This window comes from Papaver somniferum, chromosome 1 (assembly GCF_003573695.1).
Source record: "Papaver somniferum cultivar HN1 chromosome 1, ASM357369v1, whole genome shotgun sequence".
NCBI lineage: Eukaryota > Viridiplantae > Streptophyta > Magnoliopsida > Ranunculales > Papaveraceae > Papaver > Papaver somniferum.
The window spans coordinates 103,731,639-103,875,817 of NC_039358.1; the positions used below are offsets into that span (position 1 = coordinate 103,731,639).

General features: G+C 36.7%; 5 protein-coding genes, 1 long non-coding RNA gene and 1 pseudogene across 8 annotated transcripts; 1 reads left to right on the top strand and 6 right to left on the bottom strand.

Annotated features, from left to right (window-relative positions):
- Nucleotides 1-16,356: 16,356 nt before the first annotated feature.
- LOC113348338 lies at nt 16,357-17,220 on the bottom strand. Its single transcript, XM_026592066.1, has one exon. It carries the CDS (start codon nt 17,218-17,220, stop codon nt 16,357-16,359), a length of 864 nt encoding a protein of 287 aa, XP_026447851.1.
- Nucleotides 17,221-28,809: 11,589 nt separating this feature from the next.
- Nucleotides 28,810-30,222, bottom strand: LOC113331672. Its single transcript, XR_003351117.1, has 3 exons — nt 30,166-30,222; nt 29,388-29,482; nt 28,810-29,045 (listed from the first exon to the last, which is right to left on the bottom strand). It is a non-coding gene; the product is annotated as an uncharacterized LOC113331672 (long non-coding RNA).
- A 3,980-nt stretch (nt 30,223-34,202) lies between these two features.
- Nucleotides 34,203-40,149, bottom strand: LOC113295712 (protein REDUCED WALL ACETYLATION 3-like). The gene is made up of 17 exons (XM_026544040.1): nt 39,936-40,149; nt 39,807-39,839; nt 38,887-38,978; nt 38,174-38,314; nt 38,019-38,075; nt 37,874-37,946; nt 37,462-37,620; nt 36,939-37,088; nt 36,574-36,829; nt 36,361-36,482; nt 36,201-36,287; nt 35,996-36,084; nt 35,831-35,893; nt 35,672-35,728; nt 35,319-35,415; nt 35,051-35,209; nt 34,203-34,694 (listed from the first exon to the last, which is right to left on the bottom strand). The coding sequence occupies exons 2-17, from the start codon at nt 39,828-39,830 to the stop codon at nt 34,689-34,691; spliced, it is 1,632 nt and encodes a 543-aa protein (XP_026399825.1). The 5' UTR covers nt 39,831-39,839; nt 39,936-40,149; the 3' UTR covers nt 34,203-34,688.
- Nucleotides 40,150-68,591: 28,442 nt separating this feature from the next.
- Nucleotides 68,592-69,428, bottom strand: LOC113331683 (AT-hook motif nuclear-localized protein 16-like). The gene has a single exon (XM_026578346.1). The coding sequence runs from the start codon at nt 69,369-69,371 to the stop codon at nt 68,592-68,594; it is 780 nt and encodes a 259-aa protein (XP_026434131.1). The 5' UTR covers nt 69,372-69,428.
- A 500-nt stretch (nt 69,429-69,928) lies between these two features.
- LOC113348373 lies at nt 69,929-77,824 on the bottom strand (annotated as a pseudogene).
- Nucleotides 77,825-122,433: 44,609 nt separating this feature from the next.
- LOC113295729 (carboxyl-terminal-processing peptidase 1, chloroplastic) lies at nt 122,434-128,529 on the top strand. Of its 3 annotated transcripts, none has more exons than XM_026544061.1 (12): nt 122,434-123,051; nt 123,133-123,252; nt 123,690-123,827; nt 124,630-124,734; nt 124,835-125,003; nt 125,540-125,613; nt 126,243-126,287; nt 126,870-126,953; nt 127,110-127,148; nt 127,229-127,291; nt 127,825-127,954; nt 128,026-128,529. In XM_026544061.1, exons 1-12 carry the CDS (start codon nt 122,689-122,691, stop codon nt 128,073-128,075), a joined length of 1,380 nt encoding a protein of 459 aa, XP_026399846.1. In that variant the 5' UTR covers nt 122,434-122,688; the 3' UTR covers nt 128,076-128,529. The 3 variants fall into 3 exon arrangements, with proteins under 3 accessions (XP_026399846.1, XP_026399841.1, XP_026399852.1); XM_026544056.1 differs by having other exon boundaries at nt 122,438-123,051; nt 125,537-125,613; XM_026544067.1 differs by lacking the exon at nt 122,434-123,051 and having other exon boundaries at nt 123,646-123,827; nt 125,537-125,613.
- On the bottom strand, nt 128,350-130,705 carry LOC113295720 (pentatricopeptide repeat-containing protein At2g42920, chloroplastic-like). The gene has a single exon (XM_026544047.1). It carries the CDS (start codon nt 130,675-130,677, stop codon nt 129,025-129,027), a length of 1,653 nt encoding a protein of 550 aa, XP_026399832.1. The 5' UTR covers nt 130,678-130,705; the 3' UTR covers nt 128,350-129,024.
- Nucleotides 130,706-144,179: the final 13,474 nt, after the last annotated feature.

Here is a 144,179-nt window from a genome sequence, read left to right on the forward strand (position 1 = left end):
TATAAACCCCTCATGTTGCTTCATATAAATCGTCTCCTCCAAGTCACCGTGTAAGAAAGCCGTTTTCACATCGAGTTGTACAAGCTCGAGATAAAACTGCGCCACCAAAGCAAGTAAAATTCTAATGGAAGTATGCTTTACCACTGGAGAAAACACTTCATTATAGTCAATCCCTTCCCTTTGCGCGTAGCCCTTAGCTACCAACCTTGCTTTGTATCTTAGATTGCTTGCAATTGAAGATCCCTCATTCTTTATATATACCCACTTGCATCCGATTGTCTTATCCCCTTTAGGTAGCTCAACCAGCTCCCAAGTTCCATTTTTGTCAAGAGAATCCATCTCTTCGCTCATGGCTTTCTCCTACTCCACCTTTTCAACTGTCTTGACGGCTTGTTTATAAGTGGCTTCTACAATCGGTAATGCATATGCAACTATATCTCCAAACCGTTCCGATTTGCGAGTGTTTCTTCATTCTTTCCTGTGAGCAATACTATCATAATATGTAGCTTCTTCCGATACTTCAATTTATGTTTCTTCTACTTGTAATTGTGGACCTGGTTCTTGGGTTGAACCAATAATTATTCCCAATTCTAAGTCTTTGTCAGAACCTTCATCTTCAAAATTCTCGTCTATGTGGACAAACTTTGCTAGTTTCTCATTAGGAATAAACTCCTCAATTTGCTGACTTACTTCATTCATTTCAGATGATTCAATCTTCCACATCACAGTCTCATTAAAGGTTACATCTCTACTTATCACTACCTTCTTCGACTCGGGACACCAAAACTTGTATCCTTTCACCCCTGATTGGAAAACCACGAAAATGGCTTTCTTGGCTCTAGGATCAAGTTTTCCTTACCTCACATGGTGATAAGCGGGACAACCAAATACATGTAACATATCATAATCTGAAACTGGTTTACCGTACCATATTTCCATTGGAGTTTTACCTTCTAGTGTCGTTGTTGGCAAACGATTCACTATGTGACACGCATATTCCACAGCTGCAACCTAAAACTGCTTTCCTAATCCAGCATTAGATAACATACATAGTATTTTCTCCAGTAACGTACGATTCATGCACTGCGCCACCCCGTTTGGTTGTGGAGTCTCCCTTACTGTGAAATGACGCTCAATGCCTTCATCTTCACAGATTCTCAGGAATGGATTAGACTTGTACTTACCACCATTGTCCAATCTTAAGGCCTTCACTTTCCTGCGGGTCTTTATCTCGACCTTCTTCTTCTACTTCAAAAATATTCCCAAAACTTCATCCTTTCTATTCATGGTGTACACCCATACTCTTCTGGTGAAGTCATCTATAAAGGAGACAAAATACCTTCTACCTCTCAAGGATGCAGTCCTTGAAGGTGAAAAACGGGGGTCTAACAAACACACCCAATATTTCGCTTAACAATCTGTATGGACAAACTCCAATATACTTTCGAGAGAATCAACTAGACAGTCAAACTCATTATCAAGAAAAGTATATCCAAGAGTTGTATCCATGTTTCACAATGTAATCAGCAAATCATACAGATAGAAATCAGTGAGCCTGATTATTATGTGAAACAACTTGAACGGTACCAAAGACCAATGTTCAAGTGTCAATCAATATAATCAACAACCAAAGGTTGGATTATCTAATTGATTCAACTACACACAACCTGTGATATTTCTATTATATAACAAAATATAATGCGGAAAAGAAATAACACAGACACCAGAAATTTGTTAACGAGGAAACCTCAAATGCAGAAAAACCGCGGGACCTAGTCTAGATTTGAACACCACACTGTATTAAGCCGCTACAGACACTAGCCTACTACCAATCTAACTTCGGGATGGAATGTAGTTGAACCCTAACCAATCTCTCACTGATCAAGGTACAGTTGCGTTCCTCACGCCTCTTGAACCACGCCGGATTCTGCGCACTTGATTCCCTTAGCTGATCTCACCCAAAACTAAGAGTTGCTACGAACCAAAGTCGAATACTTGATAAACAAATCTGTCTCACACAGAAAAGTCGATTGAATAGATAAATCTGTCTCTCACAGATATACCTATGAGTTTTGTCCGTCTTTTGATAAATCAAGGTGAACAAGAACCAATTGATAAACCGAACTTATATTCCCGAAGAACAACCTAGTATTATCAGTCACCTCACAATAATATTAAGTGATTAACGAAACAATATATTGTGGAATCACAAACAATGAGACGAAGATGTTTGTGACTACTTTTCAATCTTGCCTATCGGAGAATAAATCTCGAGAAAATCTTAAAGAAGATAATACTCAACACGATTGAAAACAACAAGATCAGAACACGCAACTACAGAGAAAATAGTTGGGTATGACTTCAAAATCCCAATGAAGTCTTCAAGTCGTTAACCTACAGGGTTCCGTGAAAAACCTAAGGTTAAAGGAGAATCGACTCTCGTCGCAACTAGTATCACACATGAGGTATGTGGATTAGGTTTCCCAGTTACGAGAGTTCTCCTTTATATAGTCTCCAAATCAGGGTTTGCAATCAATGCCACCTTGGTAACAGAGCATTCAATATTCAGCGTTAGATGAAAACCTGATTATATTCAAGCTAATATCTTTCAACCGTCAGATCTAACTTAGCTTGTTATACACAAATGAAATTTACCATCACTTTGATAAAGGTAACCGTACCTAAACGTGTACACTTAGTTTGTTTAACAATAGTTAACCAATGGTTATCCATAAGAGCACTTTCATATAAACCTTATTCATCTTTATCATAACTAGTTCAGGTGACTCAAATGAACTAGTTAGAGAGTTATTCAATTATTTATATTCTCACAGAAGTATACAAGACACAATTGAAGCAAAATCGATTTTGATTCACTCGAATCATTTCATGAACATTATAGTCACGGTTTGCAAAAGATTGCATTCCTTATTACATAAATGTATTAGTTCATGAACAAACCGATTTTAGAACATAACCTACTTAAGTATGCAAACGGGTACGCATACCTAAGTAGCCGGACTGAGTTTGGTTATGCCAGTATGTGTACGGGTACGCATACCATTTTAATCTTCCAAACTCCAGCAGAAATTCACGGAACTTGAACTTCCGTCAGTACGCGTACGGGGATGCAACTTAGTTCCCGGACTTCCAACAACCAACCAGTACGCGGACAGGTATGCATACCATGGTTCCCGGTTTTGGACTTTACACAAATGTGAATACACAATATGTTTATATCCAATAATGGTTACATGTTCTAAACCCTCATTTCAATCATTGAAACATTCTTGGAAGATGACAATAGCTGTCTCACACAAACTATTAGTTTCAAAGTAATTTTCAAGTGATCGAATGATCAATACGAAACATTCCGAGTCTACATCAAATGACCATCTCACAGAAATCATGCAAGATGTTACAAGGCGATTTTCACTTGATCATCTTTTGACTTTCGTTAAGAATAAAAGATGAACTTGGTTAAAGCGAAAGCTTACCAACACATATTTCGAGAAATAGATAAGCGAGATAAACTCGGCTCGAAATACCAAATGTGTATAATTGAAGTCTATATAGCAATACGACTTTTTGTCTCAAATAGGAGATAAAGTAGATAGACTTTTGAGTGATAGATGAGTTCAAGTCTCCACATACCTTTTGTTGATGAAGTTCCACAAGTTACCTTGAGTAGTTCTTCGTCTTCATTCGATAAACGCCGTAAGTCTAAAGCTCAACTACACTTACTATCCTAACCCGAGACTTAGCTATAAGTAGACTATAAATCAAGAATTATAATTTTGGCATCTAAACTTGACAAACAATCTTTAGATAGCAACGCCTGCGAGTTCGACCGAGCAGTGGTCTAAAAATCTCCCCCTTTGTCAATTTTAGTGACAAAACTACCAATGCATATGGATTACAAAAAAAAATAAAAAATTGTAGCTTCTCATCCAAATGCTTGATCTCCTTGGTTCTTCAACATTACTCGAAATCTTTGTCTCTTCCAAGTACTCCAATGATTCTAAATGTGTTCAACTCAACATCATAGTTGTTGAAGATCCGTAGCTATAACAATGAGAAAACAATAGCTCTCAATCATTGTTATACAATGTCATAGTATTATTACACAACATCAAAGTTCAATTGTATCACAACTTTGATAACAATATTATGGTGATATGTATCACTCCCCCTTAGTCAATACTTCATCTCACATGAAAACCACTCCCCCTTACATAATGATACGTAAACCATATGTATTTGTAGCGTGAACTACACATTAATTCTCCCCCTTTTTGTCAATATAAATTGGCAAAGGTACGGAAACTAGTGGGATCCTAATGAAATTTCCATAGAGATACTTCATGAACAAAAGAGAACCACATATCAACTTTGTTTAGATGCAATCATGTAGCCGAAGCTAAATGCATTCATCAAGGAGTTTATAAAGATACAAGATAACCCCTATAATATTCCACAGTTGCACTCCCCAAAAAGATATGACAATTAAGCACAAGTTCAAATAAGAACTCTCCCCCATAAAATGTCATTCCCAAAAGAACAACAAGAGCGACCTTACTTTCACAAGAAAATAAGGATTTCTTTGGACATTAACAAATCACATGAAATATAAATTTGTATCCAAAATACTCAATTAAATTAACCACAAGAGAACCCATGATTAATTTAATCGGAAATGCTCAATATAAGAAAACTTACGGAGCCGCATAGTAATAACACAAAGATGTGGATTATGAAAACCAATACTGCGGAATATTCAAAGATTCATTCTATTTTTCATCAATATTTGTATAGAGACATATAATAGACTTAATCTTTGTAAACAAAAGTTCATCCTATCTTCCATCAATATTTGCATAGCGACATATTAGGCTTAACCTTTGTTTGTCAAATTCATATGTACTTCTTATAGACTTTGAAAAAGCGGAGGTCTAACAACTAAACCCAATATTTCGTTTGGCAATCTGAATAGACAACCACACCCAATATACTTTCAAGAGAATCAACTACACAGTCAGACTCAATCAATAAAAAAATATATCAAAGAGTTTATATCCATATCTCTTAATTCAATCCGCAATCAGCAAATAGGAATTTGCGAGCCCAATTGAATATAAGAGAAATAATTTGAACGGTTCCAAAGACCAATGTTCAAGGATCAATCAATTTTAATCAACAACCAAAGGTTGGATTTACCAATTGATCGATTCAACGCACAACCTGTGATATTTCAATTATATAACAAAATATAATGCGGAAAATAAATAACACAGACATCAGAATTTTGTTAACGAGGAAAACCGCAAATGCAGAAAAACCCCGGGACCTAGTCCAGCTTTGAACACCACACTGTATTAAGCAGCTACAGACACTAGCCTACTACCAATGAACTTCAGACTGGAATGTAGTTGAGCCCTAATTAATCTCACACTGATCAAGATACAATTGCGCTCCTTACGTCTCTGAACCCCAACAGGAATTTACGCATTTGATTCCCTTAGCTGATCTCACCCACAACCAAGAGTTGCTACGACCGAAGATTTGATAAACAAATCTGTCTCACACAGAAAAGTCTATTGGAATAGATAAATCTGTCTCCCACAGATATACCTACGAGTTTTGTTCCGTTTTTTGATAAATCAAGGTGCACAGGAACCAATTGATAGACCAGACTTATATTCCCGAAGAACAGCCTAGTATTATCAATCACCTCACAATAATATTAATCGTATGGTAGCGAAACAAGATATTATGGAATCAAAAATGATGAGACGAAGATGTTTGTGACTACTTTTAATCTTACCTATCGGAGATAAATCTCAAGCAAGTCTTAGCAAAGATAATACCCAATTACGATAGTAAAAGTAAGATGAGAACACGCAACTACAGAGAAAATAGTTGGGGTCTGGCTTCACAATCCCAATGAAGTCTTCAAGTCGTTAACCTACAGGGTTTCGTGAAAAACCTAAGGTTAAAGGAGAATCAACTCTAGACGCAACTAGTATCACACAAGAGGTATGGGGATTAGGTTTCCAGTTGCTAGAGTTCTCCCTTATATAGTTTTCAAATCAGGGTTTATAATCAATGTTACCTTGGTAACAAAGCATTCAATATTCACCGTTAGATGAAAACCTGATTAGATTCAAGCTAATATATTTCAACTGTTAGATCGAACTTAGCTTGTTATACACAAATGAAATGTACCCTCATTTAGGTTTATGTAACTGTACCTAAACGTGTACACCATGTTGGCTCAACAGTAGTTAATCGAGGTTAGCTATATGAACACTCTCATATCGACCTTATTCATCTTAACCATAACTAGTTTGAATGACTCAAATGAAACTAGTTAAAGAGTTGTTCAATTGCTATATTCTCATAGAAGTATACAAGAACGCAATGGAAGCAAAATCGAATTGATTCACTCGAATCAATTCACGAACATTATATCCACGATTTGCGAAGAATGCATTCCTTATTATATAAATGTATTTGTTGATCTCACAACCGATTTTAGAACTTCAACCACTCAAGTATGCAAACGAGTATGCATACTTGAATAGTTGGGCCAAGTTTGGTTTTCGCCAGTATGCGAACGGGTACGCATACCTCCAAACCCAGCAGAATTTTCCGGAAATAAACTTTACGCCAGTATGTGTACTGGTACGCGTACTGAGGTTCCCGGACTTCTCAAACCAACAGGTATGCATACGGGTATGCATGCTATGGTTCCCGGACATGGATCACATATATGTAAGAGTGCATAACATGTCTATAATCCAATGTTGGTTAAGTGTTCTAAACTCTATTTGAATCATTGAAACTTTCTTATAGGATGACAATAGCCGTTTTCACACACTATTAGCATCAAAGCAATTTCCAAGTTATTGAAATAATCATAACGAAATATTCCAAGTCTACACCAAATGATTGTATCACACAAACCATGTAAGATGTTACTTGCCGATTTTCACATGATCATCTTTTGACTTTCGTCAAGAATATTAGATGAACTTGGTTGAAGCGAAAGCTTACCAACACATCTTTTGAGAAATATGTAAGAGAGTTAAACTCAGCTCGAAATCTCAAATGTGCATAATCGAAAACCATATAGTAATACGACTTATGTCTCAATATAGGAGATAGAGTAGAAATAGACATTTCAAGTGATAGATGATTTTTAGTCTCCACATACCTTTTGTTGATGAAGTTCCACAAGCTCTCCTTAGTAGTTCTTCGTCTTCAATTGATGAACGCCGTGAAGTCTAATGCTCAACTACACAATATATCCTAGTCCGAGACATCACTATAAGTAGAATAGAAATCAATACTTATAATTTTGATCACTAACATTGACAAACAAACTTGAGATAGAAACGCCTGCAAGTAGCAATTTAATTGAAGGATAAACTCATTCAAGGCTAAAATACCATTAAGGTTTTAACAACTATTAAAAGATAATAGTTACTTAAGTCCAACATAAGAAATTCAACAGACAAATCAAGAAAAATTATTGCAAGTACAAAGATTAATCGCTCATCTCATAATAATCCCTAGCAATTTCATAAAACTTCTCACTTAGTTCAGGATGAGCTGTCTCGACATAATCCACATGCTCTTTCAAAACCTCAACTTCTTGCAGAAGACGGATGAATTCAGAGTTGGGTGTTGCAGGAGTTCTGGACATTTTTGCGATGCTTTTCATGGTCAAGACTTTTGGTCCTCCAAGATTGGTTCCAATAGCAACAATACCAAATTGACTGCAAATCCTTGAGACGATACAAGGAAAGCCAGGAGTCTTCTTCGAAATCTGTCTGACACTTATCATCTGACGAATAATAAGGCCACAAAAGTCAATCTTCCTCCCTTAAACAACATAATAAACCAGTTCTGCAAAAGGCCTGGTCCATAATTGTCTGTCAATTGTGCTAGGCATCAAGTTGGCTACCAGTTTCTTTCCAGCGACTTTGAGAAATAATGCAGCATCATGAACATCAATCTTACCTTCACACCAGGAGATATCCTTTGCAAGAAGGAAGTTTGAGAGCACATTTGGAGAAGGTCTCAAATGCTCAGGGGGGTGGTAATAGAAAATCACCATCACGAGACAAGTTCGGTAATTCATCAATAACTTATCGATTTACAAGAAGAGTTCTTCCTTCAATAATGGTTTTGAAGGTGCACTTGACAATATCAGGCTCATGCAGGTTTGCATAAAATTGGGCAGTCAACTCAATGTAGGTTGTTCACATGGGACGATGAATAATTCCCCATTCATGATTTTCAAAGAACCTAGGAAGACCATCTACTCTAAGTTCATAGGGTTTATAAATCCTTTCCATAATAGGTTTATTTGTACTATATTCCACATAGTAATCACGAGCCTTAGTGTTAACCAACCTAATTCTCAGGCTTGGATCATAAAAGGTATCTTCACGATTTTGAGTACCCGAACTTTCACCACGACTTGGCCTATTTTTAGAACTCATAGTGGAGAACTAATACACAAAGAAGGGTTAAAAAACTTACTTGGTACATGAACTGATGTTAATGGTGGAATTACAAAACGATAATTAAAACGAAAAAGGTTCTTGACCCAATATGCACAAACTTCCCCTCCAAACAAGAATTGGTTAAGGAATGAAAGAGAGAAGAGGAATTGGTACATGAACTGTTGGTTTTCTCTTTCGAACACGAATTGGAGAAAAGGAGGAGAGGGTGAAAATGAAGAAGTGATTCTCCCTCTTTTTATGTGTCAATCGGTGGAATGAGAACCAGACGAACACGTTTTGGAACGAGATGCGTCCGTCTCAAGGTTACGGATTCAAGCTATGTGAACCATACGTGTGCAAGTAAGGGATCATTTGGTTTAAACAAGTAAACCAAAATAATGGAGCAACAACTCAACAATTATTTTTGAGCAAATTTTTTGTATGGTCAAGAGGACACAGTACCAAAGATGTCTTGCACGCCATGAAACCAAGTGATAGTTTCTTTACAACACCTCTTACAGCTTCCAGTGTTGAGAGAAACCAAAAAAACTGTTTTTACAAGACTTTCAAAGAACTTAAGGAGAGCACAAGATAAATTGTGTTCCTAATTTCTTCGTTTCCAACTTATAATAGACAGACTCTGCAGATAATGTTCAGTACTGCACTGGGAAACCTTTTTGATACAAAGAGACATCCTGACATCTTCACAAAAGAGAGCAATACCATTATCTTTAGAAGGTGTGTCGGGGTTTGACTGATGAACAGAGTCAGATTCATAGATGGAACTGACTGATAGATGAGGTTTAGATACTTCTTGAATTATATCCAATTTGTCTGAGACACAGGAGACAGAGGGGTTACACTTACTGATAACAAGATCAATATCAATCTCAACACAAATATTATTCATCATAACTTGATTTAGCTTATTAAGAGATTCTTGCTCTTTCTGGAGATATAACTCAACATCAAGAGATAATCTTTCAAGTTTTTTTTGAAGCCCTGAAAACACTTCTAGGGATTTTAAACCTGGAGGAGGTTTAAAACGAATTTCTTCTACAGATTTTATTAAATCAGTCATGGAAGAGAATTCTGGATTCCCTGGATCTGGTGGTGCATTTATTGAGATAGCACTACTGTACATAGAGTCAGATCACTACAAACACAGACTTATAAGGTCTTAAACGTGTTTGCCTGCTCTGATACCAATTGAAAAACGGGGGTCTAACAAACACACCCAATATTTTGCTTACCAATCTGTATGGACAAACTCCAATATACTTTCGAGAGAATCAACTAGACAGTTAGACTCAATCTCAAGAAAAGTATATCCAAGAGTTGTATCTCTGTTTCACAATTTAATCAGCAAATCAAACAGATATAAATCCGTGAGCCTGATTATTATGTGAAACAACTTGAACGGTACCAAAGACCAATGTTCAAGTGTCAATCAATATAATCATCAACCAAAGGTTGGATTCTCTAATTGATTGAACTACGCACAACCTGTGATATTTCTAATTTTCTATTATATAACAAAATATAATGCGGAAAAGAAATAACACAGACACCAGAAATTTTGTTACCGAGGAAACCGCAAATGCAGAAAAACCCCGGGACCTAGTCCAGATTTGAACACCAGACTGTATTAAGCCGCTATAGACACCAGCCTACTACCAAGATAACTTCGGACTGGAATGTAGTTGAGCCCTAACCAATCTCACACTGATCAAGGTACAATTGAGTTCCTTACGCCTCTTGAACCACCCCGGATTCTGCGAACTTGATTCCCTTAGCTGATCTCACCCACAACTAAGAGTTGCTACGACCCAAAGTCGAAGACTTGATAAACAAATTTGTCTCGCACAGAAAAGTCTATTGAATAGATAAATCTGTCTCCCATAGATATACCTATGAGTTTTGTTCCGTCTTTTGATAAATCAAGGTGAACAGGAACCAATTGATAAACCGGACTTATATTCCCGAAGAACAACCGAGTATTATCAATCACCGCACAATAATCTTAATCGATTAATGAAACAAGATATTGTGGAATTACAAATGATGACATGAAGATGTTTGTGACTACTTTTCAATCTTGCCTATCGGAGAATAAGTCTCGAGCAAATCTTAAAGAAGATAGTACTCAACACGATAGAAAACAACAAGATCAGAACACGCAACTACAGTGAAAATAGTTGGGCCTGGCTTCACAATCAATGAAGTCTTCAAGTCGTTAACCTACAGGGTTTCTTGAAAAACCTAAGATTAAAGGAGAATCGACTCTAGTCGCAACTAGTATCACACAGGAGGTGTGGGGATTAGGTTTCCCAGTTGCTAGAGTTCTTTTTTATATAATCTCCAAATCAGGGTTTGCAATCAATGTTACATTGGTAACAAAGTATTCAATATTCACCGTTAGATGAAAACCTGATTAGATTCAAGCTAATATCTTTCAGCCGTTATATCGAACTTAGCTTGTTATACACAAATGAAATATACCATCATTTAGATAAAGGTAACCATACCTAAACATGTACACTTAGTTGGTTCAACAATAGTTAACCAATGGTTAGCCATATGAGCACTTTCATATCAACCTTATTCATCTTTATCATAACTAGTTCAAATGACTCAAATGAAACTAGTTAGAGAGTTGTTCAATTGTTTATATTCTCATAGAAGTATACAAGACACAATTGAGGAAAAATCGATTTTGATTCACTCGAATCATTTCATGAAAATTATAGCCACGGCTTGCAAAAGATTGCACTCCTTATTATATAAATGTATTAGTTCATGAACAAACCGATTTTAGAACATAACCTACTTAAGTATGCAAAAAGGTACGCATACCTAAGTAGACGGACTGAGTTTGGTTACGTCAGTACGCGTACGGGTATGCATACCATTTTACTCTTCCAAACTCCAGCAGAAATTCACGAAACTTGAACTTCCGCCAGTATTCGTACGGGTATGCATACTTAGTTCCCGGACTTCCAACAACCAACCAGTACGCGTACGGGTACGCATACCATGGTTCCCGGTTTTGGATTTTACACAAATGTGAATACACACTATGTTTACATCCAATAATGGTTACATGTTCTAAACCCTCATTTCAATCATTGAAACATTCTTGGAAGATGAAAATAGCTGTCTCACACAAACTATTAGTTTCAAAGTAATTTTCAAGTGATTGAATGATCAATACGAAACATTTCGGGTCTACATCAAATGACCCTCTCACAGAAATCATGCAAGATGTTACAAGGCGATTTTCACATGATCATCTTTTGACTTTCGTTAAGAATTAAAGATGAACTTGGTTAAAGCGAAATCTCACCAACACATATTTCGAGAAATAGATAAGCGAGATAAACTCGGCTCGAAATACTAAATGTGTATAATTGAAGTCTATATAGCAATACGACTTTTTTGTCTCAAATAGGAGATAAAGTAGATATACTTTCGAGTGATAGATGAGTTCAAGTCTCCACATACCTTTTGTTGATGAAGTTCCACAAGTTACCTTGAGTAGTTCTTCCTCTTCATTCGATGAACGCCGTGAAGTCTAAAGCTCAACTACACTTACTATCCTAACCCGAGACTTAGCTATAAGTAGACTATAAATCAAGACTTATAGTTTTGGTAACTAAACTTGACAAACAAGCTTGAGATAGCAACGCTTGCGAGTTTGACCGAGCAGTGCTCTAACAGAAGGTCCCCATACATCTGTGTGAACATTGTCTAGAATTCCCTTGGTTGTGCTTTTATCGGTCATAAAATTTGTTCTAGTTCTCTTCCCCTTCACACAATGGTCACAAAATCCTAACTTGCTGCATGATTTTGTGCCGTTTAACAAGCCTTGCGAAGTCATCTTTTGCAAAGACTTTTACTCAGGTATGACCTAAACGCATATGCCATAGTTTGGTAATGTCCAACTCAACATTATCTGATACTGCTGCAATTCCTTCACTCATACTTATGTTTCCTTGTAGAAAAGACAAGTTTCCATGTTTCGAACCTTTTATAACAACTAGCCCATCAGAAAATACCTTAAAAACTCCACCTTTTAATGTCATCTCAAACCCTCGGGAATCAAGTTCACCTACTGAGATCAAATTTTTCTTCAATTCCGGTACATAACGAATATCTTCAAGTTCTTGAACGACGCCATCATTCGTATTCAAACAAATCTTCCCAATCCCTTCAACTTTATATGTATTATTGTTACCCCTAAACACTCTTGGTCCATCAAATTTTTCAAACTTAACGAACCAATCCTTCCAAGGACACATATGGTAGGAAGCTGCACAATCCATAATCCACTCAGTTGTATTTGCAACTAGTGAGGAGTCATGAAAAATCATCGAGAACTTGTCATATTCATCATCTTCAACAACACCAGACTTGATTTCAGCAACGTTTGCGTCTAAACTCTTCTTTTTGTCCTTGTTATTTGCTTTAGGACAATCCTTCTTCTAATGTCCCGTCTGATGACAAAAGTAACATTCATCATATGCTGGGATCATTGATTTGGATTTCGGTTTGAACCTTGATTTACCTGGATTCTTCTTCTCAGACTTCCCTCTGACTGTCAAGGATTCACTAGTCGTTTCCCTGTTCAACTCTCTATCTCTTTGCCTAATATCATAACTTACAACAGCAGCAGTCACATCATCAAACTTGAGTGTTTTATCCTCTATCTTATTCGGTAAACTATCAATGAAGGTCTCATACGAATCAGGTAGAGATGCCAAAAATTAGCAAGTTTTGGTTTCATCATCGAGTTTCACATCAATATTAAGTGCATTAGCAATTAATCTATTGTACTCAGCGAGGTGTTCGACCACAGAGGTACCTGGTTTTTTGTTGAATCTAAAAAGTCTTATCTGCATCATAATTCGGTTTGAAACACTTTTCACTACATACTTGTCTTCCAGACTCTTCCAAAGCTTTAAAGCTACATTCTCACTCATCACATCGTACTTTATATCCTCCGTAAGGCAAAAACGGATTTTCCTGCAAGCCTGACGATTCATCTTTGCCCATTCAACATCCGTAATCACTGGTGCAGCAGGTGCTACTTCTAATAGAGCATTTTATAGGTCTTTCTGACTCAAAGCATCACGAACTTCACATTTCCACATGGTAAAATTGTTCTTACCATCAAATTTCTCAACTTCAAACTTTGCGTTCGACATCGATATCTTCACCTTCAAACTCTGTTTCCGACTTCAAACAAGCTAACTCTAGACGAAACCATAGATCTGGCTTAGATACCAGTTTGTTGTGCTTAAGATTAGCTACTTCCTAAACACCCCAAGATCTTCACACAGAAAAAAGAAAGACTATGCAGAATTTAAACAAGAACACAAAGAATTATAGTGGTTCGGCAATGTGCCTACTCCACTGCATCAAATAAACTTCTTATTGAAACTTCGAGGATAAGAAAATTGTTTCTTCACACACCTCTAACAATTCATACTATGATACAATTACCAAAGGGTTATCACCTCTATTTATATGCCTAGGAATAATCTAGAATATGCCTAGAAATAGAAGTCCTAAATAGAGAATTAATTCCTAATATAACATAGAATTCAGATTCCTAAAATAGTTGAGGAGGTGCAAACTGATTTAGGAAATCGATTTGATCTTTCCTAAAACTAGGTGTTTCCTAAATTGAGCCAATAACTAACAAATATGACTTATCGACCTGCTACAACTCTACTTAAAAGCAAGCAAGAGCAACTAAGTCAACAACTAATAAACTACAGCTCGATGACTAATCGGTACTTGTCAACCTCCAGAAATGATAACTCTGAGCCCAGTCAAATTGTTACTTTAAACACAGTCTAGGAATCAGTTGACTCTAAAATGGAGAGAATGTTTAAAGAACAAGAAGACTGGTTCAAGCTATTGATCAATAATCTAAAAGATCATCCAATTTTTTGAACCAACAACACTACCCCACAAAGGATCTTAGACCATACGATTCTTCTCAAACCAAATACTGAACCAATCAACCTCAGACCCCACAAGTGCCTGAGGGATGTAAATGTTGTGGATTAACTCTCAACTGGTTGGTACTTCTCGAGCTGGAATGTAAATGTTTATGCATCCTACATCATTAGTGGTTAGGTAATTAACTCATAATACCCGTTATCTTAACGACGATAAAAGAAATAAAGAAAAGCTGACTCAACAAACTATCAGAGCTATCTAAACAATCATATCTATCTAAAGGATTAGAAAAATCCATATCCAAAATCTAATATAAAGGTTAGATCTAAGGTCATAAGCAAAGCTCGGCCTAGGAAGCAATTCAGGTCGATAAAAATAATCAATAGTCAAGCGACAAAGATTAAAATAGAAAAAGTCAAGCAGCATAGACTGAAAGACTAAAGTTCAACTTCAACTGGTCAAAATACTAAGGTAAATAACCCATATCGAGGGACCAAAAAGTCAAATAACGTAGACTGCAAGATTAAAATCAAAAATTCTACAGGTCAAAAAAGGCCAAAGTCAGACTCCGAAAAATCAAATTACTAAGCTTAATTATTAACTAGTCGAAAATCATAGCAACTTCAGATCGAGATAACTAGAGTTATCCCAGGTCGAATTATTAAAACCAAAATCATGAGATACAACCTAAATTTTTAACTAAGACATTGAATCTCAACAAGAGAAATCGTCAAAAGCTTAACGTTATTGGCAACACATTAATCAAATCATATTTTTGAGCCTTCCTTGAAAAAAAAGGAAGGGAGTAGCCTGAAGAATACAAACGTAAATATAAAGTATACATCAAACTTTATAAAATGGGAATTAAGTGTTTGACCCTCTCCTCGTTCTCTCTCTAATGGCCTTAGGCTTGAAATTCATTTAAAAATTCTGACCTACTTTATTGAAATAACCCTTGAAAAACAAGAAGGGTCATGTGAATAGAAATATTTGATGATGTCATCAAATAAAATATTTTAGTGACATGAATACCGTTATGTGTAAAAATATATTATCCTTTAGAAACGTAATTGTCAAACTAACTTAAATATAACATATCTCACAAATTATACGGAGGAATCTGACAAATTTTATACATTTGGAAAGATTTTTGAAAGATCTATGCAACGGCCATAAATGCAAAAGTCAAGTTTTCGTTTTTCTAGAATTTTGTGTTCTCTAAATGATTTTCTTTGTTTTGTTCATAACTTTTAAAGTGCAGTTATTATCCACAGAGTTTTTCAGAGTGCAACTATTATCCACAGTTTTCTTTAGAATGCAGTTTTTATCCACAATTTTATTTAGATAGCAACCATTATTTATATTTTTTTCTGGAGTACTCATATTATTCACAACTAGTTTTTACCCGTGCGATGCACGGGTCTGTTTTTTGCTTAAAGAATATTGGATCCATGTTTCCAAATTAACCTCACTAGAAACAAAATATTATCGTGAAACTAATAAGTTAGTGCAATCCAAACTAATATTTCACATTAGTGTGCAAGAAAATAAAATAAAATATAATAAAAATTAAGAAGGAGGATTCCTTCACACTTTTATTCTCACAATGTCTTACACGTTGGACGTCATTTTGTGAATAAAAACCAAGCCGTAACATATTTGAAGCTAATATTTTGAGGATATATTCCTCTTACCAAGTTCTAAATGCCTACCAAAAATGAGTACATTCTGAAATTTTTTTTTTGTTGAATCACATTTTTATTAATTGAAAAAAAGGCCAAAAATTCAAGCCCAAAGTTTTACAGGACTAAAAAAAATAGAAACTAAATCAATACAGACACACTATAATGAAAAAGGATAGCTAGACTAGAAATCAACATAAGTAAAAATAAGCTACTCTTGGTTGTTCAATCCTCTTTAGAGAAGAGGGTCTTCCTATGTGAATATTCCTTTCTCCTGCCTTCAAGCATACTCCATTGGTTGCTAAGGTGATTGCTGAAAAATTTACTTCCTTTATGCAATGTGTCAATTCCACTTTCTCAAACATATCAATCACTTTTAACCATCTTTCTTTGATGTACCGGGGTATATTACCGATTTTAAACATTTCAATAGCAACAATTGAGTTTGACTGAATAATTATCTTGGTGCTTTCCTTAAGAGCAGCCCATTCAATAGCACATAATATAGCAAATTCATCTGCAATGAAAGTAGGAGCTATACCAAGACCCCCTGTAAGAGTACCAATTACCTGGCTTCTGCAGTCTCTAGAAATGATTCCAACACCAGCTTTTCCTGGGTCTCCAAATGATACACCAGCACAACAATACAGAGTAAATTCAGTTGCAGGAGCTGTCCAGTAAATTTCTTTGATGCAGTTAAATCTAATCTTTCTATCACCAATTTTGAAGAATGACAAAACTTGAAAATCATATTCTTGACTCCATTGATTGCCCTTCATTCTGTAGCTTCCTTCTTGTACTTCTTTGTATATCCTACATTTGAATGCATTGCAATTTGGCTGAACTTCCTCAAACAGCTGTTTATTCCTTTGAAACCACAGATCTTTCATTGTTGCACAGGCTGCAGTCATCCATATTTCTTTTATGATTGGGCTCTTATGCTTTGCAGCTACACAGATGTCTTCAAAAGAATTTGGATTTTTAAAACCAAACATAGATCCAAGCCAAGACCAAATCTCCACACTGAAATTGCACTGCCAAAGTGTATGAATCATGTTATCAACTTGTTAATGACAGATACAACATCTAGACACCATGTCATAGCCTATCTTCATCATTTCCTCATCATCCATGTATACACCTTGCTGTAACTTCCAAATATTACTAGCTATACTAGGATGTAAGGAAGATTTCCATATGTAGTCAGGCCATACCAGTTTTGGTTCTTTTTCTCTAACTCTCTATGTTGCTGCTGGAGTAACAAACTTCCCACTCTTGTGCCCAGTCCATATCATTTGATCTTCACCATTGCCAATTTCAGGTAAGCAAGAGATGGGTAATAATTGTTGTAACTCGGTAGGAATGCACCAAAATTTTCCATTTAACAAACTTGCTACCTTCATATTCATATTATTTTGAATCAATTCAGAGAAACCAATCTGATTTACCAATGGTGAATCTCCAACCCATGTATCAAACCAAACTGATATATTTGAGCCATTCCCTACACACCACCTTACATCTTCTTTTAAGTAGTTCCAAGCCCATTTCAGCCCTTTCCAAATAGATGATTGTTTCCATGAAGTAATCCACAATCCATATTTATCCTTAAATTTTTCATTAAAGAACTGAGACCACTCTTCCTTAGAGTTAAAAATTTTCCACAACATTTTCATCAGCAACACTTTGTTTATCACTTCAAGCCTGTGTATTCCTAAACCCCCCTCCTTATAAGGAGTGCACACTCTCTTCCATGAAATAATTTTGAATTTCCTTTTTTCACCATCATCAGACCATAGAAAATTTCTAATGATCTTCTCACAAATCTTTATAACAGAAGAAGGTCATTTATATATTGTCATTGAATATATGGGAATGCTACACAACACTGATTTGACAAGAATCACTCTATCTTGAAATGAAAGCAGATTACCTTTCCAAGCTGCCAGCTTTCTTTGAAGTTGTTCCACTATAGGCCACACCATTGCATAAGTTACTCTTCCTGGAGCTAAGAAAACCCCCAAGTATTTATCTAGAAAATGAGATAACTCCATGTATTCCACTTCACTTATTTGTTGTCTTCTTGCAGTTGTAACTCCATCCACAAAACATTTGCTTTTGTTTTTATTTATTACTTTCCCTGAACTGATCTGGTAATCATCTAATAGAGATAATAAGTTTTTTAAGCTCTTATTTGCTCCATTGCAAAAGATGAATACATCATCTGCAAAAAACAAATGGGTTGGATGAACACCATTTCTGATTACCATAGGAAGAATTTTACCCATTCCAACTAATTTTGAGATATTCCTACTTAGCACATCCTCCATCAGCACAAATAGGATGGGAGATAGTGGATCTCCTTGCCTCAATCCTCTCCTAACTGAGAAAAATCTAGTTGGACCACCATTCACCATGACTGAAATCCTTGCAGATTGAAATAATGCCATTAACCAATCACACCATGAGGAAGAAAAACCATATTTCCTTAAGACTTTCATAAGAAATTTCCAACTGACAGAGTCATATGCTTGAGAGATATCCAACTTAAGCCCAACATTCCCTCCTCTTCTTTTTATTTTCATTTCATTCACCATTTTAGATGCAAGCATAACTTGTTCCTGAATGCTTCTTCCCTTTATATATGCAGATTGCTGTGGAGATATCAGTTTCACCATCAAGCTACTCATCCTTGTAGTAATAATTTTTGTAAAATTTTTGAATAATACATTACTCAAACCTATGGGCCTAAACTGATTTGCACTTCTTGCACCTTGTACTTTTGGCAATAACACCAAGAAACTAGAGTTCATACCTTTTGGAATGAATCTCCTTCTCCAACAAAATTGAATTGCAGCTACCAAGCCATGCTGAATAATTCCCAACAACTTCTATAAAAAATTCCTGAGAAACCATCTGGACCTGGAGAGCTTTCAGGATCCATATCAAAGACTGTTTTTTTAATTTCCTCTACACTAGGGATTTCATCTAAGACTTTTTGGTCTTCTGCATCAATCAACTGAGGTACAACATCTAATAGATCCTCCTTAATATTAACACCTTGCTCTTCAAACTTTTTTTGAAAATGATTAACAAGATTGTCTGCAATCTGCTTTTGATCAGATATTACATTACCATCAGAATCCTCCAGTTCACTTATCAAATTACTAAAAAACCTGATTTTTAAGTTAGTATAAAAAAACTAGTATTTGTTGCTCCCTCTTTTATCCACTTAACTCTTGCTTTTTGTCTCATTAGAGTGCTAAGTTGAACTTCTCTATTTGCATGATCATTCTGTGCTGTAACTAACACCTCCAATACTGCTGAATCAGATGGATTAGAATCTGACACTTGCATTGCTTCCCTTACTTTGTTTTCAGCTTCTTTAAGTTTAACATGTATATTACCAAATACCCTCCAATTCCAATCATGTAATATCCTTTTTAGATCCTTCAATTTCTTCATAAATTTGAAAGAAGGATCACCATTAACCTCAACAGACCAACTTTCCTTAACCACATTTAGAAAATCTGGATGCCTTATCCACATTTTTTGATATTTCTTAGGTACATTCTGTGGTTTTGGAATGTTTGCACAACCTCCCAACAAAGGAGAGTGATCTGAAACAATTCGAAGACCTACTTTATACCCCCAATCTTCATATTTTTTGCAGCCATTTTTGATTAAACACCACCCTGTCCAAAGTACATAAAATTCTTTTGTTACCATGTTGACAATTGGACCAAGAAAACTGCAAACCTGTTCTTGGTGCTTGAAGAAGTTCACACTTGTTTAAACATTCATTGAATTCCAACATTGAAGTTTTATTAGGACTTCTCCCCCCAACTTTTTCATCTAAAGTTAATATTGCATTAAATCACCTAAAATTATCCAAGGCTTATTCATGTCACTTATCATCTCCATTTCAGACCACAGAAATCTTGTTTGAACAGACTTCACATGAGCATGCACCCCAGATACCAACACATCACCTACACTGACAATGATCATCTGACTTGACATTGATATAACAGTTGGCTGAGTTAGATTTGCATTCCAAAAAAGCCAAATGTTACCTTTATTGTATGAAGTAGAATTATGAATAACCATTTTCTTCATTCCTGGAAGGTTTAGTTTGCTACAAAAAGAAGTACTACAATAAACTTTTGGTTCTGCTATCCACAACAAAGAAGGGCTAAACTGATTTACCAGAGACCATAATTTGTCTTGATCCCTTTTCTTCTAAGGCCTCGGATATTCCAATAAGCTATCTTCATTGTTTATTTAGAGGGTTCCTAGTACCCCCTTTATTCTGAGTTTTCCTGAAGTTATATTTGTTGATTTTTATATTACATTCTGAAATATAAAACCTCACAATCTATTGGTCTTAATTTCGACGGCCAGAAATCCGTTGATTTTTAACGGTTCATTTCAAAATAGTATAAATAGTAGATGGCGTGTTATACGTTTCGGAATACGCTCACTTTCGGTAGGAACATAGAGCTTTGTAATGATAACATATCCCCAAAATATTAGTTTCAAATCCATTGCGGTTTAGTTTTTATTCGAAAACATGACGTCCAACATATGAGATAATGTGATAATAAAAGTGTGAGGGGATCCCTCCTCAAAAATTAATAGGGCTAAAAAAAATATAAACCCCAGTGAAGACAATGCAATTAAAATGAACTTCATCTTGGTATTCTTCCACCTCCTCTCTGTCCTGGTTGTAATTAGCCAACTGGATATGTTTATGCTTATAAGCTTGTTTTATCTAGTTTTTATATTGAACTCTAACAACAACACATCTAGAAAAAATACATCCCCTCCACCAAACAGAGCCCTGAATATTATTATGCAAATGCATCAGCGTGTTTGTTTTGTAAACATATCGACGAAGGAAGTAGAAATTAGGATAAAAATAGTAATAAAATATTTGATAGAAATATTTGATCCTTGTTTTAGTAAAATAGTAATAAAATAAAATAAACTAATTAAACGTTCAAGAAATTGATAAAAATCCGATGCAATTAATTGATAAAAATAAAAATTTAAAAAGCCATGGGTTTGCAGTGTACCATAGTACTTGTACTTATTTCAGTTCCGTAAATTTATGGCTGGGTGTAAATCTAAAGGACATAAATATCTTGTATGAATGAACTAACAAAAATTTTATGCACGATTAAAAGTTTTGGAGCGATATGGGAGGGAGATTTGTGGAAATATTTATAATTAAGCTTTCATCCAACGATAGCTTCCCACCAAGCACAACAAAGTACTGTAGTTTTTTTTGAACAGAAAGGAATTTTATTAAGAGGAGAAGAGGAGTTACAACAATTCCACCAGGAGTGGAAGTTTAAACAAAAACTACACAAAGATGGAAAACCAATTGTTGTGGATTGTGTTCGCAAAGTTTAAATGGACACGTCTGCCTGCTGCTTCTGCCCAAGATAAAACCAAAGAACGCACTTCCAAACCCAAGTCATCATCTGTTTTAAACGTATGTTTCTGCTGAAAAATTCGATTATTGCCCATAAAGTTTGCACCACTGCCGCAGGGATCATTTCCCAGATGAAGTTTCCTATAGCACTGAAGTGACCATGGTACCATTCTTGTGCCAGGGAATTGAAATTTCTTGGAATCACCCAAGACCAGCAGTCAGTTGGCATCACCATCGACCAGACAATGTGCGCAACTTTACAGTGCAGGAAAATATGCTCTTGCGATTCCATATCATCTACACAGAGAGCACAAGAATTGTAAATATCAACCCCTTTTAACTGCAGCATGTGTATGGTGTTCAACTTGTCATGCAACAGACACCAAAGGAGGAAATTGATCTTGGGCGGAATATATTTCTTCCAAATGAATTGATGAGGGAAATTATCAATACCTGAATTTTCAATAAGCTAAGCATATATGGTTTTAACTGTGAATATTCCATCATTATGCAAAGACCAACGCCTAGTATCAGGAAGGTTGTCTAGAACTGGTGGAGTGCTTCCAATAACAGACAGCAGATCAGCAAACCTATCTGTTTCAGAATTTGTAAGATTACGTTTGAAATTAAAACTCCAGTTTCCATCTACTGTGACCATATCTGCAACCTTCACGTTCTTATTATTGGTTAACTTGTACAGAGAATGGAATAAGGAGGCAAGAGAGGCATCTCCTTTCCATATGTCATGCCAAAACGAAGTTGCTCTTCCTGAATGAATAGTCAAGTAAGAATGAGTGTTGACCAACTGAGCTGTATTAGCTATTGTTTTCCAGCATGATACACCATGAAAATGCTTCACCTTACTTGGGATCCAATAGGAGAAGTTATCCCCATGTTTATCTACCACAATTTTGTACCACAGTCTTGTTTTTTCTTGGCTGAATCTCCAACACCATTTCGCCAACAAACTCTGGTTCATCCTCTTCAGATTACAAACTCCCATACCCCCCCTTTCCTTACCGGCACAGACGAGATCCCAATTAACCAAATGAGATATTCTAGAAGAACCACTGTATTCCCGTAGGAAGTTTCGCATCTTTCTTTCCAGGATTTTATGACTGAGGCAGGCGCTTGAAATAACGAGAAGTAGTAGACTGGTAGAGCATTTAAAATGCATTTCAGTAGAGTTAGTTTCCCTCCTTTTGAAAGAGAAATTTTCCGCCAGTTTGAAAGTCTCTCTTCAAACTTTTCAATTATTGGATCTCATATGCTCTTAGATGTAGGATTTGCTCCTAATGGCATGCCCAAGTAAATGAAAGGCAAGACATCAGTGACACAACCAAGTTCCTTTGCCCAAACTGAGATATCTGGAACCTCCCCAATTGCTATCAGTCTTGTTTTTAGATTGTTTACCTTTAAACCAGCTATATAATCGAAGCACTTCATGGCAGAGAACAGATTATGTAATTCCTCCCTACTGTTATCAATGAAAAAGATAGTGCCGTCAGCACAGTGTAGGTGATTAACATTGATACTGTTAGGAGTCACTGAAAAACCACTGAACAAGTTTAGTGTTGAGGCTTTATCCATATATCTTGAAAATCCCTCCATGGCGATATTGAAAAGAAGTGGTGAAACTGGACATCCCTGCCTCACGCCTCGAGAACTAGAGAAGTGACCAAAAGATGAACCATTAATCAACACAGAAAAAGTAGAAGTTGAGTAATAGAATCTTAGCCACTTACAGATCTTTTTTCCAAACCCCATTTTGTTTAAAACAAACTCTAAGTACTTCCAATTAATCCTGTCGAATGCCTTTTCTAAGTCAATCTTGCAGATGATTCCTGCTTTGCCAGATCTCAGTCTAGAGTCAACTAACTCATTAGCAATTAATGTACCATCTATAATTTTCCTACCCTCAATATATGCGCACTGAACTGGGGATATTATCTTGTCCATCACTAGCTTGAGTCTCGTTGCCAACACTTTTGCGATGATTTTATAAACACTAGTGAGTAGACAGATTGGTCTGCAGTCCTTGATCGACTCCACATAATCTTTTTTTGGAACCAGAGTGATGAAGTTGGAGTTATGTTTAATGTCTATTTGTCCCGTGGAACAAAATTCATTGATTGTGCCCATTATGTCTTGCTTTAGGAAACCCCAACAATTCTTGAAAAAAACAACTGGGAAGCCGTCTGGACCAGGTGTTTTATCACCTCCTAGATCTTGGATGGCTTTCCAAACTTCATCTTCAGTAAATGTTGATTCTAAGATTACGTTTTATTGGTCGTTTATCCTATCAAAGTCTATGCCTTCCAGCTCCGGCCTGATAACCTCCTCTTCAGTGAATAAGGTGCGATAGAAGTTAATGATATGCTTTTGTAACAAAGATCTATCGTCTACAAGTGCTCCATTTATATATATAATTGTTTGATCCTGTTACTTCTTCTTCTTGTCGTATCTTTACTCATAAAAAACGCAGTATTCCTGTCACCCTCTTGTAGCCATTTAGTCTTTGATTTAATCTTCCAAGATATTTCCTCCATTTGTGCCGTTTTCTCAAATTCAGACTTTAGGTAGATGATATTATGTTTGTCTTATTCAGAAAGAACGCTATCCTCTGACATATTGTCTAATTCCTGGATTTCAGTCAAAATGTCATTGAGCCTAGTGTGTGTATGTTTGAAAACCTCCTTGTTCCAAACACGTAGTTTTTCTTTTAGGGACTTTAGCTTTAGCCATAACACCGTACTTGGAGAACCTGTAAAGGAAAAAGACAACCACCAATCTTTCAAAAAGGTTAGAAAATCACTCTCTAATAACCACATTGCCTCGAACCTAAAAGGACTAGGTCCCCAACTGGGATCTGAAATGTCTAGAAGGATTGGGATATGGTCTGAAGTAGGTCGAGCTCTGTCTAGTTGGGAGACGAGGGGGAAATGGGTTTCAAAGCATGGGGTTATAAGAAATCTGTCAAGCCTACACATCACTGGATTGGCTTGTCCATTTGACCATGTAAAGCGCGCACCTTTCAAAGGAAGATCCACCAGGTTATGCCGCTCAATGAAGTCATTGAATTGTGTCATGCTTCTGGAGATCTTGGTGCAATTCTTCTTTTCATCACACTTTTTAACTGTGTTAAGATCTCCACCTATGCACCATGGTAAATTCCATAGTCTACATGCAATATCCAATTCTTCCCAGAAGCTAATTCTCTCCACAGTATTGTTGGGTCCATACACACTGGTAAGCATCCAATTGAAATTGTCTGACTTATTTGTGCACGAGACTGATAAAGTATATTCCCCATTAAGTGCATCATTGACCTCCATAAAGTTTTTGTCCCACAGGATAATCATACCTCCTGAACTACCAACAGACTGTTGAAAAGTCCATCCAACATTGTTTTATCCACAAATTTGACTGATATCTAGCTGAGTGCATTGCATCATTTTAGTTTCTTGAAGAATGATGATAGGTGTTTTATTCAACTGTATGATTTTTCGAACTACGGACCTTCTATTGGGGGAGTTTAACCCTCCACATTCCAACTGAGGATTGAAAGACTCATTGAGATAGGTGTTGGCCCCTTGTTTTAGCTGCTCGTTTGGGTGATGGGTAAATAGAATCCAATTCTGTGACGCCTAAACGCTTTCATTCTGACTTGAGTCTCTTTGGGACTACTTGGGAAGAATCTGAAATTATCATGACCTCTTGATCCCTCGATGATGCATCGTCTGATGTTTCATATTATGTATCATGTGTTTCAAAACCAGGAGGCAAAGATAGAGTATTTCCAGAAGAAGTTTCTAGACCATTTTCATCATCAACGCTCTGCATGAAAGTGGCATCATCAACAATCATCATGAAAGTGTCATCAAGACAGAGAAGAGGAATAGACTTTTGTTTTGGTTCATATATTGAGACTTCCTCCATATCTTCAACCCGGACCTTTAGTTGGACTCCAAGTCCTCTCTAGGAATGTTTTTGATAGGCAAAATTGGTATAGGTTTAATGATTGGTCCTTCTGAGTAAACTTTCGAACAAAGAAATCGTCTTGTGTGATTGGGCATTGAATTATAACTAATTCCCAGCTGGACACCCAAACAAAATAACCTGTTGACCTCAGTGAGAAGCCACTTGGGGATGATTGAACATGGTATTTGATTCATATTGAATGTTCTAGGAGAGATTGTTATAACTGTCGTGGGGAAAGTGTTGAAGTTGCTTATCCTTGGGCTGGTAAATTTCTCTATGGATTGGGATTTGAGGGTAATGTGCATTGGGAGGGATGTGGGTTCTGATACTTGTCGGGGTGAATCTGATACTTGTGAGGATGCCGGAGTTGAGGGTATTGTGCATTGGGAGGGATGTAGGTTCTGTGTCAAGGTTGTGGGTGGGAAAAATGGTTTATTTTCAGATGGTTGATTGAATTCTGTCGACTCAATTGTCAACTTGAATGCTGGTGCATCGTGGCTAGATTCCACGTCTATTTCCATGTCAACTGACACATCAGATGGTTTTTATTTTGGAGCAAGTTTCCTCCAAATTTGTTTTCTTTCTCTTCCATATCTTTTCTTGCGCCATTCTCTATTTCTGTTGGAACCATGGTGACCAGGTATTCGATGACTGGTTCTAGAGTGATTGCTATTGATCTTACCCGTTATAAGATTTGAAGTGGCCTCCGAAGACATAGCAGTGAATGATGCATGTTGACCCGTACTTTCATTATCACTAGTTGATTGTGTGAGATGAGGAAGAAATTTCCGTTGCTTCATTCTACTGGTTTCCAAAAGTTCCGCTGAATGTGCTGGACATTTCTCTGATGGCATTGACTGCGACAGCTTACTCGGTGACGGAATAATAACGACAGTTTGAGGATTGCCTGATCTTGCCTGTGTTACTGCAACCTGTGCTGTGAACATATGCTTCCCAACAAATATCTTTATGACTCTAGGAATGGCATTGATCCCCTTGTTATTTCTGATTTTCATGCGGATTGCTCTTAAATCTTGTAGCCTTAATGTTGCAGGGTCAACAAGTAAGATTTCTCCACAAATATTTCCCATAGCATGAATAATCTCTAGAGTCCAAAATTGAAAAGGTACACCGTGAAGCTCAATGTGGAAGTCAGACTGATGAGTGAAGTGTGAACTCCAAATGTCTGTCCTCCATCTAAATACCGAACAGATCATATTATTTGACGTGAACTTGAATTCCAGATTTGCCTTAGCAAGTAAAGAGTCCGCATACAAAATTGCTTGAGTTGAATTGATAGGGTACAATGTGAATTGTGATCTAATCTGTAGGATGGAACAGAAATCAACACATATGGGTTCCCATGAATGTACCAATGATGGAGCGGAGATAATGAACGCATTTTCCCAGTTCCCTAGTTGTTGTTTTGATTCACGGAATTTTAGGTAAGCACCAAATTTGGAAGAGTTCACAGAGAAATTGACATGAGCAGCAAGATCGTCACAGATGAATGGTGATTTACCCTGTAAATGTTTACCCACTATTCTTTTGACCGGAGCTAACAAATTATTGGAAACAGTTTGAGCATAAGTTTTTATGGGACTATTGATGGGATTAGGCTTGGTTTGGATTGGAGACAGCTGATGAACTGCAGAGACTTTTTGTGAGGCTGAGTAAGTAGTGATTGATTCTAAGGTTGTTGGTATAGCGAACCAGCCCTCAAAATTGACACCAGCAGGTATGAATATGGAAATAGGATCAGATTTAGGATTAGGGACAGCCAAAAAGATATGAATGTAATGACCTTTTTCATTAGATAATTTTGAAGCACATAACCATTTTTGGTTATCCTCAAACTTCCATACATGTCGTCCACCATCTCCATTTTTTGCTGCTTCGAACATCATGTGTTGGAGATTCAAAGCTAATGAAAAGGTAAAGGTTGCACTGGTAGAACCATGACTATGGAATTCTGTAAGGGTGATCGGAGCAGAGGTAATGGATTTACTACAGGAGAACCTAAAGTATTTCCTATCTATTTGAACATATTGATTGTTCATGACTTTGAAAATCTTGGTTATAGGGTTTGTGGATTATAAGGATTCAATGGATAATGCCTATGGTTTCTAAGAAAAAGAAAAAGGATTAGGGTTCTAGATCCTAGAAGGGATGAGGCAATGTGAAAAGGTTAAAGAGAGAGAAGCTCTCATCGTCTACCAGTGTTTACCAGTGTTTTTTAATAATAGACGTGGGTGGACAGTAACAAAGTACTTTAGTTAAAGTTTCCAAATGGATGAGATGTTATACGTGGTATTCTAGACATCATGACGCACAATAATACTATAGATGTATGGATCAAATTATTGTAGGTGGAATCATTAGCAAGAAATCCCTACAATTACCACGATTTATAAGGGCTCATACCAGCATTATTGGGGGCTGATACCATTTAGCCGATCCACCGACTAGGATCGCTTAAAATCTTGAGATGGTATCAGCCCCCAGTAATGCTGGAATCATCCCTTATAAATCATGACAATTACTACCAACATATTAACAAACGAAAAGTATGGATGCACCCAATAATAAGGACCGAGATGGGCACCGTGTGAGAGGAGGGGAGGATCCCAATGCACATAACGCTCCAATGTGTTGGTGTGTCTAGAAAAACTGATTAATAAAAACTCTCAACTACAACTGTAATTAAGAGATTTATGAAGAAGAACCATTATAAAAACAGGTTAATTTCTCCATCGCGACATAATATATGGGACTTCTTAATTAAGGGACATCTGTAACTAAGCGCAAGCTAAATTTTTCCTTGGTATTTTCCAACAAACTGTGAAGTACCTATGATAACCATTAGTGATTCATTATACAGTAGCATGGTCCTTGCTTATCTGATTGGTAGCATTCCCCATAGAGCCAGCTTAAACCAATGTCATGAAGAAATTCAGTTTTAGTACTGGTACATAATAGATATCATTGAGATCCTGCATATATATTTGGAGAGACCATATGAATTCTATAAGTTCTATATTGGAATATTAAGTTTGACTTATTAACCTCATGTTCACGATAGTCAATTATCACATTAGAGATTCTTTTGGTCATGGCCTTTTCAGAACTTGTACAAAGCATTAAGAATTTCACACCACTATTGACAACATGTTGGAATAAGTATTTTTTTCGCAACTGATAACTAAAGCAAAGAAAGATTGGTTTACTTGCATGATTTCAGCGGTGTGTACATTTTGATATTTACATTACAATTTGTGGTGGTTATCTTTGGTGCATCATTCAGTTCCCTGTAAGTGTCATGGCAAAGGTATGAGGCAGGAGATAGTGGATAATCTTTGGCGGCTCAGGCAATCATGACTCTGTCTCTCTGAAAGACAGCAATTGTTGATACATTTTATGTGCTTTTATTCAGTGCAAAATTGAAACCTACGGTTACTCCTGCATGCATCCATTAGTTAATTAAGTGCCCAGTTTAAATCTAACAGAAAAAAGAAGGGGGGAAAATGCAGAAAGAAGTAGATCAGCTAAAAAATAGGTGATACAAATAGATAATAAGAAAAAATTTAGACTCTCAACCGAATTGGTATTTGCTTTTGTGGCGGCATTCTTTTTTTAATCAAACCTGGTCCAGGTCAAACACGCATTTTTCAATTTACCATCAAATATTCACATTTCCCTTACATACACTAATTTGCTGGTGGTGTTTCGTATGATGCAAATGAAAGAAAAAAAATTGCTTAAATTTGCGTTGCGTGGGAGAAAAATAAAAACATAGCAAACCTTTTCATACGAAACAGCACAGCAAAATCGTTGATTGAATCAAGTAGTACCAACATCAGCACCATCAACAAAGGACTTTAGAAATGAAAGATAACCTAAAAACATCAAAAAAATACGTACAACCAATGGTTAAAAATGGTATAAAGAGATAAAAATCAAAGCGAGAAGCGGCGCAAAGCTTATGAGATTTAGCTTTTGCTCCAACACTTTATATAGAGAGGCACAGAGCCTAGAAAATCTCCTTAAATGCCATTTTTGGGGGCAATGTTAATGGAAATCTAAAAATATGCAGAATTTTATAGTACTAATTTTGGTTTGAATATCTTACTTGTTACATTATTCTTGACTAATTGGTAGATGTTGTTGTATTTAATAAATTTTTTGGAATCAATTTTTTTATAAGAAAACCAATATACCGGTAAATGCGGTAAAAAAGGAAAAAAATCTCCCCTATAAATATTTGTTTCTCGATTATATTAAAATAAAAAATAATGTTTTGTTTCTTTTTTTTTCTTTTTATTTTTTTGGAATGAAATATATCACATAATTTTGGATATATTTGGATGGCCACTTAGTTGTTACCATAATTTTGGATAATTTTAACCCTTATCTTATCAGTTCAGAAGACGAAACAAACAACTGCACAACGATTAAATTGTTTCTCTATATGATAGATCACACAACAACAACAAAAAATGCGTAGCAGAAGGGTTAAAAACATAAAAAATCATAGGAAAATATAAGCAATGAATATAACCGTTGAAAAAGAGTTCCTTACCTTAATGATAAGGAAGAAGAAAAAACCAACGTCGTGAATGATCAAAGCCTTTCCGATCTAGTAGATCACACAACAACGACGAAAACAAAAAGCAAAGAAGGTTTAAATCATAGAAAATCATAGGGAAACACAACAAACAAAGATAATCATAGATTAGAATAAAATTTCATGTTTCTCATCTTACCGATTTAGAAAAAGAAAAAAATAACTGCACAGACGATGAATGTTCATCTTTGTGTGGCTGCTCTATATAGTCGACAGAACATAAGTATTCCATAAATAAAAGCCAGAGATTTTAATAATAATATCAATTGAAATTTTCATAACAAACTAATTTTTGATAATTTCTCATGGCAAATTTTGTTACTCAAAAGGCCGATTCTACAAAACAAAATATCAAACTAATCACCTCGTCTTTGCACGACATCATTGAATGTTGATTTATCACCACTAAACCAAAGAGAAGCACAAACAACATCTGCAAGCCAAAACCAAACACCAACATAAAGATCTAATATTCATTATTATTATTATTAACAACAATAGAAATACGTATAAAAAAGCAAGAAGAAAAAACCCTGGCGGGAAAAAAACTCACCACAAAAATAACGTGACCCCAACCTTGGTCGAGCATTTTATATAGATATCAAATCCCGAAATAGGTAAAACAATATTTAATTTAAAGAATAAAATCGTGATAGCCATTAAAATCTTTAAAATTTGGACATTTATATTATCTCCATATCATCATAATTAGTTGTTGGAAACATTTTAGTATACAAAATCTGGGATATATCAAGACATAACAAAATTAAAAATCCACCTTATTTAATCAACTTTTTTTATTTTATATCATTTTGTTTTAATTATGGTATAAACAAAAATAAGAAAAGTAACATGGAAATGATATTTACTAATTCGACAATATTGCTCGATTTTTTGTATGATTGTTTTTGTATGAGCCTGTTCTTTTGTTTGCTTGATTTTTAGTATGCTAATCAATATTTGCTCCCATTTTTTTGTTTCAAATTCTAACGATTGCGTAATTTTTTGTTGTCGAACAAGATCAACAATAAAGTTATTCGCAAAAGAGACACATCGTACGATTGAAAGGTTAGTACCCCGACCAATTTAATCACTTTTTCTAAAGTTTCTTATCATTGGAAGTGTAATATTCATTGAGAATAACTTATACCTTAGTTTCCGTTTGATAAAACGAAGTTATAATTAGGAAAAGGGAGATTCGAAGAAATGTAACAGGACATTGGACTTTTTTTTTTAATTTATTAATTTTATGATCAATGATGTGATTGATTGCTTGATTACTTTTGTGATTGATGCATGATTAATTTAGTTTTTGGGTGAAACCCTGAATGCATCATGCATGACTTAATTACTTTTAGTAATATTTTATTCTTTGAGATAAATTCTCATTGGCAACAAAATATGTTTCCAAAAAAAAAATCGTTTTCAAGATTCTGTTAACCGAGGCAAGAAGATTTTTCAAGATTTAGTTATCTTATTTTTAGAAAAACAATATTTTATTAGTTTAAATTCAATATTTTATTACTAAAAAAAAGTAAATGGTGGGGCCAGAATCAACCAGAAGCTGGAATTAACCAGAAGCTAGAAGTTAGAATCAACGTGGAGCTCCGGTGAATGAGAACGCTTTAAAAAACTCTTTTATTATATAAAAAATGTTAATTAACCTGAAAAAGATTTGTGGCACCCATTCTGGTGCACCCAAATGCACCCGATGTTAGGTGGCAGCCACGTTACCACGAGTGTTAGTTAAAGGGAAACGGAAAATGCTTGAGTTTCTGAATTGTTCCCAACAAAAACTAAAAATAAACTTGAAAATCAATTGTTAGTTCTGGATTCAACTAACACATGAATCAAATCCTAAGAAAAACTAAAAAAGTAAATCGAAAGTCCAAAGGCAGTTTCATTCTTCTATATTTTCCTTTTCAAAATTCCATCTCGAGTGAGTCATAGTTCAAATTGATCAGATGATCAATATAATTTGAAATATAAGGGTTATTTCTTGATCAACCTTAATTAATAAAAAAAAATTTAGTATAAAAAAAATCCGAATCGTGGTCTGATACTTACATTTCTGGTAGCTGTCAAAATATCTTACCTACCACTTTATCCATCTCGCTCATTTCTTTCGGTCATAAAGTACTTGGATTATAAATTCGAATCCTTCGTTACTCAAAGAAATTTAGAAAGCGAGCGAGAGAAAATTATTTTGTATATATACTTGGAAAAAATCAAGGATAACAAGTATGATTAACGTCACTCCATAAATCTTTGTTTTTTTAAGCTTCATCTTAGTTTTCAAAAGATTGTTCTCAACAAGGTTCACATTCATGAATGCTAATGAAATCTAAACAAGTCTCTTTCAGGTACTCATTGCAACATCTTTAGATGTTCTTCCGATAGGTTTAGGTTATATTCAAATTGATATTGGTAATGAGTTTGACAAAGGTTTTTTCTGATTTGCTTTGTGATCAAAGACAGGATAAAAACGTAAAAACACAAATTTCCAATATGATGAAGATAAAGTTTCCTTTCGATTTTAATACAATTATTGTCGTGTGGCTGCCACCTAACATTGGGTGCATTTGGGTGCATCAAAATGGGTGCCATATATCACAGTTGTAATTAACCTTCCATAAGAGTTAAAAAGCTTCTACAAAAGTATGTATCATTACAAGAGCTAAAAAAACTTTGTTTTGGTTTTTTAAACTCTCTTTTGCTTCCATAATTTGTGCAACAAAAATATAAGAGCTAACAAAAATTGTTTTGGTTCTTTAAACACTCCGTAATTTGTGCAACATATTATAGTGGGAATGTTACAAATGCCCTCCATTTTTTTTTGAAAGTATGCACAATCAGGCAAATCAAGAAAAAGAGTTCAGAAAACCGATTATTATCAGTCAAATCAAGAAATAGATTTCAGAAAAACAATTATTGAAAATGAAGAAATATCTTAATATGAAGCTGCGTAGAAAATACCATAAATATCATGTCCATAAAACATCCACCTATAGAATTTGTGCAAAAAAAATATTCACAACTAAAAAGTTATTTTGGTCTTCCCACATTTAAGATAGTTTCAAGATATGGAAATAATTTGCCAAGAGAGTAAGACCCATATTTTCTAGGGTCATAATTAACTCTTCAAAAAAAGAAGATTTTTGTTAAAGGGAGAGCAAAAATGGATCCGAGGAGAGCAAAAACGGTAGTTGACTCGCTAACCAAACCCATTCCTATAATAAATTTTGACTCGGACAAATTTACCCTTCACATGCGCCGCTTACATGCTTACGGACCAAACCAAACTCAACCAAACAAATCAAGTACAGTAACCAGTCAAATCGCTTTTTTTTCTTACTTCTTCATCTATACAGTGAAATTCTATATTTCATTATGATGTTCCTAAAAGTTATCATGATTCTTAATTAGTGTCCATGGATTTTTCTATGTTCACGTCTGTGTAAACATAAGAGAAATCCTTGTGTCAGCGAAGGTAAACATAACTACATAAGAGAAAAATCCTTATTCATCTTATGCACTAATCTTCATCAAGACGAACCCTTTTCATTTCTTTTGTCCCCTGCCGTATAAAAAAGAAAGAGACGGACTCTTAAACCTAGTACTTGGGATTCTTGGTTCCCTGTAAACTCACTTTATATTTGAAGACAATGATTCTTGGTTCCCTGTAAAATCACTTTATATTTGAAGACAATGATTCTTGGCTTGATTTCTGGTTTCCTATTAAGTCATGATTTGGGGCTAGGTTTCACGGTGTTTGACCCTTGATTATCAGTTTCAATAGTTATACGTTAGGTTAAATTACATAAGTTAGGTTAATAAATGTGATTACGATAAAGGATATTTTGGGCAGAAGGAAATTAAAAATTGACTCAGTTTACAAATCGATTTGTTTAGCGAGTCGACTACAATTTTCGCTCTCCTCGGATCTGCTTTTGCTCTCCCTTTAACAAAAATCAAAAAAAGAATTTGCAGACTTTAGCAAAAAAAATTCAGAAATTTCATTTAATAACAATAATCCAGATCCTCCGGTGATTTCTTTTGTTTTTTTCCTCTATCAAAACATTTCTTTGACGCCTAATTGACAGTAACTATTTTCTGAATCACACCACTTAAAAACAGGTGATCTGAATTGAAGGAAATAAAAAAGTTGGTATGCAAACCAAACAAAAAATTACAACAACATACAAGCTTTTCTTTACGCCTGCTTCCTTGTTTCTTCTGTACTTGCTAACCGCCATTTTTAACCTTGTTTTTTTATATCCACCTGCTTGCAAACTCAATTTGATATTGTAACAATTCAACTTGATGTTGCAATTTCTACCAGAAGTGTTGGATAAGTAGTTAAAGTTCCTAAGCTTGTAGAATTCTCTGTGCTTTCAGTACCTTCTTATTATTATTTGGATGTGAATTTTCAGTCTCCCTTGAACACTTAAAATGACCAATTATCGGTTCTCATCTAATCATGCCTGTTCATTTTGCGTACAAGGTATATTAGATATAAGCACAAAAAAGGTTGTCCGTACATATTTTTGAGTGGGATTTTTTTTTACATATTAAGTTTTCACTGACTTCTCATGAGAGTCCCGAAAATCATTCCACACAGTAGTGCAGACGTTGTACTAATAGTCTAATACCACATAAATGAGAACCCAATTTGCTGGTCAGAGGGTGTCATTCACCATTATCCAGAAATTATGTATATCAGATTCAGATATCCGACTTTTTTTTCCGAAACAACAAGTAATCAGATATGGATATTTTGGATGAGGATGATAAAACAAAGAAAGTAAGTACCATAAAAGGTTTAAGGTAAGAATCTCACCGGGGTTAACGGGATCTGAAGAAGAATCAATGAGATAAAATACAAACAAACTGAAATAGCAACACCAGCTATAACATTATACAACAGCCGCCGGTTGTCTTTTGTTGGTATGAACACTGTCTTTAGTGTATTAGTCAGCTCAAAGAGGCGGTATGATAACTACAGAAAAAAATAGTTAAAATAATCAATGTGAGATATAAGTGATATCAATTCCTTCCATTTGACTTGGGCATAAGCTTGGACGAAATTAAACATAAGATTTTCTTACCAAGACATAGATGGCAGTTGTGAGCATAAAATTAAGTAACGGGTAATCTGGAATGATCGAAAGGAGCCACTTGGGCTGTCCGTTGGGAACATCTGATCTGCAAACTCATGCAAAAGAGACTAATAAGGAAAAATATCGAATATCTGGCCAAAATATACTAGAAAGATGGTCCCCGTCTAGGTTCAATTGATAAATAACATCACGGATTTTTTTTTGACGAAGGTAATTTGGCAAGATAATCAACATAAAGAAAAGTGACACAGCTTAGACACTGTCATTGGAATTTGCAATAGGATGTATTATGTATATGAATAATATGATTAGGGTGGAACAATGTAACAAAGTCTGCGTACCTCAGCCAGATATGGAACTGGGAGATGTAGGTTTCCAACGTAATCTTGCCAAGCCACCTATTATCCCAACAACTTGTCAAAAATGCATAGATGCTTCATTTGTAATGGCCAACAAATTCTCTTTCAAATTTAAATCGAAACAAGAGGAAGACAGCTTACGCGAAGAGGGTTAGAGAAAAATTTCGTAGATGCTGAGTAAAGTTACGCAAGCAAATGTAAACACTGAAAACAAAAAATGAGGAAAATCAAGTAATTACAAGAAACCACTCTGATATATTACACGGAAATCAATGTATATGCACTCAAAAATCACCCAATACTCACGTAATAGGGATCCAAGATGTATAGGGGTGGAGCTTATTATATGAAACCTTATCCAGCTTGTAAATATACTCGTACCACAAATAACCAACCTATATAGTGGATGCGCATAGTATATTAGACAATTCCCTGAGATTGAAAGAGGTAAAAGCAATATAGGAATCTAGTACTACAGCTTAAGACCATATTGTTAATATGTGCAACTCACAAATATGGAAATTGCCACGATGGTTGTTTTAATGGACAACCTACGTTTCGTATCAGATTCCTCTAGTTTTTCCATCCACTTCTCAACCTACGAAGTTCAAGGATTTCACAATTTAGAGATGGTATAGCTGGAAATGCAACAGTGAAGAGTAGAAAAGTACCTTTGGGTGATAATATGCATATATTATTCCAATGATCCAGATATAACGATCGAGACCTGATCTGAAATGCCATTCATGCAATAGCGGGAGACTTGCTTTTGCTGGGTCTGCATCCTTGTATCCTGACATGGAAAAACCAGTAATTGCAGATAAGTTAAAGAGGATACACAAGCTGTCTAGTGTTTAATCGTAAATTGTGAGTAAGTCACTGACCTATGAGGAATATAAAAGGACTCCACAAAAGGTCGAAAACACCAGGAATTTCCCAAACCAAGATAACTACCAAAAAGCATGATACAATCTTCACAGCCATCACGGATCCAACCTCATTATATTTGTAAAAAATACCAAGTGATCCGTACACCATGAGAGTGTAAAGTGTGTGCATCGGACAGATATAGTACAGAACGTAGTCATTATTAAGAACAATGCAGCAAAATGCCACAAAGAAATTAAGCCGCCACATCATCTGCATTGGGAAATGGCAGATTAGAAAACTTGGATTAGTTAGAAACAAAGAAAAAATGAAAACTATAACTTCCTACAGTTCAACATACATAGTAGTAAAATATACAAACCTGAGCAAATCGTCCAAGACTAAAATCCTTTCGAATGTAGTAATAGGAGAAATTCCCAAATCCAGTCATCCAGACATATGCGGCAATGAAAACACGGATCGCATTATAGATCTCCGTTGCCGCGAAGTAGTGGTACATCAAAAATAGGACCTGTTTTTAAAGTACAAAATTAAACTTCTCACGGCAAAGAATATTTAAGGTCCACCTTTTCTGTGGATGCTATGGATACATGACGAGTGCAACATTTACCCATTCCTAGGCATGCAATACACGAGGCCTACCACAATTCAATTCAAAAAAAAAGAGAGAGAGAGAGAGAGAGAGAGAGAGAGAGAGAGAGAGAGAGAGAGAAGATACACGAGGACTACCACAACCAACACCAAAATAAACAGGCTATTGGCAATGCCGTTAAGAATAAGAAGTGGCCAGACAAACAAAGAAAAGACCAGATAATTTAAGTGCAGCGTTCTACACAGTAAATAGAGATGCAATGAAATTTAAAAGGTAAGAACTTTGTAATGACCTGCATCCATCCTTTCCACTCCTCAGTTTGATGCCGATTAAGATAAAGCACAGCTTTACCAGAGAATGCTGACTTATCATGGTGCTTCTTGAGAGAAGTCATTGATGAAACTATAATGAGAAGTATGTATAGAAAGAGGAAAAGATCGCGATTGTATGCCTGTCAAAGAAAACCGAACCAATAATAAGTAATGGACGAGATTGTGCACCTACATTCATCACAATGATTACAAGAAATTGAAATGGAACAACCCAGCTACTGAAAGATTAGATTATATAGTCCCCAGATATAAAAAAACGTCATGAACAATAAATCACTTAATACACTTCTGCAGCTAAAAGCCAAGCAGGTGCCAGCCATTTCAAACCCATGGCGTAATCCAAAAAAAGAAAGAAAGAAGAAGAATGAGTACCTTCTTGGATTCTGCAAATGTATCGGTACGATCACATATGTAGTAATAAATCAGAACAGCACCAAGTTCGGACCTACATGACAAAACATTCATTTAGAATGAATGTTGAGCTCCAAGTTATAGGCAATCACTTAGGATGACTTACATGGCTCTCAGAGTTGGTCGATTTTCTAGTAAGAACGAATCTTCCATCTTTAGGAACCTAGCATATGACAACAACCCAGACAAGATAAGCAAAACATCTGTGCGGAAATTAAAATATACCAAATTGATGTTAATATGTGTAACAGTGTAAGCAACCTGATTAGGTTTGCTGTAATTGTTGAACTCTGAAACCTAGCAGAGGCTGATCTTGGAAGGCCTCCTTCCAGCAATATAGCTCTATCATCTTCCTTGATTGCTGATGCATCTCCCAATTCAACCAAATTCGTATCTGAATGGCTGCTTAAAAGAGAAATAATCATTCATTCAGAAGCAGACTAATCTCCGCATGGATTTCAAAAAAGAATAAGAATTACTGAAAAATGAACTGTAACTGAATGATAAAAAGAACAATCACTAGTTCTCTCAAGTTGATCGAATTTAAGTATTCAGGACACTGCAGCCTTGGCTTATACTAATAAGATGCATCACTAATAATCTTCTCTAGAAGCTGTGAAAGTCATAAGGCACCTAGTTTTCGTCAGTGGCGAGAAATTTAGTTGGATGTAATCTGTAATCTGATCCATAATCTCGGTGCTAACTACATAACCTTGGCGCGGTGGGGTTTGCCATATTACTTCTCGATTTCAATAGGCTTGCAGTACCATTACGGCATTACCAAACAGAGCTTTCTCTTAAGCCTATAAGGATTAAATGTTCCCCGGACGTATAAATTCTGTCTAACCTAATATAAGTTATTTGGTCTGAAATGATAAACACAGCGAAAATGCAGATGAACTGAAGCACGATTATACGAAGGCAGAAGATGCACAACTTTAAACTAAAATAAAAAATAGCGCAAACAAACTTACACTTTTGTAGGAGTTGAAGATTTCTTGTGTACCAAGAACTCAGAGTATATCCATGCAATGAACACCGGTGCAATGCCCAACAAAAATGAAACCTGTAAAAGTCAGAGTTATAGTTAACATAACAGCTCCCATGGGAAAAAGCATTTAATAGTTACACATCTCGTGAACAGAAAGAGACGATACAATCGGCGGAACTTCTCTTTGTATGATATGATAACACGTCAGATATGATTTCTAACTTAAGTGAGAAGCTAACAAATTATCTAACTAATTAAGCACATACATAAAGATGTCAAATTATAATTTGAGTTTGATCACTTAAGCATAACTGCGCAATATGCATAACCTCATAGAAGATCAAAATAAGATCTAGCTATGTGATCCCTTCAACTTATAGTTTCTCTTCCATATTTCTAAAACCACAGCGTCCAACTAAAATGAAGTGTACCTAAGATATGCTTTTTAGTCTCTCAGAGTTAGCAAATAAATGATTTGTCTCGCAAGACACAATCTTAACTAGAAGCAAGTTCTGGAGCTAAATCGTATGATATCTAACAGACATTGAAAACACAACTTTTTTTAACTGAAAAGTTTGTCAGTCACAAGAGTTCAATCAGTAGTTCGTTCCTTACACATAAGGAAAACAGAGATACATCTAATCAACACGTATTGACAGCAAAAAAGAAAACAATACTATCACATTATACATCATCACTACCCAGATATCGACACCAGAAAAAAACCAATACTATAACATTATACATCATCACTACCCAGATATCAACACCGGATTTTGTTTACTTGTAGGTTACAAACTTATAATTTACAAAAACGAAATCTATTCTTAAGCAATTCAACTCAATTAAGACACATTACCACTGCCGACACTTAAAAAGAAAAAAAAAAAAGAAAAAACACACCTGCCCCGGCGTCACAGCCACCATGTTTTTTGCCTGCAAAGAAATGGATCCAAAAAAAAACACAAGTAAGAAACAAATCAATGAAAATTCATAGATTCAACGATCACTTAACAGAGAAAGAGGTGGAACCTGTATACGGTACTTGTGGAGTAGTAATAGAATTGATTGAGAGGAAAAAAAAACATAAATATATAAAGAGTGAAAACTAAGGATTTTCAATGACAAAGATTGAAAAACCCTAACTAATCAATCAATCATTGAAGATAAGTAGATCTGAAGCGAATCCCCAATTAAACCGGTAGAGAAGATAGACTTTGCTTCGAAAACTGGACACACAAAATATATATAATGGTTAGAGGAAATGTAGCTCTCAGTTAGTGTGTGTCTAATTCAACCGTTTGTTAGTTGTTTTCTGTCTCGGGCAGAAAGAGAGAAGAAAAATATTAGAGTCCTGCTCTCACGCGCGCGTTCGCATGAGTCTCGGGAGCTAAATAAACCCGCATCTGGTCACCGTTCGCATGTGCTGTTATCGAGGTTTGCAAATGCAGATCCTAGATTAAAATGGGGTTAGGTTAGTTAAATGAGATTTCAAACGAGTTCCCTTAATGCCTTTACTTATTGGTTAGGGATTTCTTTTGAGTCATTTAAATTCTCTGAAGCTCGATGTTATTGGATATGATTTCGTAAGAGTCACTCCAACACCCCTATTATTCGAATACGAAGCGAAAGTTATGCTTTGTTGTTTTTAGATATTTCGAGAGATTTTTTTAGGAAAATAGGCATGGTAGAAATCTCTCCACAAGAGGTGATATTTTGGGAGACTTGTTTTGAGAATAGGACCAATTTTTCTTCTTTTTTTTTGTTTGAGATGATGACCAAGTAACGCGCCCAGTGGCGAGATAGCATAGCAAATACGATGTGGGATGAGATGAATAAAAAGGAATAATAGGCATGGGACAATAGTGAGATTTATTTTGAAAATGAACACATATTTTATGGACGTTCTTCTATATACCACCAGATATATTAACGATACCCCCAACAATTATCTACCTACCCCATCAGATCGGTAAAAACTTTATGCCCCAAACAACAAATCAGAAATAAGAACACAAACCGGTGAAGTTGCTAAAAATACGGAGTTCTTCTTCTTCCCTCTATCTATAAGGGCAAAACCTCAAACCTTAAAAAAAAATAAAATTGGATTCGTTCATTTCCAAGGATATCTAAAGCTAATGTTAGCTCATAAAAAATCCTAATCTTGGTTTTGAAATTCTTTATTTGGGAATCATCTTTTTAATTTCTTGTTGTTGTATTGGTGGTGATAGATAAGTGAAGTCGAGACTTATTTATGCTTGAAATTGGTGGGGATTTCGTTAGTCCACTGTTAATTGCAAGTAATCCATAACCCTTCTTTAGGCTTCTTATTAGTTTCCTATATAGTTATGCTCTGTCTTATTTTGGCCAAAATACACTATAGACCAGAAATGGTTTTATTGCCTTTTCAAATTCTTTTGTAGCAACCTCTTGTTGAATGAATGTGTTGTATAGATTAGAAAATGGAAGCTCATTGTTGCAGACCTTGTACTGACCGTGTACAAAAAATGACTTGGGGTTCAGTTCAATCTCCGGACTTTCCAAATGGGTATCAAACGGTTCCATAGTTGACTGACCTAGGATTTTCTATGTTCTTCCATTACATATAGTGTTCTTATATAATCTCACAATTAATCTCATAATTAAAATTATGTTTTATATTTAGAAGAAGGATATATAATCTCATAATTAAAATTATATTTTGTAATTAAAAGAAAGATTATGTAAGGATTCTTTTACACGCATATATACGGATATCTTTATTCCGGTTATATATGGTTACACAATGAATTTTTGAAAGGGGTATCAATATCAAAAATTTCAAAGAATTTAACAATTTCCATGCTAATCAAATTGGGCCAATGACGTTTGGTGCCACAATAGAAGTTAACGAAACACAAAATACCACAACTTAACATAATAGCATTCCATTTTATTGTTTGACTAACGCGCCCCCAACAAAACATAGATTACCTAACATATCCTCGGACTTGGGGTCGCACATTTTGATATGGGATCTGGTGCATGATTGATTTGGATGTTTGATCGGTAAAATAGATGGTTGTTGTAATGAAAAAGTATTGATTTGGTCGGTAAGTTTGTGATTCAGGGTTTCCCGTAAAAGAGTTTTAATTATGTTTCCAGTAAAAGAGTTTTAATTAGACTCGTGATGGAAAATCCTGATGGTCCTTTAAGGTTCTTATCAGAATTTACATCGTTTATGTGGGGATCGTTTGTTGAATGACTACTTAGGATTCCCATTCATGGTGAATCAGCAGAAGTAAGTTTGTGTTGCAGCCGATTAACTGTATGGTATAAGAAAGTTTAAAATTGATCAGTTATGATGATTCATGTCAATCCAAAAAACAGTATCTTGTGTAACTGATTTCAAATCTCTATTCTTGACATTTCAATAGGATGTTGTTTCAATTAGTTTTACTTCTTCAAACAGTAAAATCACTAATGCGAACCAGAAATAGTAACCATTAGCTATTAATTTTCCTTAATTTGGCCATTAAAATTCGTCGCATATATGTCATAGACCTATCACTGGGGTAACACAAATACGATGCTATTAAGTTAAGAGCCTGCCGACGTTTACTCGACTTAAATGGCTTTGGGCCCCACGTAGTTCATGTGACGCACATCCATCAAATAAGAAACGCAAAAACTGTGCTATTAAGTTAAGATCCATTCGGATCGGGGTCGCACATTATTTTGAGTTTCGTTAATCAATCTCACTGGAGTTCGCGTATTCAGTGCTACTTTTTGATAGGAATATTACTGACGTTTCGCAAATGAGTCGCACATGTGACGCGTATTCAGTGGTATTTTGTAAGATAAAAGAGTAAATATGTGGGTGGACAAAACCCTCGATTTTGATTGGTTGACCGAAGAAAATTGTTTAATCTGAGTGCAAAACTCGTTTTGCAGATATTTTCAGAAGGGTAACTACCTTCAAACTATATTAAAATCTGGAAATTGTATGCATTTTATGCATGTTCTCCCAAGCTTTTTTCTCCTGCAATGCTATAACATCCTGCAAAACTAAATTCTCTCCTGATTGAATCTACCTTCAACAGTATCTATAGTTTGATCTACAAAGATTAAGTTACCTTGTTAGCCTCATTAAACATCCATTTCAAAAAACTCAATTCATTAAAAGTTCTCACAAAGCCAGTATTAAAGTTCTAACTGGATTTCTTACAAGATTACTAGTTGCGCAGAAAAGACCCAGTTCATTACAACCGAGATCAACATCTGCATTTACAGTACTCTCTGCAAAGAAGCCCTAGTTACTAATTGCTAGCATTTACAGCATAGCATTCAAAATATCCATTCACACCCTTTTCAAACTCCTAAGAAAAATGCCCACATTTAATATAACTACACTGATATAGTTCATCAAGACAACAAAATGAAAACAACTACTTGGACCGACCGACTTACATAAACTTCACACAAGAACAAGATGATTCTTACAACAACAAGAAGATCGGGCATAAGAACCAGAAAGACTATTTGGAGAAAAACTTGCTCATCATATTTAAGCTTGAAATTATGCACAAATTCCCGATCTTTCTGAATCTCTGGAGAACTCTAATCAGAATCCTTATCTTCATCATCACTTTCAAAACCTTCTTCCTCAACATCATCTTATTCATCACTATTGCTGGATGCAGCAGTACCATACCCATCTGACACATCTTCATCCTCCTCAATTTCTTCCTCATCATCTTCCTCATCTGCTCCTTTGATCTCTGGATTTTCATCAACATCAATGCCCTCTATCTTCTCTCCTTCCAGAAAGCATATTCAACTGCATTCTCCTGCCTTCCCCTTGCATACTCATCTTTGCGATTCCTTCGCTGTATTTCTCCTTCAATATAATTTTTCAGATAAATTAACTCTCATGTGAGGAATAATTGCAACTCATGTTTCCAACAGTAGTTTCCCCCAAATTTCCATCCAAGTTCTGGTGAGTGTATTGTAACGCAATAAATGTCTATTCTGCCAAAATAGAAGGTCGTTGTTATTTCCAAAGGCTACCGTTCATTCCTATCCTCTTTCAAGAAAATGCCCATCTTATGATTCCAATCTCATTCCCCGCCAGGCGCCCATATATGAATATTTTCTTCGGAAAAGGGTGTCCAGAAATCTATCCGGGGCTCATCAGACACCATATGGATGTAATAAAATAAAAGGCGAACTCCGAACATGACCATCCCAAGTGATGGGTAAGAATCTACCCAAAGTTTACTCCCAGGAATGTGATGCGGGGGTAACGAACGTCCATAGAACGTGTCAGTGTCCAAATTTAAAGATACTATGCAAGTATCCTGCGGACGACAATCCTTCCAGAAAATACAACCATGTGCATACACACCTGAACTCTGAATAGTATAAGGAATCTCCCTTATTATATTCCTCCATCCCCTCTCCTCTCCTAGAGTGTGTACTTAAACTTTACCATCCATGTGAATGTGAACTACCTTGTACTCATTGGTACGTTGACAGTATCTGAAACCCCCAATTACGTTGTATCATGGATACCACCCAAGTACTTGATCTCGTGCAATTGGGATGCATAGTTGTGGAAGATGGAGGTGCTCACCCGTTGCTGGATTCATAATATGTACATGATCTTGTATGTCGTGGTGTGAAACACAAAAATATACCAGACTGTTGCAAGATCCTAGGTTCTGTCAAACGGGGGCCTGTGTCCACGAAGAGAAAGATATTCAATTTGTATTTATTGCAAGATATTTTCCGCTGACCACGAAGAGTCTGCGCTTACCTTATTTAAATTGTCCGCCAAATCTTTGGAATCAGTTACTATGAACACACTTGATAATATATTTTCTTTTAACCACGTAACATCCTTTAATAAGGATTTTGTTTCTGCATGGAAAGCTGACGTTGCCCACTCCGAACCCGCAGATATGTGCATGAAAGTTTCTTCATCAGCTGAGTATAGAATGAAAGCATAACCCAGATGTCAGTAATGATTTATCTCCTTTCATTATGAAAATCAGTAAGTGAAAAAAATAAAAAGAAAAGTATAGGACTCGAACCTAAGGTACTATGAGGTAACTTAAGCCTATCTGGCAACCAGTTTCATAGGTGTCATGACTTTCGTGTACACTGTCATGACACGGAAAGAAGTTTTCATCAACGGTCAGGATGTGTTTGGTGAAGATTTGGTACTACAAATGTCATCACTTCTTGTACAAATGTCAATCACACTTACGAAGTTGGAATTATTATTTCGTGGAGGATGTGAACTCCTTCACATGTATCAGGGCGTGAATGAGGTTCTGTCCTGCTGGGTTCGAGGCTCGTCTCCATCTTGTTGGCATTATTATTTTATCAGTTGGTGTTCTTTTAGAGTAAAGTATTTATGTGACCTTTGAGTCGTTAATCAGTTGGTGTACATCATTCACCTAACTGGTAAGAGATGTGATCTCATGCTTAATTGAATCATATAGTGCAAAGTTCAGTATAACAATGTCTATGTAACAATCAAATCTCAAAGATACAAGATGAATAAGTCAAATTAAACAAATATATAGAACTAGAAGCGATAGTTGTCAACTTACCGTCCGAGCATGTGACAGTCCAAACAACCTTTAGTGAGGAAAGCCCAACCCACCACTTTTATTTGGTTCCTTGTCTTTCTCGACAACACTGGCTTTCTTAGTTTTCTTTCCATCCTTCACCATCAGAGCTGATCAAAAGTGGCAGATGGTTCTTTTGAGAGTAACATGGCCCCATGAGAACTTTTTGAAGGTATCCAAGTTATCCACCAAATGGCAATATACGCCGTTTATTGCATCTCTATGCTAGAAGCCCAAAATCAAAACGTGCACAAAAAAGAGAAGTGCCAACTTAGCGTTCTCATTGTCAGTGCAGGTGGTCAAATCTCCCGTTTCGAAGCGCGTAAGGGCTTCAATTACTGTTACCTTTTTTTCCCCAGGGAAATGAGTTTCATGATTGGCGAATCCACGGTAGATTTTGGGAGTGGGTTAATTACATCTTCCTTTGCTACCGTTGTCAACTTGAAATTAAGTCATGTAGCAAGTGCGAATTCTTTCTTCCCAAACCTCAAGATATGGCCTCCAACCCCAAAGTTCATACAAAATGGACCACTATCATCTTGTCTCACAATTCTCGTGAGAGTAGATAATGCAAAACTGCACCACTGTTTTTGGTATCAGGCATATCCAGAAAGTGGCCAACTGTCGTTGAAGCAAATACTGCGCAAGCCTTATCGCTCAAACGACCCCTGATCGTGGACATTAATAGCATGCCTGAGTGATTTGTTACTTTCGGGTAGTTATCCTTATACTTTTGTAGGTGAACAAACTTGTTATACACATGAGATGCTTCAAGTCAGTTTCTTCCGAGGATATGCAACAACTACAATATTTTGAAAGGGAGGAGGATTCTTTGACATGGCTATTCTCAAACCATCCCACAATTTTAACGCCAGTATAGTTATAAAACCAAAATATTAATGAATCTAAAAGACTAAAACTAATAAAACAAGCTTACTATAGCTCGGTTCCTGATGAATTACATGTCGACGATTCAACAGATGCAGCAGCTGTCTCTAACGATTCTTTGGACCTGACATCATCTTGGATGTCAGTATCTGCTGCACCTCCCGCTGTAGTAGCAAATATCTTTTCCTAACACCACGGATAAGCAATCAATTTTGAAAAGACGAGGGTACCCAAATACACCACAATCTTTTTATTTGATCACAAGTTATACAAGACCCACTGTGTATAAACCTCTTGGAGATCCAATCACTCAAGGAATATTTCAACACAGTGTCCACTTAAAATAGGGTTAGGCCGGACTGGCCTAACTAGTGAATGAATATAAAAGTCAAGTGGAGAAATCCAATACACTTTGTGTGATAGTCTATGGATATCAAATCGAGACAATACTACAACAAAGTATTCACTTGATAAATGGTACAGAAATAACTGAAACCAATGGGATCAATGTCAAGTGTCATGTTAACGTACAAAGTGCGATTTATTTTAGTTATAATAAAACAATTATAATGCGAAAATTAAAAGTAAATGGCACAACAAGATTTTGTTAACGAGGAAACCGCAAATGCAGAAAAACCCTGGGACCTTGTCCAGAATCGAATACTCTCAGGATTAAGCAGCTATACAAAATCTAAACCAACTTCGTATAGTTCAGACCAAGAAACTAAACCTATAGTCACCTAGTTCCGTCTGTATCCTTGCGCCTCCAACTTGCAATAAGTCACACACTTGGAACAATTCCTTTGGTTCGTATTCCAAACAGTAAAAGAACAACAAATCTGTTCGGTAACAACTCTTTTCAACCAAGTGATATGAGTTTGACAAAAGGCTCTTCCATTTATCCCAATAAACTCCTTTGTCAGGTCCTTAGATCTATCCAATAACAATTACCAAAGTAATTGTCAAGATTTTGCAATCAATCTTTGAATCACAAAGAATTGTATTGATGCTGATCTACACAACTAATCAATGAAATTTATCACAAAGATAAACCGATTATAGTTGGATCCTTTTCAGCCGAAACAAGTATTGTGCACACCAAAGATTATGAACCCAAATATCTTATTTATCTTCAAATCTTCTTTGATCTTCAATAAACACCTGCACACAATCAACTTGAATCTCTTGTGATCAATCACATACAGAACATAGTCTGTTAACAATGGATTATCACAAGATGTCTTTAGAACTACAAACAGTCTAAAGATCCCCGACGAAACTTCGATCTAGTTTGAGTGAATCTTATATCAGAAGAGAAGATTCTCATGCATAAACAAACTAGGTGCAATCAAATTTTAACAATCGTTAGTCAATCAAATCAATCGAAAACTAATAATAAACTGCAATTATCTAATAATAAAGTGTTCTTTATTACCAGAATAATAACAATGCTTAGTATAAACATACGAAGTATGAGTTTTAGTGTTACCTTTTTGTGGATCCTCTTGCATTGGAGCTCGACGAGTTTTCTTCTTATTATTATTATCCTTGTTCAACGTTGTTGCTTTCTTGACATTAGCAGAAGTGCTCTCTTTGATTGCTGCTGGTTGAACACAATTCTTAGGCTTGACTTGCTTTACTTTTTTACAAGAAATAGTATCATTTTTTACAACAGTGGAAGCCTCTGGTTGAGAAGAATTAGTAGCTTTAACAAATTTTACCTCTTTGTTAATATGTGAAGCATCTATTCCCTTATAGCCCAATCCTCGTGTATCACGATGATTTCTACTTGCTTCTAACATTGAGGTTAAATTGTTTGAGCTGACATTGAACTTTTTAAGGTCCAAAATTTCTTCTTCCAATGTCTTGATTTTATCAAGAGCACCAGCTAGACCAGCCTTAAGATGTTTTTCTCGTGAGAGATATACACATTCTTTCTCTTCAAAACTCTTTGGTTGAGAATTAACCCTTGCTTCAGATTCAGCAAGTTTCTTTTTCGACAAAAAGAGATCTTTTCGAAGATTTTCACATTCTAATTTCTTAGAATTTAGCTCGTATGTACGATCTTTAAGAAGAGAATCACCGATTTGGTAACTAATATAATATCCTTGAAAAACCTTCTTCAATTTCTTGTTCTCACGACAAAGAGGAGTAATAAGATCAACGAAATATGAAGATCTCAATTTTTATTTTTCAAAGGATCCAGTAGTCTAGAGTATTCTTAGATATCCTCTTCTACGTCTCGTTCAAAATCTGAGTCATCATCATCGGAAATTTCATCCATCCTTTCTTGTAGACAGATTTTCCAGTTGTCATTGGTTTCTACATCATTAACAAGATTAACTTGTCTAGTAGAATCTCTCGAGATGGTTTCATGATAATCTTCACATATTGATCCGTAGATGCTATCATCAAGTGTTAATTCAAAACTCTTGATAGCTTGCAGTACGTTAACTGAATCATTATCAGGTTCTATAAAAACCATTTTAAATTCCAATCTTATAGGTTGGATCGCACCAAACACAGATTGTTAGATCTTTTTGTGTTTGCCTAATCTGATACCAATTTAAAAGACGAGGGTACCCAAATATACCTCAATATAAAACTTTTCTACCTATAAGTCCTTTCTCTGAAAGTGATTGTCTATGGACTGAGTCGAGACAATACAACTAATAGGTTCACACTTCGTGTGATCGTCTATGGATACGAGATCGAGACAATATGACAACAAGATAACTTGTGTGATTGACTAAGGATACAAGATCGAGACAATACAACAACGAAGTATGATTACTTGATAATAGATTCAGACTTAAGCAAACACAATAGGATTGCTATCAAGTAATTAGGAATTAACGTTGGTGTATTTTTCTTCTAATTATAATAAAAACAACTATAATTACGTAAATAGAAAAGTAAAAGACACAGCAAGATTTTTTTAACGAGGAAACCGCAAATGCAGAAAAACCCCGGGATGTTGTCCAGAATTGAATACTCTCAGGATTAAGCCGCTATACAAAATCTAAATCAAATTTGTGTAGTTGAGACCAAGCAAATAAACCTATAGTTCACCTAGTTACGTCTGTATCCCTGCGCCTCCAAATTGTAATAAGTTACGCACTTGGAACAATTCCTTTGGTTCGTATTCCAAACAGTAAAGGACAAACAAATCTGTTCGGTAAAACCTCTTTTCAAACAACGTGATATGAGTTTGACAAAAGGCTCTTCCGTTTATCCCAATAAACTCCTATGTCAGGTTCTTAGATATATCCCAATACAACTACCAAAGTAATTGTCTCGATTTTGCAATCAATATTTCTTAGTCACAAAGACAATATATTGATGCTGATCTACTCAACTAATCAATCAAGATTATCACAAAGATAAACCGATTATAGTTGGATCCCCACCCGATCAAGTTTTGTGCACACCAAAGATTATGAACTCAAACAAGCAATCTTATTTGTCTTCAAATCTTCTTAGATCTTCAATAAACACCTGCACACAATCAACTTGAATCTCTTGTGATCAATCACGCACAGAACGGAGTCTGTTAACAATGGATTATCACAAGACGTCTTTAGATCTACAAACAGTCTAAAGATCCCCGTCAAAACTTCGATCTAGTTTGAGTGAATCTTATATCATAAGAGAAGATTCTCAAGCATAAACAAACTAGGTGCAATCAAAGTTCAACCACCATTAGTCAACCAAATCAATCGAAAACTAATAATAAACTGCAATTATCTAGTTTCCCACCAACGGTACTCGTAGAGCTTCCCAATACCAAAGAAGTATTTAAAACGAGCGGTCGTAAGAGGTTTCGCCTAATTAGGGTACTTTCCTCTCCGAATAGACGGCTCCACCTGTAACAACACACCTAGGTAGTTTTGCTAGCTCTGAGGATTAGTTTGCTCGAAATGCAAACTTCAATATTTATAGACCAAGGAAGTTTGGACACCAAGGAATTTCCAAAACCGAAAATATTCTCAAGATATGCAATATATTTCCAAATTCGGTTTTCATAATTCCTAGAAATGCTCTGTCCAAATAATGACTGAAATCTCAGTAGAAAATCTCCAATTAGTAAATGCACATTACCAATTTTTATTTTCTAAAGATATGCATTTTAATTGTTGGATATTAAAAGCATATAAAACGAAAAACCTTAATTATATTAAAAGATTCTCAATTTATTTCTATCCGGGATTCTTTCCTTTATCTATTAAGGAATATCTTTGAAAAATAAAAGATAAGAGTTACTGCACATGTTCAAAGTATGTCGACATCTTTACTTTGTAAATCCTTTTTCATATTTACAATCTTGGAACCGATTTGCCACACTTCCAAACGAGTTTAGAATTGGTTCATCTGATTTCCAAGAACTATGTGATTGATCAAAAATATTCAATCATCATTCATTGGTTTAACGGTTCTACCAAAACAAGTTTTGGTTCTACCTCCATGTGGGTACTAGGATAGGTCACACTAGTTACCAAAAGTTGGTTGACTAGGTACTAGGATCGGTTACCACATATATATGGTATAAACTTGTATTCGGTTGCACAAGTTATAGGATCGGTCACACCAATTACTAAAACTTGTTAACCTACTACAAGGATCGATTACACATCTTGTGATTAGTCCCAACCAAGTTCTAGGATCAGTCACCCAATGACTAGGAATGGTCACACCAATTACAAATATCGATCATACCATCTCAGGTGATTACTTAAGATCAGTTTCACTAATAAAAGTCATACCACTACAAAAGTCAGGCCTTGTGAATAGTTTTACCAAGGTACATAAACAAGTTATGAGCGGTTATACTAAACACATATATTGGTAATCCAAAGATTTGCAATGAATAACAATACCAATAAGCCTAGTGATTTCCCTTTCGATTCATAAAACAAGTTTATGAATTATACTTCCTTTAAATGAATGTAAAACATTGTTTCCTAGGACGAAATCTTCACCCATACACATACACATAACATTCATACGATTATGTTGATATCTAATATACGAAGTTCAAAATATAGACGTTATACTTCGTATTATAATTCCTTAATACTATGTCTAACTAGAGTATAATCATTCACAGCTTCGCAGTTATGTTTTCAATATGCACGACTTGGAAGATACGTTAGGAATGAAACAGTTCAAGTCAAATATTACTAACCTCAAGTTGAAGGATGATGTCGTCGTTGTAACTCTTTACTTCATCACATTCTTCAAATCTTCATGCAATACTTGTAAGTCTCATATCCTAGTAACTTTCTAGCTAACCTATACGAAGTTGACTCTAGTAAATACTTGAGAATATTTTCGGTTTTGGAAATTCCTTGGTGTCCAAACTTCCTTGTCTATAAATACTTGAAGTTTGCCTTTCTAGCAAACTAATCCTTCGTAACAACAAGCTTCCTCTTTGTTGTCTTGTTACTGGTGTAGCCGCCTATTCAGAGAGGAGAGTAACCTAATTAGGTGAAATCTCTTACGGCCACTCAGTTTAAAGTCTTCTTTGGGATTGAGAAGCTCTAGCGTGTACCGTTGGTGGGAAACTTGATAATTGCGGTTTATCTTTTGTTTTCATTGATTTGATTGACTAACGGTGGTTGAACTTTGATTGCACCTAGTTTGTTTATGCTTGAGAATCTTCTCTTCTGATATAAGATTCACTCAAACTAGTTCAGAGTTTCGACAGGGATATTTAGACTGTTGTTAGTTCTAAAAACGATCTTGTGATAATCCATTGTTAACAGACTTCGTTCTGCGCGTGATTGATCACAAAAGATTCAAGTGATTGTGTGCAGGTTATTATTGAAGATCTAAGAAGATTTGAAGACGAAGAAGATATTGAAGATTTTTTATTTGTGGGTTCATAATCTTTGGTGTGCACAATACTTGTTTCGGTAAAAGATGATCCAATTAATAATCGGTTTATCCTTGTGATAGATTGGATTGATTAATTGAGTAGATCGACATCAGCACAATTCTTTGGATTAATAGTGTTGTTGGCTTAATCTTAAACGATTACTCCGGTAATTGAATATAAGATAGATCTAAGAACCTGACGAAGGATTTTATGTTAAGATAAACAGAAGATCCGTTGTCCGACTCATATCACTTGGTTGAATAGAGTTGATACCAAACAGATTTGTTGTTCCTTTACTGTTTGGAATACGAACCAAAGGAATTGTTCCAAGTACGTGACTAAGGTCGGAGGTGTGGGAATACAGACAGAACTAGGTGAACTATAGGTTTAGTTGCTTGGTCTCAATTATAAAAAATTAGGTATAATTTTGTGTAGCGGCTTAATCCTGAGAGTATTCAATTCTGGACAAGGTCCCAGGGTTTTTCTGCATTTGCGGTTTCCTCGTTAACGAAATCTTGTTGTGTCATTTACTTTATATTTCCGCATTATAATTATTTTATTATAATTAAAGTAAATTACACAAATGTTAATTCCTATTTACTTGATAAGTGAATCCTATTGTGTTTGGTTAATTCCGAACCTTTTTTATCAAGCAACATACTTCGTTGTTGTATTGTCTCAATCTCGTATCCATAGACGATCACACGAAGTGTGAACCGACTAGTTGTATTGTCTCGACTCAGTCCATAGACAATCACTTTCGGAGAAAGGAATTATAGGTAGGAAAAGTTTTAGCTTGAGGTATATTTGGGTACCCTCGCCTTTTCAATTGGTATCAGAGCAGGCAAACACGAAAAGATCTAACAATCTATGTTTGATGTGATCCAACCCATACGAAATTGAATTCATGTTTGATTCAATTAACGTTTCAAGATCCTCAGTAGATCCTCAACAAGATTCCGATGAATATCTCTCAGGCCTTGTCAAGATGTTAGATAAATGGATTGGACAAAACCGGTTATGTACTGAAGAAATCAATAATATCATGAATGATAGAAAGATGAAAAAAAAATTAGATGACTCGAAGGATTCTCTAAATTGTTCAATTCCGACATCTGGATGTTGTAAACAGACTAAGAAGAGACAGTCCAGGAATTTCTTTCAAGAAGGATGGCGTCATTTATGTCATAAAATTTGTTTTGCAAAACTTCTGATCAATCGTGTTAAGGATCTCTATAAGAACTTCACAATTCATCCTAAACCTGGTGAACAATTTCTGGGAGCCTTTGCACTTAAAACAACTTCACCATTCCAGTGGTTCCTAGATAGTGGTTGTAGTAGACATGACAGGTGATCTCTCTTGGTTCACAAGTACAGAAGACTATAAGGGAGGTTCAGTAACATTCGGAGATGGAAGCAGCTGTTTTATTAGCAAGAAAGGTACTATCAAACTTCCTGGTATTCCCGAAATTCATGATGTTGTTTATGTTAAAGGAATGAAAGCAAATCTTCTGTCTGTAAGTCAAATTTGTGATAAAGGTAACAAAGTTATCTTCAATATGAAAGGTTGTGATATTGAAGACAAGTCCGGAAAAATAATTTTTCGAGGACGAAGAAGTATGAATAATTGTTACCTTCTTGATATATAGTCCAATATGTATTGTAACTTGACTAAGGTCGAGTCAACCCATTTGTGGCATGAACGGTTTGGTCATATCAAACTACCGAATGCTTGGAAAACTCATTAATCGTGAACTTGTCAAAGGTGTTCCAAAAACTAACACTAAAGTAGAAGGTGTTTGTGGGGCATGCCAAAAGGGTAAGCAATGAAAAATTCCACACAAACTTTCTCGAGACATATCCACTTGTGGTCCTCTCGATCTTATTCATATGGATCTTTTTGGTCCAATCCAACAAGCATCCGTTGGAGGAAATAAGTATGCTTTAGTGATGGTAGATGACTATACACGTTTTACATGGGTTGCTTTTTTGAAGCACAAGAATGACACTCTTGATGAATTCAAGATTATCGTGAATAGAATACAAAATGAACAAGGTCGCAAACTTAAGAAGATAAGAAGCGATCGTGGTACAGAATTCAAGGATACGAAAGTATATGAATACTGTAATGATCTTGGGATTTCCCATCAATTCTCTGCTCCAATTACACCTCAAGCCAATGGTGTAGCTGAGAGAAAGAATAAAAATATTCAAGAAATGGCAAGAGTAATGCTTCACAATAAAAATCTACCATTAAACTTCCGAGGGGAAGCTGTTTTTACAGCCTTTTATCTAATAAATAGAGTTTATTTAAGATCCAAAACCTTGAATACTCCATATGAATTATGGTACGGAAGAAAACCCAATCTGAGTTATTTAAGGGTTTTCGTAAGCAAATGTTATATTCTCAAAGATAGGGAACATAGAGGAAAATTCGATTCCAAAATTGATGAAGGAATCTTTCTTGGTTATGCCTCTGATAGTCGTGCCTTCCGAGTATACAATCTCAGAACCAAAGTTACGATGGAATCAATTAACGTGGTTATTCATGACATCGGTGACTTTAGTCAAGACAACCACACTGCAGCAGAGCTTCCTCCCTCTGAAACTGTTGTTAAAGAAAAACAGACTGAATAAGAACCAACTGTGGTTCATCTAATTAGTGACAGTGATGACAAAGATGATAATGAAAGTATTGTTGAACAACCCAATGATACCGAAAGTATTGTCCAAAAACCTTCCAAGTGAGTACATCAAAAACACTCTACTGAAGATATTATTGAAGATGTCAATGCCAGAGTGATGACTCGAAGAGAACTTCAGAATGTATGTCACTATTCATGTTTTTTTATCTTCAATAGAACCAAAAAAGATTGAGGAAGCACTCAGTGAACCAGCTTGGGTAAACTCTCAAGAAAAATATAAACCAATCAGTAAAGAAGATTTTTAAATATCTATCTTGAGGAATCACAAAGTCTGAGACGAAAAGAACTTTGTTATTTCTATATATCTCGTTCTTGATCTAATATTGATGAAAACCTCAGCGATCAATAAGAACAAGATTAATACACGAACTATCAGGTAAAAGATAGTCGGACCTGGCTTCTCGAGTTCCTAAGTGAAGTCTTTAAGTTGTTAAATTAATTATGTTTCTAAAAGGAAACCTAGGTTAATAGAAGACGACTCTAGAAGCAACTATGACACATAAGTGTCAGGGACTAAAGTTCCCAATTGTTTGAGTATATATATTTATAGATGTTCAAGGCTGTAGGTATCTTTGAATTCAAACTAAGATAAATTATGATTCAAGCAAACACTTTACCAGTTTAGATGAATTTCTTGTTAGAAATTCATGTAAGCATGTTGTTAGAGTACTGCTCGGTGGGACTCGCATGCGTTGCTATCTCAAGCATGTTTGTCAATGTTAGTGATCAAAACTGTAAGTCTTGATTTCTAACCTATTTATAGATGTCTCGGACTAGGACATGGATTGTGTAGTTGAGCTTAGACTTCACGGCGTTCATCATTTGAAGACGAAGAACTACTAAGGGGAGCTTGTGGGACTCCATCGACAAAAGGTATGTGGAGACTTAAACTCATCTATCACTTGGTTTGTGTGAAAATTGGTTGAATTCAAACTTTCTTAAACTCATATATAAGAGGAGTAACGAACTCCAAGCTTTCGTTTCGACCAAGTTCATCTTATATCATGTGAAAATTTCCGAGTAACATCTTACATGGTTTGTGTGATACAATCATTTGGTATTGACTTGGAATGTTTCGTTATGCTTATTTCAATAACTTGAAAATTGTTTTGATGCTAATGGTGTGTAAAAACAGCTATTGTCATCCTCTAAGAAAGTTTCAATTATTGAAATAAGAGTTTAGAACACTTAACTATTATTGGATATGTCATGTTGTGCACTCTTGTACATATGTAATCCATGTCCAAGAACCATAGTATGCGCACCCCTTTGTGTACCGGTTGGTTTGAGAAATCCGGGAAGCTAAGTATGCGTACCCGTTTGCGTACTGACGTACAGGTTCATGTCCGAGAATTTCTGCTGGGATTGAAAGTTCGCGTACCCGTTTGCGTACTGGCGAAACCTAATCTTAGTCTGTGTATTTCAAGTATGCGTACCCGTTTACATACTTGAAGGTTAAAGTTCTAAAATCGGTTATGAACATGAACATAAAAATTTATACAATAAGGAATGCAATCTTTGCAAACCGTGGATATAATGTTCATGATTGATTCGAGTGAATCAAACCGATTTTGCTTCAATTGTGTTCTTGTATGATTCTATGAGAATATAGCAATTGAACAACTCTTTAACTAGTTTCATTTGGGTCATTTGAACTAGTTATGGTTAAGATGAATAAGGTTGATATGAGAGTAACCATATGGCTAACCTCGGTTAACTATTTGTGAACCAACATAGTGTACACGTTTGGGTACGGTTACATAAACCTAAATGAGGGTACATTTTATTTGTGTGTAACAAGCTAAGTTCAAACTAACGGTTGAAAGATATTAGCTTGGTTGAATCAGGTTTTTCATCTAACGGTGAATATTGAATGCTTTGTTACCAAGGTAACTTGGATTACAAACCTTGATTTGAAAACTATATAGGATTATATGCAGAAGTAGGCCTGGTCTGGACCCTCACTTTCATTTCTAGGCCACTTTTTTTATTTCTTGCAAAACTAGGCAAGTTAAACGGATTCCATCCACTTTAACCATCTCGGTCAATTTATCGCGTTGACTTGTCAATATCTCGCCAAAATATCATATAGGGAGATATCATACATGTGGTAAGATTACTGAAATGTCCTTCACACGTGTGTGTCAGTCACGTGTTCGATCTCATTCATTCTTCTTCTTATCTTCTTCTTCTTTGTTTTCTTCTCCTTCCGTTTTCTTTCTTCTGCTCAAATAGTGAAGAGAAGATTTGGAATTAAATTAGGGTTTCACTGAAAAGATTTGTAGGAAGAAATTGATGATGGTTCTGAAATTGATTGAACATGGGAATTCGAGAAAAAGGGTTTGATAGAAATTGAGAAGCAAAGTAGATTAAGGTTCAGTTTGTGAAGAAAGTATTGATGGTGTTTGGCAGTGATGGTTTCGATAATTGAAGACTAGGGTTGAATTCGAACTGAAATTGGGTTCTTGGTGCTGGTTTTGAATGATTCTGCTGGTGTTGATTGTTCGAATTGGAGATGGATTGACAGAATATGAAGTTAGGGTTTGGATTGAGAAGCTGAGCAGTAAATGAAAATTTGGGTACTGTTGATTTGGTGGATACCGTTGGGATTGAATGGAATAAATTGAAGTTCTGTGTGTGTGGTTCAATGTCATGTCAATCGAAGAAGGAGAAGATATTGTTAATGTGGATTAAGAGGAATCTGATGCTGCTACTCATTGCAGTGTGACATGAACTGAAGTGTAGAGATTTGCATGTGGTGATTTCAGTTGAGGTTAATGGTTTGGTTACAGCTGCAGTTGAGTGCCAGATGGTTTGTTGGTGGTATATGAATTGCGAGAAAGGTGTCGTTGTTGTTGGAAATGAGTTGAGCTGCTGGTGATGGATGTTGTGGTGGTCATGTGTTGAGTTGCAATGAATCTGAGAAAAGAGCATTTGGGTTGTTGTGCTCCAAGGATTGGTGGTGCTGATGTTGCCAAGGGTGAACTCAGAGAAGGTTTAGGTGATGCCTGAGGTTGCAGTTGATCTAGGAGATGCAGGGATTTGAGTTTGGCAGCAAGGGGATAGTGTTGGTTGGCCTGGAGAGGAGCAGAAAAGTAGAATTGGAGCAGTAAGGTGTTGTGTTTGGTACACAAGAAGGTGGTTGACATTTTTGGTGCTGTGATTTGCTCAAAAGAAGATGGGTTTGCAGTGCTCTTGAGGTGTTGATGCTTCTGGCAGTCGATTGAGCTGGTGGATTTGAAGATATGGTGGTGGAAGTCCTGGTGGTTATCAAGTTACTCAAGGGAGGTGAATTTGTGACAGTGCGTTAAGATGTCTGGAGTTGCAGTGCAGGTGTATGCTGAGCTTAATTAGAACCTGAAAACAAGATGGAAGAAGTGAAGTGCAAGCAGTTGGAGTTGCTGCTACAGAAGGTTGTGTATGAACTGTTGCAAGTGGCTGGAGCTAAGTAGATGCATTACAGAGAAGGATGGAGTTGTTATAAAGTATTGGTTGTGGCAGTGATGGTTGAAACTGTTACAAGAGGAGTTGTGATTGCAATCTGGTGGTGCTCAAGTGGATTGATAGTGGCTCGAGGTGAAGCTGAGTGCTTGGTGTGGTGTTGGCTGCCCTGGTGGTACAAGAAGAAGCTGTCTGAGCTACGGCTGAAGTTGAGGGTGCATATACAGTTGGAGTTAACTAGCACTGATGAATGGATTTGTGAATGCTTGTACTGCCTGGGAATGTGATGAAATTGCAGTGCAGCTGAGAATTACAATATCAACAGGTGGAATAAGAGATGAAGCTACAAAATGGCAGTGGTAGATGCAAGATAGAAGAAATGTTGAGCAGTATGGGTTCAAGAAGCTACTGCAATGAAAAGAAGGGATTAGTGGTGTTGTTGTGAATGAGGTGGCTTGAGCTAATAATAGAAAAGTCTTTCTCTATCCGAGCCCACGTAAGCAATCCACATGGCATATCCGAGCCACGTGTACAGTTTTCATGTTGATTTAACTGAGTTAAATCAATGATATAACATTAAATCAGTGATACAAAGGACTTTTAGGTCTTTTTAGTTACACCTAACGGTGCTAACTTTCCATCCATCACTTTTGGTCAAAACTTGCCTAGTCTAGCAATAAATAAATAAAAGTGGCCTAGATTTGAAAAGCACCAAAAAAACAGGCCTATTTTTGTAAAAATCCCAACTATATAAAGGAGAACTCTAACAACTGGGAAAACTAATCCCCATACCTCTTGTGTGTTACTAGTTGCATAAACTAGAGTCGATTCTCCTTTAACCTTAGGTTTCTATCGAGGCCCTGTAGGTTAACGACTTCAAAGACTTCATTGGGATTATGAAGCCAGACCCAACTATTTTCTTTGTAGTTGCGTGTTTTGATCTTGCGGTTTCCTCGTTAACAAAACTTCTGGTGTCTGTGTTATTTCTTTTCCGCGTTATATTTTGTTATACAATTGAAATATCACAGGTTATGTGTTAAGTTCAATCAATTAGAATATCCGACCTTGGGTTGTTGATTTAAATTGATTGACACTTGGACATTGGTCTTTGGTACCGTTCAAGTTACTCCTCTTATATTCAATCGGGCTCGCAGATTTCTATTTGCTGATTGCGGATTGAATTAAGAGTTAGAGATATTAAACTCTTTGATATACTTTACTCTAGATTGAGTCTGTCTGTCTAGTTGCTTCTCTAGAAAGTATATTGGAGTAAGTCCTCTCAGATTGCCAAACGAATTATTGGGTGTGGTTGTTAGATCCCCGCATTTTCAATTGGTATCAGAGCAGGCAAACACATTAAAGACCTCATAAGTCTGTGTTTGTAGCGATCTGATATGGACAAAAGTGTTATCTCTATAAACGTACCACCATTCCTCGATGGCTCAAATTACTTATGGTGGAAAATTGCTATGCTTGCCTTTCTTCAAGCACGTGATTTTCAATCATGGGTTTATGTAGTTAATGGCTATGATGCTCCCATTGTGGCAGTAGGGAATGCGACCGTTCCTAAGGATATTGGTGCATTTGACGCTGCTGAGATACTTGCTGCAAATCAAAACTCCGACAGTTTGAATGCCATCATACATGCCATTACCTCAGATCTTCAGCACCATGTGACTAGGTGCACTCGGTCTAAAGATGCTTGGGATATCTTAGAAACCGTATTTGAAGGGAATACCAGTGAAAAGGAAGCTAGGCTTCAAAACCTTAATTCTGATAGGGAAAACCTTTGTATGGAAGATGAAGATTCATTTGACGAGTTTTATCACAAAGTGTCTGAAATTGTTAATGCATCTTTTGCATTGGGTAAGACTATTCCTGAAAAAGGACATTGTTATGAAAATTCTCAGATCGCTGCCATTTAGATACGATTCTAAGAATCATGCCATCGTTGAAGGAAATAACCTTGATGCTCTCTCCAGAAATACGCTGGTTGGAAAGATAAATATCTTTGATCATGAGCATACATCCAAAATCGGAAAGGATGTTGCCTTCAAAGCACAAAAGAACACTAAATTACTAGACAATAGTAAAAGTGTTTATGTCTCTGAGGATGATTTTTCTGAGGCTGATTCATCAGATGAAGATCTTGACAATTCAGTCTCTTTGGTCACAAGACAGTTTAGAGATCTCCTATTGAAGAAAAGTAAACGGTTCTCCAAAGACAAGCCCAGATCATCAGGTAAACCTCACAACCACATTCCTCCTAAAAACAGGGATGCTGACGAGGCTGATGACGAGGATATGCCACCGTGCTTTAAGTATAAAGGTTTTGGTCATTTTTCAAATGAGTGTCCAAACCGTAGAAAATACACTGGGAAAAAAGGTCTCGCTGCAACTCTTGATGAAATGTCTGATCACTATGATTCCAATGAAGACGAAAAATCAAGTGTTGCACTTCTTTGTGAAGATATTGATTTTTATAATTGTAGCAATACATACATCAATCTTGATATTCTTCCGGAAGAAGACTCAACCAATCTGGAAGAAAAAATTAACCTTTCTGTTGGAAACTCTCTGTCTGATTTTTCAGGTTCCACTTTGTGTCTAGCAGCTTGCACATCTCGGGCGTCTGAATCATCTTATCCATTGACATGCTCTTATTGTTCACTCAAAGGTCATGAACTTTCAAAGTGTTTCAAATATAAACACAAGATGAGATATGTCAATAAACTTCAATGAAGAGCAAATCGCCTAACAAACAAGCTTAAACTTGTTCAAAAAACCGCTGAGGTATGTAAGATTTTTCCTCTTCAAAGAAGTTAGTTTCCAAAGAGAAAACAAGACCACTAGAAAAGATAAGATGGTCTAAACATTTTGATAGACATGGTTCTATGAATTCCTTTCAAAAAGGTTATGGTGGAAAAATTGTTGTTCACCGCAGCACAACTTAATTGTGTTGTTTTGGCGCATCTTGTCTCATGTGCCTGATTAAGAGAGACAAGATTGTGCACACCTCGGGCTTTAAATAAAAAAAATGTTTTTGTTTTCTTGGATTTGCCGTGCTTTTTGTAAAATTGGAATTCTTTCATATTGGAAGGGACTTTCCTGTTTAATCAATAAAAGAGGGTTATTCTCGACAATTCTACTCTCTTTAGGGTTGTGATTGTGCGTGCGTGAACCTGTGTGGTTAAAGGTTCCCTAACCCTACATTCATTTTCTTTCTCTGAAACTATTTTCATCTTAAGACTGCCTGTTGAGTTTAAATTGTGATTTCCTCTCACAAACCCATACACGTATGGATACTCCAAGCATCATGTGTTCTGATGGAAAAGATGTTAGTATGACTGTTAAGCCATCAATCATGAAGGAAAAAGAGAAATCTCCGTTACCTCCAACTTTGAAAAGAAAAAGAAGGAATGTGAGGAAGCCAAGAGTTGTTCCTTCAAATTCTCAGAAGTTTTCTGGTGTTCTTGAAGAGTTGAAGGAAACAAGGAAAGAGATTCAGCAAATAAAGGCTTTTGTTATGAGAACTCTCGAAATTCAGAAGGCCCTGATTTGACATCATTAGCCTAGAAGGTTTGTTGGAATTGACTCATTTCTTCACGAACCATATGTACCTATGGTTGTTGACGACAAGGAGTTCGGGGACGATAAAGAATTCTTCAGAGGTCTCAATGTCTGGTAAATCTTCTTATGAGAATTTATTTCTTGTGTTTTTAGAAGAATAACTAGGGTGTGGAATAGCCATTATTGTGAGTACACATAGCTATGTCCAACGTTTTCATCTTCAATGTTTTTAGATTTATTAATTTAAATTCTAAGTTTTTTGGAAGATGATGTTTGGAATTTTAATATTTATGATTTTGTATATTGCAAATTGTTATGGGATATGTTGTTTACGTCCGTGAACCTGTGACTGTCCCATACTTGTTCAAAAGTTATCTCTATTTTGTCCGTATGAAAGTATTGATAAAAGATAGAATGAACTTTTGACAATACAAAAGTTAAAACCTTTTATGTCATTATGCAAATTTTGATGGAAGAAAGGATGAACTTTTGTTTACAAGGATTAAGTCTATTATATGTCATTGTGCAAATAGTGATGAAAAATAGAATGAATCCTTGTTTATTCTGTAGTATTGGTCTTCTCCGATCCACATTTTTGTGCATATACTGTGTGGCTCCGTATGTTCTCTTATGTTGAGCATGGCCAGTTGAAGTGATCACTTTCTTATGGTTGATTTAGTTGTGTATTCCAATTGAACTAACCATGGGTTCTCTTGTGGTTATTTCAATTGAATTTTTTTTTGATACAAATTCATGTTTTCATGTGATTTGGTTATATCCAAAGAAATTCTTCTTTTCTTGTAAAAGCAAGGTCACCTTTGTTGTTCTTTCGAGAATGAAATATTATGGGGGAGAGTTCTTAATTGAACATGTGCTTAATTTCCAAATCTTTGTGGGGAGTGCGGCTGTGGAATATTATAGGGGTTATCTTGTATCTTTATAAACTCCTTAATGAATGCATTTAGCTTCGGCCTTATGATTGCATCTAAATAATTTGGTATGTTATTCTCTTTTGGTCATGAAGTATTTCTATGAAAATTTCATGAGGATCCCACTAGTTTTCGTACCTTTGCCAATTTATGTTGACAAAAAGAGGGAGAATTAATGTGTAGTTTCATACTACAAATACGTATGGTTTACAGATCATTATGTAAGGGGGAGTGGTTTTCATGTCGAGATGAAGTATTGACTAAGGGGGAGTGATACATATCACCATAGTATTGTTGTCAAAGTTGTGATACAATTGAACTTTGACGTTGTGTAATAATACTATGACACTGTATAACAATGATTGAGAGCATTTGTTTTCTTATTATTATCACTACGGATCTTCAACAACTATGATACTAAGTTGAACACGTTTAGAATCATGGAGTACTTGGAAGTCATGAAGATTTCGAGTCGTGTTGAAGATGCCAAGGAGACCAAGCATTTGGATGAGAAGGTACAAATTTTTATTTATTTTGTAATCCATATGTATTGATAGTTTTGTCACTAAAATTGACAAAGGGGGAGATTGTTAGAGCACTGCTCGGTCGAACTCGCATGCGTTGCTATATCAAGCATGTTTGTCAATGTTAGTGATCAAAACTATAAGTCTTGATTTCTATCCTATTTATAGATGTTTCGGACTAGGACATAGATTGTGTAGTTGAGCTTAAACTTCACGACGTTCATCATTTGAAGACGAATAACTACTAAGGGGAGCTTGTGGAACTTCATCGACAAAAGGTATGTGGAGACTTAAACTCATCTATCACTTGGAAAGTCTATTTCTACTTTATCTCCTATATTGAGACATAAGTCGTATTACGATATAGTTTTCTATGTACACATTTGAGATTTCGAGCTGAGTTTATCTCGCTTACATATTTCTCGAAATATGTGTTGGCAAGATTTCGCTTCGACCAAGTTCATCATATATCAAGTGAAAATTTCCGAGTAACATCTTACATGGTTTGTGTGATACAATCATTTGGTGTTGACTTGGAATGTTTCGTTATGATTATTTCAATAACTTGAAAATTGCTTTGATGCTAATAGTGTGTGAAAACGGCTATTGTCATCCTTTAAGAAAGTTTTAATGACTGAAATAAGAGTTTAGAACACTTAACCATTATTGGATATGTCATGTTGTGCACTCTTGTACATATGTAATACATGTCCGGGAACCATAGTATGCGCACCCGTTTGCTACCGGTTGGTTTGAGAAGTCCGGGAACCTAAATATGTGTACCCGTTTGCGTACTGACGTACAGGTTCATGTCCGAGAATTTCTTCTGGGATTGAAAGTTCGCGCACCCGTTTGCGTACTGGCGAAACCCAATCTTAGTCCGGGTATTTCAAGTATGCGTACCCGTTTGCATACTTGAAGGTTAAAGTTCTAAAATCGGTTATGAACATGAACATAAACATTTATATAATAAAGAATGCAATCTTTGCAAACCGTGGCTATAATGTTCATGATTGATTCGAGTGAATCAAACCGATTTTGCTTCAATTGTGTTCTTGGATAATTCTATGAGAATATAGCAATTGAACAACTCTTTAACTAGTTTCATTTGAGTCATTTGAACTTTATGGTTAAGATGAATAAGGTTGATATGAGAGTAATCATTTGGCTAACCTCGTTAACTATTTTTGAACCAACATGGTGTACACGTTTGGGTACGGTTACATAAACCTAAAAGAGGGTACATTTCATTTGTGTGTAACAAGCTAAGTTCAAACTAACGGTTGAAATATATTAGCTTGGTTGAATCAGGTTTTTCATATAACGGTGAATATTGAATGCTTTGTTACCAAGGTAACTTGGATTGCAAACCCTGATTTGAAAACTATATAAAGGAGAACTCTAGCAACTGGGAAACCTAATCTCGACAACTCCTGTGTATTACTAGTTGCATAAACTAGAGTCGATTCTCCTTTAACCTTAGGTTTCTTTCAAGACCCTGTAGGTTAACGACTTCAAAGACTTCATTGGGATTTTGAAGCCATACCCAACTATTTTCTTTGTAGTTGCGTGTTCTGATCTTGCCTGATTCTGTCGTATTGAACTCAGTTGAAATAATTGACTCGAGATTAATTTCTCCGATAGGCAAGATAAAAGTAATTACAAACATCTTCGTTTCATCGTTTGTGATTCCACAATATCTTGTTTCGCTAGTCGATTAAGATTATTGTGAGGTGATTGATAATACTAGGCTGTTCTTCGGGAATATAAGTCCGGTTTATCAATTGGTTCCTGTTCACCTTGATTTATCAAAAGACGAAACAAAAACTCTTGGGTATTTCTGTGAGAGACAGATTTATTCAATCCTATAGACTTTTTTGTGTGAGACAGATTTGTTTACCAAGTCTTCGACTTTGGGTCGTAGAAACTCTTGGTTGTAGGTGAGACCAACTAAGGGAATCAAGTGCGGAGTATCCTGCTGGGATCAGAGACGTAAGGAACGCAATTGTACCTTGAATCAGTGTGAGATTGATTAGGGTTCAACTACAGTCCAGTCCGAAGTTAATTGGTAGTAGGCTAGAGTTTGTAGCGGATTAATACAGTGTGGTGTTCAATCTGGACTAGGTCCAGGGGTTTTTCTGCATTTGCGGTTTCCTCGTTAACAAAACTTCTGGTGTCTGTGTTATTTCTTTTCCGCATTATATTTTGTTATATAATTGAAATACCACAAGTTGTGTGTTAAGTTCAATCAATTAGAATATCCGACTTTGGGTTGTTGATTTAAATTGATTGACACTTGAACATTGGTCTTTGGTACCGTTCAAGTTACTCCTCTTACATTCAATCGGGCTCGCAGATTTCTATTTGCTGATTGCGGATTGAATTAAGAGTTAAAGATATTAAACTCTTTGATATACCTTACTCTAGATTGAATCTGACTGTCTAGTTGATTCTCTAAAAAGTATGTTGGAGTAAGTCCTCTCAGATTGCCAAACAAATTGTTGGGTGTGGTTGTTAGACCCCCGCATTTTCACATGTAATAAGTTCGCCTTGTAATTACACAGAAGAATATAGACTATAGTCCAGGGTTTTGGAACCATGTATAATGATAGTTCTTTGCAAATATTCCTTATGAACTTATAAGTATAATCGTGTTCATTAACACTCGAGACTTAAACCATGATTCACAAACACAAAGTGATTTACTGCTCAAAGTTTTCTTAGAAGTGTTTACGAGAGTCATAGCAATGCCAAATATATTTGTGAAAATAGTTTATGATCATCTGCTTAGTTCGTATTAGGTAGGTATGTGCATGGGTAGGCAGATCTATAGACCAGTTCGTCAACTCGAGCTTTTAGGGTACGCGTATTGGGTATGTGTACCCTTAGCCATTCACGAACTCATGCCCTTGGTGTACGCGTACTGTGTCTGCGTACTTCCCTTAGTTCACGAAATCATAATCTTAGGGTACTGGGAATGCGTACACCTTGTTCTGGAACTCAGATGTCTAGGGTACGCGTACTGGGTATACGTACATACCCTGTTTCTAGAATCTCAGTAGTTCTGAAAACTCTCTTTACACAATTTGAAACATTCTCAATTGCCAAAAATAATATCATTGTTTGGGCAATTTCCAAATGATCAACTTGAAACAAAAATAGCTCTTGAAGAATAAAATTTTCCTGACTAAGATTGTTAAGGATCTATGAACATTTGTTGCTTGAATAATATTTCAAGAGGTTCATCAAAACAAGCTTGACTTAAAATTTCTTCTTGGAAATATGAAATCTACTAAAATCATACGACATACTCTCATAAAGATATAATGGTAAATAGGATGGTTCAGTCTTTACATACCTCTTTGTCGATGAAGTTCTCCAAATGTCTTTGTTTGATCTTCAATCTTCAATCTTTGATGGTTATTCAGTGATGTCTGATACTTAACAATCATATTCTGATCATATTCCGAGACTTGACTTTAGTAGACTAGAAATCAAGATATAGTTTTGTGCATCTAACATTGACAACAAGCTTGAGATATCAAAACTTGCGAGTTCGACCGAACAGTGCTTTACCAAACTCGGCATTTTTGCATACTTAGGAATAGCCAACGAAAAAGCAAAATATAATGGGCCACCAATATAATTTTTAAAGATGACACTATGTCAATCAAGCAAAATAAAATTCAAGAAAACACTTTCGTTCAAATCAACTATGAAGATCTTCAAGAAAATACCTTACCTTCTTCATCTCCTTCAAATAAGGACCAAATTACTCAAATCCCCATCAAGCTCACTTTCAAACAAATTAGCCTTCGCCGCAGCTGAACTCTTTGCACTACCTCGAATTTAGATAACATCAAGATACATTGCAAGACATTAGTTTGATATTATAATATCTATTCAGTTATTCGTCAAATCTGACAAATAAAAAATGTAAACTTCCAAAGCGAAGACATGACCTATATGCAGAAGAAACTTAAACATTATCTAGTTAACAAGTTTGATTCTTTCAGCATCCAATATTGTTAAAAAAAATCATGTTAAATTAAAGGATGAATAGAGAATCAGTGACGGAGACAGACTTTTTTCTGAAGTGAGGGTGAATTCACATAGTAAAAGTTTGGTCATACTCACGGTTAAGCGACTGAAGACCGCATGACTTTTTTTATTTGGGGGGGATTTTAATTTTTAATTGATGTTGTTTCTGAAGATCAGGTTATTAAATATTTTAGTTAAACTAGAGATAGTAATTTGTGTTCCCCATAAAGCATGTACTTTATAAGAAAAACCTGACCCACCTTAGTCAAATTTCATAATTAAGCACGGTCGATGGAGTCGGATGGACCCCACTTGTCCCCTTTTTCCTTTGTCCCTGTAGAGAATGGTGAATATCTGATTTCGAGGATATTTCGACTATTTTATACAATGATTCGACCTTTTCCAAATAATTAGCGGATAAAACAGGTCAATAAATTATGTTATCAGAATTAAATGAAGCCTAATAACACGAATTCACGATGTTCAAACCCCTGCCTCCATAGTTTTGATCATTTTTAAAGAAAAACAATTACCACTATCACAAGATGCGTGTTCATGACCACCGGATACCTCCAATCGGCACCAATTGTGGCTTTTGGGTCACGAACACTTATGTTCTATTCAACGTAATTTTAATTCGAGTCCACCTATGTGCACCCCAACTTTATATAAGTCCGGCCATTCTTAAAAGATAGGTCCGGCCATTCTGGGTCCATCAAGCACATGTCATTTGAAAGTACGTAGGAAGAACTCGAGCTGCTATAGTTCTAATCGATCAGATGGGGATATGATCAAGTTTGGTAAACTGTCGGTAAGCAAGAAGTTATTCGAGTAAAGCGAAATCTGAGAACGGAGATTCCATAATGAAAACTAGGCAATTGAGCTTATGCCGTTAAATTTGTAAACGAAAATTGAATCAGAATTCAGTTTCTCCTATAATTTAAATAACCACATTGTGAGTAATCTGTGCATCATGTTCATCGTAACTGGAACAACCAAAAGTATTTATAATCCAAGAATCCTCGGTTTACGACGAACCCATGACTCGACTAAGGACCATCTGCAGTGGAGAAGAAATTCCTAAATTCCGAAGCTTTATGTCTTTGTTAGTTGATGTCCAGGTGCCCATGAGTAAACCTCTGGAGACAAACTACCATTCGTTAACAAGTTCGGAGGAACACCATACATATTTGAAACGTCAACGTGATGAAAAGGCCGGCGTGTATTTTGGAAATGCTGGTTATGCGCAGCTGCAGCAGAAACTTCTTCATCATCCAGAGGAAGTCGGTCAAAAGTTGCATTCATAAAAGAAGCAGCCATGATCACAACAGGGCCTGAAGCAATTAGGGCACCAACTACAGCCCCACCTACGACCTGTCCTTGAGCTCCAACTAGATAAATTGTAAGCCCTGTCATTCCAGCTGGAGCAGGTGGGGGTAAGAAGGACCCGAGCAACGATAGAATCTCAAACCGTCCATGTAGAGTCACTATTGCACCTGAGGTCGAGGGTTGTCGAAGAGTAACGTTCATCACACATCCAGTCCCGCTGAGTATGCAAACTCCTCTTTGTCGTCTCCTAGCAAAGTTAGCAATGCTTTCACTGACATCACAGCCTGAACTGACCTCCATTGCATGGGCGCGGAGGGCATTGGCACTGTCGCGCGTGATGATAATCGGTGGCTTTGGTTTGTTCTTTGAACCAGCAGGTCGACCACGAGGCCTTCTCGCCGATTCTCCCTGTGAAGCAATAGTTACTGATGGCATTTTTGGAGAAATAATTAATCCTCTTGATTCAAGAGAAGATTTCTGACTGCAGAATGTGTTATCTGTATGTGATGTTGGTTCTGTAATTGTTGTTAGATCTCCACTTGCCATTCATGCAAATGACGCAATGAGTTTATATGGAAAAAACATTTGGAAGCAGAGTATAAGTAGGGGGGCTTATGAAAATTAAATTATGAAATGAGTCTGGAAAGAATGATTGGGAATTAGGAGATGGTTAAGTAAAACAAACCCCAACATAATCAATTGTAAAATATTCAGACCAGACTGCCTAATTTCCAACAGACTTCGTTTCATGTCATTTGTCTTTCCCAACAGATACTAAAAACCTTTATTAATTAAAGGTAAATTGTGAATGAAACTTTGTTTTTTAAAAAATCATTCAATTACCCGTCATCAGAACAACTACGGACATTTACTTTTAAAGCAGTACAAAATTCGGTGAAAACCAATTTGTAAGTTTGGAAGTTATTTCCCTTGCTGTCCACGGTTGTTGAACCAAATGCACCAAATGCACTTGCAGAGATATTATTGTAGGTTACTCTGAATATTGTAGGTCTCCCTCCTTGAAACACAAGTTTGGGTCTGCTCGACCAAGCATGGTTTCTACAGCACCAGTGACCAGGAATTACAAAATGCCGAGACGAAACTGAAAGAACAAACTATGGTTAGATATCTTTAATAAGATCACCATTAGAGGAACATGTTTGTTCAAAGGGAATAAAAACCTTCCTTCACTATTGGAAAAGAAGAACCCAAGAGGGAGGAAGAAGAAAACTAAACACCAACTCAGACTAGTGAACGTGGTCCTACACGTACTCCTATGTTAAGAGAAGAAACCCTGACATATAAAAACAAAATACAACCTCAAGCCACAGGGCAGTAGCCAATTCAGGTTCTCTTTTAAAGTATGTACAGTTGATCAGATTCAGACGAACGCGCAAACTTGAGTATAATTGATCTAACCGTGTAAATTAAAGCATTGATCTGATTGGCCACCTTTTAAACTCACAACAAGCACCCTTTAAGACCACAAAGGGAGAGGAAAATCAGTAGCTGTGCTGCCATATCTGGTGTGATTGCTTAGATTGTTGACCCTGGGAACCATCATTTTGGGTCTGTTGCTGCTGGTGCTCCTGTGAGACCCCTGTCTGAGAAGGGTAGAAATTGGGGTGCCCAAGATTTCCATAATGCTGCTGCTGTTGTTGCTGCTGCTGACCCTGTCGAAATCCACTCTGATGCTGATGCTGACCCTGAACCTGGCCTTGACCCTGACCCTGACCCTGACCCTGACCCTGGCCCTGGAAGCTATAATATGTGCTAGCAGGAATTGCCGATACTGTTCTTGAACCAGTAGGCCCATGCACCCACACACCTGAGTTGTCGTTCTGCAACATCAAATCCAAACATGCATGATTACAATCAATAAACTTAAACAAACAATTTTGCGCAAAATGCAAAACACTTCTTGCTATGTACCTGTTGGAGTGGAAGAAATGACTGTTGTCTTTGTAATGGGAGTTTATAACATCATCATAGCCAGTAGTTGAGCTTGCAGGGGTTGTGGATGGATTCAGTGAAAAATTTCCGGGAAGGTTAGCAGAACCCGCAAACCCTCCGTGGCCAGAAGGAATAGCAGCTGCTGGAGGAAAGCTGCTCGAAGGAACACCGTTTTTGAATTGTGGAAGTGTATACTTCATCCCTGCACCATGTACAGCAGCCGGGGATTGATGATGGAATGCGTTGTTACCACCGTAAGTTTGCTGGAAGGCCGAGGGCATATAATAGCTTGTCGGATGCAAGAAAGGATAGCCGACCATGTTAGCAAAAGGTCCCAAAGGAAGTGTTGGCTGAGAGTAAGAGTGAACAGTTAGATGTTGAGGAAGTGTAGGTCCTGTGGAAATGCTGCTACCAGGTAGATTCTGCTGCGCTAGATGAGGAGTAGAAAATACACCCGGCTTCAAAGTCTACATGTGTGAAGAAAAGACTAATTAAATAAGGTAAACCATAAAACAGGAAAAACAAAACCCATATCAAGTTATCAGGCTTTTCGAGAAAAGAAGCATAGTTGTCAACACTACTAGACATGGCATGTACACATCCGCAGCTTCAAAATGTATTAGCAGGTATGAAATTCAGAAATGCTAGGCTTACCGTGGGCTGTGCCTCGCAGGTTATACACAGCCCTCGGTCAGTCCATCAGGGCTGTATGGAATTACTCTGAATTTGAAACTTAAAATCAAACTCATCAGCAGTTCAAGTTTGAGCCCTATGACACATATTAATGGCATTGGAGGGTGCCCTGAATTTGGACCTTAAGAGTCAAGATCATCATCAGTTTATAACTTCAAACATGCAAGAGACAGTGTGTGTCATCAAGCAAGCGACAACATATAGATGACAAAGGGTACTGAAAACTTTGACCTTTTAATCAAATTCATCAGCAGCTCTTTCAGAGCCGTATGACACATATTTATATTGTCAAGCAAGCGCCAAGATATCGGCAGCAACAGGTAGGTATAATACATATAAAGTTCAGAGAAACAAAAACCTCTGGCATTGAAATGGTTGGACCACTTATGGAAGAAACTGAGTTGCTGTACTTTGTGGGCATCGACTGTGTTGCATGGAAGGGTGAGTACGGAACATCAGACTCCCGTGCACCTTGACCCGTTGAAGCCAATAAAGAATTTGAATATGCATGCTGCATAACATGTGTGCAAAGTAGGATGAGTGAAGTGTACTTAAATCCTATAGGTAAGATTTGCATAAAGTAGTAAATAAAATGAGTGCTAACTTCCGAATAGAATTTAGTCTCTAATTTCAGACTCGCATCACTACCAAATTACATGCATCCACTATGTTGATACTTAAATAGAACTCTCTGAATTTGTAATGCCATCCTGACGATTTAAAATGAATGATCTTATTCTACATTCCAATACATATTTAGGGTGCTTAGCCTTGAAACCCCATGTGTTTTCGAGCTATATATGAATACTTTTACGTGCTTGACATATAAAGTATGTCAGGACACTGTTAAGAGGAATCTATTATTCTAAATTAGAGGTATAACATGATCAACAGCAACTACTCGCCTTGTGCCACATTTCGTAACCTCGGCTGACTATTTATTTAATGACCTCAAACTGTCTTAAGGACGGCTGAGAAGACACACATAATCACCACTATAAGGCTAAGAATGCAGATCTTAAATGAAATTAAATCAAATATCGAAAGATAGACTGATAAGAGCAAAAGCTCGCCTTTTGTGCTTCACTAAAGAGTTTTTAATGGCCACAAATGTAAGGGATTATTACCATAACACTTGAAAAGGGGGAAGATTCTGCATCTGAGGGTTTGCAAGATTCTGCATCTGAGGACTTGCAAGATTCTGCATCTGATTTGCATGTGCATAAGAGAACGAACTATTGGGCTCCATGTTTTCAAAGCCATAGCCAGGCACAGAAGTGGCGAAGGTGTAGTTATGTCCATGTGTAGCTTCAGTCGCATCTTGTTTCATGGCCTCTGGTTGTGTGATGAAGGTAACTCATAATTTCCAGGGACAGCACTTTAGAAGCTACATTCCCATCTGAGTTGGATCTGAACTGCTCTTCCCCATAATATTCAGGATTTCTGCCAAGAAAACCCGCATAAGAAGGTAAGAAACATCTTTATACAGATGTCGGTTTATTCTTTCTTATTCAAAAAGGACATAAGACACCATCCTTGGGAGATGAATTTTCTATTGATTTCCAACAAGCTCAGATTAGCTTGTACGAGTTAGGATTTTCAAAGGAGAAGATCCAGCTTGCAAATCAGCCCTACAATCCTCTTAACATGCACTGACAACCATGAGTTTTCCAAAGGTGAGGCTTAATATCCTTGATCTTTTGCATCTATCCCTCTTTCTGGTCTCTAACACTAATGCAAGTGTAAACTAGTGCTTTTCTTAATAATATATTAATATGTTCCAATTGATTAACTAGGAAACGAAAAACAGAAAGAAGTATAGGGCATGAAAGTTGTACCTCGCCTCTGAATGTGCAACTGATGAAACATCTGCTTCTGCAGAAGCATCTTCCAGAGAATTTCATGGGACTTAGATGCAAATTGTCCAGGATATGAAGCACCAATACCTGATCCAAAACTACCAAAGCTCAAGTGCAAGCAGTCCGCAGTAGGAACTTGCAGGTGATCTGGAATCTTTACTGAAGGATTGTCATCCACAGACTGCCCCAACTGTTCCTCCTTCCATAGATTTAATTGTTGCAAGTTAGCAGCAGCTGATGACACTGCTACATGAACATCCTCAACCGAAGAACCTAAGTAATTTGGCTTGGACATTTGCGAGTTGTCATCACTTTCTGAAATAGTGCCAAGATTCAGGAAAATCAATGGAAAAGCAGATACTGACTATATAGATTTTTGAGGTACTTAATTATTAGGAAAATCGCATTTAATCAAGACAAAAAAACATGAGCATACTTTCCTATGAACTCGTGAACAATGAGTTTTCATTTTGCAAAATCACATCTAATCAAGACAAAAAAATACGAGCGCACATCCCATGAAGTTGCTAACAATGGATAAACTGTAGTTACTGTACTCTTTTCACAACAGAAGCCATGCTTCATGCCATCTGGGCATACATGACATGGCAGTTGCTACTGAACTTGCAAACAGTGGATAGATTGTTTGAACTTCTGTAAAAAGGACCAATTCTGGTCGGGAGGCATCAAGAGATTACTTAGCACCAGGCTTTAAATATTTAACATATAAATACACCTTAGGTCTCACCAGCTCCATACTAAACACAGAAGCAACAATCGATGACCTTGTCATAAACTTGTAAAGCAATGATAACAAACCTCGGTTGCATATTGAGAGACTCAGACTCTTGTGCCTTTTCCACACATGCTCATTCCGTAAATTCAGGCTTTCTAAGTACATAGTCAACTAACAGAATTATGACTACAACCTAAACAATATATAGGTAGAATATGAATATTGCATGAGAAAACCATATCTGCTAATGATTGCTTGACCTTCTATATTTTTTACTATAATCCTGAGAGTGGAAACAGTAACCACACCATGTAACTACCTTCTAACCAATAACCAAGTCGCAACAATAACCTTCTTGCATGAAAAACTTCCTTCACTGGATGCATGTGTTTGCCACTCTGTTTACTAAGCTGTGGGAATACACAATCTCACATGAAACTTTTTCATTAATGCTGGCCAACTAACAAGCTATAAGAAGCTTTCACGGTTATCAAAGTTTTCACGATTCACAACAAAATATGAGCTTAAAACAAGAATATACCAAGAGGTTTATCAAGAAACAATAATACAGCAATATAAATAATGATTACACCATCAAATGCTTAAAGCTCGTAACCAGTTGGGAAAATGTGAAGTTACCTTCCTGATGGTCAAAAGCATGCCTGTGAGATTGGTAGGTGTGCGTGTTATCAAACGCATCACTATCAAGTTGAGATACACCTCCTGCACTATCATCCTCTATATGTCTACTGGATGAAGGATCGGACTCCGTATTAAGGTTTTCAACATTGACATCTCCCTTTGCTATTCGGAAATCATCTGACTGAGAACTTAGATGCAAATCGGCTCTCTCAGCATGTAAGTTGGGTACCAGAGATGGGTCATTGTAAACCTCATGGTCGACAGGTTGTTCTAAGATAGGTAACCCACTAGGAACTGACTGTTCAGACGAGGGCCAATTGTCGTGAGTTGCGTGTTGGCTTGCAACGTTGCTTGGCTCGTCCCATTCCGATGGAAAAGGATCCTTACCACTGTAATATGATGTGTTCGGAGCAACTGCGCTAGGTTTGGAGTAAGAAGTCTCAGTAGCCACAGTTGGTCTAGTTGAGGCTTTAGGTCTGCCCATCTTCACTATGTCAGCCATCGAGACATGACCTGGAACACCTGCCCAAGCAGATTGATATGCTGGAGTTGGTTGTGATGAAGAAGAAACGGTATCACCAGAAAATATAGGTGGTGCTTTACTTTCAACGTTAACAGCATCGCTGCATACAAACAAACAGACAATTGGTAACTGCCAGCTAGCTGAAACAACCTCAAAGATCTAGAACGGATGAAACTGATAAAAACATCGAAAAATACACGAGTTCTTAAACAAATTACTTGTTCAGGATCAACAGATTTCAATCATCTAAAAAGTCAGATAAGAGGAATTGTGTGGAGTACCTAAGCCACAATTTAAACTGTCTAGCGAATTTACATTCCGACAAATAGAAGTGTTGCCTACCTGTTCTCTCTTATAAAATAAAGTATCTATATGTCATTACATTTTACATGAGGATCTATAATCATGAAGATCAACCCACGAGTTCACATTTAGATATATTAAGGAAATATATCACCATGATCTTAAACAAACCGAGCACAAGGCACACCTCGGCGTAAGCTGTACAGAACACGCAAAGATCATCCAGTTCAATAATATATGGATGCTTCTTGAAACAAACCCAATATAAGGTATATACCAAGTGTTAGGTCAACAAAAACTAACCTGTACGTAGAGTGTCGGCTTACATTACTGCCTGGCATTCCCGATGAAGAAGTTGAAGAACCATGATAAGCGTTAGTACCATTTTCTTTTCTATATGCTGGTTTACCACGCAAAGCACCTGAGTCTATCAAATAACCAATGAGACTAGAGTAAACATGTAATTGTCAAAAACACATCAGCTTCCCCAACAAAATATACAAGAAATGAAACAATCAGATGAGCATACCAGTGGAGCTGAACTGAGATGATACACTACGTCCAGCATTACGGTCTAGAGTGCCCCTACTTCCTCGATTTGATGTGTTACCAATTCGAGAGCGGGAGTCGGGATCCTTGGTCTGACACATTGAAACGAAGAATGAAATACTATCAACAAGAGCATCTTAACTAACATTCAAAGTGCATGATGATGTTTGGGTGAAAATAGATGGGACATTTATCATCTTCTAAACTAAACTCTTATGGCCTCGGAGCACTTCATCAAAACAATGGAGAAGGCATTGAACATACCAAGTTAGCAAAAAATTGCGACAAATACAGTAAACAGAAATGACTCTTAATTAATAAAAGGGTTAACAATGAAACAAGACCAAGACACCGGTTGAAAGGACTGTTATCTACCAACTACTGTACAAAATACACCACCTTTTTACATGCACTTACCTCTTTTTTCTTTTCTTTTTTGCTCTTCACCTCATGAAAAGTATCTGCACAGAAGGAAAGCACCAGATTAGAGAAGCCATGATAATTAACATCATTTGAGGTCTTCAAGCATCTGCAGATCTGTTTACCCAAGATGTACAGATAAAATGCTGCCGTACTAAGGGGTTATTTCTACAGTGAGTATACAATAAATTCAACATGTGCACAGCAGAATCAAGTTATACCATAGAGATAATCAGAAATTCATATTACTTTGTAAAGCAGATGGACAAATTCCTGCAACTACGCAACCTTTTAACGTAATAGAAACGTGACAGATTTCATGTTGACAATGAAGTCATGTTACCAGTTCACGTCATTTCATTACTGACTAGCTGTTACAACGAGACATTATACAAACAAGAAACAAGAAATATATAGTTCCAAAAAAAAAAAGAGAGTTTGCCTGACGGGAAAAAAAAAACACACAAAGAAGATAGGTAATCTTGAAGGTGCATACTCCCACCAATACAGACAACCAAGAATCGGCAAAAGCAAGATACACGCAAGCTGGAAAAGCTGGTGTTCAGGGTTATAATTTAGAGGATAAGAAGGCTGGAAAAATTAGGGATTTCTTTAGAAATCAACTATATACCAAACATCTAATGTCAAATTCACTCAACCTTGAACACCAGTACTGAAAAAGATTATTAATTTATTTTAATCTTAATTTTAATTCTATCTACTAATGGCTACTCATAACATCAAAACCATGAACACTCAGAATAAACGTGTATCAACAAATTTAAAATAACAAGATTGTTGAGAAAATTAAAAAATCTAAACTTTGTGATTGTTGTGAAAATGACAAGATTTTTAATATTAACATCAAAATGTAAAAATTGAAAAGAAAAAAAACCCAAGAAAAGATTCAATTCAGAAAATGGAGAGACGGATGAACCTTGAGAGAGTAGCCTATGAACGGTATCATTAGGGTCCATGTTGCATTCTTTAAGCATAGCATAGATCTCATGTTCAGGACAGTTTACAATCTCTTTCAAACTCTGTACCATCTTTTTTGATGTTGCTGGTATCGATGATACTCCTCCTCCTCCTCCATTCTTTAAGCTGCTACTATTACCACCTCCACTACTCATTATTATTGCTTCTTATTATTATTATTACTTCTTCTTCTTCTTCAGTTATTGCTCAAAACCCTAATATTTCTTTCTACAGTAAACACTCTTCGAGATCGAAAAACTCAAAACCTTTTTTCTTTCTCTTCCCTTGTTTCTTTATAGCCCTTCTCCAAGATATCTCTCTCTCTCTCTTTTACAGTTTTTTATTTTTTTTCCTTTTTTTTATAAATTGATTTTCAGTTCTCTGAGTAATAATCCCATGATTGATTCTATCCATCTAAGGTCTATAATCAAATACACGTAGCAGTATTTGACACCGTACGATGTTCCTAAAAGAGGTTTATTTTGAGATTAATGGTGTGAGATTTTGAGGTGCAAGGTAATGTCTGGCCCTTAGCAGCACTAGATATAGGTATTTTTATCACTGCTCCTCATGACTTTTGAGCACACCACTACACCGGTATGATATTTATTTTTGTAGTTATCCTTCCAATCATTTTACATTTCTAGTATGATATTTGTGCATTTATCTTTTCCATCATTTTACATTTCTAAAAGGTGTAGGATCCATTGACATGGGTAAAACCAACACTACCTATCATTGATGTTTTGACGTTTTTTTTCTTATGAAATCCAAGCAGGGATGAATTTGGACCTAATTTTGAGTCTCTACATTCCTGTTAAAGATGAGTGCTTTTTGAGATATATAAGACCATCATCTATCACTACGAAAATTAAGAGTTAAAGATTAACGGCTGAAACTAAAATTTATAGTTATGGGGATTCATATACCGGAAGCATTCATTTTTAGTAGGAAGGTATAGCTTTATAAGCGGAACATGTCGCCAGAAAAAATAGGTTCAAATTCATTGTCGTTTAAGGTTCATAGAAAAAATGCCGCCGAAAAGTCAAGATAATGCCATTCTAACCATGTTATTGGATCATTCCCATTTCTAAAAACAATCATATCTTAAATACTTGTAAGACAAAATTACATGTATTACTTATTTTGGTTTTTTTAAAGAAGCAAGAGAGAAAATCGTAAATCAAAAAATTAAAAATATTTTAAAAGTAATTAATACTTAAATCGATATTAATTAAAGAGCGGTTTAGCCGGTACACATACCCTGTTAGCGCCATATGAGGAGAATAGATTCTTCATACGCTTGATTCAAAGTTCCAACAGCACAATCCCTACACATATTCAAAAAAAAACAAATGATGTTTTTGATGCATTTAAATAACAAAAGCTTTACACTCCTAAAGGAAAGCTATGTTTTGATGGTCTCCCTTCCAAACAAATTAAGCAAACTTTGTCCAAAATTGACATCCTGAATAAGTCTAGTTTTGTCTACAAAAAAAGAAGAAAAACTTAAGGCTAAGCTTAATCATTTAGAAAACCTCTATGTTTCTCAAGAAGTCATAGCAAAACAACAATTTAGAGATAATATGGTTCAACTAGGAGAAAAAAATATTAAATTCTTTCATACTAAGACTATGAAGAGAAGAAAATGGAATCATATAGAATGACTTTAGAAGAGTGATAATGAAATTACTTTCAAAAGATATGAAATGCAAGATTCCCTATTAGATTTCTTCTCAAATCTTTTTTCAGCTCCCTCTCCTCCTCCTGCTCCCAACCAATTACTATTTCAGCATATTCATCCTTGTATCTCCTATGAAGAGAACATTACCTTAAACTATGTTCCCTCTGCTGAGGAAATCTGGTCAGTTATAAAGAAGCTTAAACTCAATAAATCATCAGGACCAGATGGATTCTCAGCTAGTTTTTTTAAACTAAATTGGGAAACAGTAGGAGAACAAGTAGTCTCAGCTATTCAACATTTCTTTGAATTAGGTGTTCTACATCCTGAATTCAATAAAACTTTTATTTCCTAATTCCTAATAGCAAGCATCCCAAAGATCCTAGTGGTTTTAGACCAATTGGTCTCTGTAACACTATGTACAAAATTATAGCTAAGATACTAACAAATAGGATAAAGCCTCTTCTTAACACTATCATCTCCCCATTCCAAGCTGCTTTCCTCTCTAAAAGGCAAATCTCAGACAATATTATAATTGCCCAAGAGATAATTCACTCCTTCAAAAAAAAAAAAGTGAAACACGCTGGAATGGGAATTAAGATTGATATGTCAAAGGCCTTTGATAGAGTCGACTGGGAGTTCTTGATCAATGCCATGAAAGCCTTTGGTTTTGACAACAACTTTTGTAACCTTATACATCAATGTATTTCAACTTCTTCCATTGCAGTCTTGCTCAATGGCAGTTCAGAGGAATACTTCAAACCATCTAGGGGGCTTAGGCAAGGGGATCCTCTTTTCCCTTATTTATTTATTTATCATTTGCATGGAGATTTTCTTCAGGCTGCTTTTAACTGGTGAACAAGAAAAAATTATTAATGGTGTCAAAATTACCCCTAAAAACAGCCCCATTTCACATCAATTCTTTGTTGATGACTGCCTCCTTTTCATTATAGCTGACTTTAAGGAGTGTCACAACATTCTAACTCTTATAGAATCCTTTGGTAATGCCTCGGGTCAATTAATTAACTTTGAGAAATCAGGTATTTTCTTTAGTAAAAAAGTCCAACCAAAACACCAGAGAATGATTAGCAAAGTCCTGAAAATTAAGAAAATTAATCCTAAAGACTCTTACATAGGAACCCCTTTTTTTATTAGTAAAGCCAAAATTAAACTCTTTGAAGGTCTAGTAGAAAAAATGGAACACAAAATACAAGGATGGATGGGCAAAATTCTAGCCCGAGCTAGTAAATTGATTCTTAATAAGTCAACATTGGCAAGTATGGCCAACTATCAAATGAGTTGCTTCATCTTACCAAAAAAAATTACAAATAAAATAGATGCTTTACAAAGAGATTTTTGGTGGGGTAAGGAAACTGATTATAAGGGATGTTACCCTGAATCTTTTGTAAGCCAAAAAGTAAAGGAGGTATAGGTTTCAGGAATGCTCATAAATTTAACTTAGCAATGATAACTAAACTAGCATGGAGATTACTAACTAAGAAAAAAGCTCTTTGGGTGTCTCAATTAAAGCCTAGATACTTTAGAAATACCTATGTGTTCAAAGCTAAAATCCCAACAACTAGCTCTTGGATTTAGAAATGTATAAGTAAGGGTATACACCTAATTGAACAAAACAATATTTGGGAAATAGGGGATGAAATTAGTACTATTATTTGGGATGATAGATGGATACCTAATTTGGAAAATAATCTTAGTAGCTTAAGAACATCTACTAACTATCACCTAACACTTGTGAAAGATCTGATTGATCCATTCAATAAGAAGTGGAATTCAGCCTCAATTTTTGAAATGTTTCCTGAATATATTGCTAGGAAGATCACTAATATCAGAATAGCTAGATACAAACCTGACACTCTTAGATGGCTCCTTACAACATCTGGTGTTTTTACTGTGAAATCTATGTATAATAAACTCACTGAAAGAACAGTAAATCACTATAACTTAGGGCAACCCGATTCCTTTTGGAACAATTTATGGAACCTTAATGTGTCCCATAGAATCAAAATCTTTTCTTGGAAGTGTTTACATCGTGCTCTCTTAACAAATCTGAAACTGTCTAAATTTATGGAAGACAATTACCCTAACTGCTCATTTGGATGTAATGTAGTAGAATCCATAGAACATTTACTAATTTCTTGTCCTTATGCCAAGTCTGTTTGGGCTGCAGAGCCAACTACTGTAGTTCTTAACTTAGATAGTACAACTACTTTCTTAGATATTTGTAAGGCGGGGATAGGGAGAACAGACTCAGTCATACCCATAGAAATAATATTGACAAAAACATGGTTTATTTGGAAGGAAAGATGTAACAGAGCTTTTGAACAAAAACAACAATCTAAAGCTCAACTAGGAGGTTCTTAGATTTTTGGTATAAGAACAATATCCCATCAAGACAGCTCCCTACTAACAACAATGAGGTCCATCAATGGTCTTTGCCTAAAAGATCACAGTTGAAACTCAATATAGATGTTGCTTGGATTTCTTTGGATTTGCCTGCAGGTTTTTCTTTAATTCTTGGAAATGATGCAGGAGATTTCGAGCTTGGCAGAGCAGGACCATTCACAGCGTCTACCTCTGAAGAAGCGGAAGCCATAGGATTACTGCAGGGAGCGAACTGGGCAATTGAAAAAGGATTGTCAAATTTTACAGTGGAAGGTGACTGCAAGAATCTTTTCGATTATCTGAATGGGAAAGATTCTCAAATATGCTGGCAAAATCGGACCATTATGGATGAAGTTCAAAGAAAATTCAATCAGTGTCAAAAAAAATTGAGTTTTTATTTTGTGCCAAGAACATCAAACAATGTAGCTGATGTTTTGGAAAAAGAAGCGAAGTCGTTTAGGAATATCCTAAATTGGAGGAATGTACCTCCTTCTTGTATTAACTGTGCTTTAGAAGTAGATAAATCAAATGTTAGGGTTGCTTCTAATAGCCCAACATTCGATGGCTCTACTCATATTGTTGTAAGGGACACTAACTCCCCAAGTTAGCCTTTTGGAATGCATTTAACTTACAAAAAAAAAAAGGAAATCTAGGTAGATATTCAATATGAACCTATTTGTTATTCCCTTTTGTAGTATGTAATATTACAGAACATGATGATGTGTTTCTCCTCGTTAGTCTATGCTTTACTCTTTTGTTAGATATATATTATAACACATATATCCTTTCTCGGTGATTGTAAATCCCCTGTATATACTCCTTATATTATTCCCCCTTTTTGTCACAAAATGACAAAGAAATGAAAAAATACATAAGCAAACCGAAAGGATGTTACAAGTTTGTAGGAACTCATACAACCTGTAAGAGTTAAGCATGAAGGTCTAACATACCATTTTAGACGAGCGATACTAAAACTGAAACTACCTAAGTAATTTTTTTTAGCATCTTATGGAAACAATTGCCCGAAATAATTTTCCCTTTGATTTGATAAGTCAAGCTAAGATCAAAATTAACTTAGTTACTTATCAGGATCCAATTATTCATAAATAATTGTACCTCATTTAGACAAGACAAAATTAGGTAAGATAACTAGTTTTCTTATCAAGGAACCAATTATACTTGACATCAATTATAAGTCAAACAATAATAATGCGGAAAGTAAAGTAAAAGCACACAACAAGATTTTGTTAACGAGGAAACCGCAAATATAGAAAAACACCAGGACCTAGTCAAGTTTTGAATACTCTCAGATTAAGCCACTATACAAAGACTACTACCAACTTTGTATAGTTGAGACCAATTAAACTACCCCTAGTTACCTAGTTTTCTCAGTATCCCTGCGCCTACAACCAATCTGTCCAATGCACGTTAATCCCAAGGTAAAATCCACTATCTTAAGTCGCTTTAGCTGTCGTGAAGACCTCAAGCACTCAACTCATTTGGATTGTCTCCCAAACAGTAAAGGACTAATCGGTTTTGTAACCGCTCTAACAATCTCATGAAGTAAATTAGATTATTGTTGAGTACGACAAAGGCTCTTGCATTTGAATTAATAACTCCTTTGTCCGGATTAGATCAACCAAGATCTAGATTACCGAAATAATCAGATTTAAATTTACCAACTATCAAATTCGAATACTGAAGAATACTATCAAATGATAACTTGTCGATCAACTACGACTATTTAATCAACCGCATATCAAAGATAAACGAGATATAGTCGGATCTCAGCCGATCAAGTTTCTGTACGAAACAAATCACAAAGATACGAAACCAATAAGAAATCTTCTTGTCTTCAAATCTTCAATGTCTTCTTATGTACCTGCACAACCAAACTTGATTCCAACGTATGATTGTTCAAGCGCAAAACGGAGTCTATTAACAATGGATGATCACAACTCAACGTCAGATCTAAAGACAAATCTAAAATACCATTAATCCCTTGATATAGTTTGAGTAGAGAAGGTTCTCAAGAATAATCAACCTAGGTGCAATCAAGAGTTAACAACCGATAGTCAATCAAATCAATAATCGAAAACTAAAATAATAATACAAATTCTAGTTTCCCACCTACAACCAATCTTAAACTAAAGGACATAATAGATTTCGCCTAATTAGGTTACTCTCCTTTCCAAGATAGTATTACATGTAATACTATTAGTCAGATACAATAGTGACTACAAAATGAAGTGCCTACCTCAGTATAAGTTTATAAGAAGAACAAACATCACTATTTATAGATCAAGGTAGTTTGGACACCAAGTAATTTCCATAACCGAAAATATTCTCAACCTATGCAATGAGCGCCTAGATTCGGTTCTGTCTAATTTCAACTAATATCCAAATGTATTACCGAAATCCCTCTTGGATTACAGCTCAATATTAGCTAGCATAAAGATGCTTAACTAATATATCTTCCAGAGATATGTCTGCTTGCTAGAAAAACAAAACATATATATTCCAAAATCTTAATAAATGTTTGGGATCTCACCTTGTGTATCATGGAATATCTTTGGACAACAAAAGATAATATTTGTACACATGTTCAAATTACCTATTATGTCAACATATTGAATTTTCCTATTTTGCAAACCCAATTTCCAAATCGCACAAACCCTAAAATGTATGTGATAATAGAAATCGTTTTTGCGTATGGGGATCGGTTCTATCATGATTCCCAATATAAGTAAGGACCGGTTCTACCTTGATTCCCATATAGGAAAGGATCCTACTAGCTTGATTCCTAATATTGGTAAGGATTAGTACTACCTTGGTTCTCAACATAGGTAAGGATCGGTTCTGCCTTATATTTTCAATGAAAACCGGACCACCAATCCCATTGATTTCTTTCAACTGCGAAATAAGTTCGTAAAATCTACTTCATTAAACTCAAGTAACTAAACATGGTTTTCTAGGCATGAAGTCAATCCTAAGTTCGTTACACAATCTAGTAAACAACTTACAAAGATTATTTTATGTCACAATTACGAAGTTCAAAAGATAAGCGTTATACTTTATAATTTAATATACCAAGTGTTAAAAAATGCTCGGTTGAACCCACAAGTTTTGTTATCTCAAACTTTTTATCAATATTTGTTGATCAAAATTATCTTGATTTGTAGTCTACTAAGTCAAGTCTCGTACTAGGTTAGAATTTGGTAGTTGAGTATCAGACATCACCCTCGAAGACTGAAAATCGACAAAGACATTTGGAGATTTTTTTTTATCAGGTATGTGAAGATTGAACCATTCTAATTTACTCACTATCTTACCATTATATCATTCGAGACTATGTCGTACGACTTCTAGTAGATTTACAAAGAAGAAATTTCGAGACAAGCTTGTCTTGTTAAAAATCTCAAAATATGATTCAAGCATAGATGTTCAAAGGTCCTTAACAATATTAGTTTGAAACAATTTATTGTTCGAGAATTAGTTTGAGGGTCAATTGAAAATCGACCATACAATTGATTTTATCATTTGAGAATGTTTCAAACTTCATAAGAGAGAAATTCAGAACTTCTGATATTTCTGCTCAGGGTAGGTTGGCAAACCAGTTTGCAAACCATATATATATGAGTTTCAGAAATAAAGGGAAGGTTGACGATTCAGTTCGCAAACCACAAGTCAGTTGGGAATAGTTCTAGAGCCACGACGAACTGAATTTATGGTGTTGGTATAAAAGGATTAAGGTTAGCGAACCCAGTTCATAAACTGAGTCCATCAGAGTTCATAAACCAAGTACGGTTAGCGAACCCAGTTTGCGAACAGTGTGCAGCTGAGTTCTCGAGCCGATAGGGTTGGCGAACCCGGTTCACGAACCGTAACACCTTGACTCATGAACTTTAGCCTTACGGTTCACGAACCGTTTCACCAACGGTCCACGTAGAATATAGCAAATGCTCAAAGACTTATTTTTTAAATATATTTAGCATTGCTATGACTTTCTTAAATACTTCTAAGACTTCGTTGATTACTAAAACACTTATGTGTGTGCGTCAATAAACTTTTAAGTGTTTGAATGAACATCAATTTGTTTATAGTTCGAAAGGCATATTTTCCAAAATAAAATGATCTTTATATATATACACGGTTCCGTAACCGGAGTATATTGTATATTCTTCTATTTTATTTTCAAGAAAAAATTCCCACATGCTTACTTGAAGCCCTAACTAGAGTTTCGTCTAAACAAAGAAAATGTTTGTTTGATTCTCAAGTTATCTTAGCTTGAATGCAACCTTCATTCTTGAAAAACTATAAATACAGATGCTCTTTCGACTGGGAAAATAAATCCCTGACACTTCGTGTCCTAGTTGATAGCTAGAGTCGTACTTTGTGAATCTAGGTTTACTCTAAGAAACATAATTAGGTTTACGACTGAAATACGTCGCTCTAGGGATTCATGAAGCCAGGTCCGAATATCTTTACCTTGATAGTTCATGTATCCTGATCTTTGATTTTTTGTTATTGAGGTTTTCGTAATCTTTTTTAGGCAAGACAGGTAGAAATCGCAAAGTTCTCTTCATCTCAGTCTTTGTGATTCCTCAAGATAGATATATCTGAAAACTGCTCTTAAGTGATAAGTTGAAGGTTGTTCTTAAGAGGAGATAAAAGATCCAGGCTTCTCATTTAAGTGAGTATAAGTGTTTCAGATTGTGAGTTTTTCTAGCTTCATCTATTTCAAACAGGTTTCCAAGCCTTAATATTTGATCTAAAGGAAATCAAATAGGCTTACCTGTTAGAGGCAGATTGGTATCAAAAGTCTTCATTGAGGGTGAAGCAACTCTTAGGATGTAATGGACGTCATCTAAGGGAATCAATTGTGTAAAACCTTATGAGGTTCAAGAGACGTAAGGAGGACGTCTGTAACTGAGTCGCTTTGATGGTGGATTCAGTCTCCACTATATTCCAGTTCGAAGTCTAGTAGTAGGTCAGTGTCTGTAGAGGCTTAATATAGTTTAGTGTTCAATCTGGACGAGGTCCCGGTTTTTTTTATAGTTGTGGTTTCCTCATTAACAAAATTTATGGTGTCTTGTGTTTTTTCTTTCCGCATTATATTTTTTTATCTTTATAATTGGATTTACGCAAGCAATACGTTTTCAATCTTAGTAGATACGTCCATATGATCATAATCGATTATAAGACTTGTTTCTTATAGAATTTGTATCTTGAAAGATAAATAACAAGTTTTATTTTTTTCTTTTTTTTTTATAAATTGATTTTCAGTTCTCTGAGTAATAATCCCATGATTGATTCTATCCATCGAAGGTCTATAATCAAATACATGTAGCAGTATTTTTCACCATGTGATGCTCTTAGAATATGTTTATTTTGAGATTAATGGTGTGAGATTTTGAGGTGTAAATTAATGTGTGGCCCTCAGCATCGTTAGATACGGGTATTTTTATCACTACCCTCATGACTTTTGAGCACACCACCACACCAGTATGATATTTATTTTTGCATTTATACTTCTAACCATTTTACATTTCTAGTATGATATTTGTGTAGTTATCTTTACCATCATTTTACATTTCTAAAAGGGAAGGATCCATTGACATAGTTAGAATGATCCTATTATTGATGTTTTGGCGTCTTTTTTCTTGTGAAATCTAAACATCGATGAATTTGGACCTAATTGTGTAAGTCTTTACATTACTATTTAAGATGAATGTTTTTCGAGATATATAATACCATCATCTATCACTTCGAAAATCAAGAGTTAAAGATTAACGACTGAAACTAAAATTTATAGATGTGAGGATTCATATATCGGAATCCGTTCATTTTACTAGGAACGTAGAGCTTTCTAAGAGGAACATGCCACCAAAAAAATAGCTTCAATTTCATTGCCGTCTATGATTCATAAGAAGAATGGCGCTAAATAGTCAAGATAATGACATTCTAACCATGTTAGTGTATCATTCACTTTTCTAAAAACAACCATCTTCCAGTACTTGTAAGACAAGATCACATGTATTACTTATTTTGGTTTTTTCGAAGAAGGAGGAGAGCAAATCCTAAATCAGAAAATTAAAAATATTTTAAAAGTGATTAATACTTAAATCGATATTAATTTAAGAGGGATTAGCCAATAAATATACCATGTTAGCTCCGCATGAGGAGAATAAATTCTTCATACGCTTGATTTCAAGTTCAACAACACAATAACCTGCACATATTCAAAAAATAAATGTTGTTGTTGACGCATTTGAATGACAAAAGCTTTACACTCCTAAAGGAAAGCTACGTAGATAATCAATCTGAACCTATTTGTTATTCCCTTTTGTAGTATATAATACTACACAAGATGGTGATACGTTTCTCCCCCTTAGTTTATGCTTTACTCTTTTGTTATATACTATTTAGCACATATCCCAGTGATTGTAAATCACCTGTATACTCCATATATTTCTCACCCTTTTTGTCACAAACTGGCAAAGAAATGAAAAATTACATAAGCAAACCAAAAGGATCTTATAAGTTCATAGGAACTCGTACAACCTATAAGAGTTAAGCACGAAGGTTCAACATACCATTTTAGACAAGCGATACTAAAACCAAAACTACCTAAGTAATTTGTTTTAGCATCTTATCAAGGAAACAATTGCCCTAAGTAATTTTCTCTTTGATTTGATAAGTCAAGCTAAGATCATAATTTGAAAGTTATCACTTAGTAGGTTTCCATACCAAGGCTCAATTCAATCAAGTCCGGAGTGTCTATCAATTTCGCCATTATCCCCTTTTTAGTTTGAGTCAAAGATCTCGCTGGGATGTCATCCCCTTCTTTCTTTCGTTTATGCTGGAACTGTTAACCATTGAATTCATTAGATATAACATATTTATCTAAAATATTTATCTCTTTACTCCTCTTTGATTTCTTTCTTATTTACCCCTTTTTCTATATTGAAGGACCTACATTTGGTTTAATCATAAATGATTCTATCAAGCCTTGAACCCATGACCTCGGGTAGGTATGTAGTCAAGAAAGTAAACCATGTACCTGTACCACTAGGGCCAGGGAGGCGTTGGTAAAGATAAAAAAGAAAAATTTCATAAGCAAACCGAAAGGATCTTACAAGTTCATAGGAACTCGTACAACCTATAAGAGTTAAGCACGAAGGTTCAACATACCATTTTAGACAAGCGATACCAAAACCGAAACTACTTAAGTAATTTTTTTTAGCATCTTATCAAGGAAACAATTGCCCCAAGTAATTTTCTCTTTGATTTGGTAAGTCAATCTAAGATCAGAATTAACTTAGTTACTTATCAGGATCCAAATAATCATAATAATTGTACCTCATTTAGACAAGACAAAACTAGGTAATATATCAAGTTTTCTTGTCAAGGAACCGACTAGACTTGAATAACCGTACCTCATTTTGATAATCCCAAACTAAGATCAAACTTAACTTAATTTTTATTATCAAGAATCAATTGGACTAAAGCAATTGAACCTCATTGTGTTAAGCAAAAACAAAAATAATTTGACTTAGTTTTTCTTAATCGGAACCAGTTGAAACAAAATCAATTGTGCCATATTTCGTTAAGCAAAAGCAAGAATGGGTTATATATATCAGCTTTTCTTAATAGGAAAACTATTAGGAAACATAAATAAATCGTTACCTCACTTTTCAATATGACATATTAAGATCCGAGCCGATCAAGTTTCATATTAAGAAGGAGATTATCAAAATTCTTCCCTTGATTTCCACAACCAACCTCCCCACAAAGATATGACGTTTAAATACCAGTTCAATATAGAATTCTCGCCATGTGAGTTTTTTTCTCTGCAAGACAAAAGAATAACAAACAATACAGAGAAAGGTCGACAAGGTCTTAGCTATTACGTGCTAATAGTAAAAAGCTAAAACTGAAACTCATATGTATACTAAATACGCAACTTATAAAACATAAATTGATAACAGTATAATCGTGATTTTACACATGAGTTTGATCTATATCTACTTATGATTATTCTGTTAAAGCAACCCAATAGGTAGATATGAAACCTTGTATATCAAAAAGTCACAAAATCAAAAGAGACATACATATTATGAGATCGGAACATTAGGGTTTAGTGGAAACCGAAAGGAATAGGTAAAAGAAATACAAGATGCAACAATATCAAAATACCACAAGATTTATAAAACAAAATCTTATTATTGATAGTTGTAAATAAACTTTATACAATAACTGAAACAAATCAACAATTGATAGTGTATTATCATATTACTATAACAACATCAAATTTAATCTTTAGAGGTGCTCTGGTTGTTTACTGAAGTTTCTTTAGTGTTCAAACTCTTGAAACTCGTATCGAGAGACTTATCAGCAACCATCTCTTGTTTTTCAAAATTTTCAACTTGTACTTTCATCTGTGAAATATCTGCAATAGTAGACGCTTTTAATCCCAATGAAGTATTTAAACTAGCAGACGCAAGAGATTTCGCCTAATTAGGTTACTCTCCTCTCCAAGATAGTATTACATGTAATACTATTAGTCTGCTATAACAGTGACTACAAAATGAAGTGCCTGCCTCAAGATATTTTTCAAAGAAGAACAAACTTCACTATTTATAGACCAGGGTACTTTAAACACCAAGGAAAACTTCCATAACCGAAAATATTCTCCAGATATGCAATAAGCGCCTAGATTCAGTTTTGTCTAATTCCAATTTAATATCTAACTGTACTACCGAAATACCTCTTGGATTATAACTCAATATTATCTAGCCTACAAGATTCTTAACTAATATATCTTCTAGAGCTATGTTCTGCTTGTTGGAAGAATAAAACATATGTATTCGGAAATTTTAATAAAAATATTCTCAAACATTTCTGTTTGGGATCTCACCTTGAGTATCAAGGAATATCATTGAACAATAAAAGATAAGATTTGTACACATGTTCAAATTACTCACTATGTCGACATATTGAATTTTCCTATTTTGCAAACCCAATTTCCAAATCGCACAAACCCTAAAATGTACGTGATAATATAAATCGATTTTTTCTATGGGGGTCGGTTCCACCATGACTCCCAATATAGGTAGAGACCGGTTATACTTTGATTCCCATATAGGTAAGGATCGATACTACCTTGACTCCCAATATTGGTAAGGATCAGTACTACCTTGATTCCCAACATAGGTAAGGATCGGTACTACCATCCTTCCCAACATAAGTAGGGATTGGTCCTGCCTTATTTCTTCAATGAAAACCAGACCACCAATCTCATTAATTTTTTCAACTACGAAACAAGTTTGTAAATCTACTTCCTTGAACTCATGTGATCAAACATAGTTTTCTAGGCATGAAATCAATCTCAAGTTCATTACACAATCTAGTAAACAAGTTACAAAGATTATGTCTATGTCATAATTACGAAGTTCAAAAGATAAGTGTTATACTTTAATATACCAAGTGTTAGAAAAATGCTCGGTTGAACCCCCAAGTTTTGATATCTCAATCTTGTTGTCAATATTAGTTGCTCAAAGCTATTTCTTGATTTCTAATCTACCAAGTCAACTCTCAGACTAGGTTAGATTTTGGTAGTTAAGTATCAGGCATCACCCTCGAACACTGAATATCGACGAATACATTTGGATAACTTATTTTACCAGGTATATGAAGACTAAACCATTCTCGTTTACCATTCTATCATTTGATAATATGTCGTACGCCTTGCAATAGATTTACAAAATAGAAATTTTGAGTCAAACTTGTCTTGTTAAAAATATCAAATTATGATTCAAGCGTAGATGTTCAAAGGTACTTAATAATATTAGTTCAAACCAATTTATTGTTTGAGAATTAACTTGTGGATAAATTAAAAAGTGCACATACAATTGATTTTACCATTTGGGAATGTTTCAAACATCATAAGAAAAAATTCAGAACTTCAAATATTTCTGCTCAGGGTAAGTTGGCAAACCATAGATATATGAGTTTCGGAAATACAAGGAAGGTTGGAAAACCAGTTCGCAAACCACAAGTTCAGTTGGGAATAGTTCATGAACCGGGGTACAATTTTTGGTGTTGGTATAAAGGGCTTAAGATTGGCGAACCCAGGTCACGAACTGTGTCCATCTGGGTTCATAAACCAAGTACGGTTGGCGAACCCAGTTCGCGAACAATGTACATCTGAGTTCTCGAGCCGAATAGGGTTGGCGAAACCGGTTCACAAACCGTAGCACCCTGACTCGTGAACTTTAACCTTATGGTTCACGAACAGTTTCACCAATGGTTCTAGTAGAATTTAGTAGATGCTCAAAGATTTATTTATTTTTTTAAATATATTTAGCATTTCTATGACTTTCTTAAACACTTCTAAGACTTCATTAATCACTAAAATACTTATGTGTGTGCATCATGATTAAAATCTTAAGTGTTTGAAATAATGTCAATTTTCTTATAGTTCGAAAGGAAAATTTTCCAAAACAAAATGGTCATTATACACGGTTCCGTAACCTGACCATAATGTATATTCTTCTATTGTATTTTCAATACAAATTTCTCACATGCTTATTTTATAACCTTAACTAGAATTTCATCTAAACAGAGAAAGTGTTCGCTTGAATTCTAAGCAACCCTGATTCTTGGAAAATTATACTGGGAAAATAAATCCCTGACACTTTGTGTCCTAGTTGATATCTAGAGTCGTACTCCATGAACCTAGATTTTCTCTGAGAAACATAATTAGGTTTACGACTGAATAACTTCGCTTCGGGGACTCGTGAAGCCACGTTCGACTATCTTCACCTTGTTCGTTTATCCTGATCTTGATTTTCTGTTATCGAGGTTATCGTAATCTTTTTCAGGCAAGATAGATAGAAATTGCAAAATTTTATTCGTCTCAGAATTTGTGATTCCTCAAGATAGATATAGCTGAAAATTGTTCTAAAGTGATTAGTTGAAGGTTGTTTTTAAGAGGTGGTAAAAGATCCAGGCTTCTCATCTAAGTGATTATAAGTGTTCTGGATGGTGAAGTTTGCTAGCTTTGTCCACTGCAAACATATTTCCAAGCCTTGATCTTTGATTTAAAGGGGAAATCAAATATGCTTATCTGTTAGAGGTAGATTGTATCAAACGTCTTCACTGAGGTTGAAGAAACTTTTAGGAATGTTGTCAGCTAAGGGAATCAATTGCCTAAAATCTTACGAGGTTCAAGAGACGTAAGGAGAGTGACTATAATTAAATCACTTGTAGGGTGGATGCAGTCAGTCTCAACTACATTGCAGTCCGAAATCTGATAATATGATAGTGTCTGTAGCGGCTTAATACAATTTGGTATTCAAATCTGGACAAGTACCCGGGGTTTTTCCACAGTTGCAGTTTTCTGGTGTCTTATATTTTTCCTTTTTCGCATTATATTTTTTATCTTTATAATTGAATTTATGCAAGTAGTATGCATTCAGACTTAGCAGACACGTGATAGACGCATTTATGTGTCTATTTTGTTCTCAATGTTCTGTATTGTTAGACTCGATTAAGTACTTATTGTGTTATTTTGTGTTCTTGTAGGAAATTTTAGAGAAATCATCCCTTGCGGCGAAATGGGCTCAAAAAGCAGTGTTTTACACCCCAGAGAAATGTACCGTAGGCACCCCAGAAATGCACCGGAAGCGTCCCAGAAATGTCCCGGAGGAACCCAGAAAAATTATTATTTCCACCCCAATTGATATTCGCACCCCAGCACTCTGGATAAGGGGCACCTTCTTCAACAATTTGAATTTGTGTTTTTGGCGGGAAATGAAGTTTTCAACTGGCAGAATTTTGATTGTCAAAATGAATGGGTTAAAGTGCGATTCAATCGCTGAAAATTGGCAGAAAGATGTGGTTTGGCATAAGGAACAAAGTTTGGGTGGTGGTTTCGATCAAATTTGGCTGGAATACATGTTTTGATTCTCGAGTTCAAAACAGGGCAAGCATGCACTAGAGGATGATAATCACGCGTCATGGAGAGTTATGGACGTGTTCTGATGATGTGGAATGGCTCGAGCATCACTTTGGGTCGTGAAGAATCGATTTGGAGCGTGGAGGGAGGAAGTTTACGCAAGAAATTCCAAGTTTGGTAAGAAAATATTCGGAAAATATTGTTATTCACTGCCCGCATAATGAAGAATTATATTGGAGTTATTGGCGAGATTTGGAGCTGTTGTTGGGTATAAATAGGCTCTTTGGGTCTATTAGAGAGGGGGTCGAGAGTCTGGGGGCTGAGGAGAGCCAGAGAAGAAGAAATTCGAGTTTTCCCAAACTCGGTTTCTGCTGCTGCTGCTGCTGATGAACATGAAGAACACGAAGAACGGACCTGCAACAGCAGTCGTTTTTCTACAGTGATAACGACTCACACATGTGGGTCGTACATCAGGCAGTCTTATTTTCCACAGCGTTTGCGACATAGCCGCAACAGTCTTATTTTGTCACTGAGGGTCGTAGGTCTCTGGTTTTATTATATTTCTCATATTCTCATCATTTGTAAACCATTTTTGAGCCATAATAAATTATTTTGAGAGCATTTTTACTATGATGAGCTAAATCCCTCGTAACCAAGGCAATGGAGGAAGCTATTCACGCAACATAAATGGGTAACTATTTCATTTAATTATATAATTCACCTAATCGCTGCTTTTGCAGAGTTTTAAATTATTTGAATGATTGCCTTAGTTATTTGTTATTCAGTTTGATAGGTTATGCTTGGTTTAATCTCTTGATAATCTATGCTTAAGGTTTACAAATAATGTTTGAGAATCTGTATGATTGATAGTGAATTAAAGATAAAAGAGGACTTAAGAATTGAATAGAGTTTTGAAATATTTATCATTCAATTTTGCATAATAGTGGAATCTAGTGTCTTGGTTACCTCTCGCCCACTTTGTTAATATTTTTGTATATAATTTTATCAAATCTTTAAATTTAATCTTCACAAGTCCGAGAGTTTGAACCTCATTACTACTGCAACCCCCATTAAATCTTTAATCAACACGTCCGTACAATCATAATCGATTTCGAGAATTCCGACTGGGTTATTTGGATACAACTAGATTGATGATTGATATTGATTTTTGGGATCGTCCAAGTAATCTTCTTAATAGTCAGGTTTACGGACCTTTGTTTACACATACCGATTGATAAGAAAAAGAGATATAAACACTATATACATATTTTCAAGGATCATTAAGTTGGCCTTCTTGAAATTGTATTAGGTTTTATCCATACAGGTTGCCGAACAAAAAAGTTTGCGGTGTACTTGGTACCCTCTCCTTTTCAATTGGTATCAGGGCATGCAAACAGTGATAAGACCTAATAAGTTTGTGTTTGTAAACTGTCTAGACTTGTATTTAATGATTCAATGCATGGTCCTTTGTTTACCAAGAAAATACACACTGTATGTACTACCCAGAACTAAAAATACTGCTGGCAAAGAGATTACTCTCTCTAGAAATTTAGATCTTCCTTAGAGAATATCCCCAACCACTCTTCAAATACAGATGAACAACCAGTTTTAGTTTATTTTTTTAAACCATTTGGAAAAACTGTAAGTGCAGTTATTTTCCATAGTTCTCACGAGGACTTATCTATTCATTCTGCATTACTTGAGAAAGTTAGTCTTTTTTATTAACTTCTTAAGTCGAAAGAACAAAGTGATGTTCTACTCAATAAAAGACTAGAATAAAGTAATTAAATTGAGAAACTCTTCAGAATGAAACTTAACGACTCAAGATAAGATATCGTTCAGGCTCTTTTAAGGATTGAAGAAATGAACAAAGAGATATCTCTTCTTAAATCACACTATGATCTAGTGAAAAATTCTAACTCATACTTGTCTACAAACTCGATAGAAAGCGTAATTTTCCAGGATTCTAAACTTCTTGAGAAAATGGTTGATTCAGTTTCCTCTAAAGTTGTTACTACGTCGCTCGTAAAGGTTCAAACTGCTCTCGTAAGAAATCAGAGAATCTATTATGGTTGTGGAAAAAAGGGACACTTATTGAAACATTGCAACAAACAATCTAAAGAAAACTGTTCACATATTGAAATTCTCAGTACTACCAGAAATGGTAAGTTTGATCATCTTAGATCAAATGAACAACGTTCAAAGGATTGTTCTGTGCTACTTGAGTGTACAAGATTTTCTGACTTACAAAAATCGTTGCATCATAGTATTAACCGCTCTCAAGTTCAGTGAGAATAAGAAGGATAACTTCAAACCACAAGCCTATTTGAAGAAAGCCTTTTCTACGTGTTCTAGTAAAATCACTATTTCATACTTCAATAGAGGTATTAGTCATATTAATATTGACAAAAGATTCTCTGATCTTAAGTCTCTCATTAATAGACTAATACGAGGCATAAAAAGAGGAAAACATGGATTGATTTCAGGTAATAACTCTACTTCTCTCTCTTCTAAGATTGACATTGGGACTAATATGAAGTACCGTTTAAATTCTAAGCAAAAACTTGAGGGAAAAGGTCTAGTTGCCCTGGATAAGCAAAAAGGGTGCTTATCACAACTTAACCTAATCCTATTATTCCCTTGTGCCTTTTGTTGTTTATATTATTTCTCTGAAGAATGCACAGTAATTGAAAGGAAGAAATTCCTTTGAAGTAAGTTTTTTGTGTCTTGAGTATGGAAGAATGCATACAGTCGGAATTCTAACATAAAATATAAGACCTTGTTGAAATCTTCCATATGTTTATATACGTCAATCTTTACTTGGCAGACTACATGTCGTGCTCATGTACATACCACTCAGTCACGAACCACATCTTGTGGGTCCTTATATATTAGTCTTGTAAAAACAAGTTATTATTTTCTTGGTAGGTTAAAGAATTAACAATGAATCTTCTGATTTCTTTGTTTACCAAGAGCTTGTTTTTGAAAAGGACTCATCTTCTTCCAAGTTTCTCTAACCTAAGAAACTACAAATATACTTGAGATCTCCATATTTCAAGTATATGTGTGCAAGTTTGTCCTTTGAATTCTCAAAATATATGCGTCTTGCACCAAGAATTGCATAATGAAAGCAAGAAAAGAGAAAAAATGAGATGAAGCTACAAAAGAAATCATTGGGTTCAACAAATACCCTCTCACCATATCTTGCTACTTTTCCCACGAATATGGAGTTTCAAAACCGGTTCAAATGTCCTCTGATCTGGTAGGAAACATCATGAGAGATTTTGGAGTTGTGTTTGATCAAATTTCTACTGCTAAGAAGAATACTGATCTCCTGAATTCAGACTTGAAAAAGGCCTCTGGAGATCTTGCTTCCCTGAAATCTCTAGTGAATGACTATATCTAATAAGATATTTCTTCCTTTTTATTTTTACTAGTTAACTCCTTGTAGGAATTTATTCTTATTTTTTAAGGAGGAACACTAGATCCTGGAGTAGTTTTTATGTGTTACATAGCTATTCCAAATACCATCACTTCGGAATGTTTCAAACATCAAAAGAGAGAAATATGAAATTTACTGAATTTCTACCCAGGGTAGGTTGGCGAACTCAGTTTGCAAACCATAGATATCTGAGATTCAGAAATACAAGAAGGTTGGTGAACCAGTTCGCAAACCACAAGTTCAGTTGGGAAAAGTTCACGAACCCGGTTGGCGAACCGTGGTGAAATGGATTTTATAAGTTGGATTAATTGGCTAGCAGTTCGCAAACCCGGTTCACGAACCGAGGTCAACTGAGTTCGGTAGTCTAGTAGGGTTGGCGAACCTGGTTCACGAGCATTCTGACTCGTGAACAAGCCTGACGGTTGGCGAACCATTGTACCAACTGTCCTGACAATGTTTAGCAGATGTTCAAAGACTTATTATTTTAATATGTTTAGCATTGCTAGAACTCTCTTAAACACTTCTAAAACTTCATTAATTTATTAAACACTTATATGTTTGAATCATGATTAATTTCTTAGGTGTTTAAATAAACATCAAGTACCTTTTAGTTCTTTGGATAAATTTCCAAACCAAACAATCATTATACACGGTTCAGTAATCGAACCTATGTGTATAGTCTTCTATTGTAGTTTAAAGACCTATTGTGTTTGCTTGATTCTCAAGTTATCCTAGCTTGAATTCTAAGCTAACTATGGTCATTGGAAACTATAAATAGAACATTTCTGTCAATTGGGAAAATCAATCCCTGACACTTTGTAACCTAGTTGATTCTAGAGTCACATATATTGACCTTTTAGGTCTATGACTAAAAAGACTTTTCTCGGGGATTCATGAATCCAAGTTCGACTATCTTTACCTTGATAGTTCATGAATCCTAATCTTTCTTTTCTGTTGTCGAGGTTTTCGTAATCTCTTTCGGGCAGGATAGATAGTAATCACAAAGTTTTCTTCATCTTAGACTTTGTGATTCTTCAAAATAGATATATAAAGACTGATCTTAGTTGATCTTTCGACGATTGTTCCTGAGAGGTGGTTAAGAATCTTGGATGCTCTTCATGAGTCGTAAGTTCCAAATTTGTGATGTTTGCTAGCTTTCTATTGCATACATATTTCTGCACCTTGATCTTTGATCTAAACGGAAATCAAATAAGCTATCTGTTAGAGGCATATTGGTGTCAAAAGTCTTCACTTTGGGTGAAGCAACTCTTAGGTTGTAAGGGACGCCAGCTAAGGGAATGAAGTGCATAAACTAAGGAGCGCGATTGTAACTGAACCGCTTGGAGGACGGATTCGGTCTCAACTACATTCTAGTCCGAAGTATGATAGTAGGCTAGTGTCTGTAGCGGCTTAATACAGGGTGGTGTTCAATCTGGATGAGGTTCCAGGGTTTTTCTGCTATTGTGGTTTCCTCATTAACAAAATTTCCCGTCTCTTGTATTTCTCCTTTTCCGCATTATATCATGTATCTTTATAAGTATACTTATACAGGTTCGTACATATTCAATCTAAGTAAATACGTCCACTTAATTATAATCCATTACGAGACTAGTTTCTTGTAAAATTCATATCTTGAATGATAAATAACAAGTTTAATCACTTGGCAAAATTCCGACTGAATTATTTGGGTACGACTAGATTGATCTTGGATATTGATTTTTGAGACCGTCCAAGTACTCTGCTTAACAATCAGGTTCACGGACCTTGTGTCTATATACATACTGATTGAGTAGAGGTTGAGATATTACTCTATATACATGAAAAAGAGGGGGTCTAACAACCATACCCAATACACTTTGTTTTTCAGTTATCTCGTATCTTTTCATAGCTCGACAATTTAGAGAATTCACTATAAACTAGAGCGTATGAAAATTAAAGAAAACAACAAGATCAGATGATAACATACAACGAACTTGAGCATCCCATAAATATCATCCTTGCAACCCTCAAGTTAGAAAACAAGGATGAACATACATAGAACTAAGTAGCAGAGTGAGAAGTAATCCCACTACGAAGATTGAGGGAAGAGTTGTAAAATACCTTCTGAGTGGTTGTGATGTGTATTCCTTACCCTCTTTTGGTTATATCTCATTCCAGGCGAATTAAACATAAACCCTTTTAAATGTCCATCAGAAGGATTTTTTCGAGGATTAAGTCTAGGACCTCTAGAGATTGGTTCAAGAGGATCAGAATTGTGAGACTTCTATCTCCTAGACTTACATCTATCAGACTTATTCTCCTAAACACTGGGAATGTGTATATTTGTGGCGAAAGGGTTTGTTAGAGCATTGATCGGTCGAACTCGCATGCGCTGCTATCTCAAGCATGTTTGTCAATGTTAGTGATCAAAACTATAAGTCTTGATTTCTAGTCTACGATAGCTAAGTCTCGGACTAGGATAAAAAGTGTAGTTGAGCTCAAGGACTTCATGGAGATTCATCATACAAGAATAAGAACTACTCAAGGAACCGGTGGAACTTCTCGACAAAAAGGTAGGTGAAGACTTGAACTTATCTATCACTCAAAAGTCTATCTATTCTATCTCCTACTTCTTGAGACAAAAAGTCGTATGCTATATATAGACTTTGATTATACACAGTTAGTATTTCGAGCCGAGTATACCTCGCCTATCTATATATCGAAATATGTGTTGGTAAGCTTTTCGCTTCGACCAAGTTTATCTTTACCTAGTGAAGAAAGTCATGATATGTTTCAATCACTTTGAAAATTGCTTCGACGAAGAATGTTTCAATGATTGGAATGAGAGTTTATATTACATAACCAATGGTGGACATAAGCATTGTTGTGGAAACACATTTATGTATAAGTCCTATTCCTTGAACCAAAGTTTGCGAACTTTGTTGATCAAGAGAACCGGAAGAATGGCGTGAGCCAAGTCCGCAAACTCAGTACGCGAACCGCCGAAGTTCTCAAACCCGAGAATTTCTGCTGGATTTGACAAACTAGTGCGTGAAGCTAAGTCCGCGAACTCAGTCCGCGAACCCAGTCCGCAAACCAGCGAAGTTCTCATCCCGAGACTTTCTGCTGGAGTTTGTAAACTCTGCCCGGTAACTTAAGTCCACGAACCAAGTCTGCGAACTTAATAAGGTTATATATCTGAAGATGATTTCTGAACTTAAACTTAAAAAGACTAAGGAATGCAGTTTGCAAACCGTGGCTATAAAAGTTCATGAACCGATTCTAATGAATCAAATCATCTTTGCTTCAATTGTGTCTTGTGTAGTTACATAAGAATTCTTTGCAATTGAACAACTCTCTAACTAGTTCATTTGAGTCATGTGAACTAGTTATGGTGAAGAAGAACATGGTTGATATGAAATGCTCATATGGCTAACCTTTTGGTTAACTATTATTGAACCAACAAGTGCATACGTTTGGGTACGGTTAACAAACCTAGAAGCGTGCATTTCACTTGTGTGTAACTAGCTAAGTTTTTGATCTAACGGTTGAGAAATATTAGCTTGAATCTAAATTAGGTTTTCATCTAACGGTGGATATTGATTGCTTTGTTACCAAGGTAACTTAATGGCAAACCCTGATTTGAAAGACTATATAAGGGGACATCTAGCATCAATGCAAAACTAATCCCCACACCTTACCTGTGATACTAGTCTGCGTGCTAGATTCGGTTCTCCTTTAACCTTTGGTTTTATTCTTCTAAAACCAGGTTAACGACTTAAAGACTTCATTGGGATTGTGAAGCCAGACCAATACTACTTTATCGTAGTTGTGTGATCTGATCTTGCATCTTCTATCGTACGAGTACAATCATATTGATTGGCTTGATATCTCCGATAGGCAAGATATAAAAAGTAATCACAAACATCTTCGTCTCATCGTTTGTTATTCCGCAACATCTTGTTTCGCTACCATACGATTAAGATTGTTGTGAGGTGATTCATAACTCTAGGATGTTCTTCGGGAATATAAGACCAGATTATCAATTGGTTCCTGTTTACCTTGATTACTATCAAAAGACGGAACAAAACCTTTTAGGGTTTATCTGTGGGAGACAGATTAATCCTTCAATAGACTTTTCTGTGTGAGACAGTCATCAAGTCTTCGACTTTGGGTCATAGCAACTCTTAGTTGTGGGTGAGATCAGCTAAGGGAATCAAGTGTGCAATATCCTGCTGGGATCAGAGGCGTATGGAGTACAACTGTACCTTGGATCAGTGGGAGACTGATTGGGGTTCAATTACAGTCCAGTCCGAAGTTAGCTTGGAGTAGGCTAGTGTCTGTAGCGGCTTAATACGATACGTGTTCAATCTGGACTAGGTCCCGGGGTTTTTATGCATTTGCGGTTTCCTCGTTAACAAAATTTCTGGTGTCTGTATTATTTCAGTTTCCGCATTATATTGTTTTATCTTTATAATTGAAATAATACAGGTTGTGCGTTAGATCATCAATTAGAGTAATCCAACCTTTGGTTGTTGATTGTCATTGATTGATCCTTGGATATTGGTCTTTGGTACCATCCGAGTTATTCCTTGTATTTGATTAGAACTCACAGTTCTTGCTTGAGTAAATCAAATCAAGAGAGAGATATAAACTCGTTGATATACTTTTAATCGATTGAGTCTTGTTGATTCTCTTAAAAGTATATTCGAGTTTGTACATTCAGATTGCTAAGTGAAATATTGGGTGGTGTTGTTAGACCCCCGCTTTTTTAATTGGTATCAGAGCAGGCAAACACGGTTAAGACCTTACAAGTCTGTGTTTGTAGCGATCTGACTCTATGGACAGAGGTGTTATCTCTATTAACGTACCACCAGTCTTCGATGGCTCTAATTACTTATGGTGGAAAATTGTTATGCGAGCTTTTCTTCAAGCACGTGATTTTCAATCATGGGTATATGTTGTTAATGGATATGATGCTCCCGTTGTGGCAGTTGGAGATTTAAACGTTCCCAAGAATATTGGTGAATGCAGTCCTGCCGAGATACTTGCTGCAAAGCAAAACTCCAACAGTTTGAATGCCATCATACATGCCATTACCCCAAATCTTCAGCACCATGTGTCTAATTGCACTAGGTCTAAAGATGCTTGGGATATCTTAGAAACCGTATTTGAAGGTAACCCTAGTGAAAAGGAAGCTAGGCTTCAAAACCTTAATTCCGATTGGGAGAACCTTCGTATGGCAGATGAATATACATTTGATGAGTTTAATCACAAAGTGTCTGAAGTTGTTAATGCATCTTTTGCATTGGGTAAGACTATTCCTGAAAAGGACATTGTGATGAAAATTCTCAGATCGCTGCCATCTAGATACGAGTCTAAGAAGCATGCCATCGTTGAGGGAAATAACCTTGATAATCTTTCCAGAAATACATTGGTTGGAAAGATAAAGATCTTTGACCATGAGCATACATCCAAAATCGGAAAGGATGTTGCCTTTAAAGCACAAAAGAACACTAAATTACTTGATAAGAGTAAAGGTGTTTATGTCTCTGAGGATGATCAGTCTGAGAGTGATTTTTCAGATGAAGATCTTGACAAATCAGTCTTCTTGATCACAAGACAGTTTAGGGATCTTTTATTGAAGAGAAGTAAACGGTTTTCAAGAGACAAACCTAGGTCATCAGACAAACCTCACAATCGTGTTCCTCCTAAAAACAAGGATGCTGACGAGGCTGATGACGAGGATATGCCAGAGTGCTTTAAGTGTAAAGGTTTTGGTCATTTTGCAAACGAGTGCCCAAATCGTAGAAAATATACTGGGAACAAAGGTCTTGCTGTAACACTTGATGAGATGTCTGAAATCTAAGATTCTGATGAAGATAAGAAATCAAGTGTCGGTCTTCTATGTGAAAACATTGATTTTGATAATTGTAGCAATACATATATCAACCTTGATGGTTTCGGTGAACAAGAGAACCCAATCAAGCTGGAAGAATCAATTGACCCATCTTTTGGAAACTCTGTTTGTAATGTTTCGGGATCTACCTTGTGTCTAGATGCAGTCACACCACAGATGCCTGAATATTATTCAAGATTGACGTGCTCGTTTTGTTCTCAGAAGGGTCATGAACTATCAAGATGTTACAAGTACAAACATCAAGTGAGGCACGCCAACAAACTTCAATGAAGAGAAAATAGATTAGCAAGGAAGCTTAAACTTTCTCAGAAGACCGCTGAGGTATGTAGGATTTTATCTTCGTATAAGAAGTTAGTTTCCAAAGACAAAACAAGACCATTAAAGAAGAAAGCATGGTCAAATCGTTTTGATAGATAGAGGTCAGAGGATTCCTCTCAAAAGGAAAATGGTAGACAAATTGTTGTTCACCACAGCACAAATTAATTGTGTTGTTTGGGAAATCTTGTCTCATGTGCCTGATCAAAAGAGACAAGGTTGTGAATGCATAGGCTTTAAGAAAAGTTTTTTTTTTGGATTGTTATTTTCTGTCTATCAAATAAAAGGAAGGGTTATTATCGACAATTTTACTCTTTATAGGGTTTAGAGTTGGACGTCCGCGAACCTGTTTAAAGGTTGCGAATCCTACATTCCTTTTTCCTCTATGATATCCTTTATATCTTAAGACTGCTTGTTGAGATTGTGAATTCCACTCAAAAAAATCAGTTGTTTATAACTGTTCCCTTAAGCATCATGTCTTTGGATGGAAAGGATGTCAACATGATTGTTAAGTCATCAATCAAGGAAAAAGAGATATCTCCAGTAACTCTGTCCTTGAAAAGAAAAAGAAGGAATACAAGGAATCCAAGGGTTGTCCCTTCTAACTCTCAGAAGTTTTCCGATGTTCTTGATGAGTTGAAGGAAGTAAGAAAGGAGATTCGTGATATTAAGGCTTGCGTTTTAAGATCTTTGGAAATTCAGAAAGCCCTGATTCGACATCACCAGCCAAGACGGTTTGTTGATATTAACTCCTATCTTCATGAACCTTATGTACCAATGGTTGTTGACGACAAGGAGTTCGGGAATGATAAAGAATTTCTCAAAGACATTGTTTCCTAGTATGTCTTTTTTTGGTTTAGTTGGAAGAATAACTAGTGCTGGAATAGCAATGATTGTGACTACACTTAGCTATTATTTTTCATCTTCTTGTTCTTTTTTAGGTTTTTTGGTTTAAAAATTCTAAAAATATTTGGAGGATGATGTTTTTGCAGTATTTAATCTTTATGATTTGTTATATTGCAACTTGTTATGGGATATTGGTGTTTACGTCCGTGAACTATGTTTGTCCCATACCTTGTCAAAAGTAAAGTCGTTTGTGATCGATATCCATGTATTGGTTAAAGAATGAATGGACTTTTGACAAATACAAAAGTTAAGCCTATATTGTCAATCTTTGATGGAAGATAAGTTAAAATCTTTTGTTTGCAAGGATTATGTCTATTGAATGTCGTTATGCGAATAGTGATGGAAATATAATGAATCCCTGTGTATTCCACAATATTGATCTTTATTGATCCATATTTTATGTAATACTGTGAGGCTCCGTAATGTGTCTTATGTTGAGCACTAAACAACCAAGTTGATTATTTTTGATTGGCTTTGTTGTTGCTCCGTAAGGTACTATATGTCGAGCATTATGAACTAAATTAATCATCTTGTTTGGTTATTTAGTTATTACTCCATAAGTTTTTCTTGTGTTGAGTATATGAACGGTTAAGCTAATCATTCCTTATGGTTAAACTTAGTCATAGCTCCGTAAGTTTACTTATGTTGAGCATAATCAATTAAATTGATAACTTTTTGTGTTTAATTTGGTTGCGTATTCTGATTAAATTAATCATGGGTTTACTTGTGATTAATTTGATTGAGTTTTTGGGTATAAAAATCATTCTTATGGTTTTGGTGTCCAATAGAAATCCTTCTTTTCTTTTGAAATTAAGGTCGCTCGTTGTTGTTCTCTCGGGAATGACATCAAACGGGGGAGAGTTCTTTTGAACTTGTGCTTAATGGTCATATCTTGAGGGGTGTGTGGCTGTGGAATTTTAGAGGGGTTATCTTGTATCTTTAAACTCCTTGATGAATGCATTTAGCTTCGGCTTTATGATTGCATCTAAATTAGTTGGTATGTATTTTTTCTTTTAGTCATGAAATGTCTCTTACGGAAATTTCATTATGATCCCGTTCTTGTACCTTTGCCAATTTTATTGACAAAAAGGGGGAGAATTAATATGTAGTTCACACTACAAATACATATGGTTTTCGGATCATTGTGTAAGGGGGAGTGGTTTTCATGTGAGATGGAGTATTGACTAAGGGGAAGTGATACATATCACCATAGTATTATTCTTGAAGTTGTGATACAATTGAACTTTGACACTGTGTAATAATACTATGACACTGTATAACAATGATCGAGAATTATGTTTTCTCATTGTTATAGATACGTATCTTCAACAACGGTGATGCTAAACTTACAACCTTTGGGATCATTGGAGTACTTGGAAATGACGAAGATTTCGAGGAACGTTGAAGATTAGACATGTGGAATAGGAGCTACTAAAGTTTCATTATCTTTTTTGTATTCCATATGTATTGATAGTTTTGTCACTAAAATTGATAAAGGGGGAGATTGTTAGAGCATTTCTCGGTCGAACTCGGATGCATTGGTATCTCAAGCATGCTTGTTAATATTAGTGATCAAAACTATAAGTCTTGATTTCTAGTCTACTATAGCTAAGTCTCGGACTAGGATAGAAAGTGTAGTTGAGCTCAAGGACTTCATGGAGATTCATCATACAAGAAGAAGAACTACTCAAGGAACCGGTGGAACTTCTCGACAAAAAGGTATGTGAAAACTTGAACTTATCTATCACTCAAAAGTCTATCTATTCTATCTCCTACTTCTTGAGACAAAAAGTCGTATGCTATATATAGACTTTGATTATACACAGTTGGTATTTTGAGACGAGTATACCTCGCCTATCTATATCTGGAAATATGTGTTGGCAAGCTTTTCGCTTCGACCAAGTTTATCTTTACCTAGTGATGAAATTCATGATATGTTTCAATCACTTTGAAAATTGCTTTAACGAAGAATGTTTTAATGATTGGAATGAGAGTTTAGATTACATAACCAATGGTGGACATAAGCATTGTTGTGAAAACACATTTATGTATAAGTCCTATTCCTTGAACCAAATTTTGCGAACTTTGTCGCGAACTCAGTCCGCGAACTCAGTCCGCGAACTCAGTCCGCGAACTGCCGAAGTTCTCAAACCCGAGAATTTCTGCTGGAGTTGACAAACTAGTGCGTGAAGCTAAGTCCGCGAACTCAGTCCGCGAACCCAGTGCGCGAACCGGAGAAGTTCTCATCCCGAGAATTTCTGCTGGAGTTTATAAACTCTGCCCGGTAACTTAAGTCCGCGAACCAAGTCTGCGAACTTAAGAAGGTTATATATCTGAAGATGATTTCTGAACTTAAACTTAAAAAAGACTAAGGAATGCAGTTTGCAAACCGTGGCTATAAAAGTTCATGAACCGATTCGAGTGAATCAAATCATCTTTGTTTCAATTGTGTCTTGTGTAGTTACATAAAAATTCTTTGCAATTTAACAACTCTCTAACTAGTTCATTTGAGTCATGTGAACTGGTTATGGTGAAGAAGAACATGGTTGATATGAAATGCTCATATGGCTAACCTTTTGGTTAACTATTATTGAACCAACAAGTGTATACGTTTGGGTACGATTAACAAACCTAGAAGCCTGCATTTCAATTGTGTGTAACAAGCTAAGTTTTCCATCTAACGGTTGAGAAATACTAGCTTGAATCTAAATTAGGTTTCATCTAACGGTGGATATTGATTGCTTTGTTACCAAGCTAACTTAATGGCAAACCCTGATTTGAAAGATTATATAAGGGGACATCTAGCATCAATGCAAAACTAATCCCCACACCTTACGTGTGATACTAGTTTGCCTGCTAGAGTCGGTTCTCCTTTAACCTTTGGTTTTCTTCTTCTAAAACCAAGTTAACGACTTAAAGACTTCATTGGGATTGTGAAGCCAGACCGATACTACTTTTCGTAGTTGTGTGATATGATCTTGCATCTTCCATCGTCCAAGTACAATCATATTGATTGGCTTGAGATTGATATCTCCGATAGGCAAGATATAAAAAGTAATCACGAACATCTTCTTCTCATCGTTTGTGATTCCGCAACATCTTGTTTCGCTACCATACGATTAAGATTGTTATGAGGTGATTGATAACTCTAGGATGTTCTTCGGGAATATAAGACCGGATTATCAATTGGTTCATGTTCACCTTGATTACTATCAAAATACGGAACGAAACCTTTTAGGGTTTATCTGTGGGAGAAAGATTAATACTTCGCTAAACTTGCCTGTGTGAGACAAATTTGTTTGTCATCAAGTCTGCGACTTTGGGTCGTAGCAACTCTTAGTTGTGGGTGAGATCAACTAAGGGAATCAAGTGCGCAGTATCCTGCTGGGATCAGAGGCGTAGGGAGTACAACTGTACCTTGGATCAGTGGGAGACTGATTGGGGTTCAACTACAGTCCAGTCCGAAGTTAGCTTGGAGTAGGCTAGTGTCTGTAGCGGCTTAATACAGTGTGTGTGTTCAATATGGACTAGGTCCCGGGGTTTTTCTGCATTTGCGGTTTCCTCGTTAACAAAATTTCTAGTGTCTGTGTTATTTCAGTTTCCGCATTATATTGTTTTATCTTTATAATTGAAATAATACATGTTGTGCGTTAGATCATCAATTAGAGTAATCCAACCCTTGGTTGTTGATTGTCATTGATTGATCCTCAGATATTGGTCTTTGGTACCATCCGAGTTATTCCTTGTATTTGATTAGAACTCGCAGTTCCTGCTTGAGTAAATTAAATCAAGAGAGAGATATAAACTCGTTGATATACTTTTAATCGATTGAGTCTTGTTGATTCTCTTAAAAGTATATTCGAGTTTTTCCATACATATTGCTAAGTGAAATATTGGGTGGTGTTGTTAGACCCCCGTTTTTTCAGGGTTTGCACAAACAGGAGTAACACGATTCCTGTAGAGATTTCTAGATGAGTGACCATGGAAACCTCTTTTATGAGAGTTCTGGTTTTATGCAAGAATGAAATCCATTGTAGATGTCGTCAGACAACTTACTCTGTCGACAGTAAAAAGAAGTGGATTTTGAAGATCATAAATCTGTTTCTTTCTAGCAAAACAATGTAGAACATTATGATTCCTTTTTCCACAGAATGAACAGGGTCGTAGATAAGAAACGTTAGAATCATCTCGTTTCAGATTCATAACCTTTCTGGAATTCTATAAGTCACGTAACTGTTTCTTAGCAGGAAATTCCTTAGAAGAAAATTTCTCCATGCTAGGTAATACCACATGAGTATTAGAGATAGGCACTGAAGAAAATTTACTTATCAAAACAGAGTTTTCCCTTTTCAAGGAGTTGGACTGTTCCTGGGCTAGTAAAAGAGATGCAACAAGTTTCTCCTTTTCAACACGACAGTTCTTCAATTCTGATGAATGAGTCTCGATTAAACGTTTTTCTCTAATTGAATCTTCTTTAACAATCTCTTCAAGCATACTAATCTTTTCGCGCTGTAGAGTAGTTTCTTGAACAAGATTTTTCGATATTGTTAGAAAAAGACCCAATGATGCTATAGAATTCCTGTTCTCTATCAAGAGACTTCTCAAGTTCATCAGTGAGCTGAGCATATTTTTCTTTAAGAGATCTAATTTTAGATACTTGAATATCAATAATCTCAGCGGATTTTTTTAAAGTTCTGGTGAGCTCCATTTTAGATTTTGACATAGTGCCAACTGTTTCTTTAGTGGGAATGTTATAAGAATCTGAGAGCAAAATTTTTCTACCTCGAAATTCGAAAGAACATACTTGACCGATTTTAGAACTTTAACCACTCACTTTGCAAACGGGTACGCAAACTAAAGTTCCGGACTTTGGTCTTGTCCAACAGTTTGTAAACGGGTACGCAAACTGTCGTCCCGGACCTAATTCAGGTAGAACCGTTCGCATACTGGTATGCAAACTTGGTTCCCGTACTTCTTAGTTAAAACTGTTCGCATACTGGTACGCAAACTTGGTTTCCGGACCTGAATCGTACCAACACAGTTTGTACATTAAGTAGGTATACTGTGATGTTTTCCAGACATGGGTTTTAGTTCTAAACTCCCATTTCAATCACTGAAACATTCTTAGAAGACGGCAATGGTTGTCTCACACAAAATATTAGATTACAAGAAATTTTCAAGTGATCGAATGATCAATACGAAACTTTCCAACTCGACATCAAATGATTGTCTCACACAAATCATGTAAGATGTTTCAAGGAAATTTCCACATGATCATCTTTTGACTTATTACTTAGTTTCCAACAAATAAATTGTTTCCAACTAAACTCGTCAAGAATGATGATGAATGTAGCTAAAGCAAAAAACTACCAACACATATTTCGAGAAATAGATAAGCGAGTTATAATCAGCTCGAAATAACAAATGTTTATGATATGAAAGTCTATACCGCTATGCGACTTTTGTCTCAATAAGAGATAGAATAGAATAAAATAGACTTCTGAGTGATAGATAAGTTTTAGTTTCCACATACCTTTTGTTGATGAAGCTCTTCCGAGTTCTTCAGTAGATCTTCGTCTTTAGTTGTAAGCGCCATGAAATCTAAAGCTCAACTATACAATCTATCCTAGTCTGAAACTCCTATAAGTAGGCTAGAAATCAAGACTACAGTTTTCATCAATTAAACTTGACAAACACGCTTGAGATAGCAACGCTTGAGAGTTCGACCGAGCAGTGCTCTAACAATACATATTGTCAAGGATCACTAAGTTGGTCTACTTGCAATTGTGTTAAGTTTTGTCTATACAGGTTGCCGAACGAAAAAGTTGGATGTACTTGGTATCCCCTTGTTTATGGGTGAAAACTATTCATGCCGAATTTGGTAATTAGGGGTGTGTGGATGAGGAATGAATCTAAACCCTAAACAAATGCACTGCACGGGAGTGCTTGTGATTCGAGAAATCAATCTGTACAATTATGGCCTAAACCAAGAAATGGCCGTTCCAGACTAGCTTTGGTCACAAAGTGAAGGAGATGAGGTTGATCTTAAGGAGGGAAGCGAAGAATGTGTTGAGATTGTGAAGGTGTTGGCTATGTATGACTTGTATCAGAAAGCTGAACTGGCTTGCAGAATGTAAACTATCAGTTCCGGTGTTTGAATACGGTTGTATCAACACTTGCTTCTGTTGTCTTCTTCTGTTTGGAAAATAGGGTGGAGAACCTATTTATACAAGTATTTGAGCCTGAACCTCGTATCTCGTGGAAAGTGGAGAAAGTGGAGTGATGGGGTAGTGGATTCGTGTGTCAGTGTTGCACGATTAGTCTTGCCCACTTCTCCCATCATCACTAACCGTCCATGACTTCCTGACACGTTCTTGTGATGGCGCGTTGCACGCTGCACGTTGTAAACCGCCATACCAATGCCCCAGTATGTATCCCCCAGTTTGTGACATGATTGATGTCTCGAGTGTGTGGATCGTGGGACCCACATAAAATAGCATGTAATGCTAGATTAGATAACTAAGTGTTTAGGAAGTCGATACTTGTGAAGTATCGTGTGTATTCTATGCAGGTACTGCATCGAGTATATTCAGCAAGTATGAAGCATCGCTGTTTGAGTGTCTCAAAATAGCTTCATGTCCAGCCTACTTCATGTGATGGTTTGGAGGTTGCGCATGCAAGTCCTCCCTTGGTCGACCACATGGTGTGGTAGAGTGATGGGTGGTGATCACCATGACGCCTTACTGACCAATTAACTCCTGACCAAGGATGTATAGCCAAGCCGGTGAAGTTGGACGGACGAGATGATCTTTGAGACACTCATCTGCGACCGTTAGTGGAATTAGGGTTTTGGAAGAGGTGCGCAAGCACCACTTTTCAGCTTGGTCGAATCCAAGCTTGGGACACGATTTTGGCATGGCCGATTGGGTATGTGTGTGGACGGCATACCGGTGTACATGCCCATACCTTGTTGTCCCGTGAAAGTGTAATCTGGACCGCTCAATTTGTCCGACAAAGAGGAGCGGTCAGGATTGATTTACGACAGAAGTTTGGTGCCGCAAATATCGTGTGCCATGCCTTCTTCAGGCGCGCGTTTCGAGACCACTAAGCTTGGTCGGTCCCCGCCGATTGGTTCGGCGTGAAGTTGATAGGCTAGTGTTCACGTTTATACCTGACTGTCCCATGGAAACGTGATCTAAGCCACTCATTTTGTCTGGTGAAGTTGAGTGGTCGAGATCAGTTCGTGATTGGGAGGTGTGACCAGGCCAGTTTGGGCGTGCGAATCGACGCGACCAGGCATGGTATGCCTTGGCCGATCGGGTGTGGAGATAGATGGGTCAACGGTGATCATGTTGATGCTCACTGGACCTGCTCAGTCGACTTCTAAACCCTCAATTCGATCAGGAGAAAACGGACGCTCACGATCAATGTAAACCCTAATTAGGGTTTTTTCCGGTCGTGCGGCATGCCCACTTTGGGCGTACGGTTTGGAACGACCAACTGTGGTTGGTCTTGACCGATTGGTTGTGTTTGTAGGCGGGGATGTGGTGATTGTATTGACATGCTCTGGACCCTTTGAATCTACATCTACACCGTCCATCTATGCCTGCGAAGATGGATGGTTGAGAATGATTTGCGACTCATGTAATGTGCCGCAAACCCTAATTTAGGGTTTCGCGTCTATATTGCTTTGGCTGGACGTTTTAGCAAGCTATGCTTCCCTTTTTGGGGGGACCGACCATGCGGGGTCCGCATTGGTCCGGTGTTGAATTCTCCAATACCTGCTTGAGGGTTATGGATCCGACTAAGCCATCCAATCATGCTGGTGAAGTTGGATGGTCATGATTGTTTCTGAGACTGATATGGAAAATCCAGGTGCTCGATCGGGCTAGTATAACACTCCGAGAGTTATAGCCTGTACGGGTATTTCGTACATGCCTTCTTATTTAATGCTTGGAGATTTGTGTTGCTCTGCTGAGAGCGATCACTCAGTCGTCATGCCGCACCAATAATGAGAATGAAGTAGTACAGGAAATACAAGACTGATCATGCATTAATTGATAATGCTATAAGTTTTCAATGGAGAAGTATTCTCTATTTTATCAGTGGCTTTATCCTTTGCAGGATGTTAGCGCATAATTTCGGCTTTTACAATTTTAGCCTTAAATGAAAATCCACCATCAACATTAAGTCCCCTGCCTAGCACATAATGGTTACACTATTGTGGGGTAGGTATGAGATGGTGACATACATATGTGAGAAAGACAGGATAAAGGAAGTTTACCCGGAAGAAGTTTGACCGACCGCTACTAGTTGCCCATGTAAATGCCGTCGTGAAAGCATGGGATCCTTTGGTGGGACCGGTTTCCTTCCTTGGGTGTTTGAATCAAAAGAGGAATCCAATCAAAAGAGGAATCCTTTTCCTCTTAGGATTCTTCCAATTTTTGTTTATAAAGGGGCCGACCCTTTTCTTTTTTCTCACGATTTTTTTTTGTTTGGAGCTCCCTTCTCTGTCCGCAGCTTCTGCCGCCGATCACAACGCCCGTCGCCGCCGCCGGAGCTCATCGCCGTCGCCGCCGTCAGTCCGTCCGCAGCAAGGTAAGCTTTGTGTTTTTGTTTTTTTTTTTTAGGAAAAAACCCTAATTTCTTAGGAAAACATTTTGCAAGATATATCATGATTAGTTCTTACACTGAAATTGATAGCAAAAACTCCCGATATTTGCTAGGATTGCTTGGTCGTGAATCCACGAATACGTTGTTTTTGCTTCCTTTTCATCGTTGCATGAAAACCTATCTTTTTTAGGTTGTAGCTTGGAAAGAAATTTGGCTTGAATTTCGTAAACACGATTCCCATGAGTATAAGAAAACCGTGTTATAATAAGTGCACATGAACGCGGCCCCACCATGCGTGTTTGATTGAACGTAGGTCCCACTGCATATGCCTGACTGAAAGTCGACCTCATACCAGCCTTGTGTCCTCGACCAACACCGGCTTTGTGATTTGAGTAATACCAGTCTTATATGTTGTCGTGGCTTAATACCAGTCTCGTTTGAATCCAATACCAGCCTTGTGACTTGATAAATGCCGGACTTGTGACTTGATCAATACCGGACTTGTGACTTGATCAACACCAGCCTTATGACTTGACTTCTTTGCTGACGTGGCCCGATACCTGACTTTGACGTTGACCAATACCGGACTGATGTGACCAGTCTTGTCTTCACGTGAACCCATGTCAGTGACCTTGACCGGTCTTGGCTGCTATGACTTTATACCAGCCTGCTTGCTTTCCCGCTTTGTGTACTTCAAAGTGAATGTGTTTCCTGTCGAGTGTGACTATACATCCCATGTGTTTTCATACAAGTACTGATTCCCTTGTCTTTTGTAGGATAAACAAAAGACTCTTGTTGAAATGTCTTCTAAGGATAATGCTGGTGCCAAGTCAGGGAGTGTTGACAGCCTCAAAAATATGTCGAATATAGATGATGATTTGTTCACCGTGCCTTTTCCGAACATTAGGAAACATCCTAGTCACAAGATAGTCCTGCTCTCTGGTTCAGAAAATATGGAAGATGATCCATCCTCTTCTTCAGCACTTGTGATGAGGTTCTGTCTTCGAAGAAATGAATATCCGCCTTCACCTATTGACTTTAAGATTTGTCATACTCCACTGGGTTCTTACGAAGGATGGATGAGACGCATGCTGAGTAATAAGAGTATTAAAGCTAATTTGATCAAAGCGCAAATCCTCAATGCAGTCATGGCATCTGCTACTCTTGAGGTTAATAAAGATGCTGCAGGCTTGATCACTTTAATTTCTAGGTGGCGCCCTTCTACTCATACATCCATATGTCGGTGGGGAGAGTTGACTATTACTTTGGAGATCGTAGCCGCGTTGATTAACTTTCCTATCACCGGAAGCTTCTTTTACAGGTTTTCTGATGCAGAACGTCGCAATTATGATGTTATACTTCGAAAGGCGGAAGAATTCGATGATCTGGATAAGGAGGAGAATAAAGATTCGAGACGCTTTTACACTTGGTGGGTGTCGGAGTGGTCTCCTGCAGACCCGAAACCAGGTCAGGAGTTGGAAGACGAGTTTAGCGTGATTGCATTCCTGTCTTTGTGGCTATCCAGAGATATATTTGACGATGGTTCTGGAAAGAAGACCATAAGAGGTGACCTTGTTAGGTTTTACATAAGGCTAGAAAAAGGTGAGGTGCTTACCCTAGGCGCCTTGTTCCTTGGATCACTGTATTCTCATCTGGACGCCTTAGCAAAAGACATGCATGTTTCCAACGGGTACAAAAAGGTAGAGTCGCATATCCACATCGCTTTTCTTCAGGCGTTTTGTGGGAACATTTCAAAAGTTATGCTCCTGATCCTACAACTTCGCTCAGCAGTTTGTATGGTGGTTCGAGAATACTCCGCCGGCAGAAGAGACGTCCCAAAAATGGTGTGAAGCTCGTAGATGTCTTCGACAATGTGTCCTCTATAGATTTTCGTCCATGGGGGCCGATCCATCCTTCCATTGTTCAGCCAAAGACTTTTGCTACTGTTCCTGATGTCGTGTTGCGTACTGATGTTGAAACCGCAAGTCTTGGAGAACTCATTTACTTGCGAAGCTGCACTCCGGGATATGTCCCGTCTTTATTTGACGAAGGATTTACTGTGACTCCGTACATTATTGACAGGGTTGCTCGACAAATGGGATTTGACCAGGGTGTTCCATTCCTTCGTCCGTTGGAGGCTCCAAAAGAACTTTTCCCGGATATTCTTAATGCTGACGCCTTTTCATCAGTGCAGAGCCTTCCTTTCTTTCCTATCGGAAGAAAACCAGTGGTAACCGACAGGTATAAGGAATTTTGGAGGGGAAATTGTTAACCTTTCAGAAATTCTCGGAGGAGGTTGTGACAGATTCCCGCGACGAACCATCTTCTGACGTTTTGAAGGAGCATCTTCGGTTGAAACCACTCCCAGGTAAATGAACCAGAGCTGATGACTGCAGTCCCCAAGCAGGAGTGAGGTCTAAGAAGCAGGCATGTGGTTCGGTGATCCTCAATTCCTCTAATATGCAGGTATTTTAAATTTCTTTCTCCTTGATCCCTTGGTTTCGTTCTTCCTGAGCAACTTTCACTAAAGGTAATCCTTTGTTGGCGATCAGGGAATCTCGAAAGAAAATGCTTTCGCAAGAATGGCTCGTAGTCATAACGAGAGGTTTGGCGATACTGGTCTTCATGAGAAGTCTGGCGATGCCGGTCTTCATGAGAAGTCTGGCGATGCCGGTCTTCATGAGAATTCTGGAGATGCCGGTCTTCATGAGAAGTCTGGAGATGCCGGTCTTCATGAGAAGTCTGGAGATGCTTTTAAGGAGAGGTCTGGTGATACTGATCCTCTTTAAGATAATGACAAAGATGGTGCAAGCTCGACTGAACGAAATGCCTCCCCAAGTGGTAACCTTAGTGAGCTTGTAGACGAGGTCGTGACGGAAATCAGCATTCAGAGTGAAGTGGACATCCGAAGGAATGCAGGAGAGGCAACATCTGCTAATGCTGAGACGGTTCCCCTTAAAGATCTTCCTGAGCAGGTTCCCATTGATAAGGAAGTCATGGTGACTTCTTCTGAAAGACCTCTTGCAGATGACAAGGTTCCTAATGAAGCATTGGCAAGGCAACCTGTTGTTCCTGGGGCTATCTTCGATCCTCCCTTTGATGTCCCTCGTCCAGGTCATGTGTTGGTTGGGGGGTTCAGTGTGCCGGCTCAGTTCGAGGAGTTGTACACGGCAATATGGAATAAGCACAACCACATTGCTACCACCACGAATCTCAAAAGTCGCCTTGCATTAGTCAATCGCGTCCAAGAAGATTTATTCTCCATTCAAGGGATGAGCGTCACGACCGGTCGCATAGTTTCTGAGGAGGTGAAGTAAGACTGGAAGTGCCATCGGGACGTGTTTGTGCAGTACGACTTCAACGCTCCTTGGTTCTTCAAATGGTTATCTGAAATCCAGGAGCTTCAGAAATTGCAAGACGAAGCTCCTTCTGCAGACTGTATTGCTCGCCAGGAAAAAGAGGTTGAAAAGTTGTCTAAGGAGTTGAAGCTGAAACAGGCCCCACTCCAAAGGATGAAAGCTGCTCTTGCTCAGAAGGATGAGTTGCTGCTGAAGGACTTTCCTTGAAGGATTCGTACCGCCTACTTGTGTTATTTCTTTAGGTGCCTTTGAGTGATTGTGAGGATTTCCTTTCACAATTTGATTTCAGGTTTTGAACTAATAGGTGGTTGAATTGGTTCATTTTGAGATAGTTTTGTGAATGACTTTTTTGAAAGAGATTTATTCTAAATAGAATTTATATCTTGGTTATGAATGATAACACATGTCATATGAAATTGCAAATATCATACAAAAAGGTAAGTATGAAAGGGAAACAAACACGGTGTTTGGTTATCAAATCTCTTTCTCATGCGTGGGATGTCAAGTCCCCAGTAAATTCTAAAACTATCTTTCTCGTAAAATTGTTTGATAGAACTTACTTGCTCTTTGGAGTCTCATTTGTACGAAACTGAATCTTCCCGAGCAACCTCTTCAAGGAAACCGTACACATTAATTTCCAGAGAGGGAAGGCAACTCCTCCGAATTAAGCTTCTCCTGAATGATGCGCTTCAAGGCGTTGCATTCACTGGTAGGGTGATGAAGGAATCGATGATAATGACAATACCCCGGGTCTGTCATTTCTTGATTAGTCGGCGGACGCCACACGGAAGGCAGTTGCACTTCTCCGTCTCGTACCCATGCCTCCAGAAATTCCAATATCTTCTCCATTGGAAGCGGGAAACGTGGATATCTTGAGTCTAGCTTCTCTTGCGTTAGTGGACGTCATGACGTCTCTCTGTGATTTTGATATGGAGCACGCTTCGGAGATGGAGTTGGTAAACCAACATGTGTCATCATATCTGCGGCTCGCTTGACTGGGTGACGGAATGCGGAAGGCATTGTAATATCACTGCTGAGTGAATGAGTTGAATGCTCCCATCCGCCACAATCACGCGTCCTTTGGTTGATTGCTCCCTCCTCGAGCATTTCTTCACTTGGCTGAAAGGTCGTTGTGGATCGGGAAGTTTTCTGAGCTTCGGCAAGAGTCTTGAGATATAAATCTTCCAGCAAGGCTCCGTAAGCTGCAGACTCCCTTTCATTATCCGACAGATGTGGCATCCCGGACAAGTCTTTTTTTTTACAGAGTTGTCCCGAGTCTCCGTCGCCAGCTGGACCATGTTGTTCGTCTCTCCTGAGTCCCCTGTGGCCACGCGTTCTTTCTGCATCTCCATTGGTAAAGGTATGACTTCTGGATAAGGATTCAACGTTTCTTGCATTGTCTGGGTAAATGCCCGCCGATCCCTCTCGTAATTGCGCTGCTATATCATTCAAAAAGCGGAATGTCTCGCCCTGCCTTCTAGCGATACCAGCTTGATTTTCCAAGACATCCTCCAGCATTCTAGCCACACTTCCCATGATATCTGAAGCATCTGTGGTTTCCGGGCGAGGGTTCATCGTGAGATGAAGACCGAAAACCGAAATTGAACAGGTTAATGATTGAATCAGACCCAAGATCTATCTTAGAAACGAGAAGATTGGATGAATATTGAGAATTCAATTTTGCAACCGACAGATTAATCTCCCACTGTGGTCGCCAATTGTTTATGGGTGAAAACTATTCCTGCCGAATTTGGTAATTTGGGGTGTGTGGATGAGGAATGAATCTAAACCCTAAACAAATGCACTGCACGGGAGTGCTTGTGATTCGAGAAATCAATCTGTACAATTCTTGCCTAAACCAAGAAATGACCGTTCCAGACTTGCTTCGGTCACAAAGTGAAGGAGATGAGGTTGATCTTAGGGAGGGAAGCAAATAATGTGTTGAGATTGTGAAGGTGTTGTCTATGTATGACTTGTATCATAAAGCTGAACTGGCTTGCAGAATGTAAGCTATCAGTTCCGGTGTTTGAATACGGTTGTATCAACACATGCTTATGTTGTCTTCTTCTGTTTGGAAAATAGGGCGGAGAACCTATTTATACAAGTCTTTGAGCCTGAACCTCGTATCTCGTGGAAAGTGGAGAAAGTGGAGTGATAGGGTAGTGGAGTCGTGTGTTAGTTTACACGATTAGTCTTGCCCACTTCTCCCATCATCACTAACCGTCCATGACTTCCTGACACGTTCTTGTGATGGCGCGTTGCACGCTGCACGCTGTAAACCGCCAGACCAATACCCCAGTATGTATCCCCCAGTTTGTGACATGATTGATGTCTCGAGTGTATGGATCGTGGGACCCACATAAAGTAACATGTGATGCTAGATTAGATAACTAAGTGTTTAGGAAGTCGATACTTGTGAAGTATCGTGTGTATTCTATGCAGGTACTGCATCGAGTATATTCAGCATGTATGAAGCATTGCTGTTTGAGCGTCTCAAAATAGCTTCATGTCCAGCCTACTTCATGTGATGGTTTGGAGGTTGCGCAAGCAAGTCCTCCCTTGGCCGACCACATAGTGTGGTAGAGTGACGGGTGGTGATCACCATGACGCCTCACTGAATAATTAACTCCTGACCAGGGCTGTATAGCCAAGCCGGTGAAGTTGGACGGACGAGATGATCTTTAAGACACTCATCTGCGACCGTTAGTGGAATTAGGGTTTTGGAAGAGGTGCACAAGCACCACTTTTAAGCTTGGTCGAATCCAAGCTTGGGACACAATTTTGGCATGGCCGATTGGGTATGTGTGTAGACGGCATGCCCATACCTTGTTGTCCCGTGAAAGTGTAATCTGGACCGCTCAATTTGTCCGACAAAGAGGAGCGGTCAGTATTGATTTACGACAGAAGTTTGGTGCCGCAAATGCCGTGCGCCATGCCTTTTTAAGGCGCGCGTTTCGAGACCACCAAGCTTGGTCGGTCCCGGCCGATTGGTTCGACGTGTAGGTGATAGGCTGGGGTTCACATGTATACCTGACTGTCTCATGGAAACGTGATCTAAGCCACTCAATTTGTCCGGTGAAGTTGAGTGGTCGAGATCAATTCGTGATTGGGAGGTGTGACTACGCCAGTTTGGGCGTGCGAATCGAGGCGACCATGCATGGTATGCCTTGGCCGATCGGGTGTGGATATAGATGGGTCAACGGTGATCATGTTGATGCTCACTGGACCTGCTCAGTCGACTTCTAAACCCTCCATTCGATCAGGAGAAAACGAACGCTCACGATCAATGTAAACCCTAATTAGGGTTTTTTCCGGCCGTGCGGCATGCCCACTTTGGGCATACGGTTTGGAACGACCAACTGTGGTTGGTCTTGACCGATTGGTCGTGTTTGTATGCGGGCCCGTGGTGATTGTGTTGACATGCTCTGGGCCCTTTGAATCTACATCTACACCGTCCATCTATGCCTATGAAGATGGATGGTTGAGACTGATTTGAGACTCATGTAATGTGCCGCAAACCCTAATTTAGGGTTTCACGTCCATATTGCTTTAGATGGACGTTTTAGCAAGCTATGCTTCCCTTTTTGGGGGGGCCGACCATGCGGGGTCCGTATTGGTCCGGTGTTGAATGCTCCAATACCTGCTTGAGGGTTATGGATCCGACTAAGCCATCCAATCATGTTGGTGAAGTTGGATGGTCATGATTGTTTCTGAGACTGATATGGACAATCCAGGTGCTCGATCGGGCTAGTATAACACTCCGAGAGTTATAGCCTGTACGGGTATTTTGTACATGCCTCCTTATTTAATGCTTGGAGATTTGTGTTGCTCTGCTGAGAGCTATCACTCAGTCGTCATGCCGCACCAATAATGAGAATGGAGTAGTACAGGAAATACAAGGCTGGTCATGCATTAATTGATAATGCTATAAGTTTTCAATGGAGAAGTATCCTCTATTTTATCAGTGGCTTTATCCTTTGCAGAATGCTAGCGCATAATTTCGGCTTTTAAAATTTTTAGCCTTAAATGAAAATCCACCATCAACACCCCTGCATTTTCAAAGTGTTTAACTCTTGGCCAAGTATCCACTTGCCATAGCTCTTTCCATTTCACATTAAATCCTTTTATTTCATTAGAAACCTGCAAATCACCCAGACTAATCTCATAAAGTTTATTGTAAGCTGACTTTAAAGTAAACCCACCATGCTTTGTGAGTTTCCGTATTAACTTATCTTTGGATATAGTTGGTATTCTCATGTTGATAATAATCAAATCAACAGTTTGTTGATCAAACATATGTTGAAGAAGATACACATTCTACCATCCCCCATTTGGTTGCATCAAATCCTTGACCCACAAATGATTTTCACTGTCAGCTATCTCTTGTCTTGGAACTGGTAGACAATCCATACCTATAATCCAGACATCCAACCAAATTTTTATCTTTGTACCTCTGCCAACTCTACAACAATTGTTTTCCTTCATCAAATCCATATTTTTTTTAAAACCCCTCCAAGACCAAGAACAATCCTTCTTTATACTAGCATGAAACATATTAGTAGCTGGATAATTTTTTTCCTGAATTGCGTTAGCCCATGGTTTATCTAACTGGGTACATAATCTCCAAACTGCTCTAACAAGAAGAGATTGATTAAGGATTTTTGAAGTCTCTAAAGACTTGATCTCCAACATCCTTGTGTCTTCCTATTATCTTCCATGAAGCAATACACATGTCTCTTTTTCTTCAAAACTCCTCCAAAAATCTCCTAGCAAAGCATCAATTTTTTTGATGGTATCAGCTGGAATTTGTAAACAGCTCATGGAATATGCAGGAATAGTGTTAGTAACAGTCTTTATTATCAGTGACTTTCCATACTGAGTCATAGTCTTGTCATTCCATGTATACAACCTTCCTTGAACTTTATCAATAAGATAAGAGAAATACCGTTTTTTCTTCTTCCCAATAATGAGAGGAATACCAATCCCCTCATTTGGATTAATTCTTTGTACCTTTAATCTTCTAGAAAGGATTCTACAAAATCTTTGAGGGGCTTTAGTACTAAAGAAAACACTTGACTTGTTGAAATTCACAAGCTGTCCAGAAGTAGCTTCGAAACTCTCAATAAACTGTAGCAGACTGTTAACATTATGTAAGTCAGCAGTTGTGAAGAGTAAGCAGTCATCTGCAAATAATAAGTGAGAAATGGGAGGATCCCCTACTGCAATCTGTATTCCCTCTATTTAATTGTTCTGTTTAATAACCAACAACTTTCTTAAGAAAGCCTCCATTACAATTATGAATATGTAATGACCCATCCCTCCACCGATATTGTCCCCACTTGGCCACTATGGTTATCAGACAGTGTGGGGTTTTCAACAGATATCGCTGCGGTAGTCCAACAGAAACTTCCCGGGAGGTCACCCATCCCTGGATTACGCCCACCCGAGCACGCTTAACTGTAGAGTTTTCTGCCAACTCTGGAGAGTTTGTCCTTTCTACTCGCGGCCGAGCACGCTTAACTGAGAAGTTTTTCCCACAACTCAGCCAAGTATACCCATCAGGCCTCGATGTTAGAAAAAGACAAACAATTACCTATATTCTTATAACGAACCCTACCTGCCGAATCGGGGTATTACAGAGCAGATATGCTGAGAGAGGATCTCTTTGCCTGATGCCCCTTGTAAGTTGATAAGAATACACAGTGCCCCATTTAGAAGAATAGATATCCTTGTAGTACTAAGACATTGCATAATCAGATTGCACCGTGCATCACAGAAACCCATTTGGTGCATGATTTCCATCATAAATGACCATTCAATCCTATCAAAGACCATTGACATATCCAACTTCAGAGCAAGGGTATTTTTTCTTCTTCTTTTTTACTTTGGAGTGCGTGCACTATCTCTTGAGCAAGTTAAATATTACTCAGATATCTGCTGCCTCCCGGGTACATAAACAACTTGTAGAGGAGAGATGATCTTGCTCATTACCTTCTTCACACTTGGTGACAATATTTTTGAAATAACCTTATAAGAAGTATTACAAAGAGCAATAGGTCTAAAATCTGAAGGAAACCGTTTTTTTTTTATTACAAAGAACAATAGGTCTTAATTAATTAAGTCTGAAGGAAACCGCTTTTTTTTGTCATTGGAATCAAGGAAACATTAGTCTCATTAAGACTTTTAAGTATGAAACCTGATTGAAAAAATATTGTATCGTATCAACCATGCTCTTACCCACAATATCCCACTGGAATTGGAAAAATCCAGGAGGAAAGCCATCTGGTCCCGGTGCTTTCCATGTCTTCATGTCTTTCAAAGCTTTTAAAATCTCTTCTGCATCTTTAACTCCAATCAACATTGTTGTCTTCAACTGTAATTTTTTGAGGAATGAACTCTAATCATAATGTCTTCATTTCTTTGAGGATTTGAGGTGGTGTGAAGTTCACAGTAGTGTTTAACAACAAGATTTTCCAACACAAGTCTTGTGGAGCACCAATTTCCATCGCTATCTTTTTGAGCAGCAATATCGTTTGTTGACCTTCCTCTATTTGCTGTTTTGCACCACTTTATGAAAATAAAATAACATATACACACGAGTTAGTACTAGGGAAAAGATCAAATAGAATGAGGACCTTATGTTACCACAACTGGTCATCACTCACACTTACAGAAAGAACGCCCAAACCGCCATTACCACCAAAATCAAATATCAGACATCAGCCACATAAACTCTTATTCCATGCCCTAACTGGAACTCTTTCCTTCAATCTTATCTTTCTTTCTCCTTCTCCTTCCATTGCTCAACTTATTTCACCTCCTCCTCCTGTTGAATACTGTAAAGAAGAAGATGTTCTTGAACAAGAAAAACCACAAATAGTTCCAGGGTCAGTAACTAATCAAGGAATCGTTGAAGAAGCTTGGGAAATCGTTAATGAAAGTTTCCTTGATTATAGTGATCGTCCTCGTTTTTCTCCAGATAATTGGCTGGTAATTGTTTCTGCTTTTTTAGCTTTTCACGAATATTAATTGATATTTCCGTTAATTAAATGTATACAATTTTATATCCAGAAAAAGAAGGAGGATGCTATTGGTAGCTCCATTCAGACAAGATCTAAAGCTCATGACATTATTCAAAGGATGTTGGGGAGTCTAGGCGACCCCTACACTAGGTTTCTTTCTCCATCAGAGGTATATATTTTTTTCCAAGAATCGGATATTGATTCTGTATAAATGCCAAAGTGGAAAAAAATATTTTAATCCAGGCAATTTTCAATATTTTTCAGAAATGATAAAATGGATGCATTTGTATCTCAAACTCTTTTAGGTGGTGTGGTACTTAGGAAAATTAGAGAACTGAGATTGGGTTTTCTTGTTGGTAAAACCAAGATGAAAGAAATTAATCTTTGATTAGTGTTTCTTGATAAGAATCTCGTTCAGAGTTGAAATTATTTTGTTTTACTTGGTCTTCTTACTTAACTTTAATGGTCTACTACTGGCACATGTTTTCAAGAACCTTGCATTTTCTTATGCCTTTATAATATGCGCTGACATGTGGGTTTACATAATCTATACGAATTGCAGTACTCTTTTATCAAGTCTTATTTTATCTTCATCTTTGACAAAAGTTCTCGAAGATGGCTCGGTATGATATGACTGGAATTGGAATAAACCTCAGGGAAATCCCAGATGACAAAGGAGATGTCAAATTGAAAGTACTAGGACTCATATTGGATGGTCCTGCCAACGCTGCTGGTGTGAGACAGGTAAAGATAAGGTTATCTGTACGGAAGGTGGTGTAATTTAATTTATCCCCTTTGAATTGGCTCACACTTCTCAATGATATTAAACCTTGTTTGTTCTTGTAATACTGCATACTTTTCGTACATGGTAAATTATGCATTGTCAACTCAACTATCGTGCTCTTCTAATATTATTTTTTCTCCTATAATTCTAATACACTATATCTTGTTTCTGATGATTTCTTAGTATGTTATCCTGGCTACTTATTCCTTGGAACTATACTCTATGGATATGTGTTTCACCTTTTTTCACCTTTTTGTAATCATCTTGCATTTTATATTTAAAGTCTGTATGAACGCTGTGTTGTGGTTCTAAAATCTTCTGTAAAGTTGTTTTTAATACTTCTGTAAATTTCTGTAAAGTTGTTTTGAATTGTGGTCTGACGAGCTCAAATGTTGCATGTACTCGCAAATTTTGTATTTTTTTTGCCGGAGTTATTTTCTAAACACTGAAAAATAACATGGTTTTTGGACAAGTCATAAATCATAATGAAAGTTACGTATTGTATTTTACAAGATTGGTTTGCTTTATTAAAAGGCAATAAATGCCTACTTGATATACACGAAGCCTAATTCATAACGGGTTCAACAATTTACTGTCGCTTATTTCTGGTGGATGTTTTAGAGTGGAAGGTTTGCAGCTGGACCATTAACCATTACGTCTCTATTATAAAGAATATATAGACAGACATATGTTGCCCCTTAAATGAGTTTAGTGCTGGTTAATAGTTTTGTGTGCTTGGTTTGGATGTTTTTTTCTTGGCAGGGAGACGAAGTCATATCTGTTAATGGAGTGGATGTCAGAGGAAAATCTGCAGTTGAAGTTTCCTCCTTAATACAAGGTCCAAATGAAACATTTGTGACCATTGAGGTGTGATCTCTATATAACTTGTAATGAGTTTACAGTCTGATTACTCATTTACAGTGCTGTAGATTTACAGTCTGAACATCAATATAATTGATGCCTGTAGGTTAAGCATGGGAATTGCGGACCCACCCAGTCTATCAAAGTCCAAAGGCGTCTAGTTGCTCGCACTCCGGTATTTTATCGTCTAGAGCAAATAGAGAATGGAACAGTTTCTGTTGGATATATACGCATTAAAGAATTTAATGCTTTAGCAACAAAAGATCTGATCACTGGTACATAACAATATCGCTGTAGTAACTATCTTAAAGCATGGTACAAATTTAGTCTTAAATCTACAGTAGTTTTACTTGAATAATTTTAAGGCAGCCAATATGTTCAAAACTGATAATTTCATTTCTTAGTTATGTTGCCGTCGGACTCTTTCACAGTTTTACACTGCAAGTTGTTCTACATGTACCTGTAGAATATGTCCAAATAATTAGGAGCGCTACTCATTTACTCTTACTATGAACATTGAGCAAAGAACCTATAATGGTAATTGTCATTATGTATGGCACCTGGTGAACTTCGTTTCATAGTACTTATGATTGAGGAGTCCTTATTCCATTCTGGTTTGAGTCTAGTCTGCAGATGTTATTCCCCAAAACCAGAAGGGAGACTAAAATTTGAGACTCTGTATTGCTCCGTCACCAAACAATTTTGGCCAAGTAGATGTTTTTTTCTTGTTAAGGTGAATAACTCCTTCAATTGATGCCAACTTTTAGTTGGGCTTCTAATGAGTTTAAGTAAATACTGATTCTTGCAGCAGTAAAGCGTCTTCAGGAGTCCGGTGCTTCATATTTCCTACTGGATCTGAGGGACAATCTTGGTGGATTAGTGCAGGTTTGTTTAACAACCCAATCTTTTCGCATTACATTATCTCTTTAAGATATAGCATGCACTATTCTTTTCCATAATATAGTTCCAGATAGGATACTTCTTTCTCAAGTGGCATCAAAATCTGTCACATTTTTGTAGTGTGAACCTGGCAGTGGAGAGTTATTACTGTTTTCAAATGTTAAACACCTAGTTCCTAGTCAGGGTGAACAGTGGGAATACTCAAAAGACTTTGGAGCTGAGGATGTTGGCAGGAGAGTTACCTAGTGTCATGAAATTAGTGCCATCTCATTGGTAGTATATCCACATCTGCAACAAGTCAGACACTTGTCATCTTAAGTGTTCGCTTCACTTCCATTTGGTATTCTAAGTTCCTGTGAACCAATTCTAAGGAGAAAAAAAATACAAAACAAAATCAACAAATTATGTTTTTCTATATATTGATAGAGATGGAATGTTGAAGCAATTGGTGATATCAATAATACATCTTAATAGGTGTTCTAGTTTCCCTCCTAATATATATATATATATTCCTTTAAACATAACTCTTTGGTATGGTAAAAATGCCTATGCCATTTCTTAATTGTTTGCCTATTAAGGCTTTTAAGTCTGATAACCAATTGTACACATTCCAGGCAGGGATTGAAGTTGCTAAGCTATTTCTCAATGAAGGAGACACGGTAAGCAATTCCAAAATCTTTTTAGCTATAATAAAAGTCCAGCTGTCTTTATTAAGCATCTTTAAACTTTTATGTACTGTTCACACTGACAAAAACATTGCAAATTTGATTCAACTGTTCCAATCTTTGAATGTATCTTTTATTAAATGAAAAACACTAGTCTTGTTTTTTCTTCTAACGTTTTGGAAGTATGACCTTGCCGTGAGGATAAGAGTCGATCCATTGGGATTGAAGCAGGATCTGCTATCAGTTTGAATTTCTGGGACATTACTGTAATCTTCCCTGGATGGCTCAGTAACCTATGAAGTATGAACAACTTGAACTTCCAAGTGCCGGGGGTTAAAAAATTGTTGGTGACGAAGTTCATGGTTGTTCGCATGATTGTTGGTGATGAAGTTCATGGTTGTCCACTATGCAAACAACCATGAAGTTCGTCACCAACAAAAATGCATTTACTTCTTTTCCCTTGTATGCGAGTTTACTGGATACTGGTCAGTGCTGACCATCCTGACTCCTGAGATTAAATTGTCTGTGTCTTAAATTATCTAGTTACTCAATATGGCTGTGATCACATATATGCAGGTCATTTATACTGCTGGACGAGATCCCCAGTACCAGAAAAGTATTGTTGCAGAATCTGCACCTGCCTTTACAGCACCCCTCATTGTGAGAATACCTTCTTTTACAGTCAAATTCTACATAAGAATCATATTTTTTCCATTTAAGACCAGTTATTTCAACTTAGGATTAGTAAAAATTAAGGCTGTTCCAGTTAGCCCTTAACGATGATCTTAATTATATCAACCACCACTTTCTATGCAGGTACTGGTGAATAACAAGACTGCAAGTGCTAGTGAGATCGTGAGTTGCATACTACCAATAATTTAACTAAAACTATGTAGTTTTTTATTTATGAATATTTGATGAAGTTGCTTTTTCAGGTTGCAACTGCACTTCGTGATAACTGCAGAGCTATTCTTGTTGGTGAAAGGACTTATGGCAAAGTAAGAATGAGATTTCACATATTTCAAATCATAAATTCGAGCAGTTTTATTACGTAGACATGACATTTTTTTATTAATTAAAAATGTAGAACAAGAAAATGTAGTTGGGTTGACATTCGTCATCATCCTCCATGGACCCTTCTTCATTCTATGAGAACTTTTAACCTGCTCTATGTTTTCCATTCGACTACCCTGATATGAGAACGACCTTGAGGTTAATGTTGCAGTCTGGATCAATACTAGAGATCATTCAGATGATTTGAAATAAATTCATAAATTCCGTCAGTTAATGTGCCAAATATTTTGGTATAGTGGCAGTGTCCTCTCTAAGTTGGTGGGGTGTATAAGAGATGGATTTTTGGTTCAATTCTGGCAATACTAGGTGTTATCGTGCCACAACACTGCCGAAATCTCTTCCACTAGATGGTTACATGGAATGTTGTTAGTCTCAGTTTCTCCTAACAAAACACCAAATTCTGGTTTATTACAGAGAATTGTTCTTCTCATATCCTATATTCTGATGTTATTGGCAGGGTCTAATTCAGTCTGTCTTTGAGCTTCATGATGGATCTGGTATAGTTGTCACTGTTGGAAAGTATGTCACACCAAACCATATGGACATCAGTGGAAATGGAGTAGAGCCCGACTTCAAAAGTGTCCCAGGTATTATGTGTTACATGTTGTGATAAAACTGAGACGAGTGGATTAGAGCTGATAGAACTTTTTGTTTGCAGCTTGGAGTGAAGTTAAGAGATTCCTTTCCCAGTGCCAAAGAAATGGATAAACACAGGCCTGTTATCTGTTAACGTGTCTTTGACTTATGACCATTGTCCCAGACTCGCCAAGAAATTTCTGAAGATCAAGGTAAAATGTACTTGGAGATGAGCATTATTTAGGCTGTTCTATTGCGGCTTCTTCTCCAGATGGATGATAATAGCTCATATTTGGTGAAGGAACTATGTTGTGAAAGCATCGGTAGTTCCGCCGAGGTGCTGAGTTCTCTGAGATTAGCATGTAGATCAATTTAAAAAGGAGAGATGTGCATTTTTTTGGGTAAGTATGAGGTTGAGCAATTTCTTTTGCTGCAGTTAGAGTTTGTAATACTGTAAAGGAGAATGTGAAACAGAAACTAAAGAAGAAATTGAAAGAGAAGAAAAACGTACATTTCAATTGGAGCTCCATTAGTGAAGCGTAACAACTACTCAATGCTTAATATAAATCTATAATTTCTTTCGATACTAATCTTAGTACTCATTCATTGGTACTTTATTGAAAAGTACCAAGTATGTTTTAGCTACCAAATTGATCAACAAAATCTGCTAGAACATTGTGTATTTCTATTGCAGAGAACGGCTTTCTGTCTCTCTTATGAAAAACTATGAAGTTCTTTTGTTTAGGTTCTCCAGCAGTAGTAAGTGCAGGCCCAGTGCTATGCTGTTTCTTTAGAGTCCTGATACTAGGAAAGCTAAAATGGACAGTAAAGAGTTTTTACGCTATGCTATGCTGTTTCTTTAGAGTCCTGATAACGATACGCTAGTTTATTCCATTCAAAGCAGACTAATCTGTTACTAGGAAAGCTAAAATGGACAGTAAAGAGTTTTTACCCTGGACCGTATTAAATTCATCCAGGAAACGTTGACATGCTTATATTGGTACTATCTTATATTTTGCGTAGATTATCATTACTGGTTCAAGTTTCTTTTTCATCACTGGTTCAAGTTTCATCTACAATTTTAGATCAAGAGATTATCTAAACCATCTTGTGCTGATGTTTCTTTCAATATTGAACACAGCTCATCTAATACTCTATACATCTCTTTCTCCCTAGGATGGGATTTCCCTGCAACAACAAACTCATGAACAACTCCATCCACTTCCACCAAACTACATCCAGGTTCTTTCCTAATATCCCTTTTCTTCATTAAAGCCCTCGCATCTATTGCTTCCTCGTATCTACCAGAAAGTGCCAAGGCATTTGCTAACAGTACATACCCTGAAGTTTCAGTAGGATCCAACTCCAGAATCTTGTCAGCTGCCCGCTTCCCCATTTCGATATTCCCATGTTGTTTACAAGCGGACAGCAAGGATCCCCATATAATTACATCAGGGTTTTCTGTCAATTTATTTATCACTTCTTCTGCCTCATCAAGTAACCCGGCTCTACACAAAACATCAACCAAGCAACCGTAGTGTTTGATCGTGGGTTTGATTTGGTAAGTTTCAGTCATTTGCGAGAAATAATATTGTGCTTCTGTTACCATGCCTGAATGACTACAAGCAGTCAAAACACCCAGAAAGCTAACATCATTTGGTCGTAAGCCTGACAGTAACTGAAGATCTAAGAAGAGTTGAATTGCTTGTTTTCGATCCCCATTCATTGCTAGCCCGATTATCAGAGAATTCCAGGATGATAAACCCTTTGTTGAGGCTTTTTCAAAAACTTGAAGAGCCTTCCCAATGCTTCCGCACTTGCAGTACATGTCTATGATTGCAGTTAAAACTATTGAATTAACATGAATCTTTTTCTTTTGGATATAAGCATGAATCCACTCTCCTTGTTTAAGAGCTCCTAACTGAGCACATGCATTTAATAAGCTCACTGTTGTGAACTCGGTTGGTTTAATTCCCTCGTTTTGCATTCGTTGGAAGAGATGAAATGCCTCGTTTAATTTCCCATTTCTAACACACCCACTAATCATAGAATTCCATGATATATCACTTCTCGATGGCATCTTATCGAACAATCTCAAGGATTCATTGACCTGTCCATTTTTAGCAAAACCAATGATCATGGAATTCCAAGCTACAATATCGACAACATCTGAATACTCATTGAATACTCGACTGGCTTCAATCATGTATCCGCAATTTGAATACATATAGATCATTGTGTTTCGAATGAAGGGATCGAAATCGATCCCCAGTTTTAAAATTCTTCCATGAAGTTGAGATCCATCCTGGGCTCGACCAAGATTAGCATAAGCTTTGAAGAGAGAAGGATAAGTGAGTTTTTCTGGTTCCACGGATGAAGAATGCAACATATGGATGAAAAGATATATAGAATTCTGAGGACATGAACTCTGCGAGAAGCCTCTGATAATGGTGTTCCAAGAAAAAAGATTTGGTTGTTCGATTTGAGAGAAGACTTGGTAAGCGTAGTTGATGTCGCCAAAGGGGGATGTGGCGCAGAAACATAAAACCCGGCTGACTGCAATGATATCTTTGCTTAAACCAGTTTTGATGAGTTGGGCATGAAGTTTATGAAGGTCTCTCATGCTTCTGCAGTTCTTTTCAAGCATGGACAGACATGAATGGTCTGAGATAAACTTGGAGATGGAAGTGAATGATGATGTTGATGACGGCAATACATTGCATCTTGGGTTCATTTCCTTTCACTGTCTGTATGTTGGGAATGAGAAGTGGATAGGAAATGAGATGATAAAATCTGTTTTTTCCCCTTCTTTTTCTGTGTTACTTTGAAGAGCAGGAAAGAATTCTGGATAGACGGTGTAGGATTATTATAATACCTGCTAGTATATCTAAGAGCTGCCTCAAAATAATTTGGGGTACTAATTTAAGCTCCTCCATTCGAGGTGGCTTTGGGGTGTCTTAAATATAAAAAATACCTTATACACTTTGATACTAACATCGACATCCAATCATCTTATGCAAATCCAGATTTTCCCCATCCATGTGCACAAACAAATCGATCGGATCGCTAGGAATTTTTTCTGGAGACATGATTCATCGGTTAAAAAACTTCACCCAATAAGACGGAACAAGCTAAACAAGCCGATAGCGGAAGGAGGACCCAGAATCAGAAAGAGCAGCCATCACAATAAAGCTTTATTCATGAAAAAAATATGAAAAATTGACGACCAGCCGCATTCCATTTGCATCGGCCTTCTCAACAAGAAATATCTCCAGCATCAACCAATATTCCAAGGTGAGATCACAGTTTTTTCTACAGCCAGCCCGCAATGGAAACAAATGGCCTCTCTCGTACCTTATGTAAAACAATATTTATTTCACCGAATAGGAAATGGTTTAAATACACCTGGATACCACACTTTCAAAACCTTGATCCTACCCAATGCCAGCGTATACAATCTGTAGCTGATTTAATTGACCAATTTTCTCATAATTGGAGACATGATCAACTAAACAATCTTCCACTAAGTTCCACCCAACACATCCTAAATATCCACCTTCCTCCTAATATCACCCCGGACAAAATATTTTGGCCCAAGTCTAAATCAGGAAAATACACCGCTGCAACCGGGTATAGTTGTCTAATCCAACAAGATAACCTCTCACACCCGAACCCCCTCCCAATAACCAAATTTTTATGGACATTACCATATCTACCAAAAATTCAGCTTTTCTTGTGGAAAGATATCAATGAAGGTTTACCAACCTTATCTAAGTTACATCACATCAATCTCTCAACTTCAAACCTTTATCCCCGCTGCAACTCCGAGTCAGAAACAGCTGAACACATGCTTATTCACTAACCAACTGCGATGTCAACTTGGACCAGCCTTTCTATCCACATATCTACAATCCAACCCTAAGGTAACAACCAACCAATTACCTTAAACCCTGAAAATGCGGGGGGTCTAACAACCACACCCAATATTTCGATTAGCAATCTATATGGACTAACTCCAATATACTTTCTAGAGAATCAACTAGACAGTCAGACTCAATTTAGAGAAAAGTATATCGAGGAGTTAATATCTCTCTCTTGATTTGATTTTACTCAAGCAAATAGAAATCTGCGAGTCTTTATCGAATACAAGGATAATAAACTTGGATGGTACCAAAGACCAATATCCAAGGATCAATCAATTTCCAATCAAAAACCAAAGGTTGGATTTCACAATTGATCGATACAAACACACAACCTGTGATATTTCAATTATATAACAAAATATAATGCGGAATAGAAATAACACAGACACCATAAATTTTGTTAACGACGAAACCGCAAATGCAGAAAAACCCCGGGAACTAGTCCAGATTGAACACCACACTATATTAAGCCGCTACAGACATTAGCCTACGACAAACTAACTTCGGTCTGTACTGTAGTTGAACCCTAATCAATCTCACACTGATTCAAGGTACAGTTGCGCTCCTTACGTCTCTGATCCCAGCAGGATACTACGCACTTGATTCCCTTAGCTGATCTCACCCACAACCAAGAGTTGCTACGACCCAAAGTCGAAGACTTTAGTAAACAAATCTGTATCACACAGAAAAGTCTATAAGGATAGATAAATCTGTCTCCGACAGATAAACCTAAAAGTTTTGTTCTGTCTTTTGATAAAAATCAAGGTGAACAAGAACCAATTGATAAATCGGAATTATATTCCCGAAGAACAGCCTAGTATTATCAATCACCTCACAATAATCAAAATCGTATGGTAGCGAAACTAGATATTTTGGAATCACAAACGATGAGACGAAGATGTTTGTCATTTATTTTTATCTTGCCCTATCGGAGATAATATCTCAAGTCAATTATTCAATTGAACTCGTACGATAGAAAAGGCAAGATCAGATCGCTCAACTACAAGAGAAGTAGTTTCGTCTGGCTTCACAATCCCAATGAAGTCTTTCAGTCGTTAATCGACAGGTTCTCGAGAAGAAACCTACGATTAAAGGAGAATCGACTCTAGCAAACCAACTAGTATCACACAGTAGGTGTGGGGATTAGTTTTGCACAGTTGCTAGACGTCTCCTTATATAGTTTTCAAATCAGGGTTTGCAATCTAAGTTACCTTGGTAACAAAGCATTCAATAATCACCGTTAGATGAAAAACCTGATTTATCCAAGCTAATATCTTTCAACCGTTAGATCGAAACTTAGCTTGTCAAACACAAATGAAATGTATTCATTTAGGTTTGAGTAACCATACCTAAACATGTACATTGGTTGGTTCACAAATGGTTGACCAATAGTTAGACATATGAGTGCTTTCATATTAACCGTATTCATCTTTCTCATAACTAGTTCAAATGACTCATAAGAACTAGTTCAAGAGTTGTTCAATTGCTTAGGTCTTTATGCATAGACACAATTGAAACAAAATCGGTTTGATTCATTTGAGTCAATTCATGAACAATATACCCACGGTTTGTAAAGATTGCATTCCTTATAATTTATTGTTTTAAGTCCATGAACTACCGATTTGAGAAATAACTAGCTTGGGTATGCGTAACTTAACTACCAGATTTTGAGATGGTTTTAGATTCCAAATTCATCAGACTTTTTTGGGTGAAAAAGTTCCGCCAGTACGCGTACCTAAGGTGACTGGTTTTTGAGTTCGTAAACTTCAAACTCAGCAGAATTTCACGGACGTGAATTTCCGCAAGTACGCGTACGGGTACGCGTACCCAACCCGTCTCCTTCACCAATACCGCATGCACACATATGCACACACTTGGTTTCCGGCACATGGATTTATACACTAATGTTCGAACACACTATATGCTTACATCCATAGGTGGTCACATATTCTCAACTCTACATTTCAATCGTTGAAACATTCTTCTATAATGTTATAACAATCGTTAGACATAAAGAATCGACTATCGTCATCAAAGCTATTTTCAAGATTGAAACGTCATCATGACTTTCGTCACGGGTAAAGATGAAGATGGTTAAAGCAAAAGCTTACCAACACGTATTTCGAGAAAAAGATAGGCGAGTAAACTCGGCTCGAAATAGCAAATGTGTATGTATGAAAACTATCATACTTATACGACTTTTGTCTCAAGAGTAGGAGATAGAGTAGATAGACTTTTGAGTGACAAGATGAGTTCAAGTCTCCACATACATTGGTCGGATGAAGTTCCACTGGTTCCTTGAGTATTTCTTCGTCTTTGCAAGATAATCGCCATGGAGTCTGGAGCTCAACTATTCCTAACTATCCTAAACAGATACTTACTCATAAGTATACTAGAAATCAAGACATATATTTTTGATCACCAATATTGACAAACATTCTTGAGATAACAACGAATGCGAGTTCGACCGAGCAATGCTCTAACAATCTCCCCCTTTGTCAATTTTAGTGACAAAACTATCAATACATATGTATTACAAAATAAATAAAACTTTGTAGCTTCTCGTCCACATGCTTGATCTCCTTGGTGCTTCAACGTTACTTGAAAACTTCGTCTTTTCCAAGTACTCCCATGATTCCATAGATGTTCAATTTAGCATCATAGTTGTTGAAGTTTCGTAGCCATAACAATGAGAAAACAAAAGCTCTCGATCATTGTTATACAGTGTCATAGTATTATTACACAATATCAAAGTTCTCATATCACAACTTTGACAACAATACTATGGTGATATGTATCACTCTCCCTTAGTCAATACTTTCTTCTCAATATGAAAACCACTCCCCCTTACATAATGACCCGTAAAGCACGTAAATCATATGTATTTGTAGTGTGAACTACACATTAATTCTCCCCCTTTTTGTCAATAAAATTGGCAAAGGTACGAAAACGGGATCCTAATGAAATTTCCACGAAGACGCTTCAAGACCAAATAAAAGTACATATCAACTTGTTTAGATGCAATCATAAAGCCGAGGCTAAATGCATTCATCAAGTAGTTTATAAAGATACAAGATAACCCCTAAATAATTCACAGTCGCACTCCCCACAAAATATGGAAATTAAGCGCAAGTTCAAAAGAACTCTCCCCTGTTTGATGTCATTCCCAAGAGAACAACAAGAGCGACCTTACTTTTACAAGAAAAGAAGGATTTTATTGGACACCAAAAACCATAAAGAAATGATTTTCTATATCCAAAATTCTCAATTAAACTTACCACAAGAGAACCCATGATCAATTTAATCGGAATACACAACCAAAATAACCACAAACGAATTTATGATTAATCTAGTTGGAAATGCTCGACATAAGAGAGCTTAAGGAGCTACGACTAAGTTCACCATAAAAGAATGATTAACTCAATCGTCTTATGCTCAACACAAGAAAAACTTATGGAGCATTGCAGTATACACATAAAATATGGATCATGGAATGATCAATACTGCGGCATATACAAGGATTCATTCTATTTTCCATCACTATTTGCACAATGACATACAATAGACATAATCCTTGTAAACAAAAGATTTTAACCTATATTCCATCAATAATTGACATAATAGGCTTAACTTTTGTTTGTAAAAAGTTCATCGATCTTGTATCAATACTCGCATATCGACATATAAAAGAGATAACTTTTGACATCATATGGGACAATAATAGTTCAAGGGCGCAAACACACATATCCCATAACATATTGCAATATATAAAACCATAAAAATTAATACTGCAAAAATCATCTTCCAAACAGTTTTTAGAATTTAAATAAATAAACCTAAAAAATAAAGATGAAAATACGATGGACATAGCTATGTGTACTCACAATAATGGATATTCCAAACTCTAGTTATTTTTCCTAAAATATAAGAAATAAGTTCTCATAAGAAGACTTTCTAGACATTGATATCTTTGAGAAATTTTGTATCGTTCCCGAACTCCTTGTTGTCAACAACCATTGGAACATAGGGTTCGTGGAGGAAGGAGTCAATACTAACAAACCGTCCTGGCTGAAGATGTCGAACCAGGGCCTTTTGAATTTTCAAAAATCTTAACACACAAGCCTTTATTTGTTGAATCTCCTTTCTGGTCTCTTTCAACTCATCAAAAACATAAGAGAATTTCTGAGAGTTAAAAGGAACTGCCCTTGGCTTCCTCACATTCCTTCCTTTTATTTTCAAGGATGGAGACATTATAGATTTTTTTTCCCTTGGTGATTGATGGCTTAACAATCATATTGATATCTTTTCCATCTGAAGACATGATGCTTGGAGTATCCATGAAAGCACGATTGTGTGAGAGGAGTTCACAATTCAACTTCAACAAGCAGTCTTAAGATATAAAGAATATCAGAGAGGGAAAAAGGAATGTAGGGATTCGAAATCTTTAAGCAGGTTCGTACACGTCCAACTCACAACCCTATAAAAAGCGGAATTGTCGATAAGAACTCTCTTCTTTTGGCAAATCGGTCCCTTCCAATATCAATAGTGATATGAAGAAATTTCAAGGCCAAACAACTCAAAGCTAAAAAAAAGAATTTTTTTATTTTATTTTAAAGCCTGGGGTATGCAAGATCTTGTCTCTTTTGAACAAGCACATGAGACAAGATGCACAAAAACAACACAATCAGGTTGTGCTGTGGTGAACATTTGTCCACCATGACCCTTTTGTACAGAATCAATGGAGCTCTGTCTTTACGCATGTTTAGACCAGGTTTTCCTTTCTAATGGTCTATATCTTTCCTTGGAAACTAGTATTTTCGAAGAGGACAAGATCTTACATACCTTAGCTGTTTTCTCCGCGAGTTTAAGCTTATTGGCTAGACAATCTGCTCTTCGTTGAAGCTTGTTGAAATATCTCATCTTGTGTTTGTACTTAAAAAACTTTGAAAATTCATGTCCCTTGAGAGAATACTAGGAGCATGTCAACACAAAGGATGGTTCAGGGGCCTTTGAAACGCAAGCTGCTAGGCACAAAGTAGATCCTGAAACATTAAGCAAAGAGTTTCCAAAAGACCGGTCAATTGATTCTTTCATCTTGATTGGGATCTCTTCTAAAATATTATCAAGATTGATGTATGTATTGCTACAATTATCAAAATCAATATTTTCAGACAGAAGAGCAACACTTGATTTCTTGTCTTCATCAGAATCGTAATTGTCAGACATATCTTCAAGTGTCGCAGCAATACCTTTGTTCCCAGTGTATTTTCTACGATTTGGGCACTCGTTTGCAAAATGACCAAATCCTTTACACTTAAAGAACTGAGGCATATCCTCGTCATCAGTCTCATCCGTGTCCCTATTTTTGAGAGGAATACGATTATGAGGTTTGACTGATGCTTTTGGCTTATCTCTGGAGAACCGTTTATTTCTCTTCAACAAAAGATCTATAAACTGTCTTGTGATCATCGAGACTGATTTGTCAAGATCTTCATCTGATGAATATGTCTCAGAGTGATCATCATCAGAGATATACACATTTTTACTTTTATCAAGTAATTTTGTGTCTTTCAGTGCTTTGAACGCAACATCCTTAGATTTGGACGAGTGTTCGTGATCAAAGATCTTAAGCTTCCCAACCAATGTATTTCTGGAGAGGTTATCAAGGTTATTTCCCTCAACGATGACATGCTTCTTAGAATCGTATCTAGATGGCAGCGATCTGAGAATTTTCATCACAATGTCCTTTTCAGGAATAATCTTACCCAATGCAAAAGATGCATTAACAATTTTAGACACTTTGTGATTAAACTCATCAAATGAATCCTCATCTGCCATACGAAGGTTTTCCCAATCGAAATTAAGGTTTTGAAGCCTAGCTTCCTTTTCACTGTTATTTCCTTCGAATACGATTTCTAAGATATCCCACACATCTTTAGACCTAGTGTAATTTGACACATGGTGCTGAAGATTTGGGGTAATGACATGTGTGATGGCATTCAAACCGTCGGAGTTTTTCTTTGCAGCAAGTATCTCAACAGTATCGTATTCGCCAATATTTTTTGGAACATTAACGTTACCTACTGCAACAACGGGAGTATCACAGTCATTAACAACATATACCCATGATTGAAAATCACGCGCTTGAAGAAACGCTCGCATACCAATTTTCCACCATAAGTAATTAGAGCCGTCGAAGACTGGTGGTACGTTAATAGAGATAACACCTCTGTCCATAGAGTCGGATCGCTATAAACACAGACTTTTGAGGTCTTGAACGTGTTTGCCTGCTCTGATACCAATTGAAAATGTGGGGGTCTAACAACCACGCCCAATATTTCGATTAACAATCTGTATGGACTAACTCCAATATACTTTTTAGAGAATCAACTAGACAGTCAGACTCAATCTAGAGAAAAGTATATCGAGGAGTTAATATCTCTCTCTTGATTTGATTTTACTCAAGCAAATAGAAATCTGCGAGTCTTTATCAAATACAAGGATAATAAACTTGGATGGTACCAAAGACCAATATCCAAGGATCAATCAATTTCCAATCAACAACCAAAGGTTGGATTTCACAATTGATCGATACAAACGCACAACCTGCGATATTTTCAATTATATAACAAAATATAATGCGGAATAGAAATAACACAGACACCAGAAATTTTGTTAACGAGGAAACCGCGAATGCAGAAAAACCCGGGGACCTAGTCCCGATTGAACACCACACTGTATTAAGCCGCTACAGACACTAGCCTACTACAAACTAACTTCGGTCTGGACTGTAGTTGAACCCTAATCAATCTCACACTGATTCAAGGTACAATTGCGCTCCTTAAGTCTCTGATCCCAGCAGGATACTACGCACTTGATTCTCTTAGCTGATCTCACCCACAACCAAGAGTTGCTACGACCCAAAGTCGAAGACTTTAATAAACAAATATGTATCACACAGAAAAGTCTATAAGGATAGATAAATCTGTCTCCCACAAATAAACCTAAAAGTTTTGTTCTGTCTTTTGATAAAAATCAAGGTGAACAAGAACCAATTGATAAACCAGACTTATATTCTCGAAGAACAGCCTAGTATTGTCAATCACCTCACAATAATCTAAATCGTATTGTAGCGTAACTAGATATTGTGGAATCACAAACGATGAGACGAAGATGTTTGTGATTTCTTTTTATCTTGCCATATCGGAGATATAATTTCAAGTCAATTATTCAAATGAATTCGTAGGATAGAAAATAGCAAGATCAGATCGCTCAACTACAAGAGAAGTAGTTTAGTCTGGCTTCACAATCCCAATGAAGTCTTTCAGTCGTTAATCGACAGGGTCTCGAGAAGAAACCTACGATTAAAGGAGAATCGACTCTAGCAAACCAACTAGTATCACACAGGAGGTGTGGGGATTATTTTTGCACAGTTGCTAGATGTCCCCTTATATAGTTTTCAAATCAAGGTTTGCAATCTAAATTACCTTGGTAACGAAGTATTCAATAATCACTGTTAGATGAAAAACCTGATTTATCCAAGCTAATATCTTTCAACCGTTAGATCGAAACTTAGCTTGTCACACACAAATGAAATATATTCATTTAGGTTTGAGTAACCGTACCTGAACGTGTATATTGGTTGGTTCACAAATGGTTGACCAATGGTTAACCATATGAGTGCTTTCATATTAACCGTATTCATCTTTCTCATAACTAGTTCACATGACTCATAAGAAATAGTTCAAGAGTTGTTCAATTGCTTAGGCCTTTATACATAGACACAAGTAAAACAAAATCGGTTTGATTCATTTGAATCAATTCATGAGCAATATACCCACAGTTTGCAAAGATTGCATTCCTTATAATTTATTGTTTTAAGTCCATGAAATACCGATTTGAGAAATAACTAGCTTGGGTATGCGTACGGGTATGCGGACCTTAACTACCGGATTTTGAGTTGGTTTTAGTTTCCAAACTCAGCAGACTTTTTCGGGTGAAAAAGTTCCGCCAGTACGCGTACCTAAGGTGACTGGTTTTTGAGTACGTAAACTTCAAACTCAGCAGAATTTCACGGAAGTGAATTTCCGCCAGTACGCGTACCCAACCTGTCTCCTTCACCAATACCGCATGCACACATATGCACGCGCTTGGTTTCCGGCACATGGATTTATACACTAATGTGCAAACACACTATATGCTTACATCCATAGGTGGTTACATATTCTCAACTCTACATTTCAATCGTTGAAACATTCTTCTATAATGTTATAACAGTCGTTAGACATAAAGAATCGACTATCGTCATCAAATATATTTTCAAGATTGAAACGTCATCATGACTTTCGTCACGGGTAAAGATGAAGATGGTTAAAGAAAAATCTTACCAACACGTATTTCGAGAAAAAGATAGACGAGTAAACTCGGCTCGAAATAGCAAATGTGTATGTATGAAAACTATCATACTTGTACGAATTTTGTCTCAAGAGTAGGAGATAGAGTAGATAGACTTTTGAGTGACAAGATGAGTTCAAGTCTCCACATACCTTTTGGTCGGATGAAGTTCCACTGGTTCCTTGAGTAGTTCTTTGTCTTTGTAAGATAATCGCCATGAAGTCTGGAGCTCAACTATTCCTAGCTATCCTAGACCGAGACTTAGTCATAAGTATACTATAAATCAAGACATATAGTTTTGATCACTAATATTGACAAACATGATTGAGATAGCAACGTATGCGAGTTCGACCGAGCAATGCTCTAACAAACCCCCAAACAACAATTTCACAAATTCTGCAAACACGGGGCAATACCTCCTCAATCACATCGTGTTGTTTTCTACTATGGTCACTCTGGATAACCAGAAATGAACTCGTGTTTGATCAAAAACAATCCACTCATGCAGACATCATGGCAAGATCTTTCACACAACAACAAGAATTTAAGTGGGAAAAAAAGATTTCCCCACCAGTTCACTCGGAGGAACTTCCTCCCAAAATTGCAACAAACATAACGAGGACAACTACAACCATTCAAGTGGGTTGGTGCAATCCGTCACCAGATTGGATTAAAGTAAACACTGATGGGGAAGTTAGAGGACATCCAGGTATGGCAGGAGCAGGGTTCATTTGTAGGGACTTGAACGCACAAACAGTAATGGATTTAGCACAACCTCTAGGTTTAACCACGGCGCTTACAACATAAACATGAGAAACAGTTTTAACAACAAGAACTGCGAATGAAAGAAGATGGACTAAGGTATTATTTCAGACGGATCCTGAGAACCTCATACACTTCACTAAATCTCCAAAAGAAACCCCTTGGTATATTTCAGAAATGATCGCAAAAATTAAGTACCGAATGCGACAAATTCCATGTTACACAATTCAGCACAATTTTAGAGAAGGAAACCAAGCAGCAGACAGTCTAGCAAATTATGCGGCAGACGGTAGCCAAGCCGGCAACTGCTCAACCTCAATAGGGGACCAGGCAAACCCGGCTTTCCTTAACCAATTTATTAAACGACTCTAGGGGAGCCACATTCCCCGTGTAATAACAATTTAGTTGCTTTTTCTTTATTATTTGCATGCTTCAGAAATTAAAGTAAACCTAAATCCGTCATTTGTATCGAGTATTAACCATTTCAAAACAAAATTAACTCCTCTTCTTCACCTTCTCCATTTATCGGTTAATGAGAATATTTCAGTTTCCCTCAGTTTTATTTTCAAAAACGAAATTATCATTGTCAATTCTTTTATATAACGATTATTAAATATATTAAAGTTCAAGTTAAACAAAAAAAAAACGTAAATATGATAGCCGTAGTAATCCAAATGTAGGAACTAAAGATCTAAATTTCTAGACAATATAAGCTCCCACGTTGAACGGGTGAGAAAAACCTCCTTTCCTATTATCCGAAATAAAGCCTTGGTGGCTTTTGTGAAATGAGAGTATTGGTAAAGACACTTGGCAATGTATAATTGGTTTTGAAAAAAGAACACGTTTAAAAATAAATTAAAATAAAAAAAAAAAACCGAAACTTAGTGTGATTATAGTAAACCAAATTCAATTCTGGAAATTGTTAGAAATTCAATTCTTAAACGTGGTTTTTTGTTATAAATTTGTGAAAACAACAACTTTGCCGATTTTCTAATCTGGAATATGTTTTTTTTTTGTGCTCGATTCAATTCGTGTTATGAAACGACTCTTTTTCACTTGTTTCTCATTGCCTTTTCCACCGGACCTTAGTTGCTCTAATAAATCTTTTTCTACATTATTCTCAGATATTAATTCAATCGATAACCTAATCACTGGTCACTCAATTCTAATCACAAGGCATTCTCAATCAATCACTAGTCACTCAATAGGACGAATTCCTTACAATCACTCACCGTAAAAACAACAACTTTAGAATGAGAGCTAAGCTCTCCTCAGAAGAAAAGATTTCAGCTAACAAGCTTAGTACCAACTCTCTCAATCTCAACCATCTCGAATCTGATCTCTCTGATGATGATAAGCAACAACCCTTTCAACCCATCAGGTATACACCATCTTCCTATCCTAATCTCAATCTACTTGATCCCCGCGAACCCTCAGATCTCTCAATCCTAAAGATGCAACACACCTACTATGCTAAGATAACACAATCCCACTCCCAAAACGAAAACCACCAGCTTTTCCTGCTATATTACATCACCCAAGCTTATCACCACCAAATCAACGATACCCACTCCATCAATCAATAGCATCAAACACAATTTTTTCTCACTTATCTAAGTTTTCTACCCGAGAACAAAATCAAACATCACCTACAGAAAACAACAATAGGTGAAACATTCATAATCATAACTATAATCAAACTTCATATAAATCAAACACCCATTCAAGCCATATTCACCACCTCAATGTATCTAAAACCCCAAACATTATCCACATAAACTTTTAAAAATTCCACAATTGAATCTTTGTATCAAAAATCACAAAAATTTACTACATTTTTAAACCTCTCCTCTTTAAACCCAAAAATAACCCACCAAGAGAGTTGTAACAAGAGATTACCTTTACAAATTCTGTGACCGGAGATGAGTGTGACTCTTAGTTCCCTGACTCACACTCTGATTCCGACACCTAAAAAACCGAGTTGGCGTCCTCAGAGGATGCCCCCTCACTGCATTACCACGTCTTTGCGCTGGAATCGACTGACCTTGATTCAGTCGCCCGGAAACATTGGTAGAATTTTTGGGAATAACAATTAAAGATTGATCAAACAACTAAATAATATAAGAGACACTTATCTGATTTTTTTGTTTTTTGTGTATTCTCCTTAGTCAACTGTTGATGTCTTAAACATCCTGCTAAACACCATAAAAAGAAGAAACCAGTAATGGTGGATTGAGGCGCATGTTCAACATACTGTCCTTAAGACAAGAATGCCCTTCTACACTCCAAAAAAGGATGTTGCTATAACCCTACTGGACATCTGCCTCCAAGATACAACAATCTCAATAAAGTTTGAAGAGCACACTCAAACCTTATTCTATCTAGAACTTGGCAGCGGAAAACTCACGAGTCGTTAGCACTTAAAACTCTCGTATCAAACATAGAAAAACGAAGAAGAAGTACTCAACACAGGGGGATATGAGAGAGGTTTTTCTATATATATTAAAACCCTAGTGCAAATCCAAATATATATAAGCTAAACTTACCCCATAAAAACAATAGATAATTTTGGAAGGTCTTTTAATTATTTTGAAAAACCGTTTTATAATAACTTTTTGTTCACATAAAACCGTATTTTTCCAACAATCCCCCACATGAATAAAAATACGATAAAACACGGAAAACAGGAAATATCACGAATAAGCATAGGTGTCCATAAGGTCTTGAACCTTTGCTTAGTGAGAGGTTACCTGAACTACTTATTAGCCAGTGGCCATAAGGTCTTGAACTATCTAACATTTGGTGTAACTCGCGATAACAACCACACATGATATCTCCAAGGTTGCTGCCAAGCTCCGTCGTTGTGTCCATTTTGGCCCTGGACGTATCTTGTTTCTCAGAATGCTCTAGAGAATTAGCTTATATTCTCATAGGAAGCGACCCACTTCCCCATTCAGATAGGTGAGTTCCATCAAGAGTGTTCACTGCTACACCCCACTTCAATCTTAAATTGAAACCATGGAACTCATTAAGACTTATTAAAAGTCATCCTTCACATGCAGTCACACTATCACATCTAAACCATAGGGAAGGGACAAAGAATATAATTCTCTGATAGTGTTTACCTTTACCCGCCATAAATTAGTTGTCTCATTCG

Bases quoted from the DNA above. Each gene is read 5' to 3' on its own strand.
- LOC113348338 (XM_026592066.1), bottom strand. From the start codon at position 17,220: ATGATTCATACACTTTGGCAGTGCAATTTCAGTGTGGAGATTTGGTCT.
- LOC113295712 (XM_026544040.1), bottom strand. From the start codon at position 39,830: ATGGTGGCTGTGACGCCGGGGCAG. The intron at 36,483-36,573 runs GTCAGTGACTTA...TTTCCATGTCAG, and splicing joins TCCTTTTATATTCCTCATAG to GATACAAGGATGCAGACCCA. The intron at 35,729-35,830 runs GTAAGCTGTCTT...TTGGGATAATAG, and splicing joins TTTTCTCTAACCCTCTTCGC to GTGGCTTGGCAAGATTACGT.
- LOC113331683 (XM_026578346.1), bottom strand. From the start codon at position 69,371: ATGGCAAGTGGAGATCTAACAACAATTACAGAACCAACATCACATACA.
- LOC113295729 (XM_026544056.1), top strand. From the start codon at position 122,689: ATGAGGACCTTATGTTACCACAACTGGTCATCACTCACACTTACAGAA. The intron at 123,828-124,629 runs GTAAAGATAAGG...TTTTCTTGGCAG, and splicing joins ACGCTGCTGGTGTGAGACAG to GGAGACGAAGTCATATCTGT. The intron at 125,614-126,242 runs GTTTGTTTAACA...TACACATTCCAG, and splicing joins ATCTTGGTGGATTAGTGCAG to GCAGGGATTGAAGTTGCTAA.
- LOC113295720 (XM_026544047.1), bottom strand. From the start codon at position 130,677: ATGAACCCAAGATGCAATGTATTGCCGTCATCAACATCATCATTCACT.